General features: G+C 43.6%; 1 long non-coding RNA gene across 1 annotated transcript; it reads right to left on the bottom strand.

Moving 5' to 3' along the window:
* Window positions 1–52,380: 52,380 nt before the first annotated feature.
* LOC309374903 lies at window positions 52,381–54,146 on the bottom strand. Its single transcript, XR_014170759.1, has 2 exons — window positions 54,075–54,146; window positions 52,381–52,881 (listed from the first exon to the last, which is right to left on the bottom strand). It is a non-coding gene; the product is annotated as an uncharacterized lncRNA (long non-coding RNA).
* Window positions 54,147–144,179: the final 90,033 nt, after the last annotated feature.

Raw genomic sequence — 144,179 nt, 5'->3', positions numbered from 1 at the left:
TCTGGGTTAGCGGAGTCTGTAACCCGAGGTGTTTGTAACCCGAAGTACCACTGTAGTTATATTAATATTTACTGTTGATGTTTGTAATCTGCCAGCAGTATATACACATGGAGTTTTATTGCTCTCTCTCTCTGTGTGTATCTTGGATGGCTTTAAAAACAACTGGAGAAATTCGCAGATGAAGATGATGACAATATCAGTCATCTGACCACTGTCCTCAGCCATTTGAAGGAAAAAAAAAATCTCCTACACCTTTTGAGGATGCTGTCCAGATGAGGGTGACCAATATGGCGGCAGGCCAGGACACCAAGCCCTCGGAGGAGTGGTTGAAGGAGAAGGGCAGGTTTAGAGTAAAGAAGAGGCACTAGACTAGCCATCATCAAACAGCTGAAGTGCTTCCACATAGATGGTGAAACAAATTTCTATTGCTTCTGAAAGTAGGTCCTGAACCAACAGGCAAAAATATAAAAATAATAATGTCTAAAGGTTACATGAAATATCCTACTCCTCAGAGGATGGTGGATTCTCTTGAGGTTTCTTAACAGAGGATGGCTGGCTACCTATCAGGTTCTTTGCAGGAGTGAAGAAGTCATAAGAACTACCTTGTTGGTGTTTCTTCTTACACACCATGTTAGTCAAAACCCACAAGTTTCTTGCTGTTGTCAAATGGTCCTCACCAACTCAGGGAATGACTAACAACACTCCTGGAGATGATCTCAGTGTTGCAGCTGGAATATACAGCAAAATATACTAGTTTATGGAAGGAACATTAGTGTTCCAGAGGCAAGATGGAATGGGGTGCCCATTTTCTCTCCAGGCCTGTTTTACTCTTCAAGGAGGAAAGAAAGTCCTTATTACAAAGTTCAGGCTTGCACCCCTCCCCTCCTGACACACCACTGCAACATCCTGGTTCTTCATAACCACACCACTTCACCCTCCAGCTGCCAAGTTCCTGTAAATTCCTACCCAAATGGGAAATGCTTGGTTTTGTGTGCAGGGTCAGAGCCGCACACACAAAAATAAATCTCTCCCACCCCGTTTCGATATCCCTGGCTAAACAAAACACACACATACACACTCAGCTTTGCCCACAACTTGGCTTCCAGCCTTTTTTTCTGTTGGCTCTTGAGAACTCCTGATCCACCACAGTTCCATGGCTCACAGCCCAGACCCTAAACTTTAGGACTGTCCTAATGCATCTCCTCAAAATGTTGGAGAAACCCAACATCATGGATTTATTAACCTCTCCTTGATCCAACGTTGGCGACTTTTGGCTCAGAGGGCAGAGACTGTCAGCCAAACACACACACAGCTCTTCCAAGTAAGGAGTCTTCCTTCCGCAAATTTTCCTGGCTAGAGTGTTGCTGCAGGGACTGACAGAGCTTATCTGCACATGCAGGGAAAGCACATGATCCCTGTTGGACCTGTACCACTTCAGAATCCAGGACTGCCTGTTTGAATAATGTCCCACCTTAAAACAACAACAACCCTCCTTGCATGTGGAAAACCTGCTTGCTATAAAAGTGGGTTCTAGCCTAACACTCTCTCTTATACACTACAGTACTAACTGCAAGGTTTTCATTCACCTTCAAATGTTTTTTTAAAAAAAATAATTTGAACTTGGCACCCCTACTTGCATTCTGAAGTGGTGTGGTCCCAGGAGAGCTGTAGCATGTTATTCTTTTCAACATGTTAACTAACAATGGTTTGAACAAACCACAGTTTTAGGACGTAACAGGAAACTGCTGTTTGTTCCAAACCACAACTATAGGCTTGTGCAGGAAGACTGGGAATAATATGGAGGAAAGGATCTGTAAAAAAAGGAAGGGGGTGGGGAAAATGGAAAGGAAGTGAAAAATCCAGAAGTCTGAGTCTTGCCACATAAACCATGGGGTTCCTAACCTTATTGGGCCCTTGGGCAAAAAAATGGGGAAACCATTGTGAGCACCACACACATGTTGCATATTAGCTCCCATAGCAACTTATTCTATTGGCTATAAGCTTTCCAGATTTCTATTGGCTTTTAAGCCTAATTCCAGCATAGGAAAATAGGAAACTGCCTTATACTGAGTGAGACCATTGGCCCATCCAACTCGGTATTTTATACACTATTGTCAACATACTGGGGATGATGGTGACCCGGGGAGCTGTGCTCCTGCTCAGCGTGCTATTTGGGTGCTCACTGGTGATGGGTGTGGGACATATCATTCACTGAAACAGTCAAATACAACATTTCCTGTTTTCTAGAGTGGACACACAGGGGAATGTTGCTCCAGACAGGGAGGACTTCCTGTCATACCTGCTCTGGAGCATCTGTGTGTGACCAGGTAGAGGGATGTGACACTAGCTTCCCTACAGTCTTAAAAACTGAATTTGGACTGGTCATCCCTTTGAACAGAGGGTGTCTTTGAATAGAGGGTTGCTCTCTGTAAAGTAAGAGATATACCCACCCTTGACTTGGGGCAGCATCATCCAAAGATGCTTTGGTACTTGAGGTAGAAAGTCCAAACAGCGTTCCTTTCTCATACGATAGTCTGCATTGGATCCCCTCCCCTTCAAAAATACACAAGTGGTACACACACATCTACATGTCAGTGTGCTATGATGAAGCAGATTATTGTTTTATAGCATACCTTGTCTTTATCACCCCAATACACTCAAAACTTATTTTCAAAATCCTCCTCCTCCAATCTCCTCTTCCCCCGTCCTCCCTTTTCTTTTCCTGCTTCTTCTCCTTTATTTACAATGCGCAAAGGAATAGGTCTCTGCTCTAAAAAGCTTACAATCTAACATTTGATACCAGCGGCACAACAGAAAAGAAAAGAGGAAAATGGAGTTGGCTTAAGCAGGGGCAGACTTTGCTATGATTTCAGCTGCATTTGCATATGATTGGGTACATTATGGGATGAGGATAAATCACATATATGAGAACAGACAAACAGTTCTCAGACTCATTGGTACAATTAAATAATTGTGTGTTGGTTAGCCTTTAACAGGTCTCCACATTTGCTGCTTGAGATGCCTGCACGGAGTCAGTCAATCAGATTCAACATCTCCACTCTGAGGATTTTAAACAGAAGTAAATTGGTCAGATTTCAAGCCTAAGTCGTGCCCACACACCATGTTCAACAATGCAGTACAATGGAATGCAGTGCAATGCAATGGGCATATCTCCATACCACAGCAATTTGTGTTGTAGTGCTCCTGCAGCTATAACTAACACACACTGTCTCTCATCCTTTCTTGCCCTGTGCCACCCTCAGTCAGAACCAGCTCCCACAAATGTGTTCGCCACATACCCCCACTTTGCAGGTGAGTTGAAATATTGTATTTCTGGGAATTTCTGAATGGTTGAATTTTATTAAACAAAATTCCATTGGCAGATTTAAGGCTTAACATTGCCCCAGATATGATGTTTTTGCTATGTTCACATTCACAGAGATCTAGTTTTCACCCATAGTAGATGGGGCAGTAAAGCTCTGTGGAGCTCTGCCCCTTCAGACTGTAGGTGAGGACCTACACAGTGGAATGATTCCCCATAACAACCCCTCCCCCATCAACTCCTAGCTTCACATAAAAAAACTAGCATCTCAGGGATAAGGCTAGGCTAGAACTCCTTTTGCCTGACATACTAGTTTTCTATATGCAGGGTGTTTGTTTGTTGTTTGTTTGTTGCTGTTTTGGAGGGTGAGGGCATAGAGGAACATTCCACCAGCTGAGCGTCCATCTTTATTCTAAAGTGGTACAGTTAACAGACAGGCTGGACACCTTGTTTCCTTGGTGTTATTTTGTACCAGGCACCAGATTTTTTTGACTCCTTCCTTCCTTTTCTCAAACTTTAAAGAAAACTTTGCTTACACTGTAGATGGCAGAAGGAAGAAGTTCAAACCAGTTCACGTTTAAAGGCACACCTACCTAATTGTTTTCAAAATAATGCATGAACTGAAAAGCAGCCAAACTTCAAAATTTGCACATCTCCACATTTTGCAATGAAGCTCTCTAGAGAAAGAATGAGTACAAATATGCATAGATTTTGGTCAAGTGTGTATAAAAAGGCACATGCTCGTGACCAGAATATTAGAATAACATTAAAATGCATTCTATTAGGGGAAATTGTTTTGCAAAGGAGGGTACAGCTGGCCAAATCATATACATAAATGTGTATATTAGAATAAATTCCCTGGTGAATTTTCATGTGGACTTTTAAACATGTGGAAATGTGCAGAAGAATGAAAATCTGACAGAAATTGGACTGACAGGATTGGAAAAATGAGAAATCAAAACTGACAAGATTTCAGCTGGAAAGCTATCCTTCCTTACAGGACACCTTTCCCTCTGAAAGTTAGCACCTTCAAACAGGTGTCATTATCAGCGTGTGCCTCCCCAGTCCTTTGAGGACCTAGAAAGTCACACAACAGTTTTTCAACTCCAGCAAGAAAAAAAAATCAGAACTCAAAAGCTATCCTTTCCCTTCTCTGAAATGGCAAAATTCTGTGACACATATTTTGTTGAACAACCAGAGGCAAGCTTGGCACACTCCTTTTAAGCTCGTGGCAAGTGCCAGGCTATCAGTGGCTGCTAGCCATGATGACTATGTTCCCCCTCTAGGTTGATGTCTGTCTTCTTCTGAATACTAGTTGCAGGGAATCACAAATGGGGAGAGTGAGTGCTGTTGCACTCAGGGTCTGCTTGTGGGCTTCCCATTGGGGCATTTGACTGAATACTATACGAACAAGATGCTGGACTAGGTGGCCTCTTAGTGATGAGATGATGCTTTTTCAGTGGAAAGGGTAGACTTTCCTTTTTCCTTCTGAGGTTGCATTTTCTGCCCGCCCACATGAGTCTCTGGGTTTTTATCATGAAATACTTCACCAGACTCCCAGATCTATGCAAGTACCAAAAGGCAAACCATAATTCCATCCCCCAATACACCCCCCCGCCCACAGAAAGTACTTGATGTTACACAGGCAATCCTTTTGATTTCAGCCTAAGGAGCAAGAAGAGAGAGCCACTGAATAAGAAACGTTGCAGATGGGAAAAGGCCCATTAAGGTCTGTTATTCATCTGTCTGGCCATAGCCTGAATTGTTCCCTGTAGGATTCGTTTAATGCTTCATCCAGACATATCATTAAGTGCTTTATAACGGGCCAGATCCTTCAAACAGTGACCTCTCATGGTCTCTAGTGCAAGTTCAGTAGGAGGAAAAAGAGCTTTTGGAATTAGGCTCATGAGCTAGTAAAAAATAGCGAACATGAGTCAGGAGACCAAATAGAGTTCATTGAATATATATTCAAATAGGAAGCAATAGCCTGAGCATGGAAGTGTCAGGGATATTTCCAAGGTTGGTTTGTGGACTTCACAGACTGTGAAGTTGGTTGTGCAGCCCTTCCATAGGGACTAACACCCAAAATGAATGCAGAAGCTGCAGTGTTCAAGAGGTCCACATCCAATGATTCCTTGAGATGTTATAGGAGATGCGATGTGTGTCTGCAACATTAGGGCTGGGCCCCATTTTAATATCCAGCACAGGATTCCAGTGCCTGTTTCAAACCTGCACGATCTTTGATCTACCAAGTCAAGTGTAGGTCAACAACTAGTCAGTGGTGGCTGACAAGAGTCTTTATAAACCTGCTGTTTCTGCTGCCTTCTTGGGACTGCAAAATGGGTGTTTTAAGTATCTAGTAGAGACACTACATCACTGGATGGATATAGAATCACAGGAGTTTAGAACTGGAAGACAGCTTGGAGGTCAACTCCCACTCAGCACAGGGTTCAGGTACAGTAGCTGTGGGGAACTTCTGGCCCTCTGCATGTCAGCTCCAGCAAGAATGGCCAATGGCTAAGGATGATGGGAGTTGTAGTTCAGCAACATCTGCAGAGCCTGAACTACAGCCTTCCTGATAGATGGCTAGCCACTTGTTGATTTTGAGCCACTCCTCAACTCTCAACAGAAATGACCTCACAGAATTTGTCATGAGGACAAAATGGGGAGGGGGAAGCTATGCATGCCAACCTTCAACTTCTTGGAAGGAAGGTGGGATAAAAAGGCAATAAATACAGAAGGTCTAAACTGCTCTGGGAAATGTAGCTCTGGGAGAGGAATAGTGGGTCTCCTCTCAGTGTCCTTAACAAACTACAGTTCCCAAGACTCTTTGGGGGAAACAACAGTGCTTTAAATGTACGGTGTGAATGTGGCCAACGACATGTTGCAGAATACACTCACGAAAAGACACATGGAGGGGCCCTCCATCTGCTGACCAGGTGCTGATGTTATGGGGAGACTTCAATGCCCATCTCCTTTCTTAGTGTTCCTTATCTTTCCACTGGGTTTGGACCAGCTAGCTCTTCAAATAGAGAAAGTTCCTCTGTAAAGCTGGACACATGGCCACTAGTCACCATGGGAAGGTGAAGACAGATAATTGGATAGGGAAAGAAGCCCAGTTCAATGGGTTATGATCTTTAGGTTTGTGTGTGTGTAGCAGAGACTAAACCATTAAGTTTAAGGGGGTACCACCCCACCAATCTCAACCAGCCTAAATCTGCCTGCCATCTTCCAACACTGGCTGTCAGCTTCCTTCTCCTTTAAGCTTCTCCCCTATGAAGAAGTTTTGCTCCCTTTCTCATAACACTAGAACTCAGGGACATCCAATGAAGCTGCATATTGGAAAGTTAAGGACAGATTATTACTTATTTATTCAGCACAGGGTTAAACTATGGAACTCACTCCCATAGGAGGCAGCGATGACCACCAAGTTGGATGGCTTTAAAAGAGGATTAGACAAATCCATGGAGGAAAGGGCTATTGAGAGATACTAACCATGTTGGAGGCAGTAATGCTTCTGAATACCAGTGGCTCAGAACTGCAGGAGGGGAAAGTGCTCTTGTGCTGTGTTCCAGTTTATGGGTTTCCCACAAGCATGTGGTTGGGTATGAGAACAGGATGCTGGACTAGATGGGCCATTGGCCTGATCCATCAGGCTCATTTTAAGTTCTTCATATTGTCCTTGTAGAATTCAGAAGGGAGGAAGATGAGGAATAAAGTAGAATTAGTAGGCTCTGCCTGTCATTGGCTCTGGCTCCACCTACTGTTGGCCTCCCTGCCTTCTGGCTACTAAACCCAATGGCCACCAACCACCACTGAGCGTGCACAGAAACTGCCTACAAACATTAAGGCTTAGAACCTTGTTCTTGGTGTTTCAAAGAGAGAAATAAAATAAAGCCAAGATCCTTTGAGCTTCACAGCAGGATCTGATTTGGGGGTTCTTTCCCACACTCCACAGTCAGATTGAAATCATACAGGTTTTTAGACACACACCCCTCCGCTCCATCAGATTACAAGCAATTTAGACAAGAGCTCAGAGAAGAATGAAACATTGTGAATAACATCCATGCAAACGCAATTGCCTTTTAATCCAGCTTCAGTGCCCATTCAGCAAAGCATAAAGAATGTTTGTTTAAAAGATCATTGCTAAATTTAGCATGAGCTCACTCAGCCTAAATCTGAGCGACATTTTTAGAGAGCACATTGCAAATCAGGAATGCATGGAGAAATAAATAAACTTTCCCACATTTCTGGAAACCAGGTCAAAGAAGAAGAAAAAATGCCTGCCGTTTCTTGCACAAGAGAGCTGCTTTTTTTTTTTTGTACACCGGAAAACACACGGCAAACACAGAGCATGTTTCCTATTTCAGGCTAAATGGAACATGTGTCGGTTCCAGAACTAGAGGATGCCACGATTAACCTTGTAACATGTTGCTATGAGCTCAGGGCTGGTTACAGGTTTAAGGGACAAACTGCCCTCCTGCCTGGGGCCCCTCCTCCATCACTAGGGGCCTGGAGGGCTTTCGTAATGGTGATAGAGAACTGTGGGCAGCTTATCAGGATCATTTTGATCCTCCATGATGCACCAGGGAAACACTTCATCTGATTGCATGACAGAAAATTAAAATTGCATCTGTTCAGTTGGAGCACCAAGCCAGGAAAAACAAACAAATGGGGCCCCAGGACAAGCATCAGAAGTGGCCCTACTGGATCACCAGGGATGCCTGGTGCTGATCTCAGGCCTGCATGATATACCTGTACACAAGGGATGGGAAACATTTTCCAGCCCTCCCTTGCAGGCAGCCCTTTGGGGAGCCATGTACCAGCAGTAGGCGGGGCCAGAGGGAAAACTGGGTGGAGCAATGACTATAGGGTGGAATTCAGCATTTCACTAAGTGAAAGAATTTCTGCCACAATAATTCAACATTGCACTAAGTGAAAGAAGTTCTTGCACTAAGTGAAAGAATTTCTGCCACAATAAACAAGTCCTCACGCTGTATCACAGCTCATTTTACTTCTAAGAATCAGGGAGCTTCAAACAAGGCCTCTCATCCTTCCCTGAAGGGGCAAAAGAATGTATGGGTTCAGCCCGGGAATAGTTTCCTCTGAGCATGTGCTAAGTGCATCATACCACCAAATAACTAGCATACCACCAAATATATAACATCATACCACCAAATTCCATATTTTCAGTGACATCGAGATCAGATTCTGGTGGCTAAGTCTCTGGCTCAGATTGAGCCCCACTCTAGGAAATCTTCACACTTGCAAGTATAATTTTTGCCTCAATGAGAAGATGTGCCTTGCATTTTTAAAAATATGGATGCTGAGATTTTTCAAGGCACTACATTCTGACATAAAATTCTGGATGTTCTACTTGCTACTGGGTGAATACAGGTGTCCACATGCGTGGAATGTGGTCAGCTGATTTACATCCACCCCAAACTTGGAAAGAGGCTGACTTCCACCTGACTCTTTCTGTTATCCCAAGGCGTGAATTTTATCCACAACATTAAAGTCTTAGCAGCATAGCTTTGACAGCGTGTTTTGTTACTACTTCCATCCCATCAGGGATGTGGGTAATCAGAGTTGTTGGCGATCCAGCATTCCAACTTTTACATCTGCAGAGATTAAGTTAAAAAGAGTATGAAGCCCACTGAAATATTCCACATCAGGAGGTCATAAATTTCAACCCACTCCCCCCGTTTTAATCATGTCACTACGATTGCTTCAGAACACGAGGGGAGATCAGGCCGCTACTCTGGAGAGTTATTTATAGGAGATCATTCATCAATAAAAACTTCAAAAGGAAATCACTTAGCCTTCTGTGGGGTAGCCAAAGTAAACTAACATCGAGACGAGCTCATGAAGGAACAAAAGCTAGAAAGAGACCACAAGACGTTTTGTTAAGGAAAATCCTGATTTCCAGAAAGAAATGGGGGTGGTGGGATGGTGCTTGGGGTGGTGGGAGATCGTTGGCAATATGAATCGAGTTAAGCAACTCCATTCCCATTGGAGGGTTAAAGTAAACTGTTAAAACGTTTATATTTATACTGGCCTGGCCTCAAGTTGATTCAGCTTCCTCCTTGGGATTTCATGGATGCAATGGAGTTGGGGATCTAAGAGATACATTAAAATTTTCCCCATCTTTGGCACAGTCCTATGGGGTCTGTTGCTGTAGGCTGCTTTTAAATTGCAGTTCTAATGTGTAGCTCAGTTGCAGAGCATCTGGCTTGCAACCAGAAGGCTGAATCCCTATGATCTCCAGGTAGGTCTAAAATCCCGGAGAACACCTCTGCCAATCAGTGCAGGCAATACAGAACTAGATGGACTGGCTCAGTATAAGGCAGCTTTCCCATGTTTCTAGATACAGCTATTTTCAGAGGTGAACCCTGATCTTTGAGTCTGTCCATAGCTCAGTGGCAGAGCAGTAGAACATCCACCTTACATGCAGAAGATCCCAGGTTCGATCCCCAGTGTCTCCAGGTAGGGCTGGGAGAGAGACCCCTGAAACCTTGGAGAGCTGCTACCAGACAGTGTAGAAAATACTGAGCTAGATGGGACCAATGATCTAACTAGATAAAAGGTATAAAGAAATGTTCCCCACAAAAATACTTAGGCTAGAATAAATCACATACGCTTAGCTTCCTATGTTCCTGTGCTGCTCTCTCTGCTGCCCAGCCCAGCTCACAGGGTAGTTGTGAATATAATGCTCAATTCCCAACCCACTCATCACCTGGTACACCACCCCAAGCTCCTTGGAGGAAGAGATTCACAAATAGAAGAAAACAACAGCATAATGTAACACTAAAATCAGGTCAATGAAAAATGAATGCAATTCAAATCAACTCTCCCACTAAAAGATAATGCAAAGCATTTTCCTCTCCCTACTGCACACCTGTATGGTAATTGGCTGTTTCATGAAATTTGGGCTGCGATCCTATGCACACTTCCACAGGGTTAAGCTCTCACTAAACTCAGTGGGACTCACTTTCCAAGTCTTTGAAGAAGATGACACTTCAATTCCAAAGCCATCATTTACCATTATGATGACTAGAAGCATATACACCAGGTTTCCATATCTTCTTCTGCAGTGATTAGTGATTTGATGTCATTCTAGGTAAGTTTTTTTTTAAAAAATGCTTGCACACATTTCTCATGTCTGCTATGCTTGGTCATTCTTGGAAAAAGCAGTTCCCAAAGGTGGGGAGAAAAGGCATCAAAGCAAAAGGAATGTTGGAGGGAGAGGTACTGCAGAGAGATTCTTACTCTCTCGTAACTGAGTTAGCCCAAGGCCATCACTCCAAGGACATTAAAACTTGGTTAGATTTACATTTGCCTTCATCCACCTTAAATATGGTAAATGTTCCCCACAAAAATACTTAGGCTAGAATAAATCACATACACTTAGCTTTCTGAATAAGTGAAGGTTTTACTCACAGAGTTTCAGGAGTTACAGCAAACAAGTCTCTATCCATTGGCAGTAAAATAAGGAAGAAGAAGAAAAGGTTCCAAATGACTTAAAAAGAAATGTTTGTTTCATTACAAAAGAATCATGCAGTCTTTGCATTAGTAAGGACATAGGCTGTAAAATCTTCTTTTTGGAAATTCAGCTCACTTGGTTTTTCTTCGGCTGACAGCCATTCCACATGGCTCAAGAAAATTGAGGGGAGCAAAGGTTACTGGGAGCCTCTTAACCCTTTCATGCATACAAGTGTGAGTCAGTAATTGTATATTACAATAGGGAAAAGTTTGATGGGATGGTGGCTACTTGAAGTTGATGACATGGGTGATACTGTTAATTTTGGTTTCTCTTTTTCCCCAATCCCTCCAGTTCTACACATTTCCACAGCAATGTGTGATTATCACTTTTTTTTAAAAGTCTTTATAAAAATTAACCAGCATTTTAGTGTAATTTTCTGCTAATGTATGTACGGTTGCCTAATATACATAGTCTTGGAAAGGAATCCTTCTTAATACAATTCATTTCGGTATGTCATTTTCACCAATAGAGGCATTTTTACAAATACTTTAGCCTAGCACATGCATATTTGTATACATTATTCGATAGGAGAAGTGCATTGCAAAATTCAAAGAAATACAAATTTCAAAGGATGGCTGTGTTCCAGTTCACACACCATTTCAGAAAGTGAAAGTTAGGTAGCTTCATCTTTAAATGTGAAGTGATTCAAATGTGCCCCTGTCTCCCATCCCTATCAATAACACAGCAATTTGCAATTTTCAAAAGAAAAAAGCATAAAGAAGTGATGACTGACACTTCACTGAGAACAAGGTAGATAAAAAACTGAAGAAAACCTGTCTGTTGTTGCTTTAGCAGGTAGTTGCTCTCTAGATTGCCTCCTCCTTCATACAAACAATTGCCTGGATATCAAGAGAAAGGTTTTGACTAACTTCCCCTTGATATACCAGATGGTTTTCTGCTGTCCCAATTAGGCAGGATTCGATCTAATGGACTTAAAGAAGGGTATATTTTAGCTAAACATTAGGAAACACTTCTTGATTGCAAAGAGCAACTCAATGGTGAAACCTAGAGCAGGAGTAGGGAACCTTGAAGGCCACATTCCCTTCTGGAGAGGGCCACATGCCCCTGGGGAGTGAGGCCAGAGGCAACACATGTCAGAGCAATGAATGTAGTACTCATTTTTTTTAGGTAGGCTAGTTTCAACACATGCCCCTCTGGATCACTCAAGGACGCAGTCCACTAGGGCAAAAACACTCAAGGAGGTTGTGAATCAGGGTTAGTAAGTGGTGTGGCCTGGGGAGAAGATGTGTGGCCTAGAGGGAGTTCTGAGGGCCAGACAGAGGATGAAGAATGACACTGAGCTCCTGGACCTGAGGTTCTCCTTTATCCCAATGGGTGGGTTTTGCCTCACTGCAAGTTTTCAAGCAGAAGCTGGGCAGACATCTACTGGAGATGATCTAGCTTGGAACTCTCTGTGTTGAACAAGGCATGGATTAGACGACCTCTATGGCACAATACAAGTCGATGTTTCTATGAAATGTGGTATAGCCCTGACATAGGTTTCCAGCTGCAAGGAATGGTGCCATCTAAGTCACTCGCTGTTCTCAGCCAGTTTTTGTCTAACCAGCTAAAATACTGGTCACATTCTTGACCTTTTGAAATGTGAAAAAGAAAAGAAAAGAAAGAAAGACAGGGTCTTTTTACTATAAGCTCTGGTTAAGATGAAATTTTCATAATGGACCTGCTGTTTTCTGCCGGCGATCAAACCACAAGCTAAACATTCTCCGGGCAAAGCTGAAAAAATACAGGAGGTCACTTGAAGGTTTGAGGCCCAAAAGTATGGAAACGTATACCAAAAATGCTGGACCTCTGTTTGGCTCGAGGACCATGTTCTTAACTGATTTGCTAAAGTAGACCGATCTTTTTAACATTTACACTGGCAGAAATCCAGCACTGTACTCAAATATGGGTTTGCAAAAATGTGCTTCTGTGCCTTCCACAGCTGTGGGGCAGGCAGAAACTTCCCAGGCAAAGCTTCCTGCCTTATGGAATCATAGTAGAGCTGGAAGGGAACCCGAGTGCCATCTAGTCCAACCCCCTGCAATGCAGGAATCTCAGTTAAAGCATACCTGACAGATGGCAATCCAACCTCTGCTTAAAAACCTCCAGTGAATGAATCCACCACCTCCCTAAGGAGTCTCTTCCACTGCTGAACAACTCTTACTGTCAGAAAGTTCTTCCAGATGTATAGTCGGAATCTCCTTACTTGTAACTTGAAGCTGTTGGTTCAGATCCTAGCCTCTGGAACCAAGGAAAAACAAACTTGCTCCATTTCCCACGTGACATCCCTTTAGATGTTTGGAGATGGCTATCATATCTTCTCTCAGTCTCCTCTTGACCAGGCTAAACAGACCCAGCTCACTCAACCTTCCCTCATATGGCTTGGTTTCCAGACCCTTGATCATCTTGCTTACCTTCCTTTGCATACCTTTCAGCTTGTCAATATCCTTCTTAAATTGTGGTGCCTAGAATTGGACACAGTATTCCAGGTGTGCTCTGACAAAGGCAGAATAGAGCAGCATTATTACTTCCCTTGATCAGGACACTATACTTCTGTTGAATAGCATTAGTTTTCGTTGCTGCTGCATTACACTGTTGACTCATGTTAAGCTTGTCGTCTATTAAGACCCCTAGATCCTTTTCACATGTACTACTGCCAACCGAGCTGTTCCCCATCTTATAGTTGTGCAGCTGGTTCTTCCCACCAAAGTAGAACCTTACATTTGTCCTTATTAAAATTCATTTTGTTTGTTTGGGCCCAGTTCTCCAATCCGTTAAGGCAGTGTTTCCCAACCTTGTGCCTCCAGCTGTTTTTGGCCTACAATTCCCATCATCCCTTGCCACTGGTCTTGCTAGTCAGGGATGATGGGAGTTGTAGGCCAAAAACATCTGGAGGCACAAGGTTGGGAAACACTGCGTTAAGGTTATCTTGAATCTTGATTCTGTCTTCTGAGATATGGCTTCCCTTCCCAGTTTGGTGACATCTGCAAATTTGATGAGCATCCCCTCAATACCTTCATTTGTTTATCAAGATGCTTAACAGCAATGGGCCCAGGACAGACCCCTGCAGCACCCCATTCATCACCTTTTTCCAGGATGATGAGGAACCACAAGTAAGCACTTTTTGGTTTTGGTCAGTGAACCAGCTACAAATTCACTTAACAATTACCTCATCCAGTGCACATGTTACCAGCTTCTCCTCAAGAATATCACGGGGGACTTTGTCAAAAGTCTTACTGAAATCAAGATACGCTACATCCACAGCATTCCCCTAATCCACCAAGCTTGTAACTTTATCAAAAAGAAAGAAAGAAACAAGATTCATTTGGCATGGCTTGTTTTTGAGAAACTCATGCTGGGTCTTAGTAATCACAGCATCCTTTTCTAAGTGATTTCTACGTTAATTATTTGTTCTAGGACCTTCCCTGGTGCAGTCCATAGTTAACTGGGTCTCCCCCCCCTTTTGAAGACGTGAGCAAAATTTGCTCACCTCCAGCTCAGAGGGACCTCACCCATTCTCCAAGAATTCCCAAAAATTATAGACAGAGGCTCTGAGATTACACCCCACAAGCTCCTTTAGTACCCTTGAGTGCAGTTCATCAGGCCCTAGAGAGCTGAATTCATTTAAAACAGCTAGGTATTCCCTTACCAGGTTTTTTCCTATCTTGGGCTGCAGCTCCCTCCTTGCACCGCTTATTCTGTTATCAATAGGTTGAGCACTGTTTTCTTTTTGGGTGCCTTAAAAACATATAGCAGCCTTACAAAAAAAAAGGGGGGGGGGAGGAAAAAAGTGACAGTGTTTGTTGCCACTTCAATCTCTAGGACCAGCCACAAGATGAAAACGTCTGTTTCACAGCTGCAGCGAGACACAGTTTAAAATTGCAGAGGCAGAAATGGTCCTCTGTTAAACAGAAATTATGCATTTTTTTGGCCTACTTTCTCTAACCTTTGGAGACATGCCCAGCTTCTGACAGGCTCTGATGATGTCTCAGTGGAGGAAATCCTACACTGAAGGAAAGCATGTTGCCCTCTTCACTTAACTTTTCATTCATTTTATATTTTTCATTCTATGTTTATATACAATCCTCCATTTGGCAAACGTATGTTAGGCTGTGTCATCTGGAAAAAAAAGACCTGAACAATCCCATCCTCGTGCAACGGAAAGCTCAGGACATCTTAGCAGTTGCGGATGACAATTCCACAGTCACTTTTCTACGGGTAAGTTTGCACTTTCAGATTAATTGCTGAGGAGCAAAGAAGGAAGAATTCTGGCCCTACCATTAGACAGGGTCAGGTAGGGATGGGAGGTGTCAATTTCGGTTGCTCTCAGTTTATATTTCTGCAGGCTTATATTCAGTTCTGCACATTTCCACAAATGCCCTGCTTCTGAGTTGCTGTAGCCCAAGAGTGCCCCTCTTCAGAGGGCAGTAATGCAGTAGCCCTGGGAAAACATTGCAGAACCACCAATCAAGCAGAATGATGTGTGAACGGTTCTGTATGAATCCGGTATAAATCCACCACTAATGCAGTTATTGTATCAGTATATTGTATTGCAGGATGCAGCCCCACAGGAAAGAAAGCACCAGTCTGGAGGCTCCCAAGATCTGCAGAAGCTTTGTCGTGGCTTCATGGTGAGTCTGTACAGCAAATGCAACAGGTCCAAGTAGTCCAGAGGAAAGGCTGCTGAAGGATCAGCCCAGCCCCCACCAAACAGAGCTGCATCTCCAACTTAATCCCCACTGCCTTGTCAGCACCTCTAGAGTCAGGAGACAATCTGGCCCCAAAACAAACCTAAGCATCGTTTGGAATTGGGCAATTCCCTTCCCACGCATGCATATCCAACAAAGCCTGCAGCCTTTTAATTGTGCATGGCAGGGGGAACAAACCACGAGGCAGAGCAAATTTGAATCATTCTTGTGACAGACGTCACTGGGCTCATCCTGTGGATGAGGAGTCATCACTTGGGTGTGCCTTTCTGAAGACAGGCATGGCGTTCTTGGGGCTTAGAAGCATTAGACATCCAAACACCCTTCCCAGAACAAGGGCAGGCACCCAAAACAACTTTAAGACAGATGCTGCTCCATTACTCTGACAAGGGTAGTGGGTGTGGATGCCCATTTTCCCAGCTCAAAAGGACTTGCCAAAGCGCTGTAGCAAAAGGAGTTGGCTTGCTCATCACTGTCAGCTTGTTTGCAAAGGAGGCTTAAGAAGCAGTTGATAAGCCTGGCTGCACGGAAAACAGCTGTCTTGTCTTTAAAGTAAAATCCAGCAGCACTTACACAGGGCTCAATTTCAAAAGTCTGAAGTGTGAACATTCTTCCAGCGATCCTCACAACAGCCCTGTAAGGCAAGCTAGTCCTCAAAGATGCCTCCTTAACCTAGTGTCAAAATGAACTTTGTGACATATATTTATTTGTTAAAACACTTGATTCCCCCCCCGTGTTTTGAACATTTCATTGTCTGCTGTCTTTAAAGCCTGTGTCATTCTTTTAAATGAATCTTTTATACAGCATAAAAAATGGAAAATAAGCTGTATATATTAAACAAACAAACAAACAAACAAACAAACAAACAAACAAACAAATGGTGTTTGCCATTAGCTCACATGGCTTTAAAAGTGGGGTTGGATCATGTCATGGAGGATTAGGTCACTAGTCGCTTTGTGCCCCACCCTGGCCCTTTTGTCCATCCCTCTGCAATCAAGGGCCTGGCTGCGCATAAAGACTTTGGGAGCTTCTTCACAAACCATTTCTTGATCCTTCATCCCAATTTGTTTGTGGGGAGGTTGAAAGGCATTGTGTCAATCACATGTTATCCCACAGGGTTTGTTTTTTTTTGTTATTGTAAAAAGTCAGATAATTGTTCCATTGAGCTAAGCTCTGTTCCATCTAGGTAAGGTCTTTGATAAGCTATTGATAAGAGCAGGAGGATCTATGATTCTGGGCGCTCACAGACAACGTGTTTATGGAGCATTCATCCTGATTTGTCTGCAGGCTGATGCTGAGTGAAAGCAAGTGCTATTTCACACTTACTTTTCAGTGCATTTCCCCCCTCACAATCCTTATTGCAAAAAGGCAAGGCTTTGGGGGAATTGGGTTTGTGGCGCAAGATCTCCCAATTAACTATAACTGTGCATCCTGAAATTATAGTATAATATACTTTCAAAATGTTTTATAGTGCATATTTTTATGATTTGTAGCTTATTCATTCATATAAAAATATTCTATACCACCTTTCATAAAAAAAATCAAAGTGGTTTACAACAATAGGACATCAACTGATGCCTTGAATGAATTCTATGGTTTTTAAAGAAATGTTTCAAACTGCCTTGAAGGGGTTTATTTCATGAGAGACAGGTAATAAAATATCAGAATACAAACAAACTAATAAATAAATCTCAAATATTTCACAGGGCTGTTATGAAAATAAACATGGGTGAGTGCAGGGAGAGAGAGAAAGGGCAATATATGCCACCTAGATCCCCTTATAAAGAAAGTTCTGTTGATAAATAAGTAAAGAAATATGCTAAGTGTCCCCCAGATGCTATATATGAAGTAACTGAAGGTTTTGGACAGTCTTCAAAGGCTGTCCCACACAAATCCAGTTGCAGTAATCTAATCTGCATTTTATCACGGCATGGATGACTGTCTGTGGCCAGATCCATGAAGGACTGCAGCTGGCGCCCCAACCAATATCTTTTACATACTAGGAAAACCAAGATAACAAAATATGCCTTCTTATGGAAAATACTTTCATCCCCACAACAAAGGAGAAACTGTAACTGGATTAATTTGCTGCAGTGATTTAGAAAGTCTTTTAGAAGGAACATGCATTTCTCCTAATCTGCGACAAATGCACCTGATCCTAACCCCAAAGTTGATTATCTTTATGTGCGCTGTCCACTTCTCCAGTAATGCTTGCTTGTCTGATGTCAGGTCTGCTTCCATAGAATGGGCGTGAGCTGTGTTGGACTAGCAAGCTCAAATCATCATAACAAGAGAACGTCACATAGGACATGCACAGAGCATCAGTAGCCCTGGGAAAAGTACAGTTCCCAGTGCTCCTGGGTCACTGCCATAGCAGCAAGAGCTGGAGGGGAAAATGGGGACACAGACCTCCCTTCCTCTCTCATGCCACTGACAGGGGAACAACCAGTTAAGCAAGTATAAGGGACAAGGTTTGTGGGTTGGTGAGAAGAAGGAGTTATGTTTTTCTCCAGCTTGAATGAAAATCAAAGCTGGCTGAAGTACTTGCAGGATGCAATCTTCTCCTGGTATTTAAGTGAGCATTATGAGTCAAAGAGGTTCACATCAGGGATAGTAACAGAACCCATGTCAATTTGATTTTGTCCCATTTTTGCAGTTTCAGATACTTGCAGAATGGTTTCTAGATGGGAGTTTAGTGGATGGAGTCTGGAAAGTGTTTCCCTTGTGGGAAAACAGAACAGCTAATGAAAGATGGGTTTTTAAGATGTAAGCAATTCAGTCCCCCCCCTTTTATTTATATAAATTGTTCAGTAAATATCAAAAAGGCGAGGGTCCATAAAAGAAACCGTGGCTTCAAACTTGTGAGATTTCATGAAAAGCCCAAGTCACAAATGAAGCTCCATCGCATCCACATACAGCTGAATCCCAAATGATGAAGAAACCATTTTGCAATTGCAGGACATCTTAGGTCAATGTAACTGCTCCATTCAGTTCATTCCTAATTCATAATCTGAGCCAAGTCTGACCCCTCCCCAAATCATTAGCCACAGCACTGCATTGTTATTTTTTACCTCTCTTTTGTTATTTATTTACTTACATACGTCTTAGTGGCCAAAATGGCATCTAAATGGTTTACAGGCAAAAATTCAACAACAAACCAATGTGGACATGCATAATTATAATCAAAATATATCATAAACCAATTTTACCAAAACATTAAATTAGACACCCACAATTAAAATGTACAACAAAACAAGTCCATTGAAACAGAACAGTAATAAAAAGAAAGCACCCACCCACCCACAACATACTTTTCCGTGTATAAGACTAGGTTTTTTTTTTACTAAAAAATAATGTTAAAAGGGGGGTAGTCTTATACACGGGGGAAATCTCCCCCCATTTTCTTAATTTTGAGTCCCCCCCCAAATAGGGGGAGTTTTATACACGGGGGTGTGTGTGTTGTACACAGAAAAATATGGTGGGTGGGTGTAAGCATGAGGTTCAAGTCAGGAGATCAGGGGAATGCTTGTCTATAAACAGGTGTGTCTTCAAGAGCAGGTGGCATGCCAATACTGATGGGACCTCTCATATTTCAGCAGGGAGAGCATCCCACAACACTGGTGCCACCAATGAAAAAGTCCAACTCTTCATTACCACAAACCAATGATAATCAGGCCATGGCAAGTGACTTGATTCCATTTGTTGATCTTACCAGGCAATGGAGGGGAAGGCAAGTCTTTTGGGTAACTTGACCCAGAGTTGTTCAGGGCTTCATATGCATGGTTGCTAGGCACCAACTTCTTACCAAGCTCCACCTAGTCACTGTTATGATGTCATAGTATACAAAGTGGGCAGTGCCTTCTACTCAACAATGAATGAAGCGGGACTTGATGTAGTACTTACTATTCATGGTGGCATGATTAAAAGGAAAAAAATATATATGAAAAAAATCTCTCTAGCATTCAAATTACAGCCAGTATAGGCAATTATGAATATTTCCTGAAGAATGTTACGTGACCCCTTATTAGCGCTTGGATGTCTAGCAAAGGGAATCAGAAAGGAAATTACATGAGTAGTTTTCGAATTAGCAGCCTGGAATGAACACACGATAAAACTTCTCTCGGCAGAGCAAATTGAGGAGGAACGTTTTGTGTGCTTTTAAGAAACTTAAGATTCCCCAAACTCCTCATCAGCTCTGACTTGCTCATTAAGGGAAGACAAATGATTCACTTTGGGAGATTGTTTGAAACCAGTTGACTTGGGCTGACTTAATTCTTCTGGGCAGTTTAGAGTGAGGTCATGCATGATGAACTGATTATGAAATCTAAATACAGCATATCATAAAAATACTGAGACTTTAAGAAGCTGACTATTCTATTTGTTGAAAGCTATTTTTCTTATTTAGGCAATATCCCTTTCCCCTTTGCGCATATATATATATATATATATATATATATACACACACATGCATATATTCCATTGCAACAGCATTCAGTGTTGCTTGAGAAAAATTGTCTCATGTACTCATTTGAACCCATGAGGTTTCATATATAACTTATTTTACATAGTCACATATACATCTTGACACCTAATTTTGAGGGGAGAATAGAGTCAAATAAGGGCACTTCCAGAAGGAGATTCTGACTAAACATCAGGAAAACTTTCTGACGGTAAAAGCTGTTTGACGGTGCAACGGACTCGCTCGGATGGTGGTGGTCTGTCCTTCATTGGAGATTTTAATGCAGAGGTTGGAAGGTCATCTGTCATGGATCCTTTAGCTGAGATTCCTGCATTTCAGGGGGTTGGACTAGATGACCTTCGTGGTCCTTTCCAACTCTACAATTTTATGATTCTATGGCTCATTTATTGAGCCTTCATGCTGATTTGTTTTCAGGGAGATTAGACAACATTGGCTATTTAACGAGAATGCATTCTGCTTTGTTTGTGGGGAAGTTAGATGATGTTGGGTCAAAGCAAGTGCTATCCCACACTGACCAGTGCATTTCCCCATCACTTTGCTTATCTCAAAAATAAAAATCTGGTCTTTGGGGAAAGCAGCACTGGCCAATTAGAGAAGTTATTCTTTGTCTCCCTAATGATACACCAGCTAGAAACAGAGTGTGGAAAACTCAGCTTCCACACCATCAAAACTAAAGACAAGCAAAACTCTCTTCCTGTATCAGTTATGAGTGCAAATGAAAAAGGGTGTGACAGCTGTGGACAGTTACCTTGACAGTATGAATTAACTCTAGATGAGCTTATCCCCTGCTGTGTGGTGGTTAGTGTGTCAAATTGGAGCCTGGGAGACCAGAGTTCATATCTCCGCTCAGTCAGGAAGCCCACTAGATGACTTTGGGCCAGTCCCCATCTCTCAGCTCTCAGTGAAGATGAAATGAGGGGGGTGGAAATGCAAGCCAATGTGATTTCCTTGAAGGAAAGATGCACTATACATGTAATAATATTTTTAAAGTCATGAATAGTTTTATAAATGCAGGGATATGGAAAATGTTGCCCTCCAGATGCTGTTGTATTCCCATCAACCTCTAGCATGTCCAATCTATTCAGTAGAGAAGATACAGAAAAAGATACATTCCTTTCTTTGATGATTTAACACCAGCAGTTAAGTGACTTAGCTTTCTTTGCGAGAGCAGCCCCTCAATATCCCCAAATAAGCAGTAGAATGTTGTCTCCACAGTTTGCTTTCTAGTTTTTTTTTACATATATCCAATTCATTTACTTTTTTATATTTAAAAAGCAAGCTAAGAGTCTTGGCCTCCTGGTGAGAATGGACAGATGAGCATAAAGATGAGCAAGAAATTATTCAAAGGTCTCTTCCTTTGGATTGCCTAACAATCATGGAAACTATGCTCAGGTGTAATTCAGAACTTTTTTTGAACAAGTTCAAAGAACTTCATTCAGTTGAAGTAGTTCATTCCAAGCACTGAGAACAGCTAATGTACCAACAAGCTGGACCATCCCATAGAGCAGGCATAGGCAAACTCGGCCCTCCAGATGTTTTGGGACTACATCATCCCTAGCTAACAGGACCAGTGGTCAGGGATGATGGGAGCTGTAGTCCCCAAACATCTGGAGGGCCAAGTTTGCCTATGCCTGCCATAGAGCTTCTACCTTGTCAGGGTTCCTCTTCCATTTATTTGCCCTAATCCACCCTGTGAACAAACTAGACACTAGTTCAGCTCTTCCACAAAATCCTATAAAAGTGCTTGGTTTGGCTCAAAGTAAAGAGCAAAACCTCCTATTGTGCTTATATTTGGCTCTGAGAATGGCTGTTCGTTTTTCTTCCACGATGTTAGAAAAAGAACATTCTTTTTTTTGCTGTGATGGGCAGAGCAGAAGCTGGCACAATTAGTGAATTTTCTATTCCTGGTTTGTGGAAAACTTTCTATTAGAAGCCTTTGAAATCAAAACCCTGTCTTTTTTATCCTATAGGACTTCCTCCCTTGGAACGTCTCGAGTTCTGCTACGCAATCCCACTAGACTGGTAACTTCCATATCTGAAAAAGAAAGATCTTAAAGAAAAATGTATGGATGTTTGAACCTCATCCAAAGCAGTGGATATTTAAAAATAAAGGATATACATAATTAGGGTGGTCATTTATACCTTGCCAAAAATGAGAGAGGGAAACACATGGCCAAGAAAGATTTGTGTACAATTTGCATATTCTAATGAATATGTGAAAATGCCATTTTGGAAATAATAACCGTAATTTAAATAGAAAAGCAATACATCTCCCCACAGTGTGGAATACTTCAACCAGATGATCTGTGTGCCTGTTTAGTCTTCTGCTGTGGTGCTGTTGAAAGTCTGCTGCAAGGCCTCACTCCCACCCCCCAGTCTCTATTCTTAGGGCAGAATGACTTCAGAGCTGTTAAACATACTTTATGAAGCCATCAGTAGCAATCCTGGGCGGGGGTGGGGTAAAATGTCATCAGGATAAGGATGGCACACACAGCTCTACTTCTCCATAACATCTGAGTCTGGAAAAGCTGTGCATGTTCTGGACCATTGTCTGGGCACAATAGCAGACTGGATGAGGGCCAATAAACTGAGCTTGAACATGGCAAGGACAGAGGCACTGTGGTTCCCATGTCTGGGAAATTGGCTATTCTGGATGTGAGTCGCACTACCTGTGAAAGAACCAGGAGTTGCTGGCAATTGAAGCTGAGACCTTTTGCATGCAAGGCCGATGCTCTACCAGTAAGCTGTATCCTTTCCCAGACAGGTTGGAGATCTGTCCACTGTCTACCTCCCAGTGTTTCACTTGGACTGGTTCCTCCATCTCCCAGCAGCTACCACATGCTCTGCCAGTGAGTTACTGTCCTTTTCTTAGCTACAACACCTTCCTTATGGTAGTAGTTAATTCTATGCCAATAATAAATTCTGCACATAATGCACGCACATAGAATTTGATGCACTGGTTTGTGATCTACGCATTTCAATGGCGCATGCACGAGAGAAGCACATGCTCAGCAAATGGTACCCTTTGTCCCACACTGATGTTTACAAAGCATCATTTATCTTCTACAATATCAACCCTAACTTCTTTTTTCCGAGGGAAATCTTTCAAACATTTCATATTCTGAAGCCTCTCTCTCCCACCCCCCCGACCGCTCGTCCTGACACTACATCTCCAAAAGTACAATTTGACAGGTATTAATTTTGAAAACAAATGGTAGGCTTTAAAGATCTGTTACTACGGCAAAATGAAAGGGGGGCAGAGGAGGGGAGGGTTTGAGCCACAGCATGTTTTAATTGTGCACTGGAAACTTTATAAACAAAAGAGACGAAAGCATCATTTTTAATCACGATCTCAACCAGAACAATAATTATGATAAATCCTTCGTCAGCCCAGCTCAAAAGCCCTCATGGAGGTAGGAGGAAATTAGGGAACTATTGTCTCAAAACGTGCAGTAGAAATGTTTTCCAGCTTTTCTGACATATGGAATTCCACATGGCTTGCAATCAGATGGTCTCCAAATCACACTTGTTCAATTGCTAAACTCCTTGGCAGTTTAACATAAACAAGCATTGGATTCATTAAACTGCTTTATTTGTTGGGGGGAGGGAAGACGCATTCTAATTAGTTGCAACAGCTGAAGGTTTACAATTTGAACACATCAAGAGCTTGATTTTTCAAAAGGTATCAAAATCCATGGCGTGTCGGTAAGTTGATCATTAGCATTTTGGGCGGATGGGGTTATGCAGTGTAAAATAATAGGAAAATATTTTTAACTTACCTTTGATGGCTCTGGAAAATATCACATTTTTGGGATCTTGTAAACAAAATGAGGAGCACAACTCAACAAACACCTGTTTATTTTTAAAAATGAAAAGGCTGCGATATTCAAAACAGGACAAGGAATGCTTCCGACTGTGTGATTAATTCTCTTTGCAAGTTCCTTTGCATATATTCAGACTGATCCTCTGGCCTGTGCAGCTTTAGGGCTTAATTCAGACCATGCTTCAATCTCTCTTAAAAACAAAACAAAAAACAGAACACAAAAAAACCACTACACACCAAACAAACTAGTTTCAAATGCATTGACCCTAGAATGTGTGAAATATAATAATAATAATAATAATAATAATAATAATAATAATAATAATGGGCCTGATCATGTATAGCAAGAGTGAGGAAGCTTTTTCAGCCTGAGGGCCGCATTCCCTTCTGGGCAACCTTACAGGGTCCACATGTCAGGCAAAAGTGGGTGGAGCAAAAAATGTAAATTTATTCAATGTGTAGTCGGCTAGTTTCTACACACACTCACATAATTCCCTCTCTCCTCCATTCAGAAAATCAAGACTCATCATCAGAGTTCATTAACACATTCCAGCCAAAATCTGGAGCAGGGCCAGTGAGCAATTTGGCCTGGCAAAAGAAAGGGTGTGGCTAAGTCACACTCTATCAACCTAAGGGTTGATAGAGAAATTTTGAGGCTCATATTCACCCCCAAGACTTGACATTTCCATTCCTGATATAGAGAATACTTATGTGCAAGAACATAAGAAGAGCCTGCAGGATCAGGCCCATCTAGTCCAGCATCCTGTTCTCACAACTAGATGCCTATTCTGGGAAGTGCCCAAGCAGGATCTGAGCAGAAGAACACTCCCCGCTGCTGTGGTTTCTAACAACTGGTACTCTGAAACATTATTACTTTGTGAAGGCAGAACATAGCTAACCTGGATAATAGCCATTGATAGCCTTCCCTTTCTTGAATTTGTCCATTTGTAAAGTCATCCAAGTTGGTGGGCCATCATAGCATCCTGTGGGAGTGATTTCCACCATTTAACCATGCACTGCATGAAGGAGTCCTTTCTATTCTCTGTCCTGAATCTTCCAACATTCAGCTGTCCATGTACATTAAACAGAATTAACAAAAAATGCCAGAAAACTTCCACATGAGGAAATAGCCCCACATCAAGCCCCACTCATGAGCTTCCAAAAGTAGTCTGAACTGTTGGAAACATAATGGTAGACTAGCTGGATTTTGGCCTAATCCAGCAAGAATTATGGGATCCTGTAGATCTGATATCTTTTGCAGTGCTTTGGAATTTTTGTCAGATCTACACATCTGCCACAAAATCAGCTCTGGCCAAATGAGGCATTTGCTATGTTCTCCCTGCCACTCGAGACAACCTCTAAACCCCATAGGCCTACTGAAACAAATCATGTTTAGGAAAAAGAATGACTGCTTTGGCATGCTGCAGAAGAAGAAAGCAACAACAATCCTATGGTAAATTAAATGTTGCAATGTTCTTTCTAAACTGAAATGGAAGATTAAAAACAAATCAGTCACATTAGCCTATCGCCTCCCCTGCAAACGCTCAACTACCACCCACAAGCAATGTATTTTAAAGCTGATAGGAGTCCTTGTCCACTACACACAAATGTTTGCCGAAGTGTTAGGGTGCCTAAATTTTATTGCACCGCTATAGCTGAATCAATTCCAGGGGTCAGCGAAGGGATTACTGGATCTCTTTGCTTCAGCTGTGAAAACTCAAGCTAATTAGCTAAATATATAGGCCTGCTGGGGTTTGTTGCATGAGTTCTACTGCTGTGTGTGTGGCGAATATCAGATGTTTGACTATTTAAAATGGAGGGGGCTGGGGGGCATTCTTTCCTTTGTGTGGCTTAGAGGAAAAATCTCTCCAAGTTGAAAGACTCCACAGAAGGCCAAGATTTTACCAACATTTTCATTTGTGGGTAGAGAGAGACAGTCCCGTGCTTAAAAAATCAAATCAAATCCCAATTTTAGCTGGTAATATTCCCATATTGATATACCAAGAGGGTCTTCAAATATTGCCTGCTGTTTATGATTAGAGAGAGCCAAAGTCAGTGCTCAAAATAAGGCTGCATGATCTACAAAATGCAGTCTTGCACTGGAATTACTGCATATGAAGAAACCAGATTAATAAAGACTAATAAAACTTAAATGGTGACCTTCCTACACTACCTATAGGTTATTAGATCTTTAAAACATGCCCTTTAAAGTGACTTACAAAACTTCCCCTTAAAATGTTTCTAAAGTTTCCCTCTTCCTCATGTTTGGTAAGTTAAAAATGGTTTACTTACAAACTCCCCAAAGGTCAGATTTATGTACTTTTCCACTTCATTCAGAAAAAAATGCACAGGCAGTAAGACTTAGTTTCAAAGTGGTGAAAGTTTGTTAATTCTTGGTAGAGGAACTCAAGAGTGGCTTGTGAGAGCCATGCGGTCTGAGCTTGGAGTAACCAGGTCAGATCTCCTCACACATTGAACTTCTCAGGTAGACTGGAGAGAAACAAAGGCTAGACTCTTTTAAGCCTGGCAGAGCAGCTTGCTCTATGGTTTTGATTATGACTATGAGGCTGGTTTTCCCACATGTTCTTTACTCTGCCGTTTATTTAGCCTGCTTTCACCTGACTGCAGAGATTGGAAAGCAGGTCACTCGGCATCATCCAGCTCCTCTTCCACACATTCACTTAATGCATGGAACAGCATCATGTCCTCTCCAGTTCTATGTCCATATCCTTTGCCTAGTACAATCTTATCCCAACAGCACACTAGGAAGTTCATAAAATGAGGTGTAATGGTTAGAGTGTTGGCCTAGGACCTGGGAGACCAGGACTCAAATCCCCATTTGGGCATGATGTTCACTGGGTAGCCTTGGGCCTGTCACTGCCTTTCAGCCTAACCTACCTCACAGGGTTGTTGTGAGGATTAAATGAGATGACAGAGAGCTGTGTATACCACCTTGAGTTCCTTGGAGAAGTAGGTGGCATATAAATGCAATTAATAAGTTAAAAAAATCCTAATATTCATGTCTTGATTTCCAAAAGGGCACCATTGTTTCAGCTCCATTAAAATAAATTCCTTCAAGTGTTCAGCAGATCACACAAACTGACTCATAAGGCATGGTGTTCCTTTTATGGTAACTATCTTATGAAGCACCTAGATATCTGAGTGGTTTTGCAAACCGGGAATGAAAGTGGATGAGGGCCGACATCTCACCGTCCTTCTGATTTCCTCACGAGATGCTTGAGATATAGGAGACAAAGGCTTCCTTAGTTTCCCTTCATAAGACACGCGGCACCGAGGACTCCGTTTTAGTGAAACGCTGATCAAAGCCGAGCTGTGAAATGTTACTATCCCTTTGCTTGCGGTCGTGTTGACTTAAGGCATACTTCCAAAATCCCTTCTTCCCCTCAGAACTTTTGACCACTTCATTTCTGAAAGGGAACGCTTGCATTTGATACCGCTTGGTGCCTACTTGCTAGGCATGGTCTTACTGGGGAGTTAAAACAGGGCTTTCCTGTATTATAATTAAAAAGAATCAAACGTATTCATGATAACTTGCTAGAGGTCTGGATGGGAAACATATGTGATATCGTTTGGGCTCCTTTAAGGAAAGCAAGTTAATTAACTCTGGACCTGGAAACCCCCCCTCCCAAAAAAAGCCCAGGTTTTTCTACAAGATTTGGTTCCAATTGCTCATATAAATGCCAGCATGTTTTTAACTCATTTTTTCCCTTTACCTCCCTTGGAGGAGGGGAGACAACTTAGGATTCCATTGATGCAGGAATGAAGCCACGATATTCAAAATATTCAGCAGCCGTGTTGATTACACACCATTGTTGGACTGCCCTTATGTTGCAACCTACACGAAGCCAACCTCTGGTCAAAAGAGGAAAGAGAACGAGAGAAAGACAGGAAGGGAGCCTCCATTCACAGATGAAAAGAGACACACACAACAAACCTGTATATAGAGAAAAGGAGAGTAAGAGATGCAGGGCTGGTTCAATGAGGCGGCAAGGTGAGAGGACCACTGTAGGTGGCAGAACCCTCAAGGACAGCAGATCCAACCTCCAAGGAATGTATCACCTGCTGCCACCGCCGTGGTAGCAACAACAGCTCTGGTGTGCTCCTTGGAGGCCAGATCAGTGTTGTCTACAGCAGGGTTCCCCAAACCTGGGTCTCCAGCTGTTTTTGCTTCCCTCGGGAGTGACAATGGTAGCAACTCCGTTCAGTTAGAGTTTAACAAGCCACCCACTGAAAGCAAAAATGGGGAACTTCATTATAATAGCGACAGGGACCAAAAAAACCAAGGGCTGGCCTGAGATAGCTGGAGCATATGCACTGAGCCAAAATTTGTTCAAAAGAAGGAATAGTTTAGCAAGAGAGGAATGAAGCTTCCAAGTTCAGATTACTAGATGCTGGAGGCACAGAACCGAGGGATGGCGAGCTTCCATCCTGTCTTGTTTTTGAGCTCCCCTTTGGCAAGTTGGCCAAAGACAGAGCACTGGGTGGGATGTCTCTTTCACCTGTCTCTGCCCGGCAATGCTGGCATGTTTTGGATCTCCTCCTTAATTTCCATTTTATAGCAGCTCACCTATTTCTAGCGGCATATGCACTTGCACGAGAACATGAGTATGCTGCTCTACATTTTTCTCTTCCCCGTCTCTTCTTTTTAAAAAAGCACATCTTCCCCTCCAAAGAGAAATAGTAGTTTTGACATTCCAAGAAACCCTGAAAAGGAAAAATGCAGAAAATTGCATGGGTTGGTCTCCCTCCAGCTTGCTTATTCCTGGGAGATAAGTGATTTTGTATGCTAATGACCGTTCCCTCAAATCACTGACATTTTCTTACAATGTACTTAAGTACAGTTTGTTTTGCTTTCTGTCTCCACAACAATTACAACTTTTTTTTAATGGCTTGGCCTTTCTTTTGCCAAAACTCCATTTCCTCTCCCTCCTTTTTTTTTTACTGTTAAAAAAGGAGCCCAGCAATTCAGTCCACAACACTGCGTAGCAGAGCCGTTTCCAGTCGTGTAAAAAATGAAAACAAACAAGGCTGAACTTCTGTTCTGTTAAGAGGGTAACCACTTTCTCTCTATCTCTTGAAGCCAATAAAGCCTTCTGGCTCCTTTCTCTCCAGCAGATTCATACGCACGGATGCAAAATATGCAGTTCGTAAGCAAGGCAGCCCTACCACATGCTAAGAACAGAAGAAAAATGCCACTGGATCAGGCCAAAGGCCAATCTAGTCTAGCATCCCGTTCTCACAGCAGCCAACCCGATGCCCGAATGGGAAGCCCAAAAGCAGAACCTGAGAGCAACAACAACTCTCCTCAGTTGTGATTTCCAGTGACTGACACAGACTACATTGGAGCTAGAATGATGGTGATGATTCAATTTATCACCCATCCTTCACCATCAAGTCCCAGGGCAGGCAACAACAATTTAAAATTCAACATAAAAGTAGTTTACATCAGTTATACAATTATGGTGCTGCTGGCCACATTACCTGCTGCCAAAAGGACAGAAAAGGCTAAAGAGTAAACTCTATACAAATTCGGAGTGCAGTCCCTAAGGCAGTTGGATGGCGTCTTGTATGCCTCCTTCCAGCAATGCCTGCGGCCAAGATGATGCCAAATGTATTGCTTTCCTTTCCTTTCAATCACTTCAGTGAGGCCAAGAGGGGGTATTCTGGTCTGAGCAACCCAGGATCTCCATACACACTACCCATGCTTGCACTCTGGAGTGGTCACTTCAGTTCTGCAAACACAGAAAAAACAGCGCAGGAGACAGCAGTTAAGAGTTATAAGCTCAACCCGATTGGTGTAAGTAAGGTATGAGCACAATGGATTGCCACCATCAATGGGAAAGATCATTGTGTCTCACTGGTCAGCTACTGCCTGCCTGAAGTGGGGCAGCTCCCTGTCAATAAAGTGCTGACTCACCACTGTCCATCTGCTTCAATGGATGCTTGGAGCTTAGAGTATCACCCGACAAGCAAACTGAACTTCTGCACCAGAAAAAACAACCCAGCCCCCAAACAAAAACAAGTAGATACATTCATGTAGAAAACTGTGATACCACTTTAAATAATCATGGCTTCCCACAGTGAATTCTGGGAGCTGTAGTTTTTTAAGGGTGCTGAGAACTTGTTGGATACTCTCTAGAGCAGGGATGGAGAACCTATAACCCTCCATCTGTTGTTGGACTGCAGTTCCCACTATTGCTGACTATCAGCCATGCTGCCTTGGGCTGATAAGAGTTGGAGCCAACAATATTTGGAAGGCCAGAGGTTCACAATCTCTGCTCTAGGGAACTTACAATTGCAAACGTTGACCAACCTGACTTTTGAGAGATCCTAAAACCTTGAACCATAGAATGGTTTGTAGGAAACTGGAAGTCGCTAAGTTTGTGGGTTCCCCAAGGGCATCTGGGTGGTCACTATAAGAACAGGATGCTGGACTAGATGGGCCATTGGCCTGAACCTGCCAGACTTTTCTTATGTTCTTAAGATTTAGCCAGCATGGAGTTAATTCACAACTTTTTCCCAGCAAGCAAGCGCTGGCATAAGATAACTTTGCTCCAGTCATTTTTTGCCCACATCCTCCTTAATCAGACCTTTTACTCTACATTTTATCCACTCCTGGCCTTTCTCCAACTTTATGGCTGGTGGACAGACTCAATGGCTGTGGTTTGAGCTTTCCAGCTCTCACACATACATACTGAGGGATAATTTGTGTGAAGGGGATAAAATGCTGAAGCATCTCCTTGAGGTAGAGTGGGAAGGAGGAAGAACCAGCTTTGAGGGTAAGCTGTGATTTGTGAAGCTGCCTCATCTGGTTCTGTGAGAAGAAAGCACCATCCCACGACTCTTGTTGAGACAGCCATGCTTTGCGGTTACTCTCTGGGTTTTAAGTCAATTATGAGGGCTGTCCGGTAAAATTTGTCAACGTCCCTAGAATGAAAATTCAGGGGAATTTGTTTGCAACCACTTGGATTCGGGTGGCGCTGTAGCCTAAACCACAGAGCCTAGGGCTTGCCCATCAGAAGGTCGGCGGTTCAAATCCCCGTGACAGGGTGAGCTCCCGTTGCTCGGTCTCAGCTCCTGCCCACCTAGCAGTTCGAAAGCATGTCAAAGGGCAAGTAGATAAATAGGTACTGCTCCGGCGGGAAGGTAAACGGCGTTTCCATGCGCTGCTCTGGTTTTGCCAGAAGCAGCTTAGTCATGCTGGCCACATGACCCAGAAGCTGTCTGCAGACAAATGCTGGCTTCTCGGCCTGTAGAGCGAGATGAGCGCCGCAACTCCAGAGTCATCTCTGACTGGACCTAATGGTCAGGGGGTACCTTTACCTTTACTTGGACAATAAAATCCAAGGATAGGAGAGAAATCCAGTTCAGTTCATATTTAAAGGCTATGTGCTGGTCCAGGGGGGGGCTATTACCGTGAGGCGTGGTCAACGTCCGGTCCTGGGCTGAGGGTCTGGAGACTCTGCACCAAGGGAGAAGCGGGGTCCAAAGCAAGAAGCCGGGCGTGGTCGGGAACTCCGGAAAAACAGGTCTGGGTGCTGGCAAACAGGTTTCCAACGTCGTTGCTCCCGCAACCTGGGACTGGGCTGACTGGCCTTTATCTCCTCTGAGGCCAGGGGCAGTCCCGGCCCACAGGTGACCCACCTCTCCTGGCCTTAAGGCGAGTACTCTTCCTGAGAGAACTTAGTTCCCTCCGCCTCTCTGCCCTGAGCCTCTGCAGCTCAGGAGAGGCTGGAGGGTTAATGGACCCAGGGGCAGCTTCACCTTCTTCTGACAGAGCTGGGAGAGGAGCACCTGCAGGCAATGGGTCCTCAATCACCTCCGGAGCCAGAGTGGATTCATCTGGTGTCTGCTCCTGAGGATCCGGCACAGGTGCAGGCCCTTCAGATTCAAGGCCCTGCCCTGGCTCAGCTGGCCCTGGAGGTGGGGACTCCTGTGCAGGCTGGGATTCCTCTGGTTCAGCCTAATCAGATTCCCAGGCTACTTGAGCCAATTTTCACTTCTCAAAGCAATTCATGAGCTGAAACACAGCTATCTTTTTTAAATCTCTCCAAATTTTGCAGTGCTGTTCTTCAGTCAAATAATCTGTGCAAGAATACACAGACCAGTGCAAAGCATGGATAAACATGCACACATTAATGAAAAATAACACACAAATTAAGACTATGCTCTGGCTCTGGACAAATCCCAGATCCTGAAACAAATTGGAATGATTCAGGTCAGCCTGGGATTCAGCCAGAGCGGGTCGAGGCAGCCTTGGGTTGCCCCAGTTTGGATCAGGTCCATGTGGAACGACCCAGGGTTGTCAAAGGGGGTTGGGCACTTGGATGGCCAGGATAGTGGGGAAAGGAGACTGCATTTGTCTCATTTTCTCCCTCCTCCCCACAGCATGATTAATTAGGGTTTTAAAGACTGTGCAAGCCCCCAATTTGGTTTGGGGCCTGGATCTGGGTCAGCATGGCCCTGGATCATTTTGGGCTGAATAGAGGCACCACATACCCGCCAACATTTCTCCGATGAAAATAAGGATGTCCTATTCCACAATGATAATTTTACTATTTATACCCCACACATCTTACTGGGTTGCCCCAACCACCCTGGGCAGCTTCCAACATATATAAAAAACACAATAAAACATTAAACATTAAAAAATTCCCTATACTAGATTGCCTTCAGATGGCTTGGGGGTTGGATAACTCCATACTCTCCAATATTTCTTCAGTGAAAATAGGGACATCCTAATGAAAAGTGGAACATTCTGGGATCAAATCAGAAACCGGGATGGCTTCTCTAAATCAGGGACATCCCTGGAAAATAGGGACACTTGGAGGGTCTGACATCATATTGGGTCACTAATTGGATGGGGGGGGGCATGCACAGCCCTAATGCAAATCCTTCTTCTAAGTGACTGATACCTGTAAATTTGAAAGTGCTAACAGTAAAATAATTTACACTGAAAAACAAAACAAAGCTGCTGCCACCCAGTTTGATTGCAGATACCTTTTTCATCCATCAAAGCATTTTAAAGGGTTAATCAAACGGATTTAAGTCTTATAGCCTATTTATTTTTAGTGGCTGCCTTATTCTGCTTGCTTCCCCAGTCAACGGTTTGAACAATTTACTGTTGTGCAGACTTTTTATAGGCCAAACTTTCTAAATAAACCTTCCCTTCCCTTCCACTCCTTCCAATTCCTTATTTTGCTGCTAGCTGAACCCACATTGTGTGTGTGTGTGTGTGTGTGTGTGTGTGTGTGTAAATTAGTAAATCACATGCTTTACTGCCACATTGCTGTGTGTCATCTGTGGTCATTGAGTGATTCATTTTTGGACAGAATTACCTATTTGTTTTTCCCTTCATCTCTTGGATATCCTTGGGAAAACACCATGCCACTGAGTGACACTGAGGCAGCTTGAAACATTTCCTCTTAACTCCTTTCCTTGCAAGCAAATAGCCACATCCAGCATGTAGCAGTAGGGCAATGCTTATTGCCTGGAATGATTGTGTCAGCTTCTAAGCACCGGTGCCCATTGGGACTGACTGATAAGGCAGGAGGCAGGGAGCCCAACAGCAGGTGGCACCAGAGCCAGTGACAGGGAGAGCCAGCTAAGGCTAGTTTTGTCTGCATCCTCCTCCTTGCAGTGTTCAATGTCAGCAACACTTGAGACTGAGGAGGAAGGTGATAGCCAGGGCCGCCCCCTGGACAGGTTGTAAGGCAGGGAGGTGGCAGCTGGCTGAGGGCAGACTGTGGTTGGTGGGGCATTTGACCTGATGGATCAGCCCCCACTGCTTCTAAATGGGTTCTTCTGGAAAACCACTAAGGCGTCAGTGTTGGAGGTTTGGTCTTCTGTTAGGCAAAGTGAGGCATATGCTTCAGGCAGCAGATCTTAGGTGTCTCCAGTCTGTCAGTATTTTATGGGGGGCGGGGATTTCAAGTGCACACCTGCAATATAGCTTTGTTCAATTAAAGCAAATTAAACCACTCTCTTGCCCTAGTACAATGACTCCATTTTTTGCCATTAGAAAAGTGATGGGGAAATACACCGAAAAGTGGGGGATGAATGAATGACGTATAAGACATATGAAGGCCCAGCAAGCAACTTAGCACTAATGCTCATTGTTGTATAACTGCCCTGCAAACAAATGAGAATGTATGTTCCATAAAAACCAGACAAAGAGTCCTTCCAGACTGTCATTATTATATTTTGGGGTGGGATTCAGTCACATACTGGTAAATCCAGGTTGCACAATTAAAGCTCATTTGGCACTCTTGCGCAACACGTCGTCTTTTAGGCCTGCCTTTTAGTGATGAGGAAAGGGATGGGAAGATGCGTTGGAAAGTGTGGGATAACACCTGCTTTGATACATCATCTAACCTTCCCACAAACAAGTCAGGACACAAATAGGTTATCTGGAAGAGTCATGGAAAGAGGTAGAGGCAGCAGTGCAGATGGGGTTGAACCTCAAGGACAACGCTCTGGCTCTGACTGCCCAGAAAATGGCAGATGACTATCATAATCTGGGATGTTGCGAGCATGCCCGGACCCACAGGGGCAGATGTTGGTCACTGCAGCATCCCTATTTTATTTCATTTTAAACATTTTATAGTTATGGCCAGCTAGCCGGGCATTTTCATAATTGATTTGTGCAGCTCAGCTCTTGTCTGCAAACAGGTGCATGGACTGTACCCTCAAACGCTGTGTGCAAATAACTGTATGAGTGTACAGGACAACTATGCACAGAGGTATGAAGAGACCACACTAATTGAATGTAATGTGTGAAGAGCCCTGAAACTTAAAAGCTGGTCCCATGTTAGGGTTAAAGCTGAACGTGAGACGTTGGAAGCTGATTTAGCTGGCTAATTTGGCTGTATGTTTCCAAACTGCTAGTCCATAAGACACCAGTTGTCCTTTCACAGAGCCATGGTTTCCAAGGTCTGGAGAAACCACGTCAGTTGAAATTGCTTGATGCCTTTTGTGAGGACATGCCCTGAATCCTCATTATACCTACACAGGGGTTGCTTTCTTTTTTCCTTTTTTTTGTAACTAAGGAGTTACAGTCCGGTCTTGGCCCAGAGCCCAATGCTCAGCTTATCACTCAAGCAAGGCCGTCTGTCAGCACCAGGAGTTTCCATTTTGGAGGCCGTCCTGCAGGAAACCAAGCTCTGACATGGTTTCCCCCTGTTTCGCTGCAGCAGGTCTCACAGGATACTGAAATCAAGGCACCGTGTGTTTGCGGAGAGATACATCAACTCCGACCGTTGAATAATGGAAATACATATAAAGGAGCCATGCAAACTATGCTGGCTTTATTTATTTTTATATTCTGCCTTTCCTCGAAGGAGCTAAATAGGGATGTACATGGTTCTCCTCCCTCTCTGTTTTATTCTCATACTACAACCCTACAAGGTAGTTTAGGCTGGGAGAGACTGTGACTAGACAAGATTACCCAGTGTGCTTCATAACTGACTGGGGATATGGACCCTGGTCTCTCTGGTCTTCTAGGTCAATAATCTAACACAGTGGTTCCCAAACTTTTTTGGGCCAAAGTCTCCTTGGTTCCACAAAGCCATTCCAAAGTGTTTTCATTTCCTTCCACCACAATCCCTAGAGCAGAGATGGAGAACCCTGTGGCCATCCAAATGTTGCTGGACCACAACTCCCATAATCCCTGAGCATCTCTTGGCATCTCATGTTCACTGGGGTTGATACGAGTTGGAATTCAAAAATATCTGGAGGGCCACAGTTTTGTCACTGCTGCCTAGGAAATGACCACCACCGCTGCTTGTTCTCCTGCCCATGAGATGGATTTCTTTTATGTGCTCCAAGACACCTCCCACCTCATGCCAAAGGTCTAGTAACGTTAATTTATTATTATTATTATTTATTACACAAAATGTATATGATGCTTGATTGTGAAAAATAGAGAAACCCTCAAAGCAGTTTACAAAAAGAATAAAACAATGAAATTATCATTGAAAACCCAATTAAAAACAACCATTCAAAGCACTTTAAAAATAATAGACACCAATGATAAGCTAAAACACCTGTCAACATTATACATATTGGGTTTATGGGCTTGCTTGAACAAAAAAGTTTGTAGCAGGCACCAAAAAGAGTATAGTGAAGGTGCTTGCCTGAGGTCAATCAGCAGGGAGTTCCAAAGTGTGGGAACTCCCACAAGATCAATTTCTTACAAATGCAAAATGGGTATCATGTGGCACTTGTAACAGTGCCAGTTCTGCAGATTGAAGCGGCCAATTGGACATGTATGGGGTAAGGCAATCTCTTCTAAAAAAAACACAAGAGCAAAAATATTGATGTGTATTTGCAAAAAAGCAATACTGCTTTCTTCAGCATCCTTTGAGGTTTGCCTGTTGAGGGTTTGTTTGTTTTGGCTTCTTGGCTTACTCCAGTGGCACAGGAAGGACTGAAACTGCTGAGGCTGCTGTGCTGCCAGGATTGCAGTGGGGAGAGACAGTTCAGTAGTGGGAGAGGGCTACTGCGCTCCTGTCCTCATTGTGGGCTTCCCAAGAGGCATCTGTTTGGCCAGTGTGAGAAACAGGATGTTGGACTAGATGGGCCTTTTGCTCTGGCTGAGCAAGGCTCTTATTATGAGAACATGAGGAGCAGCCAGTCTTGGGTTTCATTGCTTGGAAAGAAGCTCTCCTGAAGGCAGTGGGGCATAATTTGGAGGAAACAGATCAGATCAGGCATGTTTTGTTATTAACTATTAATTTACAAAGCCCTGAACGAATGAGGTCTAGGGTACTCCAGGGACTGCCTGAATTGTTGTATCCCAGTTCATTCACGGAGATCATCTGCAGGGTCTCACTGCTCATTCCCTGAGTTGGTGAGGCTCATTTGATAACAGCATGAAACTGAGCCTTTAGTGTCATTAGGCCAGAATTGTAGAACACTCTGCAAGTTGAGATTCAGCAGGCTCCTTACATTTCAACCTTTAAATGCCTGTTGAAAACCTTTACATTCCATCAGACCCATGCAGGCACTTAAGGATACATCTTTCCACAATACTTGTTGTTGTTGTTTAGTTGTTTAGTCATGTCCGACTCTTCGTGACCCCATGGACCAGAGAACGCCAGGCACCTCTGTCCTCCACTGCCTCCCGCAGTTTGGTCAAACTCATGCAGGTAACCTCGAAAACACTATCCAACCATCTCGTCCTCTGTCGCCCCCTTCTCCTTGTGCCCTCCATCTTTCCCAACATCAGGGTCTTCTCCAGGGAGTCTTCTCTTCTCATGAGGTGGCCAAAGTACTGGAGCCTCAGCTTCACAATATGTCCTTCCAGTGAGCACTCAGGGTTGATTTCCTTCAGTATGGAGAGGTTTGATCCACAATACTTAGCTGATTTTAACGTTTTATATGGTTGTTATTGTTTGATTTTATGTATTATTGTTGTAAATCACTCTGATTTCTTCTTTTTTTGGTAAATAGCAGTTTATAATTTGTTTAATATACACCATTCCATGTTCCTGCATTCATTTCTTGTTCCCTTTCTCTCCCCTTCCTCCCAAGTCACCCTCAGAGGTGGGTTTAATGGAGCACGACTGGTTTGGCCACACTGGGTGCCGAGTTGAGAGGGTGCCATAGGGGGTGCTGCAACAATGACAAACAATGGAATGTGAGAGGCAGTGGCTGTAGGCGGCTGAAATTAGATGTTGCATAGGGCACCACTGAAATTATAAGACTGTCCCCCTTCCTCATTGTGTACCAGGCAGGGATCTTACCCCTCATCCCAGCTTTATTAACTCTGCAAAATGTTGTGCACATTGGCAGCGCCATGTATGTCTAATAATGTTAACATACTCAGGGCCAGATTTAGGTTTGATGAGGCCCTAAACTATTGAAGGTAATGGAGCCCTTTATATGTCCAGCTGTCTTTTGTCAACAACAAATTGTCACTGTTTTTCATGTTGAATATATGCTATATGGTAATTTATGAACCTAATAGGTATCTAAAGCCATTTGCAGATAACAAAATAACCAGTCCATGCAGAATGTAGGCACCCTATATATAGAAATGAGCAAACCAGTGATATTTTAGGGAGCAGGCTAGCAGGCGGGGCCCATTACTTACATCATAGGAGCCTACACAACACAAAACACTATTGCTGCATGTAGGTTTTATTTTATTTGTTTTTTATCTTATATTTTGGAAATGTACATCCAGGTTTTTTTTTCTTTAAATTTTTTTGGGGGCTCCCAAAAGAGTGGGGCCCTAAACTATAGCTGGTTTAGCTTATCCGTAAATCTGGCACTGATCATACTGTAATAAAATATAATTGTTGTGTATAAGGCTAATCTAAGAATCTCCTGCCCCTATGACTTTTGCTGAGAAGTGTTTTAAGTGCTGATGTGTAGCCATTATGATGAAGATTGTGATGTTAGTAACGCAACCTGTTTTAGTTCCGTGCAGACATCGCTGTTGTGCTCATCTGCTTTCCACGCAATCCCTCTTGAAGTCAATTCTATTAGGGCTCCCCCACACTTTTCCTTATATAAATAATGCCCAGAGCATCCAATGGGAGACTGTTACTCTCATCCTTATCCATAAAAAAGGACACAAAAATTAATGCAGCAATTATTGTTCAATAAGTTTTTGGATGAGTATCTAAGTAAAGTGTATGCACATTTCATGCATGTTTCCTTTTAAATGAGCAATTAGACTGGGAAGAACAACCTGAGATTTTAACAGAAAAAGAGGCAAGGTTAAGAAAATAAAAAAGACGCTCCTGCTCAAAGTTCATTTCTTGTAGAGTAGTAATATTTTCTGTAGCCACCCCTAAACTGAGACATGCCTTTATGAAGGATAAAGGTGAACTGCCTGGGAGAACAATGGTGACTGGGTAGATATCAATATGTTTTACTCTCATCTATTATGCCCATGCTCTATTCACTGAATTTTCACTGAGATCCCAGGTGCAATTCCCAGCATCTCCAAGCAGGGCTGGGAGAGACTTCCTGCCTGAATCCCCAGACAATACTAAGCAAGGTGGACCAATTGTCTGATTCAGTACAAGGAGCTTCCTGTGTGTTCCCTTTGGGTGGTTGTTGTGCAGTGATTTGTGTCATTGCATTTTATCACATATTATTGCAATACGAAACGCTGTTGCAAGGCTAAACTTCATGGCGTTTATCTACACTTAGCAGTGACGATTCTGAAAATTATGATAGTATTAGTAACAACTAAACTCCATCAAAAGTGATGGGATTTAAGTAAAATGTGAGACAAACCTGTTGCTTTGGTTTTAGTGAGACTTAGTCCTAACTATATTTTGCTGAATTGGGGTCTATTTCTTCAGGAAAACACACACATGCGCACTAATTAAGAGAGTTTGGATTTGATATCCCGCTTTACCACAATGGAGTCTTCAAGCGGCTAACATTCTCCTTTCCTTTCCTCCCCCACAACAAACACTCTGTGAGGTGAGTGAGGCTGAGAGACTTCAAACAAGTGTGACTGACCCAAGGTCACCCAGCAGCTGCATGTAGAGGAGCAGGGAAGCAAACCCGGTTCACCAGATTACAAGACTACCGCTCTTAATCATGACTGCTGTGCATATCTCTGGGACATGCGTGAGTGAGGATTCCCTCACCTTGCTCCCTTTCTGCACCAAAAATGGCATGCATGTCAGTGGGAGCACACATGCTGATCGTGCACAAGTGGGAAGGTGCCTGTACATTTTTATATACACCTTACCCTAGTATATGCATCTCTGTACACATCTTTTAAAAAATCTTTGTCCTGCCTTTTCTTTTAAGAAATTTTGGGTGATATATAATAGGGATGGAGGATAAATTCGATTTAGTTAGCATTTAAAGGCAAAAACATCTAATTAACACTTTTTGAAAAAGAAAACACAAATGGAAAAACGGCCTTTGTTTGAAAGTCACACTTACCTGAATTTTGCAGTTCTCCAGTCAAATAATTCATACAAAAAAGCATATATTAGGATTAAAAGGTTTTTTAAACACTGAAAACAGTATACAGGCATGCATTTTGTTAGGGAAATTGCATTCCAAATATGTGTTTTTATAGGTAAAATTGCATACAGATACATGTACATTAGGAACAAAATTGCACTAAAATGCTGCTGAATTTTCATGAGGACATTTAAAATAAAAAACTGACAAGCTGATGTAGAAATTATTCATTATTACTTATTTATTTTGAGCATTTGTCCCCCACTCTTCAGCCAAAAGAGCTCCCAGGCAAGAAAACCCCTTACAAAAAATACAATCAAGGGAAAAGGGATAGAGAGAGAAGAAGGAGAAAAAACAAACTCAGACACCAATTATTAAATAATTGTTATCATAAAAATCAACTTGCCTAGTTCAGAAACAGGAGGGGCCTGATGGAGCTGAGCTTCTGGCAAAGATGGCGGAAGGAGCCACGCTTCCCACCTCTCCCTCTGAGGCTATTCCAAGAAGATGGCAGAGGGAGAAGCAGCTGGCCTCCATGTGGAGAAGTGAATTTAAGATTTGGGAAAATGAGATACTGCTATTGAGAGATCCACCCATTCTTAACATCTGCTGCCTTCCCAGCAATTTAGCCCTACAATAGCCCTCTTAGGTGGGCAGGCTGGGCTGACTTACTGCGGGGAGCTTTGGGACTAAATGGGCCTTTGGCCTGATCCAGACAAGCCCTTCTTATGTTCAGTGTCTAATCCTAATGCAGTACCATCTCCATCACAATATAATTGCATTGGTCCTGAGTCTGGTCATAACCACTGTGTATCACTGCCTTATAAGTAAAGCATCCCTGTCAACACGATTGCTTGATTCCACAAACAAGCACATTTATGCTTCTGTTTACTATGCTTTTGTGGGTTAGTAGGCTCAGCAGGCAGCACCACAACCTTCCAGGTCCAGAACAGCTTTGTGACTTTTCTTGCCGCCCTCCCCAGCCCCCACGTCCTCTGCAGCACTAATATTGGGTACCTTTCTAGTCCCCCAAAGCCACAATTGGGAATGCATTCAGAGACCATTCGCACAGGAAGCAGGTCCAGCCCTGAAGAAACGGGGAAGCTTGTCCGATCGAAAACAGCCCATGAAAGGAAGCCTTTCATGCCGTCTCTTTCAGGTAGAGTTTTGCTTGTGGATTAAAAAGAGTTTATTCAGGTACTTGCACATTTCCCGGCTGTCTGAACTGGGCGGGATGTGGAAACCTCTAAGTCATAATCGATTGCTGTAAAAGCGACCGGTTCAGGCTAGCTGGGGAATAGGCAGATGAAAGGCCCGGCAGAAGGCGACACACAAACTGAGAGGGATGAAAGGGAGACCCAGAATTTCGGTCCTCAAAGACATAAGCAAAGCAGTCAAGGCTCAAATCGCCTCTTTCTTCCTTTATGAATGTGATTCTCTCTCTCTCTCTCTTTAAGGAGAAGCGTTTAGATGTTTTATGGGCCCCCAAATCCCACATTGGTTTTTTTTTTATTTCGTTTAAAGTAAGAATTCAAATGGCACCCCTCCCCCGTCTTGACACATGCATACAAACACACACTTGGATTGGGGAGGTTACCTAATTTCCACACCCCCAAAACAAAACACAAACTGAAACATGAGTAGCCTTAGAAATTCACATCTCAGAATTTTGCAATACAGTACAGTTTTCCACCCACTGTACACAAAATTGCATGGTGCAATATACTAAGGTGCATAGATCTGTGAAAAGATGTGTTTGCAAAAATGTGTGTATGGGGGAAAATTGCATAGAAAAATGCTTACGTTAGGAGAGATGTGCACCTAAGAGAACAATGGGGAAAGATGGAGCACTCAACTTAAGACTGGAAAAATGAGAAACTGAAATAGACAGATTTGTTCATCTCTGACACATGCATACTTTTATTAACAAAGGACAAAATCCATTCAGGAAGTTTTTTCTGTGCACAATGCTGCCTCTAGGTTTTGGGGGGCCCTGGGGCTCCTCTGGAAGGAAGGACAGGATGTATATTGAATGAATCAACACCTTGTCCCCATTATCACCAGCTCCTCCTCCTCCTCCTGCTAATTACCAGGCAAACAACCAATGAACATGCAGCTTGCAATGCTGAAAGCAGAGGAGTAGGTCTAGGAGGCTTTGCACAGTGGGACTGAATCATAGCATGAATGAGATCTTCATTCATTTATTTACTATAAAAAACAAATGGAGTCCCTTTGTCAATTAGGCCAGGTGTTACCAACACAGCACCCTCCCTATGTTTTGGGCTATAACTGCCATCAGCCCCAGCCAGCATGACCAATGGGCAGGAGTGAAGGGAGATGCAGTTAACAACATTGGTGTGTGTGTACCATATTCCCTACCCCTGAGTTAGTACATTAAATATTTCATTTTGCAGGACACGCACACACAAGGGATGTGCCTTGCATTCTAAACATTGCAGTCCCTGCTGAGCTGAATGGGCATCCTGGAACAAAGCTCTCTCCCTGTGGAGTAGAAGAAAAGGATGCTTCCTCCTAACCTTTACACCATTTGTTAGAAGCTCCCAAATATACGATGTGCTGTTGTTGCTGTTATTGTTTTACCACAGCTCGCTGTTAAAAGACATGTAAGGTCATAGGCACCTGGCAGAGTCTGTGGAAACAAAAGGAACTGTCTTCCTTTCCCATACCAGAGCCTATACAGCGAGGAACAGTCATAAACAAGTCTTATGCACACAAAAATATCAAGGATGGAAAAAAAACCACATACCACTTTTTATACATCCTAAAGCACTTACAGCTCTAGGTTTTCTTGATCTGGAGAAACAAGCTTAAAAAGAGTTTCAGAAGACCTTCCAAAATATGCCCCCACCCCACACTGGCACCACTTCACTGAACCCTTCTTCCCCCCACCTTCAAGGCAGCTTCTACCCTCCATTACATAGACCATTGATCTTGGTTCCTTTCAGAGGCTTAGACAAACACTGGGCTGTTTCACTGCCACAGGTGCAGGGAGAAGTAGGAAGCAAAAACCATACGGAAAACCTATTTCCATGAAGCTTGGCACTTGATGGTGAGCAAGGTGATTATGGATATCTGTAAGTCTCCGGGATGAATCTAAGCAACATCTTGGAATTCATTATTGTGTTCTGTGCTAATATTGTGTTTAATTAGACTTACTGTTCAAGGTAATGGTAAACTGTCCTGCACGAATGCATCATGGGGGCCCAGATAGCTCAGTTGGTTAGAACATGATGCTGATAATGCCAAGGTTGCAGGTTCAATCCCCATATGGGGCAGTGGCATATTCCTGCATGGCAGGGGGTTGGACTAGATGATCCTCTGGGTACCTTCCAACTGTACAATCCTACAATTCTATAAGCTGCCAATGCTTAATTTGTACACAGAGAAGGCAGACTCGCATAACCTGAAGCCGTGGCACCAATCGTGCACAGTGAGGACAGGCTGCGGTTATTGATCAATTCATGCCCCTCCTTTGAAAGGGGGTCATACTCCACAGCTACAAAGCATAGTATCTTAAGGACCCAAAACCAATTGAGCCACTTGTAATGGCTAATGTAATTGAGTACTGAGAAGTGCTTGAGGCTGTTACCCTGCTGAAGCTAAGGAAGGCTGGGACTGGTTAGTGCCCAGATGGGCAACTACCTGGGAACCCCATTGACCCCATCTTTTGCTCCAGGGTGAAAGAAGGTGGGCTATAAATGCAAGAAAATGAACAAATAAACTGAGCATTGAAAAGTAGCAGCTAGCTGTTTCATATGTCTCACAGACCTCATGGTAACTTATAGGATAACCCATTTGTTGTGGCACCATGTTTCATAGGCCACAGCCTACCTCATCAGATGGAGCATTGGGCCACTCCAGACTGATGGGTTTGTTAGTTTTTTGCAGGTGAATTCTGCAACATCTCCTTGATGAAATAATAGTCAGTCAGAGGTAGACTTATACTGTGCCTTCCACATGTTGTTATGCTTCCCCAATGTCACCACGTTGTTGTCATCTGGAAGGGCACTCTTGCACTATAGAACAGGGATGTCCAACTCCCAAGAGACTGCGATTTACTCCCACTATAAAAAGACTGGCAGTGATCTACCCATTGGATTGATCAAAGTTTTTGTTGAGCTTTTTTGGGGGGAGCAACACCCACAGTTGGTGAGCTTCTTCTAGGGAGGCTTCAGCAAAGTTGTTGCTCGACTGGTTGGATGTCCCTGCTATACAACAACCAAAGTAGATGAAACAGCAACAACCCTGGAATGTTTGTGGTATGAAATATTCCAGGTTTTCAACAGGAAATGAGGCAGTATTTCTGGCCCCAAAATCTTTGCAAGCACAAACAGGATCTCATGGGACAGCCCTGATACCACCACGAGCACAAATCATCATGAATGCTCATTAAAAGGGGCACTCCCCCAAAACACAACGTTCTTTTTCACCACTTAGTACTAAGAAAATGCATTTTTGGAGCTACATTTTGTCGATGGTAGACTATAAGAAATCTTTGGATGAGTCCGTATGAATGACTCATCAGCCTCTCATGTTTCCTGCATTCTGTGGAGAAAGTCGGCTTCACTCTTTCATTCAGTTAATAAAACCAATGCTTCTCTGTGGTAACTACATACATTTTAAAAACTGGAATGGAATTCTGCAATTCCCAAACAATTAAATTACGTTCCTTGATTAGATTGATTTTTTGTTGTTGCAAAAAATGAAAAGGAAGGCATTTCAAAAGAAAATCCTATTCTGACAGCTAATCCAAGCATTTATTTTCTTCTCCTTTTTTTAAAATCCTCACAGACAAGGGTAAAGTGTGAACTTGACTGGGGTATACACTAGGTCTGTGTGAGAGAGTGTGATTAATTCCTGACGCTGTGTTCTAGGTGACACCATGAAATATTAAGTACAAGGCAAGTGAGAGCCCTGAGATATATTCTGAAATGACTCAGTTTTGTCAGATTGCCAAAGCGATGGAAAAATGATTGGCACAAGCAAAAGCTGGTTGGGGGATAATCTTGATAGAGAATTCAAAACACTTTAAAATGGAGAGGAGTAAATGGATAAGTTGTAATTAAGGCCCAATCAAGGGTTTCAAAATGCATCTTTTCTTCAAGCTGAAAAGAAAGCAAACAGATGAGCCTGTAAGATAAGGGGTAACTGAATCCTCACCCGGTGACAGACAGGCTTGAACTTCTTGAGAAAAGGCAGGAATAATAAAAATAAAATAAAAATGAGAATAAGAAGGAAGGACTTCATCCTGCAGCCGGCAATGGCGAAGGTCCTTAGTACATAATGGGGAGTTAACACCAGTCAGAGACAACAAACTCAAGTGACGGCTTGGCCGCATGTGTGAAGCAGACCAAGCACTGTGTAATGTATCTAATAACCTCAAATGCAACAGACAGTTCTCACATTAAGCTGCAGTAAGGCGCAAAGTGGTGATGCGATGAATCACTGAGCACCAAGATACTGAGTGATGCAAACATGTAATTCAATCAGTGCAGACCTCTGAGCAGAAGTGCTACGTGCAGACAGGGTCTCACTTCAGCCAGCAACTGTGTTGCAGCACTTGGCACTAACTTTGTGTGTTTTCACCTGACTGCCTTAGAGCTTGGTGAAGTCCCACCATACTGGTGTGTATATCACAGCTCTTTCCCTCCTAGCCATTTGCATCAGCACGACTTCGAATTTCTATCGGTTGTGTACACACCAGGGGGCATTGATGAGGCAGGGATGTCTTTACCCTATGCCAAGGTCTTCGTACTATGGCAAGAGGTGAATTAGGAATGGCTTAAGGACTCCAGTTGGTTTGAAAAAGAACAACAATATCTGATAACAAAGAACAGGATACATATGCATGTTGGACAACATCGTGTAGACACTGATTAAAAACCCAGCACTGGAAACGCAGTCAGTGCTCAATAAATGGGAGTGTAAACACAGCCCTAAGTTGTCCATCGACTGGAAGCAGCACCTGGTCAGCAGTCTGAGACAGGTCATCTGGTTACTGTCTTCCACACTCTGGTGAGAGGTCATGTTAGTCTATCAATGGTCATTATTTCTAAACAGTACCTATGCATATAGGAAGTGCTAAAAGAAACTATTTCTTCATGCAGTGCATAGTTAAACTATGCAGCCCATTCCACAAGAGGCAGTGATGGTGACCAAGTTAGAAGGCGTTAAAAGAGGGCTGGACAGATTCATGGAGGACAAGGCCATAGCTGTCAACCTTCCCTTTTTTGGTGGGAAATTCCCTTATTCCAGCACTGTTTCCCTTTGCTTCCCGCTGCTATCCTGGATTGTTAGCTATCCCGGAGACTGTCCCCGGGACAGGTGAGGCTGCTGATCCCTTATTTTCAAATCTGAAAGTAGACAGCTATGTTCAGGGCTATCAAGGGCTACGCTCTGCCTCCGTGGTTGGAGGCAGGAATGATTCTGAATACCAGTGCTGGAAACCACAGGACGGCAGAGCACATTTGTGCTTTGGTTCTGTTGCGGGATACGTCCTGGTTTACGTGGAGACTAGTAATAAAAAGTGAACAGAAAACTGGGGGGTGATTGTGGTGGAGTGTAAGGAAGGGCTCATCCACACTTCTGCTTCCCCCAGGAAAACCCATTGCTGACCGCTGAATCAGAGCAAACACCAACCAGTTTTCCCCCCTTGGATCCACTTTTGCTCTAGTTTAGTGCTAATCAGCAAGTTTTCTGGAAGAAAGCAGTGGAGCAAAGACAAAACCATAGAAGAAGCAGAAAACTGCTCAGACCCGTGCTGTCTAGGCATGGGACAAACCAAAGTGTGGATGAGCTTATGATTTTTCTCATGATGGCTGCTTCATTTTTTTTATATTTGAAATAGCAAATGTCTTTCAAAAATGTATCATTTTGGTGGAGGGGGTTGACCCTGCATTGCCCTAATCATGCACTTAGTTTGCCTAGTGGGTAATCCAGCACTGCCCTACCAAAATTTCTCCCCCATCCCTAAACTAATGGAAACCTGGTTGGAAAGATACGTACATAGGGAATGAAAAGGGGAAGAGAAGCCCTCTGCAATTGCATAAAATCCCGGGTTCAGAGAAAAACTTACATCCAGAGAGACAAATAGACAGGGAGAGAGAGAGACAGGGAGAGACACCTGTAAGACAGATGACACTTCCTTTGGCATGAGAAATGGCTTTTTGGCAGCTGAAGCAGAGGAGGCGGGATTCCTCGGCCCTTCTGATCCTATCCACGTGAGGTTTCAGGTGTCTTCTTCAGAAAGCCAAAAGGTCACCGAGGGGACAATCTCTTCAGCAAAAGGGCCATTGGGCTGCCAAAGTGTCAACCGTTCAAAGACCGCTGACGGAGATAAGAGCGGGGAAGAGGTGCAACTTAAGTGTCACCTTCTAGCTACTGGGAGCTTAGATGCACTTCAAAGGCAGCAAGCAGGGAAGATGCCAAGGCCTCTGATGAAGCCAGGAAAAGGGAGGCTTGAAGGAATAATGATTGCTTATCATATTCCAATGGTGGGATGTGTGAAAAACAGGCAACCAGGAATCACACTCCACAAGGTGAACAGCAATAATTTCCCCAAGATAACGACGGTTGAACTAAATGTGATTTACACAGGGGTAACAATTGTCATTCCTGGACTCAAATGGTGATCTGCTGCATGTGTGGATGCGCCAACCACTAGCAACATAGGAAGCTGTCTTACAATAAGTCAGACCATTGGTGCAGCTGGCTAAACATTGTCTACACCAGGCATGGGGAAGCTTTGGCCCTCCAGATTTTGATGAACTACGGCTCCTATCACCCCTGGCCATTGACCTTGCTTGTTTGGGCTGATGGGAGTTGTAGTTCAGAAACATCTGGAGGGCCAAAGTTTCCTGATACTTGGCCTACACTGACTGGTAGCAGCTCAAGGGCTTCAGACAGAGAAGGCTCTTTCCCAGCCTTATCTAGAGATCCTGGGGATTGAACCTAGGACCTTCTTCATGAAAACCAGATGCTCCAGCATTGAGCTACAGCCCTTTCCTTTCTACTATGGGGGTTGAAACCATGATTATTCACTAATTTCCTGTTCCACTGGGGCTACCAGCTATAGGAGAACACAACAAGAGTCCTGCTGGATTAGACCAATGGTCCATCCTAGTCCTAGGAACATAAGTCAGATGTTGACCACAGGTCCATCTGCTTAGCTCTCCAAAGCAGGCGTCTCCTCCTCTGTTTTCTTCTCTTCTTCATGATGAGGGTCTCAGTGGATTTTCTAAGATTCCAAAGGAAGGCAAAAAAGGAAAAGAAAAAGAGAGAATGAAAGAAAGAGACCTTCCAAGCTTTTTATCTACATTTTTCAAAAGAATGCAAATCGTGAAACTCAACCTTAAAAAGCTTGTGCTGGAAAGCTGCAGTGCATTTCACCTTTCATATTTTGAACCAAACTATGAGACCTTTCCTACTGCCAAAAGAACTTTTTTCCTCAATTAACCGTTGGGTTCCAGGAACTACTTGGCACGCTCTGAAGTTCTCGGGTGCTGATGCAGAATACTAATGGGGAGATCGCACGCTGAGCAGATTTCAGTCGTTTAGCAGATTTGACATATAAACTGGGAGGAGGGGTTAAGAAAACCCCAAGCTGCCCTTAAGAAATTTGGAAGGGGGGGGGAAACAGTTCTAGGGGAGAAAGCAGGAAAGTCCGATATTGATGCATATATTACTAGATGCAGAAAGTCTTGGAGGAAGATTACCTGTTAAGGTGAGCTGCAGGCAGGTCAGTCCGCGAGTTGGTGACTGACCCAAGGCAGACCCTCCAAGTGTCCCTATTTTCCAGGGACAGGCCTGGATTTATAGACACTCTCACAGTTTCTGATTTGATCCCGGAATGTCCCACTTTTCCTTAGGACACCTCTATTATCATCTGAGAAATATTGGAGGGTATGGAGTTATACAGCCCCCAAACCAAGGAAATATGTATCTATACAACCTTTAGAAGAAGGTAGCCCTGTATAGGGAAGGTTTTTTAATGTTTAATGTTTTGTTATAATTTTATATATGTTGGAAGTCGCCCATTGCAGCTGGAGCTGGGTGGGGTATAAATAAAATCATTATCATCACCATGAATAGCATAGGGCACCCCTATTTTCATTGGAGAAATGTTGGAGGGTTTGCCAAGGTCACCGAGTGAGCTTCATGACTGAGTGGGGATTTAAGCCCTGGTCTTTCATTGGACTAACCACTACACTACACTACACTGGCTCTCCAGTGAATTACTGATGAATTAGCTAGGTTCACCTTTAAATGTAAACTGAATTGAATGTTTTCTACTTCCCCAGGAACCAGTGTCATTTCAAAACTGTGTCGCCGTGATTGCTTCTTCTTCCAACACTTTTTTTTTTTTTAAAAAAAGTTATTTTGCCACAGAGTGGGAAAATGAGTCTGGCATAATTATAGGCCCAGCTGAACAGATGCCCGCTTGAGAGCGACTGGGTTGATTAGTGCCCTATAAATCTTTGCCTGTCTTCCCTAATTGCTCTAACAGGAAAGCACTTAATTATGTAATTGAGATGCCAGATTGGTCAGTCGCATGTGTGTGCGCACATGCACTCTCAGAGAGAAGGACAAAGAATAAAAATGCAAAGCTTTCCCCCCCTTTTTTCTTTTTTAAGGAAAGAGTTATCAGACTTTGTTTCTGGACTAGTTAAATATAGAAGCGGCCAGACGGATCTGTCTGTGCAAACAGAGAACATGATGTGTGGGAAAGTAACCTGGTGTTGAACCTGGCAAATTCTTTGTCAAATTGCTGTGCCCAGGCGCACTGAGCTTTTTCGGTACCTCCATAGTACCTCACCAACAAGATTGTTATCACACTGGGCACTGTGATGCTGTCAATGTGGTGTATACAGATCCCTGGAATGACACCCTCTGCCTTTAAGATCAGGAAACAGGATAAACCTTCTAGTTGGTGTGATGGTGAGAATCTAGAAAGGCCAGCAACAACTACAAAAAAAGAACCCCCGCTGGATCAGTCAAAAGTAGCTCCCAGCCATTCTCAATCCTGGACTCTCAAGGTGTTTTGTACTACAACATCAGCTGGGGCTGATGGGAGTTGGACTCCGAAACATCTGGAGGTCTCCAGGTAGAGGAAGGCTGGTCAGTCTAGTCCAGGGATGGAGAACTTGTGGGCCTCCGGTTGTTGCCAGACTACAACTCTCAGCCCCAGCCAACACTTCCAATTGTCATGGATGATGGGAGCTGGAGTCCAAAAATTTCTGTAGGTCCATCTCTGGACTAGATGGACCGGTCTTCTCCAACCTGGAGACCTCCAGATGGTAATCTACCTCAAAACTCTTTGTGTGCAAGAGTGAAAAACAGGATTTTGAAAATGCATCTATCACATGGGTGCATTTTTCAGAGAAACCAGAGTGGAAGCAGATAAACTGGTCCCAAGCCATTAAGGGCTTTATATACTAATATAGGGATGCGGGTGGCGCTTTGGGTTAAACCACAGAGCCTAGGACTTGCCAATCAGAAGGTCGGCGGTTCAAATCCCTGCGACGGGGTGAGCTCCCTTTGCTCCGTCCCAGCTCCTGCCAACCTAGCAGTTCGAAAGCGGGAAGGTAAACAGTGTTTCCGTGCGCTGCTCTGGTTCACCAGAAGTGGCTTAGTCATGCTGGCCACATGACCCGGAAGCTGTACACCGGCTCCCTCGGCCCATAAAGCGAGATGAGCGCCGCAACCCCAGAGTCGGTCACAACTGGACCTAATGGTCAGGGATCCCTTTACCTTTTACCTTTATACTAATATTCACACTATGAACTTGGCCCAGTGGTAAACAAGCAACTATTGCAGGTCTCTGAGCAGAGGTGTTACATGCTGACATAGTCCCATTCGTGCTGCAGCATTCTACACTACCCAGGATGTGAACTGGGTAGATCTTTAATAGCAGAGCTGAGGGGTGTTTTTTCCTGGCATTCGCACCATAAAGACCTGCCCTTTCCATCATGCAATGGAAGAGCGTCCAATGCTGCAAAGTGGAATCCCAGTTGATCAAGCCAGCCGACGGGTAGCACCAGAATACCGCACCAGGGATGGAAGCCAAAACAATGGGAAGTGAGGCAGGGAATAGGGAAGGTAGCCAATCAAAACACACTTTCACACACCAGGGTTTTTTGGTTTGGGGTGGGGGTCTTGCTACCCAAATGGAGCCAGTCAACCCAGAAAGCAAAACACTTTCTGCAAAGTGAGTGAAGGAAAGAAAAACAGCATTACCTGCCACTCTGTTTACGGCAGGCAGCTGACGGATGGACTGACACCTCAGGGGGGCAGAGGCCAAAGAGGTAGGTGAATGACAGGACTGTCTTTGTAAGCGGGTTATTTTTAACCAAGCTTCCTCCAAAGTCTCCAGGGGGATAATGAGAATAAAAAACAAATTATATAAGACAGGGATGGGGGGAGGACCAAGGGCCACGATCCTATATAGACAACCTTCTGGGGGCCACATGCCATGTGTGGTTGGGGCCAGAAATAAAGGTGGGTGGAGCCATGAATGTGAATTTTATCTTTGCACAGTAGGCGGCTATCTACAAACACTTGCACATCCCTCTCGCTCTTCCACCCAGGCAAGCAAGAGGCACCTTCAAAGTTCAAGGGCAAATTCCAGCCAGGCAAAAACACTCAAGGAGGGTGCAGAGCAGGACTAGTGAGGGGCAGAGTCTGAGGAAGGTCCCAAGGGACATATAGTGAGATCTGGAAGGCAACATCTGGCCCTTAGGCCTGAGGTTCCCCATCCCTGACATAGGATGACATCATAATCATTAACCTGTTACCCGCCTAGCACAAGACACACGACAATATGCAAAAAAATAACGTAAGATACATTGGTAAGGATGATAACAGCAAGGATAAAACACAGAATGGACTTGAACGTGTGTGTTTTTTTTATATCTGCAAAGCCCACTGGGTAATACTGGCTATAACAATGACAACTGCCACCACCACCATGACTGCTTCAACTTAGTCTGCTCTCCTGCAAAGAAATCAGGATGAATGCACATTAAACAGCCAATGTTGTTTAATATCTTCACAAACAAATGAGGATGAATGCCCATTGTACAGCCAGCTTCATCTTATCTCCCTGCAAGTAAATCAGGATGAATGCTCATTAAATAGCCAACATCGTCTGATCTCCCTGCAAACAAATTAGGGTGAATGCTCAGTTAAACTTCCTGTTGGCTATTCCTGACGCAGAAGAGAGAGATCGGGCGGATATTTCCTAACACACGTCAAATTGTTCCTCCTTTACTAGCAAATTACTTGCCCTGACATTGGAAAAGGAACGATTTTCCATTATACCACTGACCCCTGTTGTGTGTTCTATTAACACCACATGTTAAAACTTTTATATTTTTAGTAAACCGTGACCTTGTACATTCCCTGTCATTTCCCACTGGCACCAGTACAGCACATGTGGTCGGCATGATGGCTAATGGTTTTCATTTGTGTACAGTATACACTCGCATCTGAGGCTCGCCGAAGCGCAAGGCGGGGTCATGGCAATCAGTGTGTAATATGATTTTATTGGTTACAAACAATCACAACGGAGATGTTTGCTGCAAAGCACATTTTTGGCATCAGGCTCTCCTGTGTGTTCTGCAAATCCAGATGAAAAGGCAGCCTTGAAAAGACTGGTCACTGGGGTGTGTATGTGTGTGTGTGTGTGTGTGTGTGTGAGAGAGAGAGAGCTAATCAAAACATGTGCCTCCAACACATGTTCCCAGCATGTCAATGGCATGTCAGGTTTCATCTAATTATACCACCTTTCAGAGTGGTAGGAAGTTCCCAGTGCACTCTCTGTTTCTTCTGTGTTGTGAATTCAGAGCTGGAGACTCATAGGAACATCAGAAGAGCCGTGCTGGATCAGGCCACAGGCCCATCTGTCCTCAAAGTGGCCAAACAGCTGTCTGTGCAAAACTCCCAAGCAGGGACTGAGCACAACAATGTTCTCTCCACTAGTGATTCACAGCAGGATCTTCATAAAAGGCAAAAGATTTACACAATCTGAAGAGAAACTAGAGAAAATCCCAGATGTGAACTGATGCTGATTTACTGTTAGTACTGTGTATTATTATTATATATATTATATTATTTTCTCCTTTATTTTCTTCTTTAATTTTACTTCATTTCCCCCATTCTCTTCTCCCCATTTTCTTTTTAAATCTGGAAATTAATTAATCAATGTCCTAATGTCCTATTAATGTCCTAAACAAAGTTTAAGAGGACCCATCATATTACAAAAAATGTATATTTTTGTAACAGGAAGGACAATGAATATAGAAATAATAAAGTTTTACATTTGCACATATATTCAAATGCACACACATAGAGTGGTGTTTGTTTGTTTGTTTGTTTGTGTGTGTGTGTGTGTGTGTATGTATTATATCTATCATCTATCTATCATTCATCTATATCTATCTATCATCTATCTCTATATCATCTATCATCTATCTATCTAATGTTGCATAGGTGCAACTAAAAACTATTAATCTAACTCTGCTTTGAGGAATTTTCATCCCCTCCAGACACTGCTGAAGTACAACTCCTATCTGTCCATCAAGGATGGCCAACAGCCAGGAATGATGGAAGCTGTTGTTGATGGGAGGTCGAAGGGTTCCCCCATACCTCATCTAACTAAAGCATATATATTATAATAAGTCTATCTGCATATGAAATACCTTTAAATGAAAAATACCCATGACTCCTTATTTTCCACTTATGGAAAGTTTTACTGTACAGCCACACCTGACCTAACGGAAATGCTGATAGAAATTATAGTCATTTCTGCAAAGTTTTATAAACAACACAACCTGACATAATTGTGCAGGAATTAATACACTCACACTCACTCACACACAGTGCCAACATAAGCTAACACATCTGTACCTCAGTCAACCTACACCTGCACACATTCACCCACACTCCCATACTCTCAAAAACTACAGGTCCCTTGGTGCATATACAATGGCTGCACTACAACTCTGGCAACCTAATGCCAGGTGGCTAAAATCAAATTTAATCCAGGACCATGCAACCGTTTTGTGGCAATGCAAAATGACAGCCCTTGTCCAGAACAGGCAAAAGGAACAAGAAAGGAATGTGGAGGGGGAAGAGATCACAGAGTTTAAATCCATAAATGGTATGGACATCTGACACCATCCCTGCTGAGAAGCCCCACTAAATTCAATGAGACTTACTCCCAAGATGCATCTGGCTGGCCACTATGGCCACTATCTGGCAGTTAAACTGTCAAAAATCAACCTTTCCCAATTGCCTTCCCTACTGATTGACCGTTTCCCATCCTCCATATTGGGTTGACCCAATATTCTATCACGTTCCCTTCCCCAATAAAACAACAGCAGCAGCATACTCTTGCAGAGTAAACCCCACCCCAGCTGCTTCTTTCAATAAGCCAAGTAGCTCAATAAATAAATAAACAAATTTCCCCATATTCAAAGCAGCTTCTTCCTTGCCTCTTTCGGTGCACATCTGGAGTTGTTGCTGATGCTCAGAGCCAAGTCCAGAGTGGCCTTGATCTGACTCCGGAAGCGCCAAAGCAGTCAGAAGGCTAGATCTGAGGCCAATCAGAATGTGGAATGAGAAATCCGGCTTTATGAATGAAGGATCAAATGCTTCCATTGGTTTCTTGACCTCCTGAGAAGTTTGCATGCTTGCTTGTGTTTCAGAGATGAAAGGGTCATGTTTGTGACATAACTCTGTTAAGTAGCAAGCGTCAACATCTGAGCTTCACCCCCCAGTCCAACTCCATTGTTACCATTTTGGAAGTCTCGGCTGTTTTTTAAAAAACACCCTGTTTGTTAAATGCAAAGATAACACATGTAATTTGGTCCCAGGAAAATATGGGACAATTTTGAAAAAGACATCATCAAAAAGAAAAGAAAAGAAGGAAAGACAGTGATCTATAAGGGATAACATGGACCAGGAAATGACGCATAATCTTGATGAAGAGGGGGAGAAATAGGGATGGTTGTCAATTTTGGTTGTCCTTGTTTCTTATTTTTCCAATCTTAAATTCAGTTCTTCACATTTCTGTGGCAGTTTGTGAGATCCTCCTAAAAATTCACCAACATTTGCATGCAATTTTCTCCTAATAAACATTTTGTATGCAATTTTGGCTAATATACACATTTTTGAAGCACTTAACCCACGAATTTAACAATCAATCCCTCTTCCCAGGGAACTCTGGGAATTGTAGCTCTGTGAGAGAAATAAAGGGTAAGGGGGACCCCTGACCATTAGGTCCAGTCGTGACCGACTCTGGGGTTACGTGCTCATCTCGCTCTGTAGGCCGAGGGAGCCGGCGTTTGTCTGCAGACAGCTTCTGGGTCATGTGGCCAGCATGACTAAGCTGCTTCTGGCTAAGCAGAGCAGCGCACAGAAACGCCGTTTACCTTCCCGCCGGAGCCATTTATCTACTTGCACTTTGACATGTTTTCGAACTGCTAGGTTGGCAGGAGCAGGGACCGAGCAACGGGAGCTCACCCCGTCGCGGGGATTCAAACTGCTGACCTTCTGGTCGGCAAGTCCTAGGCTCTGTGGTTTAACCCACAGCACCACCCGCGTCCTTGTAAGAGAAATAGGGGTCCATAATAACTTTTAGCACCCTTAACAAACTTCAGCTCCCAGACTTTGGGAGAAGCCACAACTATTTCAAGCAGAATCATAGTACTTTGAATGTACAGTGTGAATGTGGCCTTAGTTGACTTTGCCCTTGTCATTGGCTCTGGCTCCACCTACTGTCAGACCTCCCTCTCTTTTGCACTACCTGTCTTAAAGGGCACCAGCCACCATTACTACTGAGAATCCCTGCCCCCCCCCAATTTCCAGTGCTTTTAGGAGACTACGTGTCTCCTTTCACTTTCTCAAGCCCGCAGTGCTGTTTCAGGGGAAAATCCACTTTCTGCTAACTGTTCTGTCCTGCAGCATGATGTAATGAGCCAATGGCATGACACCATGTCTGCCTTGAGGGACTTCCCACTCCTCATTTGGGTTCAAGAGATGCCTGTGGCTCCACACATTTGCCAGAGACATGTCTGTCTCTTGTGCATCTCGGCCTTGTCTTTGGCTGTAAAGCCACGGTCAGAATATGCCTAGCTTAAATGCGCTCACTCTCTCACACAGACACGCACACACACAGAAGTCACTGTGGCAAAGTGATGCATTTTGGAGCAAATCCAGCTCTTTGCTGGTAAACTTTCTCTCTTTATACTTGACTCCCGCCCACGTGGGGCTTAGAGTGAGAGGAGACTGAAATAACTATTTCCAAAGAATCCTCAGCTCAGATACAAGGATATTTCTCTCTTTCTCTCTTTCTCCCCCTATTTCCATTCAGTATATTCTACCAGACATTCTAGGTGGCCCGTATGTACAAAGCATTACAAAATAAACATGGGAAAGTTAAAAGAGGAAAGCTGTTGAACAACGTCAAAGAAACCTAGGGACACCTAGATGCAATGACAGTTGTATGATTGCAACAAATGTGTAAAGTTCTAAAATTTCAAACAGCCATATATGTACAGTGGTACCTTGGGTTACATATGCTTCAGGTTGCATACGCTTCAGGTTACAGACTCCACTAACCCAGAAATATTACCTTGGGTTAAGAACTTTGCTTCAAGATGGGAACAGAAATCATGCTCCGGAGGCGCGGCAGCAGCAGGAGGCCCCATTAGCTAAAGTGGTGCTTCAGGTTAAGAACAGTTTCAGGTTAAGAACGGACCTCCGGAACAAATTAAGTACTTAACCCAAGGTACCACTGTATATCTGATCAGGGTCAGAACCAGGGTGCAGAGGAGAATGGGTTATCTCTCCCCCTAACCAATCAGTCCCCAAATCTGTGATTAGCCTCAAGAAAGGATCTTGAGGGTTCGAGCTTTAGGCTAGCCTTCTCCCTAACATCCTAGCTTTCTACATGCGAGAATATTTTTTTTAAAAATGATTGGGGATATTCAGAGCTGCATTCTGGCATGGGGCAATGACACAACAACACATCTATGAAGGTTGTGCCAAGTGCTTTTATCTGTACACACAGCTTGGCTCTGAGATGAGGATTATGAAGTTTTTCTACATATCTGTGTATAAGGGAACATCTTTAATGAGCTGCCACAAGGGCCATAACTGTTGTTTAGCACATGATACACACGAAGATGGCCTTGTGTTCAATTCCTGGCATCTCTTGGGAGGCTCGGAAAAGATTTCAGGAGCTTCCAGTCTGTCACTGTTTTCAGTCACATCCCGGAAAATTCAGCTTGTGCAATTAAAGCTGATTTGGAGTTCTTGCAAAACAAAACCCATTTCCCCCAGATCTTTTCTTGATAAGGAAAGCGGTGAGAAAATGCATTGGAAAGTGTGAGGTGACCCTTGCTTGACACAACTTTGTTTAATATCCCCACAAACGTATCAGGGTGAATGGCTATTAAACACATGGGGAGGGATTCAAGATAGTACTACAGCAATTGAAAAGTTCCCCCCACCTGTCATAACACTGGAACTTGTGGGCATCCAATGAAATCGAATGTTGCAAGATTCAGAATAGATAAAAGAAAGTACTTCTTCATGCAGTGCATAGTTAACCTATGGAACTCACTCCCACATGAGGCAGTGATGGCCACCAACCTAGATGGTTTTAAAACAGGATTAGACAAATCAATGGAGTGGGGTAGTAGCAGCAATGGCTGTGCTCTGCCTCCACAGCAATCCTTCTGAATGCCAGTTGCTAGAAACCACAGGATGGGAGAGTGTGCTTGTGCCCAGGTCCTGCTTGCAGATTTCCCAAAGACATCTGGCTGGCCACTGTGAGAACAGGATGTTAAAATAGATGGGCCACTGGCCTGTTTCAGCAGGCTCCTCTTATGTTCTTAATTGTTCTTTCGGTGTAAGCATCTCAACTTACCAGATGCAATGATCCCTCCTTTCCTTAGGGGGTTCTCCCAATCCTCTAAGAGTCAATCTGGGGCACATGGGAGGAAGAGAGGGGAAAGCACTGATGCACTAGCAGAAGGCCTTGGAAGTGACCTCCCTGTTTGAAACCCTGGAGAGCAAGGACCAGGGTAGGCGAGCGGAGATACTTCATTCTGCATTGATTTTTCCACCACAAACCATTATCCAACCAGTGGTAAATTAAATCTGGAGGCTGGTGGGCCACCCAAAAAATGGATCGGTGGGCCAGAGTAGACCACACTGATGGACCAAACAGTCCATCTTCAGTATAAGGCAACTTCCTATGTTCCCAATGTCTGCCATGGGAAGAGATGCTCTGGATGACCCCATCCATGTGCTATGTAAGGGACCCCTAACTATTAGGTCCAGTCATGGCCGACTCTGGGGTTGCGGTGCTCATCTCACTTTATTGGCCGAGGGAGCTGGTGTACAGCGTCCGGGTCATGTGGCCAGCATTATTAAGCTGTACCTATTTATCTACTTGCACTTTGACGTGCTTTCGAACTGCTAGGTGGGCAGGAGCTGGGACTGAGCAATGGGAGCTCACCCCATCGCAGGGATTCGAACTGCCAACCTTCTGATTGGCAAGCCCTAGGCTCAGTGGTTTAACCCACAGCGCCACCCGCATCACATGTGCTATGTTACCAGCACCTTATTAGCCAGCTGGCAGGCACTGCAGTTCAAATCCGACCCTCAATGAAGTCAAAAACCATGCTGCCCTTTTGATGCATAACACAACCTGGGAGCAAGACAGGCACTGCCTAGCTTTCTCACTGCTCAGGCTTACCCAGCTCTGCTATTTATGTATATTGTTTCGCTTGCTTTACATGTAACTTAAAACCATATGGCGGTAGCTCAGTCCAAAGGACGATCAATTAGCCCAAAGTGGCCCTCTCGGTCTCTCGCCTTCCCTTCTCCACACTTGAATAAGCCCAGCTACTGTAAAACATTCCAAACCTGGCTTGGAAAGAGAAGGCGTGAGGGAGGGAGAAGGAGACTTTCTCGCTGCCAGCCCAACAGCTCAATGCAAGCCCTGTTTATTTTTTTCCAGAGTGGCAATTTTCAAGGAGGAGAAATGGTTGTTAAAATTAGCATTCCAGAGAGAGAGAGAGAGAGAGAGAGAGAGAGAGAAGTCAACCACAGAAAGACTCTTTCACCTGATTCTCCACAAATATGTGCCAGTTGTTTTCCAGAAAACCATGCTCCTCCTTTGAGTTTCAATTAATCACATCCACAACATACATAGGACTATCTGCAAAGGCAGCTGTGAGGTTCCATTGAAGTCCTGGCTCAAACAGGAGTCCAGAAATAGAAAGACCCCAATAGTGAAAAGCTGCAGAACCCCCTTCCAGCCCACGAGCTATGTTCCATCATGCTCAATCTTCTGGGGACCATATGCTACTGGTGTGTGTGCATACAGTAGGCTACATTCCAGCCACACAGAAGCCAGAGGTTTCTACACACCCGCCCACATTTCTCCATCCTGGTAGCAAGAGGCATTGTCACAGTTCCAGGATGCTTTTCAGCCAGACAAAAGCAGCTGAAGAGGCAGGGGAAAGGTGTGGCCTTAGGAAGTGGGGGTATGGCCTGCGGAGAGACCCAAGGGCCTGCTGTCCTGAGGTCCCTCATCCCTAGGCCGAGGAATCTCTTATGGATTAAGGAACCTTAAGTACTGTACTGTGGACAGAAGTGGATGAGTCTTCAGAAGTGGAAGAGTCTTCCCATAAATGGAAGATCATGGAGGTCTCTGTTGGATCAGACCACCTTGTCCACCTTGGTTGTTCCCACACTGGACAATCAGATGGTTCCAGTCAAACCACAAGCAGAGCACAGAACACCCTAAAACACAGCCTTCATCAACCCAGTGCCTTCCAGATTTTTTTGACTAAACATCCCATCACCCCCAAGCCACCACAGTTGCAATGGCTGGGCTGATAGGAGCTCCAGTCCAAGGAACATTTTTCAGCCACGTGGGCCACATTCCCTTGTAGGCAACCAGTGGTGGGTGGGGCCAGAGCCAAAAATGGGTGGAGCAATGAATCTAAATTTTACCTTTGGGGGGTGGGTGAATTTCTACACACACTCCCCTCTGTCATCCATCCCAGCAAGCAAGACCTATGATCAGATTTCAAGGACATTTAACAGCTCTGCCCCCCATAAATGTTGGGAGTATAAAGGAGGACCAGGGGGAGAGACATGGTCTGTGGAGAGGGTGTGTGGCCTGTGAAGAGTTCCATGAGCCAGGCAGAGAGGACTGGAGGGCTGCATTCGAACCCTGGGTCTGAGATTCCTCACCCCTGTTTTAAACAGCAATTCATCATACAGTTGAGCAAAAGAACGAGGACATCAAAGGGCTGGTTACAATCATTGGACACTCCTAGGGATGTATTCATTTTGCTTCAATTACTATTAACATGCAGATTTTGAAAACAAGCTCCGAAACAACAACAAAATCTGAAAGGCAAAAATAGTGACCAAACAAAGAGTCTGATTTACTGAGTATTGGGGCCAAGATACTGCTTCCCTACCAAATAAGGGCAATTAGAGTGCAAGAAACACACCTCTTTCAGTTGTTCGAATTTAACAGGAATCTTCTTGTTCATGCAATAGATAGTGAAATTGTGGAACTCATGTCTGCAGGAGGCAGTGATAGTCACCGACTTGGATAACTTTAAAAGATAAATACAGTGGTACCTCAGGTTACATACGCTTCAGGTTACAGACTCCGCTAACCCAGAAATAGTGCTTCAGGTTAAGAACTTTGCTTCAGGATGAGAACAGAAATTGTGCTCCGGCAGCGCAGCAGCAGCAGGAGGCCCCATTAGCTAAAGTGGTGCTTCAGGTTAAGAACAGTTTCAGGTTAAGTACGGACCTCCGGAATGAATTAAGTACTTAACCCGAGGTACCACTGCAGACAAATTCAGGGAAGGTATGGCTTTCAACAGCTGCTAGCCATAATGTCTATGCTCTTCCTCCGTGGTCAGAGCCTGTAATGCTTCTGAATACCAGTTGCTGGAAATCACAGGAGGGGAGAGGGCTCTTGAGCTTGGGGTCCTGCCTGCAGGTTTCCCGCAAGTATCTATTTGGTCACTAGGAAAACAGGATGCTGGATTAGATGGGCCATCGGCCTGATCCAGCAGGCTCTTTTTAGGTTCTTACGCTCTGACTGTTGTTGGAACGAGGGCTGTCAGCTTCCCATTTTTCAGGCCCCATTGACCATATTTGCAAGTTAAGGGGAAAAAATGCGCTGGAGTCGAAAGCGCTCTGAGAGCGAAATGCACAGGGGACTCCGACTGTGATAAGGCCCTTCCTGTCTGGAGGAGCTGCTTGCTCTCTTTGTGTGGTACAGTATAGCTTCCTGCCTCCGCAGGACGGCTCTCCCGCCTTCAGCGATACAGCATGTCTAACTTAACTGGGAAGGGAACCAGAGTCCTCCAAGATGGGGTGGGGGAGGGGAAAGCAAAAACCCATTTTGCAGCTGTCAGGGATAATGCACACACTTTACACACTCGATATTGTCTAATCGGGAGCTTGGGGAAGGCCCCTGTTTTCGCCAAAGCAAATCGATTTTACAGACCGTTGTGCATACGTAGGAACCAGAACTTAAAAGGCCCCGGGTGCCCCCTGGAGAGGCACAGTGGGGGCAGGGGGAGGGGGAGAATTTTTTTTTTTTGGCAAAAACCTTATCAGATAAAACCACATGGAGGAATCCTAATCACAAATACTTCCTGTGGAGGTTTGGCCAGCCGTAAAATTTTTGCAAAGGAACCTCTAACTGCTGTACTGAGGGATAACAAAAAAAGAAAAGGGAAAAATAAAAAAACCTGCTCACAATTGCCAAGGAAAAACTTGCCTGTGTTGGATAAAAGTTGGGGGTGGGGTGGGAGGGAGGGACTATTAAGCCAGTTCATTGGCTAGTTGGTTTATTCTGGAACATGGATTCAATGAGGCACATGGTGACAGGGTCCCCCCAATCCATTTTGTCTCATTTGGTGCTAAGCTGTGGCGATGGTCTGATTTAAGATGATCCAACGCTGTCTTGATTTGTTCCTCAAACTGATTTGGCAAGCTTGCACAGTCATTGGGTTGGGTGGGCTGGGGAGATGGAATAGTGCCTCTCCTTCTCTCTCCCCCCCCCCTATGTTTAACCAGGACTTGTTTTTCATGTCATGTGTCCAACCAAAACCTAATCTGCTGTAATTTATGACCATTAAATTCTGCCCTCTGGGACAGCAGAAGGACAAGTGTTCGCCTTCTTCTCGATGACAGTCTATCAGGTATTTGAAGAGGTCTGTAACATCCCTTCCTCTTTAGTCTTCTCTTACCTGGGTTAAATGTGTCCAGTTCTTGCAGTATTGCAATGGATGTCAGTGCTGGTGTTGCTCCCATAAAAGACTGCCGGTAGGATTCAAGTTTTCAAATATTCTCTTCCTAGAGTCGCACTTTACATTTTTTAGACATACAGTTCAAGCAGCAAAAGACTTGCCACGTGTGAATAGACTGTTACAAAGCTGCATACATAGACAGAATGAAACAGTAACAAGCTCCCTGGCTTTGAAGGAAACAGCTTTGGGAATGAATGGCAGGTGGGGCAAGCACCCAGGTTCTGCTTTCAGGCTTCCCATAGGGTTCTGGCTGGCCACTGTGAGAACACGATGCTGGACAACATGGGGCACTGGCCTCATCCAGCAGAGCTCTTCTGCCCTTCTTGTGAAACTTTCTTTCCATCAAAGACTTATTGAAGTCACAAAGGTCTTCCATGAAGAGAGAAAACACACATGGATCTTCTCCTCTTAATGCAATGAAGTCAGGTCCATCCCTTTTTCCTGCTAACGACAAGAAAACAGACACTCTCTTGAAGCATGTGTGCATCATTCATAATTGATAGAGGAAGACAGGAAGGTGTTTTATACTGAGTTAGGCAATCATCAACTGGCAGCAAGTCTCCAGAGTTCCAGCTGTGGGACCTTCCTAGCCCTACCTGGAGATGCCATAGGCCCAGGGATTAACTTTCTGTGTGCAAAGCCAATGCTCTACCAGGGAAACAGGGCACTTCCTTAAAATATGCAGAAAGAATTCTGCCCACTTGTCTCTTAGTGCCTTTATCACAGGAAGCTGCTATACCGAACCAGTCCATTGGTCTGTGCATTGTCTACACTGACTGGCAGCATCACTGCAGGATCTTAGACAAGGTCCTCTCCCCACCCCCCACCCCCAGTCCTAGCTGAAGATCCTGGGGATTCAAGCTGGGATGTTCTGAGTGCAGTGCAGATGTTCTCAAACTGGGCTACATCTCTTCCCTGTAAGATGCTTGAATGGTGTGTCTGGATGTCTGCACCCCAAGAGGAAAAAGAACCCTGAAAAGCAATGCTTCATTTTTATTCACGATAGGATAAAAGACCTCACTTGAAGTGACATTCTTCTGTCATTTTTTTGGGGGGGAGAGCCAGCATTTCTGCTAAATGTGCCCCCATGTGGTGAAAGCTGGTATTTTACCAGCAAAGAAAAATCAAATCTTCTCTCAGGTGTTTGAGCAGCAAGAGATTAAGGAAAAAAATTATACCACATGACAAGGAGCGGTGGGAGGGATTGCCTTGTGATGGCTTCCTTGACCTCATTGATAATGAAAGTGGGCCTGAGTTTTGAGTGGATTTTAACTGACTGACGAACTAACAAAGAGCACCTGAAAGACTAAGGCTCATTATTTAGCTGCAACAGGTTAACACAGCTACTCCTCGGGAAATAATTTTTTTATGGCAGAAGCTAGTTGGCATTTACAAAACCTTGACACGTCACCTCTGTGTCCTGTCCTTTGAATCAGTCACTCAATTAAGTGCATCCTGTACTCTTTTAGATGGTTTAGGGGAATAAGGATTATTCCTCCTCTTGGCTTTCTCAGATTCATGCTTGACCTTTCTAACTTTTCAAAGCTTAGGTTGTTTCCTGCTTCTCCGCACACTGTCGTCACTGTAACTCCATTAGAGTGCATAGGGCAACAGAAGAAATCCCTGCCCCGAGGAGGTTACAGTCTACCACCAGTTAACCATTTCATAGGGAAAGTAGTTGGGGGGCATATATCAGTGGTGGTATGAGCGGGACAAGAGCACAGTGCATAGTTAAACTAGGGAATTCACTTCCACAAGTGCCAGAGATGGCCATCAACTTGGATGGCTTGGACAAATTCATGGAGGAGAAGGCTATCATTGGCCACTAACCCTGTTGGCTGTGTTCCACCTCCAAAGTCAGAGGCAGTATATTAGCTGTTGGAAACTTCAGGAGGAGAGAGTGCTGTTGTACTCAGAGCTTCCTTTTGGGGGCATCTGGTTGGTCACTGTGAGAGCACAATGCTGGACTAGATGAACCACTGGCCTGATCCAGTAGGCTCTTCTGATTTTTGTATGTTCAAGTGAGTGGGACACTCTCCTCTCTCTCTCTTTTTCTCCCTCTCTGCCCTCCATCCATCCCTCATTTGCTTATATTCTCTCTCGCTCTCCCTCCCTCCTCTCTGGGCTTGGGGTGGGTGCACTGAATGAGCTACAGGGCCCCTCTACTTGTGGTAACCTATATCAAGCAGCAAAGAAGAGAGCAGGTCTCTGCTCCAAGGAACTAGCAATCCAAAACAGCAGACATACAAATAATAAAATTCAATGCAGAGAAGGCAACCAAGGAAGGGTGGGGGCTTAAACAAGGATCATTCCAGTTTCATGTACTTAGGAATAGTTATAACATAGTATGGGGACTGGTAAGTTGTGTGAAAAACTAGGGATGAATGAATCTATCAGTTTTGCCTGCCCTTAGTTTCTCCTTTTTCCCAACCTTAAATTTGATAATCCACAATATACGCATGACCATTTGAGAACCTGGCCACAGCATTCCAGACAGCTACAGCTTCCAGGCTAATCTCTAGGGAAACCCCACAAAGAGCACTTGATGGTAGTCCAGGCATGACTCCATCCCTCTCTATTCTCCATTTAGGCAAAGAAGAAGCATTATCGGAGTTCAGGGACATGTTCCAGCCAAAAACACTTGAGGATAGTGCAAGGCAGGCCTAGTAAAGGATGCAACTCAGTATGTGTTTCCTGGGGAGAATCCTAGGGGACATATAGAGACGTCCAGAGGGCCACATTTGGTCCCTGGACTGAGATTTCCCCATTCCATATAATGATGGGAAAATAAGAGAAGCAAAATGATGGAGGACTTTTGAAAATATGAAGGAGGAGCTTGCACTGGATATGGGAACTGACAGGAAGCCAGTGCAAGGATTTAAAGAGGGGAATCACACGCTCCGAGTGACAAGAGAGTTGACTGCAGCTAAACATGCAAGAAAAGAAATGTAACATCAGATTTATGAATCGCTTTACAACTGTACACCCACGGCATGTTTTCGATCTTACCAGTCAAAGAGCAATCCATTGGCTCCATTCCTGAATTCTCGGCTAGGCTGCCTTCTTTCATACTGCCAACATTTGGGTGCGAGGCAAGGCGTTCCTCAACCTATAATTTTCTCGCAATGCCCTGTGGAGGATCGGGGGAGGTGAACTGGTTTGATAAAAGGCTCCTCATAATGCAGCAACTGTAAGGATGGATTTAGCTCTGCCCCAAACCACACCACATACCAGCTTGTGTGACATATGTTCCAAATCAAACAAGCCTAGTGTTACCCCTGGAAGGATATCATTAGGAGAACTTGAGTAGACTGAATCCTTTGCCAAAATTGGCATCAGGAAGAATTTTTAGGACCAGGGGGCTTAGAAAAAATAAAAAATCCATCAAGCTTCTGAATTCTCTTTAATTTGAGATTTCTCAGCAATCCTGAGTTTAACAGACGATGTCAGCAATACCAAGATTTAAGCACTAGGAAAGGATCTTTATACTAAGGACTCATCCATACTTCCACTTGTCTTGTGGAACAAACTTCTATCAGGTTTTCCGTGGGTTAACATTTGTTACAATTCAGCAGTAAACTGTGCTTTTCCTGGGGAAAGCAGTAGTGCGAAAGGAAAACCTCTCAGATCTGTGCCTAGAAATCATGGGGCAAAGGAAAGTAGTGCAACCTGTGTTTCGACCACCTGGGAATTCAAAACATGGTCTGTTGCTGGAGAAGGTCTGCTGGCAGCCAAACACGGTGTTCTCCTTTTCCATGTGATTTGACTTGAGGTGCCTGGAATGAGTCGCTTTGAATGCACATATTGAACGATCGGCTGCTCCTGTGATTATGTCACTGCCTACAAAACAGGCGACAGGCTCCTGCAAACTATAATTCAGCCCAATCATGGAGCATAATAGCCTGTCTTCTACTTAGTCAGAGCACTGGGTCCATCTAGGGTCTCATTTTCACTATACATTTAAAGCATGCCTCCCCCCAAGAAATTATGGGAGCTGCAGTTTGTTAAGAGTGATGAGAGTTGTTACGAGAACCCCTATTCCTCTCACAGAGCTGCCATTCTCTGAGCTCCTTGGGAAGAAGGATGGATTGTTAAACCACTTTGGAAATTGTAGCTCTGTGAGGGGACTGAGGGTCTCCTAACTACTCTCAGCACCATAAAAACTACAGTTCCCAAAATTCTTTGGTGGAAGACTTGACTATTAAAATGTTATAGTACGGCTTTAAATGTGTGGTGCAGTCATGGGAACTGATGGCTAATACTGCAACATTGAATTTTGCCTCAAAAGCATTGAAAACCCAAGTTTTAAGAGGCAGAGGCACAATTCTCAGAGAGGTTTAACAATCAATCACTTTTCCCAGGGAACTTTTAGAATTGTGAGGGGAATAGGAGTCTCCTAATAACTCTCAGCATCCTTAATAAACTACAAGTCCCCGGATTCTTTGTGGAAAGTCACGAATGTTCATAAAGTGACATGACACAGCTGCTTTGAATGTATATGTACACTGACTGGCAGCTATCCTCCAGAGTTTCAGGTAGGAGTCTCTCCCAACCATATCTGGAAATGACAGGGACTGAGCCTGCAGCCTCTTGCATGCAAAGCAGATGCTCTACAACTGAGCCTTCCCCAAACCCAGAGGAAAGGGAAATGCAGACTGCGATTGAAAAACAACACAAAACCCAAAGCTACAGGATGGCAAAGAAAAAAAAAAGAATGGCAATGATTGCCTCTGGGTGCTTTTAAGCAGGGCATGAAGCCTTGCCTTCTTGTTTGCTCTCACCTGTGTGGTATTCAGAGGTATACTCTTCCTATACATGGAAGCTCAATTTATCTATCAGGTATAAAAGGTGATTCAGGAGCAACAGGTCATGTAAAAATGATGCTGTGACACCACTGGGCATGTTTGCCCCCTTTCTATATAAGCACAGAGGACCCAGGGTGTGCCTTTTTGGGGGAAGTGACCATAGCCAAATGGTGCTTGCTTTGAATTCTGACCCCTTCAATAGCACCTCTCCTGACTGTGCTAGGAAAACTGCTCAGGGGAAAGGCAGGCTGGCAAAAGGGCTGTAGCTCAGCAGTAGCACATCTGCTTTGCATCAAAAGGTCTCAGGTTTAATCCTTGGCATCCCCATTGAAAAGGACCAGGTAGTGGCAGGTGATTGGAAAGAGCCCTCCATGAGTTCCTTCTGGGCCTAGGGGGGCGGGGGAGGTGATGGCACATGTCTGTGGTGGGTGCGGCAAGAGTCAAAAGTGGGTGGAGCAATTGATGTATATTTCACCGAAGAATTGATGCTTTTGAATTATGGTGCTGGAGGAGACTCTTGAGAGTCCCATGAACTGCAAGAAGATCAAACTTATCCATTCTTAAGGAAATCAGCCCTGAGTGCTCACTGGAAGGACAGATTGTGAAGCTGAGGCTCCAATACTTTGGCCACCTCATGAGAAGAGAAGACTCCCCGGAAAAGACCCTGATGTTGGGAAAGATGGAGGGCACAAGAAGAAGGGGACGACAGAGGACGAGATGGTTGGACAGTGTTCTCGAAGCTACAAACATGAGTCTGACCAAACTGTGGAAGGCAGTGGAAGACAGGAGTGCCTGGCGTGCTCTGGTCCATGGGGTCACAAAGAGTCGGAGACGACTAAACGGCTAAACAACAACAACAACACAATTGGATAGTTCCTACCGACACCCACACCCGCTTCTCCATCCATCCAAACAAGAGGCAATTTATAGAGTTCAAGGACACATTCCAACCAGGCAAAAACACTTCAGGAGGCCAGTGGGTGCTGTGGTATGAGAAGAGTGCTGAGGGTTACCCGGAGATGCTTCAAAGGCCGCATTCCCCACCCTTCACACAATGAGGTACAGGCCATTGATTAACACGAGAGTTTCTCTTTCCTTATAAGAAATGAAGCAAAACTGTGCCTCTCCATGAAGTCTCAATGTCCTGTCATCAGCTTTCACAAAGAGGCAGATGCCGGCAACTGAGTCCTCTCAGGCAGGGAGAAAAGCGCTCCGCTGCCTTCTGCAGCCTTGCTTTGCATTTGCCACAATGGAACATTTCTTCCCAAATGGAACTCAAAGAGGCAAAAACTTCATTTCCTGAGATTGAAGGAACTTTATTAAATTCCAACCCCCGCCCCAACTTGGTGCATGGAGGTTTGGCAGGCTTTTTTTTTTAAAAAAGGAAAGAAACAGGATGAGCTTGTGCGGCGTAAAAAGGAGTTTGAAGAAATCATTAGCAATCTATAAAGGACCCTCCTCTCAAAAAGACACCCAACCCCCCAGCAGAGAAGGTTTATTTTCTTTTTCCTCACCATCAGGATAGAAGATTATCGCCAAGCACTCTGTTTTCGTTAGCTACCCTCTGGAATAATATGAATATAGTATATTCGGATGGCATTTCCTGACAATGCTCTTATGTGCGGGTATAACTTTAGCATCTTTTAATTTGTTTAATATTTTCATGCTGCTTTAGTTTTGTTTTCATTGGATTTCTGTATATTTTAAATTTTTTATTGATGTGTTAACAAAATAATAATAATGTAAACATAACAAAAGAAAGGAAACAAAGAATTGAACCACAAAGCATCATGGCCTAGAAAGACAAAAGTAGAAAAAGATATAGCGCAGCTACAAATCAATAGTAAAGTGCTAACTCATACAATGATTCCCTTTGCAAACAATAAAGACATATACAAATGAAAGTATTCTCCACCTGTGAGTTGCAACACTACTGAAAATAAAGATTCTATGTAGCCGTAAACGAGCCAGGCATTTGCATATACCGATGGCACTGGGCCTCAATATTGGTCTAAGAAATAACATCATGCCATATATGTTAAAGAAAGGTCATCTGAGCTTTGCCCTTTAGATTGGGCTTGCATGACCTCCCAATCAAATGTAACCATGCAGCTTGGATTTGCTGGTACATGACTGAATCCCACCCAGAAAAACTGATGGTCCGGAAACACCCTGACTAAAGTATAAAGTAGATTCCTATGACATGAGTGGGGTTATGAGAAATGGTGCTTTGGGGTTGGGGGGCGTTACAGAGGATGGGACAACGGCAGGCATTTGACCTTAAAGCATGCAAGTACTGCTGCACAGGGTCTCTGCGGCTTTTGCCATGTTAGCATAAGCCCATCCCACCCATCCCTTGTTTTCAAGCCCGTTCGGTATGTTAAAATAGCCCATGGAAAAGTGTTTTGTTTTCCTCTCTGAGTTCCTTGCCAACAATGTCTTGCTTGTCCGACTTGGCTGTTCCTTTCCACGGATCGCTTTTAAGCAAGACTTGCCTGGAGAGAACTCTGTGGTGGTGTCGCCTGCTTCTTCGTCACCTCTGGCCAAAACAATCACTCGGGGCAGGCTTGGCATCAAAATGAATGGGCTGGAGGATCCAGCTCGCTTCTCGTGCCATGAACGCTGTAAACAAATGTTTTATTTTATTATATTTTTTAAAAAGGCAAGGAGCCTTTCATGATCTCCCCACCCGTAGGGCTCTTTTCACACATTCTGCAATGCAAATGCGGGAAAGTCACTGAAAGGACACCCAGTGGGAAGCCAGGACCCATCCCGGATCCTTATTACGATTGGATGTGCTGGATCCTTTCCTTGGTAAACACACAGTTGTCAGCACTTGTGATTCACACTTTACATTGAAAGGAATGCAAATGCCCCCATTTTCTTTTTTTTTTAAAAAAGGAGCACACAAATAAATTACTCATACATTAAAGCTGATTAAAAAGTTGGACTTGGACCTGGGTTCGAATTCTAGTCTGGCATAGTTAGATTATGGAATTTGCTCCCACAAGACGCATGGATCTCCTCCAATGCTGATGGCTTTAAAAAAGGCTTAAGCAAATCCACGGAGCATAAGGACATCAATAGCTAATAACCCTGGTAGGCAGGTTTATTTATTTAATTTATTTATTGCATTTATAGTCTACTTTTTCCCCAAGGAGCTCAAGGTGCTGTGCATGGTTCTCTCTCTTCCTCATTTAATCCTCACGGCAACCCTATGTGGTAGGTCAGGCTGAGAGTCAGTGACTGGCCCAAGATCACCCAGGTAGCTTCATGGTCCCAAGTGGGACTTGAACCCTGCCCTGGTCTTCTAGGTCCTAGTCCAACACTCTCACCACTACACCATGCTAGCTAGCTATGTTCTGCCTCCACAGTCAGAGACTTGTATGCTTCTGAATACCAGTTGCTCAGGAGGGGATAATGCTGTTGCACTCAGGTTCTGCTTGAGATTTTCTCACTGGCATCTGGTTGTCCACTGTGAGAACAGTATGCTGGACTAGATGGGCCACAGGCCTGATGCATCAGGCTCTTCTTATATCCTTAGCTATTCTCTTGACAGGACCGCGGGGAGCCATTGAAGACAACCCGGTAGGCACAAGCCATAGGATTGGCACAAGCCATCGTACTGAAAAGTACGAAAGGAATGAAGGACAAACCAGCCCCCACCTCTTAATAGCCATGAAGACTGAGCTTTGCAGAATGTGATTATGGGTTCAGCCTGACAACAACCCCTCTCCGTTGATGAGGAAGTGAAGAGATCACCACTGTTCTCCTTAGGCAAATTTCCTAATGTATTCACTGGGCTTCTGGGCCATGCATTTCAGCCAGTTTCGACAGAGCAAAAACCTCTCTTCAAAATGCTTTCCTGCCCCTTCCCCTCCAGGGTTCACTGGCTGTTTGGGAGGTTCACCCTGGGCAGACTCTCCAGAATGCATTCCACAGGGTACCGAATCAGCACAAATCCCTCGCTCCTCCTCTCCCACGTTGGGCCTGTCCCCTCGCACTGCAAAAGGCCCGGTGATAAATGGCTCCTTGGAGCACTGATAATTTCATGGTTCATCAGGCTCACAACCACTCTGCATTTCCCCCGCCCCCTTGAGATAATTAAGCTATTACCAGACAATGAGTACCAGATTGCATGGGCCTGTCCTCCCTCTCCATTCAGAGAGTGACAGACCATGCATTGATGCGACCGCACACTCTCTGCTGAGGAAGCAGCCAAGGTTTGGCTGTTGTTTTGTAATGCAAGGAATGGCAGGAGGTCATCCCTGACATGAGATGCTGTGTCCTGACAAGAGATGGGACATTTGGGGGCTGCAAGCTTAAATCAATCGGTGTGATTCACAGCTGGTGAAGCAGAACGGCATAGAGTATGAGCCACAACCAAAAGACTACGGTTCAGTCTCTCTTTTCTACACACCAGGTGGCCTTGGGAGGTAGCAGACAGCGTGGTGTCGTGGTGGCAGTCACTGGACCTCCCAACAGCTGAATTGCTGCTGCTTACCAGTAGGGAGAGCTGAGATGGTGGGGAGGTTGTCACAGTGCAAAGGCACTGGCAGAGCCAATCTGGTGTTTCTACCACTGTGTTTGCACCGCACCTAAATTCCTGCTGCTTTGCTTCTCCATCTTTCTCCCTGGAAACCAGCAGCAACGCAGCTTTCCTGAGGTCAGGTGAGTGATGCTGTTCCAGCATGCTGCCTGCAAATTAAACCAACCAGAGCGGATCTGGAGCAATCCATCCTTCACATCAGGCAAAAAACAAACAGGCTATATTTTGCTGGTGAGCCCCATAGAGAAAGACCAGTCGTTATCACCAAAGTTATCCACAGTTCCTTCACCCCGAAGTTAATCAAATTAAGGGATGCACATTGAGGCCAACAAACCCTGCTCTCCACTCAGCCCTTTTGTCTCCATTCAATTTGTCCACCAGCCTGTGAAATAATAGCCAGAGAATGGAGGAGAAAGACAGGAGGGAGTGTCATGCACTGCCAAATCACCCGGCAGCAGTAAAACATCCCCATGCATTATAGAAAGTTTAATCAGTCAGGGAATTTTACACGTGCCTCCCTCTGACCTTCCTGTCCTCCAGCCAAGGCCAAAGCGGGATATTTATGATTTTAATCAACTGGGAACACAGCTAATTAGTGTTGCCGTTGACACCCACGGGATTGGTAGAAAGAGAAAGGGAGAGAGAGGGGATGCTGGAGGTGCTTTTACTAGCCTGGTGGCAGGGAAGCAGGAAGTACTTGCTTTGTGTGATAGTGTACGTGTTGTCCATCTACTACATGGCCATCCAACTCATGCTACCCTCTGGTCCAACAGAAGATGCAAGAGGCCGATTCACACATTGCACTGAACCCAGATACAAGCTGTCTCTAGAAACATACTAGGTGTTGTGTGAAATTGCTTGCTGACTTATGCAGCTCAGCAATTGCACACACATGCACACAGGCTGAACAGTCGTTCAGTGTTACATATACCGTAAATAACTTCACATGCATGCAGCTCAGCTACTGTGTACCATGGTTAAACAGATTCTACTTGAATATTACTTGTGAGCAACCTTTGGAACAGCTACTAGGAGCATAGGAAGTGCCTTACTCTAGGGGTGTACATACCTCCCCTGATTCAAGGCCTGATCTGGCCTTTAGAGCAGTCCCAATCTGATTACGGGGGTGACACAACCCAGATCCAGGGCCTGATGTAATCTGGGGCCTTACAGTCATGAGGTTGGGTGGAGGGAAAAGGAGATACCCATCTCCTTCTCCCCATTCTCCTCACCACCAGACCACTCCCCTTACAACAGCACCAGATTGTTCTGAATTCAACCCAGGGTGACTAGGAGCTGCCTCAACTCAGTCTGACCAAATGCTGAGTCAACCTGAATTAGTCTGATTCTGTTCAGGATCTGAGATTCAGGCAGATCCTGTGCACAACCTAACACACACAAACACCCACCCACGCTGAATCAGATCTTTTATCCTTCCAGCTCAGCACTGTTTACACAGTGACTGGCATCAGCTCTCCAGGTAGGAGTCTATGGAGACACCCAGGATCCAACCTGCAATATTTTATATGCTAAGCAGATGGAGTATCACTTAGCCACAGCCCTTCCCCAACATTTGGGGCAACTGAATATCTGGCATAACCCTATATTTGAAACACAGCCACTTAATCCTGGCTTTCCATTTTGATTCTCACTTAGCAAATCCAATGTCATTTCATCAGATTGCGTTTGGAGCCTTTCACGTCATTTGCTTTAAAATCCTACCATGTTTTATGGGATGCATACATAGTCTCACCTCCTCCTCCTCCACTGCTCTTCTCCCTCCAAGCACAGAAAACAGCCGATCAAGTAACAAATTCTTTGGATTCATCATCATTCGCATGGGGTGATGCACACCGTTAATTGAGAGTGTCAAGGTAAATTATGGCAAGTGATTAAATAAACTGACAGATTCAATGCCTGATGAATTTTGATCAGGAGTCAGCAATCAGGGCTGTAATTTAGCGAAGGCAAATGGAAACTTCAGTAAGATAATAAGTTTTCTAGCTGGGAGGACCACCACTCCTTGCAGAAACCCAGAAAACTTCTATACAGCTGGCTATGGTGGTGGTTGTAGTGGTGGTTGATTTTTATTTTTATTTTTGATAGGGATGATGTATAAAATAATGTCTCAGACTAGGCAATACTACTGAACTGGGATGTGGGCACTGATGTCCCATCAGTCTTTCCCCAGGCTCTTACGTAGTTTTCTTGTGCAGATTTCAAAGGATGGCTGTGTTTCAGTTCTCATAGTGTTTTGGGATATATAAATTAGGTAGGTTTGCTATTAAATGAGAGCTGAACTGAATTTCTCCCCCCAACCCTAGCAATGAGTAAGACCTCCCAACAAGTCGAAAGACATGGTTGATTTTTCATGACATTTGTGCCACCAGAGTAAACACACACACACACACACACACACAGAGAGAGAGAGAGAGAGAGAGAGAGAGAGAGAGAGAGAGAGTTTTCTAATTGTCAGTAACATAGTTAATGTGATTCAGTATCCCATTAACTTGCCTTCTGAACACACAATGGGCTGTATCCAACTCCGAGGTAGGCCCCATTCACACTATACTTTTAAAGCAGTATGATACCACCTTTAATGGTTATGGCTCCTCCCTAATAATTCTGGGAGCTGTAGTTCATTGAGGGTGCAGAGAGCAAGTCATTTAGACATCAGAGACCCACTGTCCACCTGACCAGACAAGACTGCTCCAGATGAACTGGCCTAGCCTGACCTGGTCTAAGGCAGCTCCCTAAATTCCCTAAATAGGAGCAGGGTTTTGTTTAAATATAGTTTTTTGTTGTCAATGAAAAAAATATTGACCGGGCAGGGCGAGGAACAGAATGGGGTCATGACCCATACCCTTCTTTCAAAAGAGAATCTGATCAGATTTCCTGTATTTGTTATGTTAACAGTTACTGAAGGCCTGTTCTGATACTTTTTTTTTGGGGGGGGGGACAGCTGGAGCAGGACAAAGTAGAGCAGTTTCTTCTTCTTCTTCACCGCCCACCATCCCTGAGTGTTGCTGTTTTTTAAGTACTCAGACACGATCTTCTGTCAAAGCTGAATTTCTGTGGTTATACAATAAGTAGCTCAACAAGGAGGGATCTGGAAATCCTGCCGGGGTCTCTTGATCAGCCAACCATGGCACGCTTGACTCCAGCTGCTTCTCCGTGGTCCTTTGGCGCTTTGCAAGGGAAGTCATGCTTGAGGAAGCTTAATCCACAGCAGACCTTAGCACCCTCCCAGAGGGACCTCATTCCTGCTTGTTATCATCTGTTCACCATGTCAGAGGTCAAGGGGCATAGTGTGGGATTTAAGCCAATCACCATCTCACAGTTCTGCAGAGAATTATCGACCGTCGGAGTTAAAGGGTGGCTTGGATGTAACAATCCCTTTTCTATTAATGTGGCGGCAGCTCGTGCGACTTGGTGCAGTGGCGACGGACATTTGCTGGGAAGCTTAAAAAAGAGTGGCCCTTGCTCCCCCAGGATTGGCTTAGTGATCGTACGTCTATGGAGTAGATGAAAAAATAAATGCACAGCAGCCCTTTTAAAACAGCTGTCTAGAAAAGTTTTTGTTGAAGGACAAAATAGTGGTAGATTCATTGAAATTAATGGACCTAACTTAGCCCATGTTCACACCACACATTTAAAGTACCATGATACCATGCCATGGCTTACCCCCAAGAATTATGAGAGCTATAGTTTGTTAAGGGTGCTGAGAGTTGTTACGAGACTCTTAGTCCTGTCCCTATTCACAGGGAACTCTAGGAATAGTAGCTCTGGGAGGTGAATAGGGGTTAGGGTTGTATGACCCTTGGAACTCTCTCCAGGCTACCCAGAGTGATTCTGTTTTGCACCCTCCTTGAGTGTTTTCGCATGGACAGAAAATATTCTTAATAACGCCTCTTTCCTGTTTAGATGGAGAATGAAGGGGGATGTGTGAGGGTGTGCAAAAACTAGGTAAAATTACTCCACCCACTTTTGACTCTTGCCCCAACCACCACGGGCATGTGGCCCCAAGAAGGTTCGTCATAAGGGAATATGGCCCTCAGTTCCACATCCCTGCATTTAAAGATGGACATTCCTGGAACAGCAGAAGTTTCAAGCTATATGCTAGGCAAGGAACAGCCTCCTCTTTTTACAGCTTAACCCGCATGCGAAGCTCTCTTTGGGGTCCCCTAAGCATTAGGAAGGATGTAGCGAGCATTCCAGAAAAGCTTAAAACGTTCTTTTGTAGAACAAAAACCGACTCAAGTCACTGGTTTGACATAAGCCTGTGGACTAGGGAAGAATCAGAAAAACTTGTGGGTTGCCTTTTCAATAAGGCTCCATTGGCTCCCAAGCCTATTCAGAGGGACTTGTTCAAATTACCAATCTGCCTCGAGGCCTCATCTAATTTCTGCTGATCCAGGCAATGCGGCTGGCGTCATCCTATCCCACCCAAAAGACAAAAGGGGTAAAGAAAAAAACCCAGCCACCATCTTCCAGGTGAGGCTTCATCATTTAACACCACTGAATCAGTGTGCTAATCAGTTCTTTCTGTGTCAATAATCCACGTGATCCATTTCATATGAGCAAACACGGTTAACCCCAGCCAGCGACAGGGCAAGAGCCCAGTGCCTTTTGACGTTAATCCTCATAAGCTTCAGCAGTTGATATCTGTGACGCTTCTGAAACCCAACACTACCGGAGTCCAGCATCAGGCGGCCCATTCAACTTAGCGGGCTGCTTTGTTTCGGCAGCCTGGGCCTGAAATTGGTCAAGGTCTTTGGCAGGCCAGTTGTGACTGAAGTACAATTTTAATCCTTTACCCTTCCACTAACAGGTCAGATTTCAGCTCAAGAAGGACACACACCAGGGGGCTCCTGTGCTTTCTCCAAGTGACTTCTTAAAAAGGAAGAAGTTTATCTTGTGGAATATGATCCTCACATCAGTAATAGCCAGTGACGGAAGCTTGCTAGAGAGTTCTGTGGGCAAAAGAGGTGTATCCCAAGGTGGATTTGATAGTTGTGGCTGCCTAGGATGGCACTTTTGCAGGGGATGCAAACATTGCTCCCATTTGTCTCTCAATTTCACCCCTGTCTCTAACCCCCCCTGTGCATAGAATGGGTAGCACTTGGAGAGAAAGTTATCTTGAAGGTCCTGCCTACTAACTTCCTGCCTGGCAACCTAAAAACACTTCTCTGCAAATTTTATTTCTGGGGGTTCAGAAACACATTTCCCTGTGTCAATGGTGCCAACATGCAACACCACCAGTTCCCAGCCCCATCTACTGAGGTATCTAAAAAGCATTTGACAGCCACAGATTTCACATCAGGCAGGCAAGTCACCATGTGGTCTGTGTACGCATCACAAATCCAGTTATCTATGGCCACATACACACGATTCATTTTAAACACTATTATACCACTTGAAACAGCAATGGCTTCCCCCAAGGAATTCTGGGAGCTGTGGTTTACTATTATTATTGTTGTTGTTATTTAAATTTATCAGTTGCTTTATTTGACATCCTTCTGCAGGGCCTACAAGATGGAGCTGTTCCACCAGGCCTTTGGTCGGGGTTCTGACTCATTTTCTCTTTGTATAAGAACAAGCATGAAGGAGGTTTCCCAGCCCACTCACAGGTCCTTATAATATCAGTGGAAACAGTTCGTCCTGGCAAGTATTAACATGCATTTTAATCGATTGCTTGCTTGTTTTATGCATATCGTATTATTTATATGATGTTAGCCACTCTGAGCCTGGCTCTGGCCAGGGAGGGTGGGGTACAAATTTATTATTATTATTATTATTATTATTATTATTATTATTATTATTATTATTATTATTATTTGTCCAGGGCCACCCAAAGCGAATTAAAACCAGACAACTAAAGATACTGACAGCTGTTGGGAAACTTCCCATTTCCTTCACAGACCTGTGATTTCCCAGACTTCCCTGTGAAGGATTGTTTAAACATTGTAGCTCTGTGAGGGGAACAGGTGTCTCCTAACAACTTCTTGGCACCCAAAACTACAGGTCCCAGAATTCATTGAGGGAAGCCAAGATTTTTTAAACGTGGTAAAATAGTGCTTTAAATGTATGGTGTGAATGCTGTGCATGTTCCTAAGGGCTCAATCAGGAACGTCCCTCCAACTGCAGATGTATCCTCGGCATACAGAGGATATCTGCATATGTCCCAAGGAATAGAATCATTTCCCTCTTCCTCACTCTCCTTCCCTAAGACCCTCCTTTTCTATGACTGTGGAGGTGCTGTCACCCTGAACTGGGATGCCACCAGCCTCTCTCAGCTTCTCCAGGTCAGCTATCTAGGCCTGAAGGCAATAAACTTGCTTCCTTAGGGCCAGGGGCTCATTTGCTGCACATACATCTCCAACTTCTCTTCAGATAAGTACATGGGGTGCTGTGTACAGTGCACTGGATAGCCCCCGTGCCCCTGCTGGCTTTCTGCCTGTCATCCTGTTATTGCCATTGGTTAAGCTCCTTTTGATCTTGGGATTAAGTGGGTAGGAAAATAAATTGGGAGAATAGTCTGCCCAGGCCTACTTGCCCTGCTGCTGAACTGGCACAGCTGCCTAACTTGCTTGTTACCTTGATACACTGTCAGCTGAGGCCCTGTTCATATATCAGGCTCCTTTACTAGGTTGTCCTGAATTTATAGCCCTGGCTAGCTTCTTCCAGCTGCTGCTGCAACCAATTAGGTCAAGAGGTCCTTGTTCAAAAGGCATGACTCAGCAACTGGGTTGCACCAAATCCCTGTGAAAAGAAGTTTGGAAGGGAGTTTTAAGTCAGCCCTCAGTGCTCACTGGAAGGACAGATCCTGAAGCTGAGGCTCCAATACTTTGGCCACCTCATGAGAAGAGAAGACTCCCTGGAAAAGACCCTGATGTTGGGAAAGATGGAGGGCACAAGGAGAAGGGGACAACAGAGGATGAGATGGTTGGACAGTGTTTTCGAAGCTACCAGCATGAGTTTGACCAAACTGCGGGAGGCAGTGGAAGACAGGAGTGCCTGGCATGCTCTGGTCCATGGGGTCACGAAGAGTCGGACACGACTAAACGACTAAACAACAACAAGTTCCAGGGGGTGGCCAATGGGTGGTGATTTAGTGGGGATTAAGGTGAGGCTATGAGTTGTTGAAGACCTTCTAGCAATGCAAGGATCTGGCTCCGTGTCAAAGTTTTAAACTGATTTTGAAGCTGAAGGAAAAGTTGGAAGTCTGGTTGGGAAGACTGCCTCATACTGTGGTAGGCCATTGACCCATCTTGCTTGGTATTATCTACACTGACTGGTAGCAGCTCTCCACGGTGTCAGACAGGACTGCTCCCCAGCCCTTCCTGAAGATGTTGAGGAATGAACTCCTGCAAAAGCTCTTTTACTCTCAGGTTTGGTGGTCCTCCAAAGTCTCATTACTTGTTATCTGATCCTTGTAACATGAGATGCCATTGATAAAACCACAGACCTTCTTCATACATAGCATGTGGTCTGCTACTGAGTAACGGCATCACTCTTGTGACACATGTGCCACCAATGGTCTATAGAAAAATGCAATGTGTTCTGTTGTTGTTTTGAAGGCCATTAAGCCCAGAAACTCCAGAACACAATACAGGAACAGAAGACAGACAAATTTAATCTGAAGGGAGATTCCACATGAAACGTTTTCAACTTAGTAGGAGTGATGGGAAGGGCAGAGGTTGTAGTTCACTGCTAGAGCATGTTTTGTCTCTGGGATCTCCAGATAGAAAGATTTCAGAGTCAGACTTCTGTTCCATCTAGCTAAGCTCCATTCCATCTAGCTAAGCTCTGTCTATTTGCTTGGAAGGAGCTCTCCAAGGTCTCAGATTAAGAGTTCACAACAAGAACAGGAGGATCTGTGATCTTGGGCACTTACCTGTTTATTGAGCATTCATCTGGAGTTGTTTACGGTGAAGTTAGACAAAGTTGAGCCAAATCAAGTGTATCATATGAGAGAGCCAGTGTGGTGTAGTGACTAGAGTTTCAGCACCTGGGTTCAAATCCCCACTTGGCTGTGAAGCTCACTGGGTGACCTTGGACCAGTTGCTGCCTCCCAGTCTAACCTACCTCACAAGGTTATTGTGGGGATTAAATGAGGACAAGGAGATCTCTGTGCACCACCTCGAGTTCCTTGGAGAAAATGGTGGGATATAAATGCAATAAATAAATAATAAATATTATATCAGGGGAAGTTGTTTTTGCAAAAGGGGGGCATTATTAGGGAAAATTGCATATAAAATTTGTATATTAGAATATATTTTTGGTAAAATAGAGATGATTTCCTTGAGAGCACACACACACACACACACACACACACAATCACAAATGGATGAGGAAATCTGGAAAAGTGAACTTGTGATTGGAAGATTTGCTCATCCTTAACTGTGGTGTGTTTGGGAGCAGAGCTATCTCATCTTCTCAATTTGACTTGTGGCACAATTTACCAAAATGTCTGGTCACCACTTTCCTAAATCAAAAGGCTTACCGTGTGGCAAAGCTCTTTTGTGAATTCTGGCAAAACCCAGCTAAGAGCAAATGCTTGCAGACTCTCCATTATTACATTTCTTGGTTTGGTGAACTCTACAGAACTCTCCTTGGGTGGCCTTGAATTCCCTCCACAATAAGCAATTTTATGCTTGTCGATGATATAAACACCCAGACTCTTCAAATGCCTCCGTGTGGCTATGGGTTGCCCCCAAATCAGGCAGCTTTCCACCAAATAGCAACAACAGAGTTCTGATAACATCAATTCCTGAGTGAGGTCATAGCTTCTGAAATACCATTTATCCTTATGCAAATACTAGGGGAAACCTCCAGACTGTTAGAATCATATATAAAGTATCCAATTTAATAAAGCGATTGTTTCTCAGGGAGGAGAATCTGATTTTAAGCTTCCTGAAACTCTTGGTGTTCTCTAATGCAGAGGGTTATTAATTGCTTTTTAGGAAATCTGACCACATTCTCCCACCCCTTCCAAAAATAATTACTTAAGAAAAGAACATACATAGTCTGATAGCCAGGAAAGTTTTTGTCGTCAGGATTTTGCTTCCTCCCTGCACAAGTTCCAACCTTTCAGCCCATGTTCAACATCATTGTTTACCTTATTGATGTGACCTGTGTGTGCGTACATTATTAAAAGACAACTATGCCCACCTTGCCCCCTCTGTCACTGCCCATGGGAATGACATTGTGCCCAAGGAGGCTGGAAGATGTGATAGAAATACTGAAGTCATAGCAGTGAAACGGTCAGATCCCAAATGAAGAGACCAGCTTTTAAATAGGCTGTTTAGCAAGGAAGGAATATATACAACAGTTGCAGGGCCAACTGTGTAGACTAGAGTATTTTGACAGGCATGGTCTTTGTGTGTGTGTGTATTTGGCTTCATTCTCTTTCTCTCCCCTTTCCTTTCCTTTCCTCCTCACCAGCTGGTTCTCAACAAGCTGCCAAACACTTAAGTTGCCTGATATGATGTGAGAAAACAAAATAATCACCTGCCAAGGGTTCAGTCTTCCTAAAAGGCTAGGTACAAGATCAAGTTCCCAAAGTGTGTAGGAGTCTGGTATGTGCCGTGGCATCAGCATGAACTCTGAAGAGCCCATTTCTGTTCATTTTAGAAACACAACATCCATCTTCTCTCCCAACTGACTTGACTGGAGAAGGTCTGAGTTTCGGGGGGCGGGCAGGAGAGTGATCTGGGACTTCCTCAAGAAAGAAAACTTCAAGGAGGGAAGGCAGAGAACAGGGTAAGGGGTGGGAATGAAGAGGGATATCTGCTTGGAGAGAGATGGAGATCTCTCAGGGAGGCTTTTCTCTCAGTTTTTCTTAGCAACAGTGCTTCTTAGGCAAAAGGTTGACAAAATCACCTGGTATGGCAAATTGCCATCCTGGAAAAATCTACTGATATTACGAAGTGTCTAGAGGAAAAAGTAAACAGGATAACTATATGGCACAATTTTATTGGGTACACAATTTCATAGGCTACATGGGCAACTAGCACCATCAGAATACATAAACATTTGGAGGTCCTGATATAAGGGGCATAGTTGCCTTTTTGCTTTTCTTTTTGTTTAGGGGATGGGCGAGACATGATCTAATATTGATAGTTCCCCAAATGAATAGTTATAACACTGAAATTGTAGGCATACACTGTAGCTAGATAACTGCGTAATTTATTCTTTTTCCTCCTCTGCTTTCTCTTTCCTCAATATTTTAGTCTCAAGGACATGAGGAGAGCCTGCAGGGTCAGGGACTGGCAGGATGCTGATGAGCAGGGGCGCCAACTCTAGGGGGTTCTGGGTGTCTGAGCACCCACAAAAAAATTGTTCTTGGTGCTCAGCACCCACACGGCAGGGCGCCCAATGCAACTTCTAGTGCCTCACGAAGCACTGGAAGTCACGTCCGTGGCCTTGTGAAATCTCGGAGATCTGAGGCCGGGGGGAAGCACATGATGCCATGACGTCATGTGCATTGGGCACCCATAACCTGGGACCCAAGTCAGCTCTCCTGCTGACGAGTGTGCACCCGGAGAAACAGCACTGGAGTCTGACTTGGGAGAGGGGGGGCCAGTCATTTGTTGGGACTTGTACCTGCCAGAAGGCAAGAGTCAGAGGTAGGGGAAGCTTCAGATGTGGTGGGTGGAGCACAGGATGAATTGGAAGAAGAGACAGGTCAGACACATGAAGGACCAGGTGCTTCTCCACCCTCTCAGAACCAGCAGGAGGCTGAAAAGTGCTGAGCAAAGGAAGTTTCCACACAGGCACAGTCTCCGTCTCTGTGTGTGCAGCCTGTTGGGGGAAGATACAGAAGTTGGTGGAGCGGGAGCGTTCCCCTGTAGTTGCATCTGCTCCATAGAGCAGACCTGGGAATATCTGCTTAGATGGTAGACAGGTGCATGAGGCTATTTGGAGCCACAGAAATGACCGTAAGTGCCAACTTTGACAGTAAGGAGTTACCTAACTGCCATGTGCATTCTTTTGGCATGGAAGTGCCCTTGACTTCCAGCATCCTCTCCTCAGGATGGGAAACACAAGGTAAGACCTGAGGCCAACAGGGGATTCCCAGCAATTGCTATTCAGGGGTATACTCTGACAGAGGAAGCAGAGCAAGTCCACTGTAAATGGTAGCCATTGATAGCCTTATCCTTCATGAAATTGTCGAACCCTCTTTTAAAGCCATCCAAGTTGGTGTCTCTCACTCTCTTTGTAGGAGCAAATTCCATAGCTTAACTATGTACCCTCTCTGTCCTGGTATAGTTGGAGAATAGAACTGGCCAATTCAGGAGCAGCTCCTCATTAATCCCCTTAGCCACGCTGAGCAGGATGCTGAACATATAAGCAGGAAACTTTTAATTAAAGGCACAGCAACCCTCAAAAGCCTCTATTGCTATAGGTATTCTCACTAGTTAAGCTTATGCTTCCATTTCAGTTCTAAGCAAAAAAATAACAGAGAAGCAAAAAAATAGCCACTACAAATCAGTGCTGATAAAGCATGGGAGGGCAATAACAGAAAACATGAGAACTTGATGATTTGGCAACAGTTTGATTTGTGTGAATGGCAGTTCTGGAGAAAAGGGCTAGTGTCAAAGCAAGCTCACATTTAAGTATTTCTCAAGTAAAGTGGATTGAAGAAATGTGCTTGTGAATTATCTCCCTCCTCGAAATAAACTTCAGTGCTTGAAGTTATTTGCCTTTAAATACCCATTGTTGGATTGAAGATGCAACATGCCAAATAGTGACCTACAACCCCGGCGGTAGAATTAAATCAAGTAAAGGACTAGGTCCCCCTCCCCCGTTTTGTTTTTTAAAACATCACCTGTTCACTTAGCACTTCCTCTGTGATAACACCAGCAGCGGAGAGGAAAGCCTGACAGTTACCCGTGCACAAACACATGGTGTTTACCGACAGGTTGTATGGCAGAATTATTTCAGTTGGGTTCACGCCAACACAGAGAGAAGCTGCCGATAACAAATATGTTATCTGAAAGGTTGAGTCAATTCAAAATCCATGCAAGCCTCCCCTGTTTGTCTGATCTTTGCACACTTTGCTGGGTCTGGGCCAAAATTAGCAAGGGTCCTAATTGGCAATGGATACTGCCCAGCAATAGCCCCCCCAAATAACAAAAAAATTGGTCAAAGCAAATGTGTTGTGTTTTTTTGGTATGTATGTTAAATTATGTCAACATCTGCTCTAGGCTTGGCTGGAGTCAGCATGAATGAGCATGTCTAGAAATAAAACAGAGCTCCATGATGCTATTTGTCTTAACACACAAGCAGCAAAAAAAGTAAAAAGGATGTCCAGCATTTGAGAGAGGAGCACTGTCCCACGTCCCTGCCTGAGGAACTTTTGTTTTTACTCTGAAATGGCAAGAAAATGATATTATTTCTGGATTTTTATGAAGCAGTTCTCAAGGTTCGCTACACAGGGAGTAGAAATGCAGAAGACAAATACGTGAGAGGTGGTCTGTGGGGATGCAGGCAGAGATTGCACCCTCACCTATTCTTTAGCAGTACAAGGCCTGTTGCCTTAGAAGATGGATGGATTGTGGGCCACATGCGGCCCCCACAGCCCTTCCCAGTAGTCTACTATGGGTTGCTCAGCTGCCCTGCATTGCTGAATTCACCCCTCCCCTGTGAAAGCAACCACACTGGCCTCAATCCTCCGAGCAGCTGTTTGGCAAGCTGTAGGGAACATGATTTTTAGGGGCAGAAAGGTATTCAGTTTACTTAGCACAACTTGTGTGGAAAATGTTTTGCCCACTGTGTAAGATTTTCTATGCAATTTGCTAAATGAAGCTGAATAAATGCTAGTGTGAAGTCAAAGGGATCACAGAGATTCTCTTTCTTATCAGTTTTGTCATTTTCTGTGCCAGTTCATCAAAGAGGGGGGGGGTCTCCTGTGTATTTACTTGAGCAAATGGTTCAAAACTAGTATTTTTTGTGTTTTTCTTTTTTCTTTATACTGCTGAGGTATTTGACAGAACAGAGGATGGGAAGGACACTCTCAGCAGATATCGATGAACTATAAATTGTGCAGCATCTCCCATAGCCTCCATTTGTATCTAGTTATAAAAAGGTAAAGAAGAAAAAACAACAACCTGCAGCTGAACTAACAGGACCCTTTTGCGTCAACGTCTGGTCGCAAGCATCACTGCTCGTGATCTATGAAATCTGTGGCCTTTTCAGCTGAATGCGCGGAGGTGAGCCAACATAAAACATCATGCGTTCGAAAGAAAGTTGAAAGTGAAACCGCATGTTTTCGAAAGGGTTTAAAAAGCTCATTTGAAGCAGGGCAAAGGGTCAGCAGAGAGAAGGAGTCCCATTTACAGGCGTTTTGGCAGAAGCTGTTAAGAACCTGGAGAAACCCCACTTAGAGTGCATGTACATTTCATTATAGCATCTGCCATTCATGTTGCTGAAAGCCATGTCAGTGTTCTCTGTCTTGGGATCTCCACGGGCAGATAAGTCCCAAACTGTCTTCAGAAATATATTGGCTTAAGAGCTGGCGGAAGAGTCAAAGCCCCAAACTAATTTATTTATTTGGCAAAGGAAATTTGAAAAGTTGGACTCACCCATTTTCAAAAGCGTCAGCGTTGGGTCAAAGTCTCACAAGAATTAAATTTTGTCAGATGATCAGAGCAGAGCAGAGGTGGGAGGTTTGGGGTAGGGGGAGAAAGATGGACGAGGACTGAGGGAGGCTGCATGTAGACATCACATCAACTGCTTTGTTTTAGTTAGTTACCTCATATTGCATAGTCTGCTGATCTACTTTTCTGTTAGTTGTGATGTTTATTTCAAAGTTCTATGGTTATGTTATTATGCCAAACCATGGTTTGTTTGTTTTTAATGTTTGAACCTATGTCACTCCACAAATTATGGTTTTGGAGGGGCTGCCAACCAGTCCATTTATTCTGATGGTATATTTTCTTTTTCTTAGCAATTAGTTCATTATATAACTTCCTATGTGTAAAATAGGTTTATATATATATATATATATAAATCACCCTTTTTGTGAAGGTCTCTGAATGATATTCTGAGCAATCTTTTCTCTGTATAGCATTCCTGGTCAAACCAAGGGGAGGGATTAGACAGGGTAACAGATGCAGGATTAGCTATTGTACCACAGTAGTCTCTTACTTGGGAGTAAGTTGTTACTACTACCTTAATAGAATGTGAATTAGTATGGGTTTCTCTCAAATGTAACATTTTGTCTGAGTCCAGGAATTTGGCGATCACCCCTTTGAATTGCGGGGATCATCTAATCTTTTTCAGAATACTATGAGAGGCCTGATCTGAGTTACCAGGCTTCGAGATCTTATTTGCTGGGTCGCATTGTATAGTCAGACATAAGGGGGAGTGGTCACTTTCTTCCTACATAGTATATTGTTTACCAGCCACATTTAGAACTGTAGAAAGAAATGTGTGAAAATGCGTGGGTGGAAAATTACAGGGTGGGTTCAGTTGCGACTTCTGATTTTGAGGGTGTGTATCTGAAACAAAACATATCTGTCAAAGTTTATGAGGAATCTCCATGAATCTCCATGAATCTCCATGAATTTCTGCATTAACTTTCCTGGATCTGGTTGATACTGAGCCTTATTAGAATTGTAGAGCTAGTTGGATGTGGAAATGTGAGACATTTTAATAGACTTTTACCCTCCCAGACTGTCGTCAGCATGTCGATTTAGCTCAAAATTTGGACACAGCTATAGAGAGCTCTTCTGGGTAGAACAAGGCTGGTTCACAGACTTATTTTTACATGAGTGAACTCTGCCCAGGAGACAGCAATTAACTTCCTCATTACAGAAAGCTTGTTCTAGATCTTACTGCAGATGTTGTGCCAGAACAGAATTTCCTCCCTCTATGTCAATCAGGGACACACTAATTTATCCATTTTGGTTTCTCTCAGTATCTCACTTTACCAATATTAAGTTCAGCTCTCCACATTTTTTTTTATATTGTAAGTTGATAGAGTTCTTTCTGCTTGACTGTAGAATGCCTCAAAGCTTTAATAAAACAAACAAACAAATTTCCACATCAGTTTGCAATTTCTTTCTTTTCATTACAGAAAGTCCTCATGAAAATTCACCAGCATTTCAGTGTGACTTTCCCTTAATATGCACATCTGTATAGGCAATTTTGCAAAATACACTCACTTTTATAAGCATAATAATAATAATTTATTAATTACCTTCCGCCTATGTCTCAAGACCATGTTGAAAATACAATATAAAAACAGTTAAAAATAGGACAAAAAATAAGATGTATTTGAAAGCAATGCATGGTTGACACCTCTGGCAGAGGCCTGTTCATCCAGCAGATAAATATAATACATTTTTGCACATTATTTTCATTTAAAAATGCATTGTTATGAACACTGGGTTGTATTGAGCTAACTTTTACTCAGAGGAAGCCCCTTGAAATAAATGGACTTTAAAATTTTATTTTCTATCTGATTCTGCTATCATTATTCTGTATAATGACAGCATTAAATGGCTGACTTACATCATTGATCTGTTTGAATATGTTTACTAATATAACTGATAGAAAGAAAGAGCAAAGAAGAATAAGATGGAAGAACAAGGGGTGGTGAAATCTGTGAATTAATATTTTAACAAAAGTAAAAATGCACAATAATTTAAGTTGAAACAGGTTTATGGGGGATGTTATCTCTATTTTTCTCATTCCGATAATTGATAAATTGATCATTTTGTTGATTAATTAATGTTCTTCCCTATTATGTCATTTTGATCATTAAGGAGATTTCCCATTTTTCCTTCACTGTTCAGTTACAGTTTGAGCTTTCTTCTTTCTCTAACAGCACTTGATTCTTAGCACTGGCACATCTATGTTTTTATCTTCAGATTTTAATGTACTGTACACAGAAGTACCATTTTAACGATTTCTAGATATACTAAAACACACACGTGCGCGTGTACACACACACACACACACACACACACACACACACACACACAGTTTGTTCCCCAATCTTTTCAGGTGGAGTAGAGGACAGTTTTGGCTTCTTTTTGAAAATCTGGAACTAGAATCAGGTTAGGAATATGAACTCTGATTTAGGCCAAGCAAGGGCCTCAAACCAAATGCTTCCTTACACTTTTCAACCCCTTCCATTTGGTTTCTTAACCAGCTCACTAAATAATGGAATGGAAATGGGATGGATTTTTTTCTGCATGGTCTCCCCCCCTTTTGGTGGAGGAAAAGGCTCAATTCACAGATGTGAACTTATCTAAAGTTTCCACTTCCATCCTGAATGAAATCTCTTTTAAGCCTGGTCTGATCTACTTGCACCTGACTCAAATTCAAACCATTCCTGGTGGCTTAGAAAAAAAAATCCTCTCAGGTTGATTTAGATGGACCCTTCAGAGGCCAACAAGGAAAACAACCTGAGCAAAAAGAAAGAAAGAAAGAAAGAAAGAAAGAAAGAAAGAAAGAAAGAAAGAAAGAAAGAAAGAATTGTGTGGCACAACAATTGTTAGAATGTGTCACCATGGATCTAGGCCTTCATGATTAAGCACACCAAGAAATTGATGCAGATGTAGGGAGGGCCATAACAAAGTGGTAGAGCATCTGCTTTGCATGCAGGAAGTCCAGATTCAATCCCTGGTATCTCCCGGTAGGATTGGAATGTCCTTTGTCTAAAATCCTGGGGAGCCTCTGCGATACCGAGTTAGATGGATCAATTGTTTGACTTTCTATAAGGCAGTTTCATATATTCCTATACTGAATGCTGAATCCTTGACTGGCAAAGTGCTAAGCACGCCTGGGTGTACACTAATATTATCCTGATCCAAATATAGTTCTCCTAACAGAAATAGACATCACGATTTTGCTACTTGAAGGTCTATGGAAAGTATTGGTAGGTCCACCGACTTCAACAACCTCTTTCCACCAGTGACTAGATGAATCTAGGAAGCCCACAACCAGTCCTAAAGGCAATAGGCTTTTTAAGGTTTAATGTTTTACTATGTTTTTATATATGCTGGAGGCCACCTAGAATGGCTGGGGCAACCCAGTACGATGGATGGGGTACAAATAATAATTTATTATGATTATCATTAATAGCTCCCTCCATTCTCCCCTTCCACAATTTCTCTCTCCTCCCCAGCTGTGTAGTGGTTGTTGTTTAGTCGTCTTAGTCATGTTCAACTCTCTGTGACCCCATGAACCAGAGCATGCCTTGGAAACTCTCATTTTCTTCTCAGAGCTTTCCCTTTTTTATGTCCATGGAGTTTTCTTGGCACAATACTGGAGTGGGTTGCCAGTTCCTTCTCCAGGTGGATCACATTTAGCCTAAACTCTAGGCTATGACCTGTCCATCTTGGGTGCCCTGCACGGCATAGCTCAGAGCTTCCTGGAGTTATTCAATTCCCTTTGCCAAGACAAGGCAGTGATCCATGAAAGGGTGTATTGTGGTAGATGTCCCATAACTCTAGAACTCAGGGACATCTAGTGAAGTGGAATGAGGGAAGATTCAGGACAGACAAAAGGAAGCTCTTCTTCATGCAGTGCCAGGTTAAACTATGGAATATGCTCCCATAAGAGGAGGAGAAGGCTATCAATGGCTACTAACCGCAATGCATATGTTCTGCATTCCCTGGCAGTATGTCTTTGTTGTGCTCAGGTCCTGCTTTTGCACTTCTTGTAGGCATCTGGTGTGCCACTGTGAGAGCAGAGTGCTAGACTAGATAGGCCATTGGCCTGATCCAGCAGGGCTCTCCTTATATTGTTATGAAGGTGCAGGTGGGAGCAAGTAACGTCAGGTTCCTTCCACAGCCAGTTCCAGGCCAGGAGATTCAGCTGAAGAGCAGAGCCCTATTTCTAATATGCTGTGCCTGCATTGCACTGCTTCTATTCCATTCATCAAATTCAAACATCCCACCAAACTTTGTTGGCTATATATGAATATGCATGAACGCTTAACCCGGACAGGGATTAGTATTCAGGAGCTGAATCTGGGCAGACTTCCAATTAAAGGTATTATTTTACGACACACACTTAAACATTTGCATCTGAGCCGATGTCAAAATGATCTAAGTAGTAACTACACAAGACATAACTAGACACAAAGGTGCATTTAAAAAAGCCTTCTGGTGGCTGCTTTGATTAAGGGAAAACAGGTTCATTATGAAATGGTTTTCAGCAGTTATGCAGAGGAGGATGGAGGGGAGGGGATGCTTAACTCTTTCCAATTATGCCGCTTTTACACTGCAAATGTATTAAGCTTATTTTCCCAGTACACAGAGCTCTAGGTGCACATCTGAACCACCATTGCCACCTGAGGTGCAGGTGGCCTCAGTGGCTAGGAGTGCCCATGTCCAGCTTCTGCTGGCACCCTACAGACAGTCTTTCATTTCTCCTATTTCTGTAAAAATTGCCAACATAATAAGACATTAGAAACACCAAAAAAATAAAGATGCCAATATCTATTGCTATTAGTAATATTTCTGTTAGGTATGAGCAAATCTGTCACTTTGGTTTCTCATTTTCCCTATCTTAAGTTTTCTCCACATTTCCACATTAACTTGCATTTTAATCCCCTCATGAATATTCAGCAGCAGATATTTGTGCAAATTCCTCCCAACATATACATGTCTGCACCCAATTTTCCCCATTTTTTTTTGCAAAGTTGTTTTCCCCAACATCATGTGTTTTTATATGTTCTTTTCACAAATATATGCATGCTTTACCCTAGTACATGTATTTTTGTACACATGACATGGCTGGAGAACTTCACTGAGGAAACAGAAGTGCAAAATTCAACGGTTAGCTGTGTTTCAGTCTGTGTATGGTTTCTGAAAGTGTTAATTGGGTAGGTTTGCCTTTAAATGCTAACTGAATCAAATTTCTCCCCCATCCCTCTTAATAATACAATGATCACCTTTTTTTTTTTTTAGTGTGGCATGGATCTCCTTGTGAATCTGTTCAAACCCAGCCATATACGACTGTATTTCTGGCAAAGCCAGGTGCTCCTCAGTGACTGTGTCAAGTAGGTATTATTACACAGCAGCTGAGTTTTTGATTGCCTGATGTCTCAGCAATTCGCATTCTGGGTGGCCATGTGATTTTCATATTTCCATCTGCATTCTGCCAGCCCAGAGGAAGCCAAGGTCACCAATTGCTCTGGGAATTTTCCTTTCAGGACAGACTGCCTGACTGGTTGCTCTAGTGTGCAGTATCTTGTATCTTATAAGCAGACAAACCTCCAAGTTGAAACAGTCTGGGGGGTATATGAGCTTTTTCTTTCTTCCTAAAGCCTTTTCTGAAATGTCTTCCTGCATCCTTAGAAGCCTTACCTTATGAGAAAATAGCAGCGGATTTTGTAAATTGAGTTTCCACCCTGATAAGGTCACTCTATGAAGAAATATGAACTCTTTAACCTTTGCTCTTTCCTCCATTCCCAATTTGGGGACCCTTTGCTATATGTGGGTCATAGTGACGTCATGAGAACATCTGGGCTCTTTAAGGATTTTCCCACTGGATGAATGTGTGTCTTTTTTCCCTCCACCACCATTTAGAAAGTCTACATCTGTCAGATACTGTTTTTCAAATGACGTGAAATTTCTTTACAGATTTAGTTTGTTTGTTAAGCCTAATCATACCTGCAAGAGACTGTCAAAGTTTTACTGTCTGTGTTTATATCCCAATTCAACCTGAGGGCCACATTCCCTTCTAGACAACCTGCCAGGGGCCACATGCAAGTGGTGGATAGGGCCAGTGGCAAAAGTGGCCAAAAACCACATGACAATTTTTGCTGTGTACAGCAGGCTATTTTGTGCACTCTGCACTGCTCTCCTCCATCTAGGCAAGCAAGAGGCATACTCAGAGTCTAAGGACACGTTCTGGTCTGGCAAAAACCACTTAAGAAGGGTATAAAGTGGGCCTGGTGAGGGGTGTGGCTGAGGAGGGGGTCTGTGGCTGAGGATAGAGAGGCCTGTAGGTTTGCATTTTGTCCCTAGGCCTGAGGTTCCCCATCCCTGGCATACAGTGCTGACAGCCCAGTGGACTTGCATAGAACCATACCCTCCAACATGTTCCAGAGGAAAACCAGGATGTGCATCTTTTGGGGCCACACCAGTTGCAAGAGCATAGCACCTGAAAACGCATGTCTTTCAGGGCCGTGATCTCGTGTAAGAGCATGGCCCCCCAAAACAGGATATCCCAATCAAATCAGGACAGTTGAGGGGTATGTAGAAGAGAGCAGAGATCAACTCTTGCTCTCACTTCCAGTTTAAATCTTCACTGGCCCTGCTTCACAACCTGAATGTTTTTGCCTGGCTGAATGTGTCCTTGAAGTGTGATAATGGCTCTTGGTTTTCTGGATGGGGGCTAGAAAGTGTGTGTGTGTGTGTGTGTGTGTGTGTGTGTGGAAACCACCCTCCTGTACAAAGGTAACAATTGCCTGTGTTCCTCTGGCCCCATCCTCCATTTGCACTTGGCCCTCAGAAGGTTGCCCAGATGGAAATGTGGCCATTGATCTCAAAAAGGTTCACCATCCCTGCTATATGCATATACAAAGGGGCACGACCCCATGTCTCACCACCACAGTACACTATGTATGTGCATGGTTGTGTGGGTTAGAGAGAGATGCCTCATACAAAGGCAGGATTGTCTAGAAATTTCACACAAGTAGAGGGAGCATGCATAGCTTGGCTCATCTTAATATCCCCTCGTTATTTTCATTTGATTTCTCCTGGAGGATGTCCTCAGCCGAATAATATGTAATCTAAGATACTGGGCTCCTTGTATTGTCTGCACAGCTACAGCTATAAATCACAAAGTCTTAGACCTGCGCTCCATTATAGAGTTATAGAATGAAATTGTTTCTCTCTTCTCCACTTCCCCCTGGAGAACAAAATAACTATACCACACAGTTAATTTGTCAAAGGGATGTTGCAGAATTAAAAGAATGATTTTTCCTGCAGCTACTTGGAACGCTTTCTGTGCCCCATGCTCAACTGATCTGCTCTTGAAATATTGTTTTAGTACTTGGAACTCTCGAGTTAAGGCAAAATCAAAACACTCATTGTACTCTGCTAAGCCAATGGGTCCCTGTTTAACCATTCCTTCCTTAATGATATTACTTCATGCTGCTTAATTGCTTGGCCTTAAGTCTTTTGCAAACCCATATCCAAATACAAGATTTTAACTCGCATAACTTTAAACATAATATTCAATGCGGATCTTGAAGAGTTGGCTGCTCCTCACGTATTATTCATCAAGGAAGACATTCTGGCACAGTTTTTAATAAATGCTGTCTTACCTTTAGGAGTTAATGACCTATGACATTCCTCAGAAGGAACAGAATGTTTCTACTCAACTTGCAAAACTCAACCCTGGGAGAATACCCATTGTTTCCCCGCTGATACACCATGCTTAAGACACCTACAGCTGATCTTTAATTGGGTTTTCATCAGGCTATGGGTGGTGCCGAGAAGCTCTCAGCAGAAGTTGGCAAAGAAACTGATTCCGTGTTATTGTTGGACTTCCATCTCACTGCTTGAAGTTGGATTTTGCAAGGACACTCTAACAAAGCAAAAGCTTATCTCAAAGTCATTTGTCGAATCCACCAAATGCAGAAACATTTTGAATTAAATCAGGATTCCCTTTGCCCCGTCTGAATCCTGTGATTTCACCTGGCACATTTAAGCTCCAGAATATACCTTGAGGTTGTGGTTTTTAAATAAGAAGAACCCTGGTAAATCAGACTGAAGGTCCATTTGCACTGCCACCTTCCATCTCTTCCCAAGAATGACAACCTTTGGGAAGCCACATGAACAGGTCATGAATAGGTCTCCCCTGCTAGCAATCCCTAGTATGTCATGTTTTAAATCTTGTTAAAAATTGGGCTCTGGTCTTGCTGTGGGAAGAGTCACGAACATAAGTAGCTGCCTTATACTGGGTCCGGACCATAGGCGCCAGCTCCAGGGGGGCGAAGCACTGTGGGCCTCCTCTATCTTTGGGGGGGTCCACCCCCTTCCCAGTGTTGAAGCCAGGTGTGGAGTGATGTCACTTGTGTGACATCATTTGTGTGATGTCAGGACGCCGTATCCCATTCCCCCCCCACAAGTGCTTAAGAAGATGGTGCCTCTGGTCAGGACATTGGCTCACCTAGCTCAGTATTCTCTGCTCTGACTGGCAGTGTCTCTTTAGGGTTTCAGACTTGGGTTTCTCCTGGAGAGGTTGGTGATTGAAGCTGAGACCTTCTGCATGCAAAGCAGATGCTCTGCTACTAAGCCACATCCCTTCCCTTGAGTTAAAGTGAGGAGGAATAGGCAACACCAGTGCATTTTTCTGGGGGTACTCAAGGGTTTGCAATACTGTCACATCCCCCCCAATGTTAAAAGTGTGGCACTTACTGTAACAACTTCATGGTGAGTACTGGTACCTTTAAAAAAAAGCATTGGGCACATTGGGCAACATTGCCACAGTAGGACCTCCCATCTCTTCCCATGATTGCTATAGAGTGAAGGTCTTCTTCTCCAGAGAGCAAGTAGAATCTAGGTATATTTTTCCATGTATTTCATGGACAGGGTGTGTGTGTGTGATGAAGGGAGATGGAATGGTACACCATCCTGGATAATACTTAAGCTGGTAATTCAAGCGTTTGCTATTGTTTAAATGAATTCAGCTTCAGGCAAGCATTTTGGATTTCAAGTTGAAGGTGGGATCTGAACTATGCATACAAAACTGGGCAGGGGAGGCAACTTGGTCAGAAGGCCCATTTTCTTTCTCTCTCTCTCTCCCCTTTTCTTTGTGACAAATAAATAAACCAAAACTTTGGCCCGGGAAAAGGGAGTCTTTGCCGTTCCATGCTCTCACTCCCTCCTGAGTAATATGTAATGAGCGGCTCTTGCTGTTATCTCAGCCAGTCATCTTCTCTGTAGGAAGAATGGATTTAATTATATCACAGTTTCCAGTTTTATTGATGCTCAGACAATGTAAGCATTAAAGTGAAATACTATGCCAAGTACTTTAGAGGCGACCGAAATGTTTCCTGTTATTGTGTTGTAATGGAGAGTGAAGTTACACAGGACCCTGTCTTTAATGACTCCAGCAGCAAAAATGTCTACTGCACTCCCAAATCCATGGCTTTATGTAGATATCCTGAATTCTAGCTTGCTATTAGGATTTATAGGTATCAATATTTGATGTGGTGCAGAAAGACTCTAGGACTGAGGATCTTTCTCTCCCCCTCTTTCTTTCTGTTTTACATATATATCCTGCATTTCTTCCATTGTAGAACAAGGACCAGACCTAGCATTATTCAAAGTGAAGCAATTGCCTTAAGAGGCAGATGCTGGGGGAACCAGCACCAGCCCTTAGTTGTTCCTCCTGGCCATTCTTGGCTGTTGGGAGGACAGAGATAGCCTTAACCCTCAGGTTTGGTGGAGGAAACTATCCCATCACTAGTGTCCAAATTCCACCTGCTGGCCCAGCCTGTGGCTTCTGTATGTGTCCTCCTTGGGCAGAAAAAAATGTATTGGACCATTCCTGCATACAACTCAAAATGGTATTTATGTGGTTCCCAAGTGGTTTCCCATCCAAGCATTGACCAGACCCAGCTGGTGGAGACTCCACTTGCATTTATCCTAAGATACCTGATTCTGTATGCAGTTTTTTATTTTTAATATGGCATTGTAGAATATCATCACTGAAACATGATACAATTATAATAAAATATAAAATCTACAAAACAGAACAGATGACCAAGAATTAATTCTGTTGAAAACACTTGTTGAAATTAAAATGTTTTTATCAGGCAATGAAATATCAGGATTGTAGCTGCCTACCTTATTCCAGTGAGGATGCGGGTGGCACTGTGGGTTAAACCACAGAGCCTAGGACTTGCCAATCAGAAGGTCAGCAGTTCGAATCCCCACGACAAGGTGAGCTCCCGTTGCTCGGTCCCTGCTCCTACCAACATAGCAGTTTGAAAGCACATCAAAGTGCAAGTAGATAAATAGGTACCGCTCTGGAGGGAAGGTAAACGGCATTTCCGTGCGCTGCTCCGGTTTGCCAGAAGCAGCTTAGTCATGCTGGCCACATGACCCAGAAGCTGTAGGCTGGCTCCCTCAGCCAATAAAAGCGAGATGAGCGCCACAACCCCAGAGACAGCCATGACTAGACTTAATGGTCAGGGGTCCCTTTACCTTTACTATTCCAGTAGTGACAATGTTGCAAATTGCTGGTGCCACTGGTGGCAAGATTTTTAGTTCACACAGAAATGAACTGAGATAAACTGTGAACCAGTCAAACTGGGGAGAATGACAATGATCTGTTCAGTGTTTCAAGGGACAAAGCTGTCTTTCAGGTCACCTGGTCCTATGCCATTTAGAGCTTTCTATATAATAGTAAAACCTGGTAGTTAGCCAGTTATATGAGCCAGTGCCTAGTATAATATATCACCCAATATAGACATTATTATTTTTTTGCAGACATTCCCCCCTCATATTTGTGCATGTTATTTTCACAGACATATACATTTTTGTATTTTGCGTGCATGCTTTTTAGCTGAAGAGCTACATCACTGAATATGGAGAAGTGCAAATTTCAAAGAACTGCTAGATCTCGGAAAGTAATTAGGTAGATTCATGTTAAAATGTGAGCTGAACCAGATTTCTACCTCCACCCTCATCTTACAGGCTCGTGCACAAAAAGCTGATTCCTCACTGGAGGGGAGAAAGTCAAGCGAGCAAGCGAGCCAGGCGTTACACAGTAGTCCCTGTGTTTGCACTGGCTAAACCCTTTTTATCTCACATTCATAAACACAGGCTCTCTATGTGATATAAAACACATTTAGCTGTCACTGAAAGGCGGTGATTTATGGAGCAGAGTTGTCCCTAAGAGGGTAACAAGGCTTGGTGCTTATTTTGGCAGGTGCACTAATTCAAACTGCGGAGCAGCCCGGAGAGCCTCGAACATTAATGACAAAAGGTTAATGATTTTTCTCTTTTCCCTTTGAAATATTTATTCGGTTTACGCGCACAAGCCTCATACGTGACCCCAAACAGAGCCAAGCAAATGTCTCCCCCTTTCTTTTTTTTGCCTTGAATTTGGCAAAGGCACCATTTGAAGAAAATATTATTTTAGTTTCAGAAATGGCTTAGCGAGGCTTCAGCATCCAGGGATAATGAAGGGATAGGTCTGCAGAGGTTTGCCATTCCAAGAACGCTCACTTTTAAAAGCAGATAAATCACTCAAAGGTTTGCATGGTCCCTTTGGGCTACATTGCTAATACAAACGTGAACTGGATTTTAAACTGGTTTAACTAGCTGAAGTCTCCTCTTGCCATCACCACCAAGGACCTTTGCAATCTGCCACGTATGTTCAGATATGTTCAGGGAATCCTCTGCTGCCTCCAGCTTCAGAGGTAGGAAACATAGGAAACTGCCTTATACTGAGTTGGACCATTGGCCCCATCTAGCTCAGTATCATCTACACTGACTGGCAGCAGCTCACCAGGGTTTCAGGCAGGAGTCTCTCTCAGAACTGCCTGGAGATAAAAGGGGTGGGACCTGGGACCTTCTGCATGCAAAGCAGATGCTGTACCACTGAGGGACATCAGGTGACAACTGGGAAGAGGGCCTCTGTAGGCTTGGTGCCCTGTCCATTGAGAGTCAGTGTGGTGTAGTGGTTAGAGTGGGGGACAAGGACCTGGGAGACCAGGGTTCAAATTCCCTTTTGGTCATGAAGCTCACTGGGTCACCATGGGCCAGGCACTGCCTCTCAGTCTAACATAGCTCAAAGGGTTGTTGTGGGGATTAAATGAAGGGAGGAAGAAACCCATGACAGCCACTTTGAGCTCCTTGGAGAAAAAAGTGAGATATAAATGCAGCAAGCAAAGAAAGAAAGAAAGAAAGAAAGAAAGAGAAAGAAAGAAAGAAAGAAAGAAAGAGCATCCCAAGACAGGTTTCGCTGGTGCTAAATGCTTTGATCATTTAGGCAACAGGTTGAAATATTTTTCTTCTTCACCACATAGTGACTAATGGCTGTTACTTTTATTGGGTCTGTTTTCTGTAATGCTGAATTGACATGTTTCCTGTACCACCACTCCAATTTCACCACTTCATATGTAAGTTGAGGCAATTTTCAGGGTGTGTATGGAGGTAAAAGCTGCCAAAAACGGTGACTTTTACTGAGCTCTACATTGGATACACTCCTTGGGTTTTTTATATATACTGCTTAATGCCGGAATGGACTTCCAAGCAGTTTACAAATTTAAAAACCCATTTGCACAAGCCTTACTTTGTAAGCATTCATAATCAAAATATGCAATTAAGCAATCCCATTAAAGCAGCACAGAAATTAAAACAGGAAAGTCAGGTCAAGAGATCAACTGAAATGCTGCCTGGGGGGGGGGTGGGAGGAGGCGAAAAATCTTGTCCTTTAGCTCAGGTAGAAAAATTCCTTTGTCTGGCCCTAAGCAAAACAATTTCTCATGTTTGTGTGCAATTGTTGTCGCCCTACTTTCTCTTTGTCCCTGTCTCATCAGGTACTGCTAATAGCCAGTTCCAGAGTTCTGTCTCCATGAAACCAACTGAGTCCTTCCCTACATGTGCACTTCCCCCCATACCACAACTGAAATAAAATTTACAGTATCTTGGCCAGCAGATGTAAGTAGGTCATTCCTAATGCACTTGGAGGCTGCAGAGTCCCCATTACGAACTGGACAGGAGCCAGAATAACATCTGTCAAATTAATCACTGAAGATGAAGAGCCGTCAAAAGTTCTGCAGCAACCATCTTCTTGTTAACCTCTGGCAAGGAAAAGAAGCTTTGGAGACAGACTGATAACGTGTGATTTTTTCCTAGAAAGTCTGGGCTTTTGGAATCGCTCAAGACTCAGAAAGGCCAGAACTGCATCGTTGTTCAGGCTGACGTCTGGCAGAGTGCGCTCTGTGAACTGAGGGAGTTCACAGACCTTGTCACACCTCTCTGATTCACTGACTGGCCAAGCCCACATGTGGGCCTACAGATAAAAGGCCCATTTAAAATCCTGACATGCTGCTCAGTGAGGTGAATGTGTCTCTGGGGTAAGGCTGGGGAGACAGCACACTCTGTTGAGCACTAGGGTCGACATGTGTCCTGCTTTACAGAGAGGAGCCCTCTATTTGAAAGGCTGTCAGAGAACAGTTCTCTATTTGAAGAAATCCTCTATTTGAAGGGCTGACAGGCCCAGGTCCCCACCTGCATTTAAGGCACAATCATACCACTTTGAGCAAGCATGGCTTCTGCCAAAGAATCCTGGGAACCATGGCTTCTTAAAGGTGCTGAGAATTGTATGGAGACCCCTATTCCCCACAAAGAGCTACAGTTCCCTTGAGTGGTTGCTGGGGTGCCAACTTGATTAAATATTGGGGGGGGGGGTGAGCTACAACCTGCATAACTGATCACATGATGTGGCACACACTAACCATCAACTTTGTGGGGACCCAGCTCCCTCAAATATTTTATTGGGGCGGCCAAAAGGACCTTGGCTTCCAGGAGTTGGCTCCTATGGTGGTTGCTAGGCTGTTAGTGATGGTTGTGTTCTACCTCCACTGCTGGGAATCACAGCTGGGCAGAGTGCTCTTGCACCCAGGTCTTGCTTTTGGGCTTCTCATAGTTACCTGGTTGGTCACTGCGAGGACGGAGTGCAGGACTTGATGGGTCATTGGCCTGATCATGCAGGTTCTCCTTAAGTTGCTAAATTGAATGGACAGAGTTTATATTGCATTGTAGGCATTAAAATGGAGGCAGCGTAAGATCGGGTGCCATCATTTGGGATGGGATTAAAGGTATCCTTGATAAATTATGACAAGTTGGAGATGAGGATTAAAAGACCTTTCAGACTGGAACATACATTATGAGCAAGCCTTGAGGGGTGTCACAGCAAAAACACCAGGCCTCCAGGAAGGCAGAATATATGGATGTTGAAAAGCAACGCTTTTGTCCCATTATAGGTCAAATCTTCCTCTTGCTCATCCTAGTGAGCCAAGGTTAAGGGAGTTGCTTCAGATTTATGAGGTGAGTGATGGAATCTTGGCTCAAATTCAGACAAATTTATATCTTTTAAACTCTGAAAACACATACTGACAGGGCAGGCAGCCTCCCCTCCCAATTCTCTTTGGTACAGTTCTCTAGGATTTCACCATGGAAGCTGAACTTGTGGCTGTTTAGCTGAGCAATACCATGCTGTGTGCCTGACAGGGGGATATTTGGCTGGGCATGGCATCACATCTGGCCAGGAATGGGCAAATCTGTCAATTTTAGTTTTTCTTTGTATCTCGTTATTCCAATGCTCAGTTCAGTTCTCCACACTTCATGACGGCCCTAGTGCACAGCAGAGTGTGCTGGCTCCCCAGCCTTACCCCAGAGACACATTCACCTCACGAGCAGCATGTCAGGATTTGTGTGAGGATTCAGTTTGTGAGGAATTTTTTTAAGTCCTCATGAAAATTTAACAGTGGTGGGAATACACGTGCTTTTGTATGCAATTTTGCCTAATTTACACATTTTTGCAAAGCCATTTCCCCTAACAGAATGCATTTTTGTATGTTATTTTCACTGACAGGTGCGTTATGCACACTTTACCATCATATATGGATATTTGTACACATTAGTTGGCTGGAGAACTGCACTGCTAACATTTGGAGAAGCGCAGATCTGAAGGATAGCTTTGTTTGGATTTGTGTATTGTTCCAGAAAGTGCCAATTAGGTACACTCACCATTAAATATGAACTGAATTGAATTTCTCTCCCATCACTGTGTCTTGCACTCAGTATATATATAGGAATATATTCCATGTGATATAGTAAGCAGGGCCTTTAGTTTCCTAATGTTTGGAATTCCTTCCCATTGCATATTAGACAAGTACCATCTCTGTTGTATTTTGGCACCAACTGAAGTCCTTCCTATTCACAGCAAGCTGTTTAAGTGGAGATCCTTATCCCATTCTGTACTGGAACTACTCTAAAGCTTTATATTGTTTCTAGATATGGGAGTGTTTTTAATTGTTCGACATATGGAATTATTCAACACCTTTCTTATTTTATGGTCGTAACAGTTTTATTTGTTTTATGAATGCACATTTTACAATCATAATCCACTCCAGAATCCTATGTTAAAGGGAGAGAAAGAAATCTAATAAATAAAATAAATGAAATGAAATAAGACCTACAATAGCTGAAACATATGTAAGAAGAGAAAATGAGTAAGGAAGACACAGTAGCTAATTGTGCTACAGTTCTGAAGATGAGCAGAATTCACCAGCATGCTGAAGTCCTGGCTGAGCAGAAATGCATCACTCACTCTGCTGACAGTGCCTTGCAAGTACTACACAGGCCAGCCTCTAGCATCCATCAACATTACTGTCTGGATTGTATTATCTAGGAAATCCCAGAGTCACTAGCCTACAGGTTGAATTAGCTACAAATTCATTTTGGATTAGAATCCCATTTTTGGAAAGGCCGAGAGTGCCTCTTACAATGCCTCTGAGAGGCGAGGGGGCTGAGATGGATGTTATTAAATTTGATGCTAATAATTCCTTCCCTGCTGACTTCTTTCTTTCTTTCTTTCTTTCTTTCTTTCTTTCTTTCTTTCTTTCTTTCTTTCTTTCTTTCTTTCTTTGTAACCACAGTTTCTTGAAAGGCATTAAGTCAAGCTAAGAACAACAGAGGAAAATAGGATCTCAACCCCCATGTCCTCACAAGAGCCAGTGTGGTGTAGTGGTTAAGAGCAATAGACTCGTAATCTGGAGAACTGGGTTTGCATCTCCGCTCCTCCGCATGCAGCTGCTGGGTGACCTTGGGCCAGTCACACTTCTTTGAAGTCTCTCAGCCCCACTCACCTCACAGAGTGTTTGTTGTGGGGGAGGAAGAGAAAGGAGAATGTTAGCCGCTTTGAGACTCTTTCAGGTAGTGATAAAGGGGGATATCAAATCCAAACTCTTCTTTTTCTTCTTCTCCTCACTTTGTTCTTTTCCAGGAAAGAAAAACTTGCATGGGGAAGAAGGAGAAATGCTGGCTGGGTTAGGAACTAAGCATGATGGGACTTGGGGGTCCTCTAGATGCCATCAGGCTCCAGAGTCCTTGAGTACCTTGCAGCATAGCCAGTGGTCAGGGATCATGGGAGCTGTAGTCCACTGACTTCTGGCCACAAGTTTCCCAACCCTGTGCACCAGTGGGAGAATATCAGCATGAGCTCTGAGCCAAAGAGATCAAAGTCCCAAGCTCAACCTAGCCATGCACAATGGTTGTAAGCAAATCTTTGGGTGTCTTCAAACTCTCCTCTACCTCACAGCTAAAAAATAGAGGCATTCACAGTAAAGACCGGTGATAAATTTGGCTCAGATCTATCAGATGGACACTTTCCAAAACAATATAAGAACTGAAACATTGAAATTTCCTTTGGAATTTATCCTTTTCTGAACTTTGTGATGCTGCACTCCAGCCAAACAATGCAAATATAAAGGAAAGGTGAGCATACAAAATCACATATTGATAAAGAGCCCTCTTCTCATTTCTCAAAAAATCACAGTCTTGTGCATTACTGAAGACTCTCCTTTGCCTCTTGCATCCTTCCCCAACCTGGTGTGCTCCAGATGTTTTGGACAGCAACTTCTATCAGTCCCAGCTACTATGGCTAAAGGCCACAGTAGATGATGGGTGTTGTAGTTCAACAATATCCTGGAGGGGGGCAGCAGGTTGGTAGTGGTTGCTGATGCCCATTGAGACTGGTAGAGCAAGAAGACAGGGAGGACCAACAATAGGTGGAACCAGAGCCAATGTCAGCAGAGCCAACTCATTCTAGTTTTGTCCCCATCTTCCTCTTTGCTGAGTTCTACAGGGCCAGCACTAAGATGGATGGAGATGATGGGCAGGGGTGCTACCTGCTGAACTGGATGTAAGGAAGGAAGCAGGCAGTTGGGGGCTGCCTGGCAGTGGTGTAGCGTGGGTTGTCAGCACCCGGGGCAAGGCAAGTAATTTGCGCCCCCTAACCCGTGGATTTGCGCCCCCTAACCCTAACCCCCAGATGTTGCGCCTGGTGCGGCCTGCCCCCCCTGCCCCCCCACGCTACGCCACTGCTGCCTGGGGACAGACTAACTTGGGTGGGACAGTGTCCCACTTGCCCTAATGGCTTCCACTGCAGGTTGGGCAAGTCTAATCTAACTGTTGCTAATGAAGCTATGGCTTCTTGAAGCTAAGCAGGCTTTGATGTTGGTGCTGACCTTTAAAGCCCTAAACAGCCTCGGCCCAGTATACCTGAAGGAGCGTCTCCACCCCCATTGTTCAACCCGGACACGGAGGTCCAATGCCGAGGGCCTTCTGGCAGCTCCCTCACTGCGAGAAGCAAAGTTACAGGGAACCAGGCAGAGGGCCTTCTTAGTAGTGGCGCCCGCCCTGTGGAACGCCCTCCCATCAGATGTCAAAAAAATAAACATCTCACGTTTAGAAGACATCTGAAGGCAGCCCTGTTTAGGGAAGTTTTTAATGACTGATGTTTTAATGTATTTTTAATCTTTTGTTGGAAGCCACCTGGAGTGGCTGGGGAATTCCAGCCAGATGGGCAGGGTATTATTATTATTATTATTATTATTATTATTATTAATAAGAAGAAGCACCCAGAGGAGAGATTTCTTGGGCACCCCAATTGATTCTCATCATGGAAAATAGGTGAGATGCAAAAAGTTAATAAATAATAAACAAGCATGGAGGCTAATCCTGTTAAGGCCCACACATTTCTACAAATGAAACCTTGGAGACTCCCATTGGTGGCTGTCCTATCCAGCAAAGAAATCCTTTCCTCTCACCCTGTCACTCTCAGTGGCCAAAGTCTCACCTCTGTTCACTGGGGTCTTTACGTAACCTGACCTCCAGAAGGCAATTACATTGGGCTTTCTGGTGTGTATATATGTGTGCTCATCTGTTTCTAGTATTGACAGCGACTCTGCTTTCAACAAAGGGTGGGTTCCCATGAACTCCCTTGCTTTATTACCAGCTGGTTCTTATTAGGGATTAACCAATAATAAAAAAGGAGTAATACAGTCAGCAGTGTGTTCTTCTCTGCAACACTTTGCCATGTGTTTTAATTTACCAATCTACCAAGAAAGACCTGCCCCCAATGAACCACATTCCATACCTCACATATTTTGCTTATTTTGATAAATGTTGCTTTTCAGAGATTAAAAAAAAAGTCTGGGCTAAGAACCTGGCGCATATTGTCTGCTTATGGCTACAGATCTGGAGTTGCTGAACTGAATTAAACCAGGGCACATGATCGTTTTTCAACTAACTGCTTATTGCTTCTTTTGTTAACAGGCTTCTAAAATGTCTTTTGCAAAGCTCCTTGTCAGTCTCCTTATGTCCAAAAATGAGTGAACTCCATTTTTTGAGAGGTGAAGGGCTGTTTTCTTTCAATGCTGAGGATGCGAAACACACTATCACAGTTTCAATTTTTATTGCAGTTTTTTTATTGTGGTGTTCATGCTTTATAATGTGTTTTCATTCAGATAAATTTAGAATTTACAAGAATGTTTGGGACCCTGCCGAATGGTTTCAGGCTTAGCAAGTAAAAGTCTACAGTGTGTGGATTAAATTTCTGTAATATAGCATTCGAAAGAGTAGGGTGAAAAGCTTATATTAAAATCAGCTGTAACTGTGTGGACCTGGCTTGAACCTGTGAGCTGATCTTTATGGCTTAGATGAAGATCAACATTTTTTCCTTGTAAAAAAAGTTATTGAAAGTTTCAGAAAGCACTTCATTTTATTATTTTTTTGGAAGCTCCTTAAGTAACATTCAGTTATTCATTAACATTAGCCTGACTTGTGCTCACTGACTGTGAGTTGACTTCACTTGCCCTCAGATATGTCATCACTTAGCCAAATAACAGTGGCTAAGTAGCGTCTTGACATCATATTGTTCACTATGAGATCATTGATTGGCTGGGATTACCCATAGAATGTATCCAGAATGAAAGCAGACAGGGGGAAGAATAAGATAAAAAAATACTTTTTTAAAGAAGGTAAATATTCACACATAATACTGTATTTGGTGGTGAAGATATGCATTCCAGCAAAATAACAATTTTTGATCTCCAACCACAAGAATATTTGGGAACATTTCATGCCACTGTTCGGGAGAAACAGAACAGAAGAAAGCTAAATTACAATTTGATAGGAAGTAAGAAACTGAATACTCCATAATAAGCCAGCATATTTGCATACATATAATTTTTCATTTAATGTAATTTAAAGTAATTTTAGTGATTTCAGCCTTCCCAGACTAGGAATGCCAAGTAGCATAAATATTGTTTGCAACCATTCCCTGTGGATTTCTTTCTTTTGGTGGGGGGGTTGTCTTAAAAATTCCTAATTTCTAACATTCTCTTATTTCCTGAATTATTTCCCCCAGTGATGATGAAAATCACAATGCAGACTACAATAATAGGCCAGAGGGAGCCTGGGTTACACTTTCTCTCTCTCTCTCTTTCTTTCTTTCTTTCTTTCTTTCTTTCTTTCTTTCTTTCTTTCTTTCTTTCTTTCTTTCTTTCTTTCTTTCTTAATTTCTTTCTTTCTGGTGTGGTGTTCTGTATATAGTATGCTTAGTGTTAAGGTTCTAGTCTTATTGTAAGTTATTTTAAGAAGTCTGCTGCAACTAGATTTTTATGGACAGTGCCAATCCAGATGTACTGGATTTGTAACCATTATACTCATTTGCCTTCAGTAGCAGTAAAGCTCTGCTGGATGAAATACAATTGCCTCTGGTCTGTTTTTTGGGAATCCGGCAACATTTAAGTTTTTTACTCTGCTAACTCTATGTTGGAATCTGTTCTGGATCAATACTGAGCAGAATTCATGACACCTATGTGTATTTACTGCAAAGTAAAATCCACTTTGAATGAGATTTAGGCTGCAATCCTAGCCTCACTTGCCTGTGAGTGTAACTCATTGAATTCAATAGACATACTTATGAGTAGACTTGGTTAGGACTGCCATGCTGTTCCTGTGCTGAGGACTGCATCCTTAGATCCTTTTACATTCCCACCAAATGTGCATCAAATCTGTAAATCAGAGATGAGGAATGTGTGACACATTATGTTTTACACATTCATTTGTTATAATTCAGAGAGTAATGATGATTTGTACTTTTGCTACATTTTAAAAAATCTGATAAACTGCCAACCCAATCAAAAACCATTTCCCTTTCTAAAAAGTGAAGGGATTTGTACTTTTGTCATCCATACCTTCTTAGCGTTGGTGCCAACTCCACGGGGCCTGGGCACCCACAAAATATTTGCTGCCACTCAGCCTTTCCTCCGCCTTGTCTGTCCTTCCTTCCTTCCTTCCTTCCTTCCTTCCTTCCTTCCTTCCTTCCTTCCTTCCTTCCTTCCTTCCTTCCTTCCTTCCTTCCTTCTTACATTTCTATCGCACCTTTCTTCCAAGTAACTCAAGGGGGTCTTCATTATTCTCCCTTTCCCCACGTTATCCTCATTTGCTCCTTGTTTTCAGAAGCATTATTTGGGGAAATTGGGAAGCGCAAACCATATTTCCCTATCTGGGACTTGAACCCCCTAATAGTGAAAATGGGTTTAGGGGCTAAGCCCCAAGGAGCCATGACTCAAACAAACTAACCTGGATAATGGCTGAGGTCATAAGCATCCCAGCTGTGCTGCTTCCTTGCCTGTATTTGCCAGCCGCCTGAGCTCTGATGTCTCTACTTTTGGAAGAAGGAATGCGCATATATATACATACACACTCACGACATGAGACTCAGTTCTTAGTCATAGCCCTCCCGGGTCTTCAGACTGCTGCTGGCAGCAGAGTGGAAGGAAGAGCAACTTTCCCCCCTCTCCTCTCCAACTTGCTGAACAAAGCTGAGACAGCAGTTAAGCTGTACCTCGAGGTGAAAACATTATCAGGGCCCTCAGACCAACAGCCAGCCCAGCCCAGGGACAGCTGTAAAAAAAGGAAGGAAAAAGCTGGCGCCGTCGGGGTTTATTTAGACAGGGTCACCCCCGCAGCTGAACATACGAAATGATACTCCATGCCACACCAACCAGAACTGAGGGAGCGAAAAGACTTGTTGGTTGGGGGAGGTGAGGGCTGAGAAGGCCACAAGGGTGGGAGCACTGACCACCTTCAAGGAGGTCCCAAGGTAGAGGGGAGATAAATCAAGTCCCGTTGCCACCGTCACTCTCCGTCACACAACCTGCTCCGAGAAATAACCTGTCAGTGTCTGACGGCAGGAACAAATCAAGCGAGCCATGGAGAGAGACAGAAAGTCTCTGGAGAAAAACGTAGACATCTTTCCTTCAGGTGGCTAGCAGGGACTCAGTGCCAGGCTGTCACTGGCAGTACTTAAAATAACAACAATAAAGCGTCAAAGAATGTTTGAAGGTTTTTTCTTTCTTTTTTAACCGGGCAAACCTGTCCTGGCAGAGCTGTCAAAAAGCACGATGACTTCTCTCACCTTCTTGGCTTCCAGATCTCTTGTGTTTAATCAGGGATGTGAGCTGAGTCAGCCAGAAGGTTTAGCTAATATTAATGATTCCAGTCAAAGGGGAAAGAACAGCTAGCCATTTTCTCTCTTCCCTTTCTTTCTTTTTCATCCTTCCTTCCTTCACCTCAGTCAATGTGATTTGTCTCCACCTTAAATTAACACAACGGGTTGGGCAGCTTGAAGTTCTAGGAAAAGCTTTGGCCAAATAGTCGCCCTTCAAATGCTTTGGACTACAACTCCCATCAGCCCCAGCCAGTGCTCTTTTTTGTGAACTGCTAACTTCACAGGTTTTTAGATTTTTTAAAAAATAGCTTGCTGCCCTCACTCTGCCATTTGCACGATTACACCAAACTGCCACCATCCATGGAGAAGCACTAAACCAAGTGCAGCCAACATTGTGCCCCCCTCCCAATGTTATGGACTACAATTCCCACCATTTCTACCCATGAGCCAGGCTGGGTGGGGCTGATGGGAGCTGTAGTCCAAACATCTGGAAGACACCACAGTTTATTGGACTGCAATACTATGTGGTCGTTGCATAAGAAATGCCGCAGTTTGACAGCCTGCTTCTCTGTTTCATAGAATCATAGAGTTGGAAGAGACAAGGGCCATCGAGTCCAACCCCCTGCCAAGCAGGAAACACCATCAGAACACTCCTGGCATATGGTTGTCAAGCCTCTGCTTAAAGACCTCCAAAGAAGGAGACTCCACCACACTCCTTGGCAGCAAATTTCACTGTCGAACAGCTCTTACTGTCAGGAAGTTCTTCCTAATGTTTAGGTGGAATCTTCTTTCTTGTAGTTTGGAACCATTGCTCCGTGTCCGCTTCTCTGGAGCAGCAGAAAACAACCTTTCTCCCTCCTCTATGTGACATCCTTTTATATATTTGAACATGGCTATCATATCACCCCTTAACCTCCTCTTCTCCAGGCTAAACATGCCCAGCTCCCTTAGCCATTCCTCATAAGGCATCATTTCCAGGCCTTTGACCATTTTGCTTGCCCTCCTCTGGACACGTTCCAGTTTGTCAGTATCCTTCCTTGAACTGTGGTGCCCAGAACTGGACACAGTACTCCAGGTGAGGTCTGACCAGAGCAGAATACAGTGGCACTATTACTTCCCTTGATCTAGATGCTATATTCCTATTGATGCAGCCCAGAATTGCATTGGCTTTTCTCTGAAGAGTTAACAAGAAGGCAGTTGTGTGCTGTGTGAGTGCTGACGTTATTAAGGATTTATATCTAGCACATACCTCACTGTAGTCTAGATCAATCAGATCCAAGCATAATAAATATCTTGTAGCCACCAGACTGAACTTCAGATGGAGCAGACACAACTTTGCTACATGTTTTCACTGGATTAACCTCATTGATTACCCACAAAGAGCTTGGGATACAGTACTTGAAGGTGTGACGAGCATTCTTTGTGAAATATTTAAAATTCCTCCACTGAACTTTGGTTCAATAGAATTAGTTGAGGCTTCGACCAATGGAAGCTGCTAGCTCATAGTTAGGATTACATTCTTAACCTGAAAAGAATGTCTTTAACAAATGAAATATATTAAAGGCAAAGAAGTAATAGAAACCTCCAAATGTTTTAAGTGGTGCAATGTTATGTAGAGTTCATTTAATCCATTCTTTAATATTTTTTAAAAAATAATATTTTATTAATTTTCCAAAAATATCAAAAATAAACAACAACAATACAAAAACAAAACAAAACAAATTGACTTCCCTCGAATCTCTTCCTTGGTTCAGTTATTTATCAAGATACTGCATGTCCATTGTTAAGTTTATAACATATTTAAATAGTCTATTTATCCATTCATAATAAAATTACAAGTAACCCTAAAACCCTGCTAATGTATTAATCTGTGTACAATGTTTCTGTATATATGCAATAAACATCTTTCATTCTTCCTTAAATTCATTATCGTCTCTTCCTCTTAATTTCATCGTCAATTTTGCCATTTCGGCATATTCTGCTAGTTTATTTTCCAATCTTCTTTAGATGGAACACCTTCTTCTTTCCAATATTGGGCTAATAATACCTAATAAGAAAGCTTCTTCTTTTTTTAACAAAGGTTATTTTAAACATTTTCTTCATTTCATTATAAATCATTTCCCAACATTTCTTAATAGTTTTGCAATCCCACCACATATGGAAAAATGTTCCCTCTGTTACTTTACATTTCTAACACTTGCTTTCCTTAGTTTTATACATTTTTGGTAATTTTACTGGAGTTAGATACCATCTATACATAATTTTCATATAATTTTTTTTTATCATTCTTCCATAATTTTTCCCATTCTGCCATCTGAATATTATGTCCCACATCTTGTGCCCATTTAATCATGACTGATTTGAAGAGGTAAAATCAGTTATGATTAAATGGGCACAAGATGTAGGTCACAATATTATGATGGAGGATTGGGTTAAATTATGGAAAACTGACTTAAAATTTACAGATTGTTCACTATTGAAGGAGAACTACATGAAGATGATGTACAGATGGTATACAACACCAGTGCAGCTAGGGAAAATGTATAAAACTAGCTCAAACATATGTTGGAAGTGTAAGGAAAAGGAGGGAACATTTTATCATATGTGGTGGGATTGTAAAGTAATTAAAAAATTTTGGGAAATGATATACAATGAACCGAAGAAAATGTTCCATTTAACATTTGTTAAAAAAACCCGAGGCATTTTTGTTGGGGATTGTAGGGAAAGACCTGCCAAAAAAGTTGAAAAACATCTTCATGTATGCGACAACGGCTGCGAGAGTTCTGGCAGCACAAGGATGGAAGACTGAAGAAATCCCAACTAAAGAATCATGGCAAGAAAAATTCATGGATTATCCAGAACTGGCAAAATTGACACATAAGCTACGGGACAAGGATAACTGTGACTTTAAGGATGAATGGGAACCTTTCACAAAGTATTTGAAGACACAACAAAGTGAACTGGACTCCTTCGCAGGTTTTGAATAAACATCCACGATTTTTTACTGATAATAATTAGCTAAACAGTTGGAGGATCTATACAACTCTGTAACATGCAGAAAATAGCATTATTGGAGAAACCAAAGACTGGAACTGAGGGAAGTCGGGGGTGGGGGGGTTGTGGGGGGTGGGGGGAGGAAAAATGGGGGAATAAGGATATGTTTTTGGAAAATATGTTTTGTTATAACTTTGAATAAAAAAAATAAAAAATAATAATCATGACTGATTTGACCTCTTCAACCTTCGTTTCCCATTCCAGCAACAGATTGTACATTTCAGAAATTAATTTTGCTTCATTTTCTATTATTTCTCTCTGAAAAGTTGAGATTTCATATGCAAATCCCATCTTTTTATCATTCTTACACATTTCATTTAGCTGAAAATATTGTAACCAATCTGTTATATTCTTTCTGATTTCGTTAAAATCTTTCAATTTTAATTGGCTTTCTGTTTCCATTAACAACTCTCTGTACGTTGCTCACTTAGAATCCATATTTAATTTTCCCCCTGATATTGCCTCTAATGGGGAGAGCCACCATGATGATTTTGTTTTGTTTTGTTTAGAGTTCATTTAACCCAGAGGTGGCCATCCAAGGCCCCTATATCTGGTCTTTAGTAGGCTTGCCATACGTCAGGAAAATTCCAGACACGTTCTGGTTTCTGGGTGTAAAAATGGCATCAGGGAGAATTTTGCTGAATCGGCAAAATGTCTGGGGAAACAGATGTATGGCAACGACATGGAAAAAGCAGTGGAAACAGCTCCCAAAGCTTAAAAGCACTATTTTGAGGGGAGGTTTGTGGGTGTCAGGAATTTCACTTTTTGAAATATGGCAAACCTAGTCGCTGGGGGCTCTCCCTGCGCCCAATCCACATAACATGCTCCTCACTGGCTCTACTCAGGTGCATATGCCTGGCTGTAAGGGTCCTTGAGTTGCGATGATGCCTCTTGCTTGCCTGGCTGGTGAAATGGAGAGCTTGTCTGTTTGGGGTGTGTGCAGAAGCCTCTGATGTTTGCCTGGCTGGAAAGTAGCCTACCATATGAGGGTAACAGCCACATCCATCATTCTGCCCAGTTTGCTTCTGGCTTTGCCCCACCCTGGCATGTGGCCCCAGAAGGGCTTCCTTCAAGGGAATGATGCCTCCCTTGGACTTAAAAGTACCCCCCCTCGATTTAGTCAATACAGCCAGAGTGTCATTTGGAATATTCCAGGCAGCTAAATAAAAGAAGCACGTTGGCTTGTGAATGTTCCAAACACCTAGCCTAAAAGCACAAGGTGAAACGGCCCTTCCCCTGCAGGAAAAAAGGTTGATTGCCGTGTGTTGTGGTTCCAAGAAAAATGCGAGGTGTGTCTTTTGCAGAGCAAATGTTCAAACAACAGCTACAGAGGCTAATTAAAGTCAACGGCGGGGTTTGAATGAGTAAAGAGGTGTCACAAAACAGGCACGCTAGTAAAATCAAAAGCTGTTGGATGCGTTTGGCATATGGCAGTCACAAAGCAAACTGGCCCCAAACTCTCTCTCCCGTTAGGGATAAGGGTTCAAATTTGGCTCGGCTCTCATTTTAATGTGGACTTACCTAATTTGCCCTTCCTGAAAAAAACACAGGAAGCAAAACAAAGAGATCCTTTGAAATCCACACTTCTCTAATTTAAGTGACGTAGTTGTACAAAAATGCATATTATGGGAGAAAGTGTGAATAAAAGTGCATATATTGGTAAAATTAAGGTGTAATGATGCATTATATTAGGAAAAATTGCTTTCAAAATATGTATATTAGATCAAATGTCTTTATAATGCCTTTTTACTGTTTCTGTGTGAGTGTATGCTTTTATGACACTCTTTGGTCTTTTTAAGTTTAAATTTTGTAGACCACTTTTAGATTTTTTAAAAATATTAAGCAGTTTGGAAATGCTTTTAAATAACTATTTTGCATATAGAAAAATAAATAAATTTCATACAAAGATGTATATATAAGGAGAAATGTGCATCACAATTTTGTGGTGACCTTTTAAAAAAGCAAAACCACCACCTATTGATGTGGAAATGTGGTGAAGTGCACTTCACACTGGAAAAGAATGTGAAACTGACGCCAACCAAAATGGACAAATTTATCTATCCTTATCTCATTTTTTTTAAAATTTGACACAACTTACATATTGCCCAATAATAATAATAGCTCTCTAATCTATTTACATAAAAATATACAATATTTGTGAAATATAGCAATAAAAGCAGACTTTACAAATAGCAGATGATGCAATTATTGAAAAAATCAATGAAATCAACAGTTTTTAAAACAGTTTATGCAATAAAATTATGTGTCTGAGTAGGCTTCCATAAACGAAAAGGTTTTTAGTGGACATTGAAAGCAACAGGGAGGGAGTTACATAGGTGCTGCCACACTCAAAGGTTCCTGATTCCTCTCTACTGTCTCTCTAAACAGCAAACGTATCTGTAGTCTTTACCACCAGGCAAGCAGTTCTTGATGTGGTCATCACACTTCATCACTTCATTTAATCTCTCATTACCAAGATCCCCTTCCATTTCTACTGATGTGGATGCAATTTCAGCACCACAGTAGTACAGCCTCCCCCAACCTGGTGGTCTCCAGATGTTTCGGAGTACAACTCCCATCATCCCTGACCATTGGCAAAGCTGACTGGGGTTGATGGAATCGTAAATATCTGGAGGCCACCAGGTTGGGTAAAGGGGTCGTAGAAACCTCCTCCTCTTTAATAAGATGCTCTTGTGCCCTGAAACCTTTCTCCTTTACAGGAGAGGAACTGTTTGCATGGCGATTGGATTTCTCTGCACATCCCTAGTCTTATCTACTCAACCAACTTCACAGCTTCTTTAGGGACTAGATGCTCATTGTACTCAGCATATGCCCCTAACAACCTGCACCAGCAGATGGTCTTACACATGACATTGTGTGCAAAGCGCTCCTAGTTCGTGCTAGCTTTCTAGATTCCTAACTTGTGTGTTTTTTTCTTCTTACTTGATTTCTTGATATCAGGTGATTTTCTTTCTACGGTTACTCGTGCATGTGTGTGTGTTTGTGTGTACAGTGGTACCTCAGGTTACATACACTTCAGGTTACATACGCTTCAGGTTACAGACTCCGCTAACCCAGAAATAGTACCTCGGGTTAAGAACTTTGCTTCAGGTTGAGAACAGAAATCGTGCTCCAGCGGCGCAGCAGAAGCAGGAGGCCCCATTAGCTAAAGTGGTGCTTCAGGTTAAGAACAGTTTCAGGTTAAGTACGGACCTCCAGAACGAATTAAGTACTTAACCCGAGGTACCACTGTAATGTGATTTCTCTGGTTTCACTCTGTTGCCAAACTCACACAGGTGCCTATACCCATTTCTTAATGCTTTATCATCAGGTCTATGATGCCTCATTGCTGAGATTCATTTGCTCTTCCAGTGCAGTTGCATGCCTGATTTATAGAGAAGTCAATCTCAGTGAATTTAATTCCTGTGAATTTAACTACTAACTGCAACCACAGCTAACTTCAGGCCCTTTTAATACCTGTTGATCTCTTCCTTGCTCTGCTGTCATCTCTGCATTTCAGACTGTCAAAAGGTTCATGGGGGGAGGGGGATATACTTGTGACAGTGCATAACAAGCCCAAAGGTTGGAGAGAAGCCACATTCTCTCCTTTTGTTTATGCTGTTCCCACATATCAAAGGAGGCGTCTTAAATGGCAGCTGAGCCCCACCCTGGACTTGTCACATGTCAGACTTCCCGTGTGTCACACATGATGTTTGAAGGTAAAAGATTCTGGGGAAATTCCTGGCATGCTGTTATGATTCTGAGGAGTCCCTGTCTCTACTTCTGAAGATCAGGAGGTGTTAAATCTTTCATGTCCCAGCCAAATTCCAGTGTGGGTTATTTCACCGTGAGCATTAGCCTTACGGATCATTTGCAGTTTTCTTGGCTTCCAGTATTTCTCTGTTTTTGTCTTTGGGTAAGCCTCCATCACAAACTAAAATCAGATATATCCTGGCTTCCCTAGCCAAAGAAACCCAGACTCCAGTTTTGTTTTGTCAATCAGAGAACATTAAAGACTACACAGAGCTACTCACTCTTGATTGCATTGTGTTAATGTCATTGAATATCATTGTCTCTTTGGCACAGTACCCTAATTTTGCCTTGCTTCCCTTCCCTTTCCTGTGGTGCTGTTTCCCATGCAAAATTTTAGACTGTAAGCTCATTGGGACAGAGATCTGTCCACATCTACTCATTCAGGTGCTAGGCACTCTGTTGATGCTACACTACTGCTATTGAAAGACTGCCTCCTTCCCCACTGATGCCCTCTGGTAATTCCACAATCATTGGAAGTTCGAGACTGGGGGTGACCTAGGAGAGTGGCAGTCTCCAAGGCTCCCTGTAGAGGCAAATTTGCTGCCGTCACTATTTAGGTTTTGCCTTATGCTGAAGCTCTTTACCCCAGCATTGAGATTGTCTGTCTGTCTATCATCTATCTATCTTAGTGTCCCATTTTTCTGAATATTCTGCTGATAATATTTTGATGCAAATTATTTAAACTGATTTTAATACTGCACTAATACCATGCAATTGTTTAATACCAGAAACAAATGAAGACTTTTTTTGTTTCAACAGATGGAAAAGGCCTCTGCCTTTTCATGTCATGTCATGTCATATATTTTTTTAAACTTAGCATCAGTTTTTTTTGTATTGCTTTGAGAACTATTATTGCCAGTTTATGACATGTCTGTAAATCACCTCATAACAATAATAGGTGGCATCCAATGTTGGTCCTACTTAGAAACTGATGGATATGAAAGATAGCTCACTTGGTAGAGCATGAGGCTGTTGGTGAGTTCGAGCCCCACGTTGGGTAAAAGATTCATGCATTGTAGGGAGTTGGGCTAGATGGCCCTTGTGGTTCATTCCAACTCTACACTTCTATGATATGACTTACTTTGGTCTATTCATTTCAGTGAGTCTACTCTGAGTAGAAATTAGTTGTAAACAGCCCAGTGTTGTGTTGCTTTAACTCAGCCTGGAATCTTGTAGTATCTTTTACGAGCTGTGATGGCTAAATTTTGCCTCTATAGTTGGAGGTAGTAATGCTTCTGATACCAGCTGCTGGAAACCACAGGAGAGGACAGTGCTGTCGTGCTCAAATCCTGCTTGTGGGTTTCCCACAGGAATCTGGTTGGTTACTGTGAGATCAGAATCCTGGACTAGATGTGCCATTGGCCTGATCCAGAAGGCTTATGTTCTTATGTAGAGAAGGTAAGAAATATAAGTGCATATAAGTGTGGAGTGGGGAAGGGCCTAATTATCACAACAAAAATTATGCACAGATGACATGAGCGGCTTCAGAGGCAGCATGAAATAATTTGTTTGCAACAGCTTGGAAAAGTACCGTGTCCCTTTGGGTACCATTTAAAGCACAGCCTGTGTTTTCCATCACCCAACACTAATGAAGGGATTGGTAGAGTCAAATTCTTCTCGACACCACTAGCCCCATGACATCTGTGCAGCTCTAGGACAACAACTAGCTCCAGCTTGATGGCTCTGGAAGACATTTACTCACCTCCTGATATTTATGACCCCCTTTCTTCTTATACAGCTTCGTCAACCCCACTTGCTTCAAAAGAGATGAGGAGGGCAGAGACCACATTCACCCCACACATTTAAAGCACTATGATAGCACTTGAAACAGTCATGACCTCCCCCAAAGAATTCTGGGAACTGTAGTTTGTTAAATCAGCTCACTGTTTCTGAGGTGATGGGAATGCTGCTTTCAGGCCTTAGGGAAGGAGGAAGACAGAAAGAGATAGATTGAATGTCTGAGGCAAGGAGGTGGCAGTTTAATGCAGTCAGTGTTTATAGGGCCTCTGAAGGTGCCACACTTGTTTTGCTTCCTTCTGGGAACAAGAATTGTACTCAAACCAGCTCCACCCACAATGACCCATTAGGGTAGCCATGTGTCCTACTTCACAGAGGACACTTCTCTATTTGAAGGGCCACCCAGGGCCATCTTATTGGCTCCACCTACTGCTCGTCTCCCTGCCCTGTACCCTACCAGCTCCAGCGGATGCCAGGCTCCACTGTCTCTTGTGCTGGGCTGTCATTGTTAGCCACCCTTCACCAAATTTATTTATCTATTTGAAGGATTTACGGTATTTACCATTTTCATCAAATTAGGTTTCAGGGTAGTGCACAAGGCATACACCATGTTCACCAATCAGTACCATCCAGTAATTGGTTATGAGTCCTGCCGAATCAGACCAAAAGCCCATCTGGTCCATTGTCCTGTTCTCACAGTGGCCAAGGCCAAATGCCTATTTCCCTCCCACCTAAAGTTTATATACCACTTGACTGGAAGAAGAAGAAGAAGAAGAAGAAGAAGAAGAAGAAGAAGAAGAAGAAGAAGAAGAAGAAGAAGAAGAAACCCTTAAAGTGTTTTACAAAAATAACAGAACAATAGAATTATGAATAGAAACATTTAAAAAGAGGGATTCAAATCACTCACAGCTACCTAAGATAAGTGAAAAACAGATCAAAACGCATGTCAACATTCTACACACCTGGGTAGAGTTGCCTAAACAAAAATGTTTTTGGAAGGCACCCAAAAGGGTACGAAGTCAATAGACAGGGAGTTCCAAAGTGTTGCCACACTAAAATACTGATTTCTTATAGAGAGCCCACAAGAAGACCTGAGTGCAAAAGTGCTCTTCCCACTCTCCTAGTATAAGCAAATACAACAGGAATTAGATACAGATATTGTAACTAGATAGATAGAGCATACCCCCCACCCCCTCCACCCCTCTGACCCAGACTTTTAAGCAGACTATGTCAGGGGGGTGCCTGTCTTTGCAAATCAGAAATGCCCATCTGCCCTCCTCGAGCTCTGCCCTCCCTACCCCTGTGTGAAAATGAGTTATGCCTGTGAACAAAGGCGCAGGCTCCACAGGCACATCAAAGGACTGCAGTGTGAGCTAGTGTCAATCAGTCCACCACCACTGCTTTCAGAGACCCCTCAGCCTCACCTGCAGATTGCTTATCTCATGCCTTGGCATGGAGGAGAAAAATGTCGCAGTGAGTCAGATTCATCACTCAGGCCGCCCTACAGCTTAGTGCCTCGAGATGCATGATGGATGGAATTCTCAGCCACCTCCCTAACCTACGTATTATTGTTGCAATATGCTCAACGGCGGGGGAGAGGAGTGGTAAGCAGAGGATGATGTATACTGGCCAGCGTGAGGGCTTTTTTTCCTTTCTTTTCTTTTCCGCCAAGCTGTTTCAAGAGGTTCCCAGTTGATTCATGTCAAAGCAACAGCAGGTCAGCTCAGAGTGCTTTCAAATCACCATAGCATGATCACATTGTTTACAAAGCTATTGTACTACCAACCTTACTGTATGCTTGTGAAACATGGACCACTTATAAACGCCATCTCCAGCTCCTCGAAAGATTCCATCAACGGTATCTCCGAAAATTTTTACACATAACTTGGTAAGACCGGTGAACTAATATCAGTGTACTGTGGGAAGCAAAGATCACCAGTGTTGAAGCAATGATTCTTCAACATCAACTTTGTTGGACTGGTCATGTTGTGCGGATGCCTGATTATCGTCTTCCAAAGCAACTACTCTATTCTGAACTTAAAAATGGAAAACATAATGCTGGTGGTCAACAAAAGAGATTTAAAGACTGTCTCAAGGCAAATCTAAAAAAATGTAGTATAAACATTGACAACTAGGAAACACTTGCCTGTGAGTGTTCCAATTAGAGAACAGCCTTTACCAAAGGTGCCATGGGCTTTGAAGACACTTGAACTCAGGACACAAGGGAGAAACGTGCTAAGAGGAAGGCATGCTTGGCAAATCCACACCATGATCAACTCCCGCCTGGAAACCTATGTTCCCACTGTGGAAGGACGTGAGGTTCCAGAATTGGCCTCCACAATCACTTACGGACTCACTATTAAAACTGTGTTTATGGAAGACAATCTTACTCGGCTACGAGTGATCGGAGAAGAAGAAGAAGAAGAAGAAGAAGAAGAAGAAGAAGAAGAAGAAGAAGAAGAAGAAGAAGAAGAAGAAGAAGAAGAAGAAGTAGTAGTGGTGACAGTGATCAACCAAGCTCTGACATGAGTATAGCTTAACAAGTACAGGGTGGAGGGATGTGAAAGAGGTGTATGAAATTATGTGGAGACAGTGAATAGGGTCCCTCTCATAATACTAGAACTTGGGGGCATCTGGAGAAGCTGGATGTTGGAAGCTTCAGGTCAGGAGATATCCATATCTTCACATAGCACCAGAATAAACTATGGATTTTGCTTCCACAAGGTCAGGGGCGTATGAAGGGGGGGCGGGGGGGGCAAGCTGCCCCGGGTGCCACCCTGAGGGGGGATGACAAGATGGCCCGCTGCCTCCCCCAGCTGTAGAGCGGCTGAGGGCTGCCGCACATGCACAGTCCGTACGGGTGCCACGTGTGTGCCGCCGGGCGGTTCACCCCGCCCTGGGTAACAGAGAGGCTTCTTCCACCATTGCACAAGGTGCGACGATAGTGCTGGTCGTCCAGGTTCAGCTCAGCTTTCAGAAGAGGGGTTTGCATAGGGTTAAGACAGATGGAGTGAGGGACCTTCAGACTATCCTTGTACCTCGTACCTCTCAGCTTACTTCCCTACCTCTTTGTTGTTTAGATCGCTACATCTTAGTTTCCATCCTGTTCACCACTCTCCTTTCCTCCCCACACATGAGAGGCTACCTTCAAACTATCCTCTGAGAGAACAAAGGAGCAAGCATGGATGCTTTGCTCTTCTCTGGGTTAACTAGTTAGGTTAGAACTAGAAAGCTTTTCTATCCAAGTTATTTATTGCCTGCAATAAATGAATTTATTATTTTCTACAAGCATCAATGTGTCTGTGATGACAACAGGTAAGTGTTCTCTCTCACCAAAATTCACAAGGACCAACAGAGTTTGCTTTGCACAATCCTGCTTCTATGGGTTATTTGGCCCAGTTAGGAGAGGTCGTGTCCTGTCCACATCTTTATATAGTGCATACTTAAACTATGGTATTTGCTTCCACAAGTTGTAATAAGAGCCCAATTTCCCCAAAGAGCTACAATTTTCAGAGTGGTTTAATACACCACCCTCCCTAGTGAATTCTTAAAATTGTAGCTCTATGAGAGGGATAGGGCTCTCTTAACAGCTCTCAGTGTCCTTAAAAACTACAGTTCCCACAATTCTTTGTGACTGTTAAAGAGATATAATAGTGCTTCGTATGGTGCATATGTGGCCAGGGATTAACTGGATCTCATCCATACCACCTACCCACCTAGTTATTTCCTTCTCTTTGAAACCTGCTACATTTACCCAGGCTTGAATCCTAACAAAGCTTTCTAGGTAGCAAGCCCCACTGAAATTACTTCTGAGTAAATGTGCTGTTAGTCTGTATCGGTATATCTCAGAACATTGCACACTGTCGCTTTACAGGCCTGCCCTTATTTTATACTGTTTAACAAACAAATAACTTGTGAGTTAAGTGTATGAGCGTAGGGAATACTCCAGGAAGTTGAATGCAGAGCCAAAAGGCTCTGAGCTTTTTAAGCAATGCTACTTGACAGTGGTTTGTTTGCTTTTTATATATATATAGTGCTTTTTTGAAACACAAATGTGGTACAGCAGGCTTTGATATACAATGTGATTCCAGGGGTACCAAAAAGCAGGGGGGAAGACAAAGGGGACCTTTGGAAAGAGCTGTCTATGGGAAGAGAGAAACGATTGTTCATTTGAAGGCATTCAGCTTCAGTGCGTGAGTGAAATACCTGAATGAAATTATGCTCTGCAGCTGTAAAAATGGTGATCATGAAACCTGATTACAATTTTTTAAAGGTCACTGGCAATATACAATAGATCTTCCTTTCTGTAATGTAAACATTCCGCAAAACAAAAGTGACTTTCTCCAGACGTTCGGGTCACCTTTTTTCACATTGCTTAGAGGAAAATACTTCTCTCTTTTCAGTGCCAGTAAATTGCAGAGGTCAAAATCCTAATCTAATCTCTCTGTCTTCCTTTCTCTGTGTGTATGCACATTTGTGGGAAACATTCACACCAGACATTGAAAGCACAATGGCACCACTTTAAACAGTCATGGCTTTCTCCCAAAGAATTCTGGGAGCTGTAGTTTGTCATGGGTGCTGAGAGTTGTTTTCCCCCTCCCTGAGGTATACTTCCTAGTGGGGTTTACCAATCAAACCCTTTCCCTAGGAAACTATGGGTATTGTAGCTCTGGGAGGGGACTAGGGGTCTCCTAACAACTCTCAGCATCCTTAAGAAATGGCCGTGGGTGGCAGCAGTGGGGGTGGTGAGGATGGGGAGTGCATACTGGGATCCATTTTTCTTCCAAAAACCCCCAGCACCAAACACTATCCCTAGATCTCCTGTCTCTTTGAACTTTGATGCTCCCCGTGATAAAAACTTATAGCACATTCTTGAGTAGGACACAAACATTTCTAATGTCTTGCATGCTTCTTCACAAATGTTGATCATGGTTTGTTGGTGAAGTTCCCCGCTGCATGTCAAAACTGGATTCGGTTGTTGGGAATCACATCACTGACAAGTTTGTTTTATTCCATCCAAGTAGGTTCAAAGCCCCAGCGGAGCAAGGAGGGTGGAGAGAGCTCTGGGTAGTGTAACTTCTCTACATAGTCATTAGACAAGGATTCGTTTACATGAACATGAAGTGTAGATAAAGATGCCTGAATATTGTCACAGGAAGCAGTGGCAAAGGAAAGCTAATTTAGCCTCAAAGCCAAGTGCTGGACATCAGTCATGCACTATTAGCCTTTTGCAAAAAAAGAGAGAGGAGGATTTCTCTGGTCAATACCCTGCTGGAACTGAATATATTTGTTTGTTTATTCATAAAAATATCCATATACAACTAATTCATTAAAAAATCAAAGCAGTTCACAATAACCATGCAATGAAAACCACAGAAAAGAGTTAAAATCAGAAAGCAGCTAATTATTTTGGAAAGATTAATTACATGCATAAGCCTGAAGAAATAGAATAAGTTTCAGCAGGCTTTTGAAAGTTGAAACAGAAAGCACCTGCTGAATCTCCATTGGAAGAGTATTCCACAGGACTGGGCTGATGGCACACTAAAGGCCCAGTTTCTTATTGTTGTCAAATCTTCTTCTTTGGTGATCACTGGCAGCCGATCTAAAAAAAAAAGTAGTATAAACACCAACAATTGCAAAACACTGTTGTCAAATAAACCTCACCAACTTAGGAATGGCCAACAATGCTCTTGCAGATGATTTCAGTGATTGAGCTGGAATGTAAGGGTTCATGTCGTCCCTAAGAATTAATTTATTTCAGACATTTCTGCCTTTTAAGCCAGTGTATTCAGAAGGCAGCTTGTGACCAAATAACAAAACAATCATGAAATAGACACCATTTCCTTTCATCTCTAAAGCCGCAGTCCTGACCTCATTTATCCAGGAGTAAGTCACACTAAATGGGCAACTTCAGAGCTCCTGCCTGCAGTAGGAATGGGATTTTGGAACATAAGAAGAATCTTCTGGATCAGACAAATGGCCCATCTAGTTGATCCCCTTCTCATAGTGGTCACCCAGATACCTGTGGGAAACCTTCAAGCAGGACCCAAACACAAGAGCACAAGTAGCCATTGATAGCCTTCTCCTTCATCAATTTGCCCAATCCTCCTTCAAAGCCATCTCATAGTGACCATCACTGCCTCCTGAATGAGCAAGTTGCATAGTTAAACTAGGTGCTATACCTCCTTATATCTGTTACCACATGGGAAACGGTCATCTACATTCACCTCATAAAGGTAAAGGTAAAGGTACCCCTGCCCATACGGGCCAGTCTTGACAGACTCTAGGGTTGTGCGCTCATCTCACTCTAGAGGCCGGGAGCCAGTGCTGTCCGCAGACACTTCCGGGTCATGTGGCCAGCGTGACGAAGCTGCTCCGGCGATCGGCACCCAAGCAGCACACATTCACCTCATACTGCAGAGCAAACATTAGTATATATAACACAGGTGAAGGTGGAGACACCAGAAGATTGGGATCCATATTAAGAAGATGTGATTTATTTATAGCAAGGGTGGTCACCCATGGCACCCAGATATTGCTGGATTCCATCTTCCCTGAGCATTGGCCATGCTGGCTGGTTATCAAATCAGAAGGAAAGCTGGTGCAGAAAGACCTCCAGCCATAAAGACTCTAAGCTAGTTCAGTGGCTGTCAATTCTGAAGGGGGAGTTTATTTTGCCAGGAGAGCTGAGCCACTGCGGACGTTGTTTTCGATTCACTGTGGTTAATGTACATATGCACATGTATCCACTGTGTGGAGGCCTCTGCTGATCACCGGGTTAGATACTGCCTAATAAACATTTACTGCCTCTTTCCTATGCATATGGTGAGGAGCCTATATAGGTCACGGGTAGAGCACAGGTTTTGTTTGCAGAAAGTCCCAGGTTCATTCCTTGGCCCCTCCAGTTGAAAGGATGAAGGGCTGAGGGGAAGACTTTGCCTGAGACGCTGAAGAACAGCAACCAGCCAGAACAGAGAACACACAGGAAGCTGCTGATCCTGGGCCAGACTGCTTTGTTATTATTTATAACCCTTCCCTGTTCTTGGTCTCTGACAGCTGATATTCAAGAGGTCTACTTCTTCTGGACATGGAGGTTTGATATAGCCATTGTGACTAGTAGCCATTGATTGACTTCACATGCTAATTAGTCCAGTCACCTGGCTAACCGAGTTTCACTTAATTTTTAATTTTCCCTGTCTAGTTTTATTATTTGTTTGTTTATTGAATTTCTTAAGGTAAAGGTAAAGGTACCCCTGCCCGTACGGGCCAGTCTTGACAGACTCTGGGGTTGTGCGCCCATCTCACTTAAGAGGCCAGGGGCCAGCGCTGTCCGCAGACACTTCCGGGTCACGTGGCCAGCGTGACATCGCTGCTCTGGCGAGCCAGAGCCGCACACGGAAACGCCGTTTACCTTCCCGCTGGTAAGCGGTCCCTATTTATCTACTTGCACCCGGAGGTGCTTTCGAACTGCTAGGTTGGCAGGCGCTGGGACCGAGCAGCGGGAGCGCACCCCGCCGCAGGGATTCGAACCGCCGACCTTTCGATTGGCAAGTCCTAGGCGCTGAGGCTTTAACCCACAGCGCCACCTGCGTCCCATTGAATTTCTTAGATGCCTACAATTAGTCTTGAGGCAGCTATATATAAAACATAGATACTGGGCAAATTTGTCTTTCCTGTAAGAAAGGGTATATTTCTATACAGAAGAAAGTGAGTGCACTTTTTTCTTTTTAAAAACAACAACAATTCTACATGGTTCTAGTCACACAGTTACGGAATGAAGAGAAAGAAATGTGAAAAGCTTCAAAGGCATGAAAGTGAGTGCTACATTTGCTATATTTTTCAAGTGTCCCCATTATAACCAAAGCCTTTCTGCATTTGAAATTCCAGTTGTTAACTTTTGCTTCTGCTCCTAGCTTGCCACCTTTTCACATCAGCTTGCAATTTTTTTAAAAAAGAAAAAACTCCTTATAAAAAAAATTGTAAGCATTTTAGTGTCAATATCTCCTAACACACACATTGTATGTATGGGATTTGCATAATATAATGCATTTTTTGCAAGCCTGCATATAATGGATTATTCCATGTTATTTCCATTTTTATGCCCACTTTCTTCCAATATACACATTGATCAGAGTTCTGCATCACACAATTCAGAGAAGTGCAAATTTCAAGCTGCATTTCTATTTGCTCATTGTTCCAGGAAATATGAACTGCATCAGTTCACATTCAAATGTGATCCAAACTGAAATTCTTCCCACATCCCAACCCAGCACTAGGGTTGGTACATCTCTCATTTTAGGTTGTTTCAAATTCTCATTTTCCCAATCTTAAATTCTTCACATTTGTGCAGCAGTTTGCATTTAAAATAAAAACCACATGAAAATATCAGCGTTTTTGTGCAAAATTCTCTCCATAAACACAGTTCTGTATGCAGCTTTGACTAATGTACATAGCTTTGCAAGCAGCTTCCCCTAATATAATGCACCTTAATGCTATTTTCATTTTTATCCACAGGTCCTTCTAATATACTTGCTTGGCTGGAGAACTGCATTGCAAAATTCAGATAAGTGCAAATTTCAAAGGGCAACTCTGTTTTGGTTCTCATGTTGTTTCGGAAAGCGTAAAATGTGCAGGCTTACTTATAAATGCAAATTCATTCAAATGTCTACCATCTTCCCAGCTTGTGCTAAAAAAATTATATTAATTAATGAAGCATTGCATGTGAATCTGGGCTTATTCTGATCTGCTGGTTATCAGCTTCATTGAATGACCCGACTTCAAGCACCTTCCACCACCACAATTGCATACAATCCTTTCCATCTTCTCTATCAGATCTCTTTCAGGTTACATTGCCTTTCCTTTTTATGGGATGTCTCCCACCTCCCCCCCACGCGCGCGCCCGTATCCTTTTGGTATGTTTGAGAGCATTCTTTTATCTCTCCCAACTGTTCCCGCACACATTTCACATGTGGTCTCTGTGGGGTACTTCCTGCCTTTTTCTTCCTTTTCTTTTCTTTTTTTAAAAAAAGCTCCATCAGAAGGACCCCTGCAGTAAGAAGCCGGCATGTGGAACACCCAGGTTGACAGTGTGTGTGAGAGAAGACCTAATCCATACCAGATGAGTGGCTGCAATGGGCGATTGAGGCCGGCCAAACACAACGGCGAAAATTTAGAACAATCCCCCCATCTCACTCCGCTTCATTCTTTTCTCTCCCCTTCCCTCCCTCCCCCCGCCCCCAGCCTAAGTGGACACTTCAAACTGCTAGGAAAATATTCCAAAGAGCGTGGCCTCAACTTTTAAACTGATATTGTTTGGGCTACGTTGCCTACCAGGCGATGTTCTTTCTGCGCTTGAAAAATAAACCGTAGAAAGCATTAATGCAAAGAGTCTATAAACACAGTCATTCCTACATTTCTTTTTTTAAAAAAGAAACCTTTCGTGGTGTTTAGGGCTAAGCTATTCTCAGTTCCGCAGCTCGGCCTTATGGGAGAACCAGATGCCTTTTTCAATCACAAGCCATGACTTTCCCCTATGTCAGCAGCTAGCCGGAACCTGATTTATAAATGAGAATCAAATGGCGACAAACTCCCCACTCTCCTCCAAAAAGCCATCTAATTATATGAGCTGCCTCCCCCTTTAACACTCACATCCCTCCTTCTGTTCACATCCCTCCTTCTGTGGCACTCAAGGAACAGGCTCTGTCAAGGGTGGCCCTGAGTCCTAACTTTGCGGAGTGTAGTCATCTGTACAAAGGAGCCGTTTGAAGGGCTCCCCAGTCCGACTCCAGTGGAAAGGTGGAACTCCCTGCCTCTTGATGTGAGACAGGCACCTTCACCATACTGCTAAAAACATTTTTGTTGGGTGGCGCTGTGGGTTAAACCACAGAGCCTAGGACTTGCCGTTCAGAAGGCTGGCGGTTCGAATCCCTGCAACGGGGTGAGCTCAGAATTCTTGGAGGGAAACTAGGTGCTTTGAACGTGCTTTAAAGGTATCAGGTGCACACAGCCCAAGTCATGTCACGTGGCCTAACAGAAGCTTGATAAATCTTTCTCTCCCCACCCTGTTGTCTACCTGAAACTGCAGAGATGGGGAAGATGACTCCATTTTGCTTGGTAGGGTCACGTGTTGTTGAGGTGAACAGAACATGCAGGGAACTGAGAGTCGCCCTCCATGTTAGTATACTTGCCTATTCTCTCAGTGGCCCTTACAACAGTAGGCCAGTATTAGTATCTCTTAATAAGAGGTGGGAATGGAAATTGAAGAGGAGAGAAGAATGTCTCACACAAAGACATCCAAAATGAGCTCTGGACCGAGCACTGCCTGGTGCCCAGAATCCAAATATCTCCTGACAGATATGGCGGTGGCCTCATGAAACTTGCTGCATTCCTAGAAAGCCAGAGCACCATTCCGAAAAGCCTACATTAAAGCCAGAGCTTCATGCTCCTGAAGTATGGAGGTGATTATTTGAAGTATGAAGTATGCCTGCTTGCTCCCATCCTCACATCGGAAGGGAAGATTCATTGTAACCAGACCAGTTCTGGGCATCATAAATCTACAGAAGCCCATCCTGTTTTAAGGCCTTCATGCAAGGTGAAAATCTGGCACATTGTCCCCACCGTTTGATCTTAATTTCAGCTCCCTTCCTCTGCCCCCCCCCCCGGCCCCAATTTGATGTTTCTATCACCCAGAGACAAGCAGAGAGACCCCCAAACCGTTTGACCTGCTGGCACTTTCAGCAGACCACCTAGAGCTCGGCAGTGAAAGAAATCTCTAAAGCACAGTAAAACCATTAAAAGGTGTTTAAATATGTCACTGAGGTGGAGCAAGACTCTCCATTTTTGCATTGTTCCGGCAGAGTAGATGGAAGGCGGTGGGGTGGATTGGGGGGGGGGTAGAATTTGATCCCATCCCCACCCAAACAGGCATCACTCCAAATGATTAATACCATTCATTTGCTTTTCCTTGCAAAGGTCCTCTGAGGATGCTGGCCGTTGTTTGGGCCATAAATATACACCAGAATAACGAGAAAGGGAATGCAAACGTCGCTCTGGTTATTTCTGTCTCTCTAATATTGAACACATATGGAGTCAATTTTTGTTTTGAGCATGTACTGTTTGCCTGCTGAATTGTAATTGCTCCGGAGCTGTCATCATGCTGTATAAATGTCTGTCCAGACACCTCTTAGTAAAAGGCACTATTTGAGCCAATAGAGTAGTCGCTTCTGGAAACGGGGGCGGGGGGCGGGGAGAGGACATCATTCTTGACTCAAGAGCAAGAAGTAAGGAAGCCACTTCTAGAGCTTGTTCTAGAGAGCCTAATGGTCTGGGGAGGTTGTAGGTCAGTGGTACAACATCTGCTTCACATGTGGAAATCCCAAGGTTTGATTCACTAGCACCCTCAGAGTGGTCTGGGAACGGTTTCCTCCCAAGACCCTGGAGAGCTGCCACCAATCAGGGTAGTCTAGCCTTCTGCAACCTGGTGATCTCCAGATGTTTTGGATCATAACTCCCATCATCCCTGACAGGAGGCAGACGAAGCATGTCCTTATGTCACCAGCAAACCGGGGAGAGAGCCAGTGGGTCGTGATGGTTAGAATATTGTACTATGACCTGGTAGACCAGGGTTCAAATTCCCACTCAACCATGAAGCTCACTGGGTGGCCTTGGGCCAGTCACCATCTCTTAGCCTAACCTACCTCACAGGGTTGTTGTGGGGATAAAATGAGGTGGAGAATCATGCACACCATTTTGAACTCATTGAAAGATAAAGGTGGTATATTTATTAAATTAATAAAAAAAATTCTTTAAAAAATTGTCATTTGATTAAAAAAAAAATCAAAGTAGCCATCATGGGAAAAATCAGAACTTTTTAAGGCTTCCTTTCAGTCATGTTTCATTTCAGGTGAGGCAGATGAAGGCATTTAGTTTTGCCGCTACAGGCGTGTCTTCTCTCAGCACTCCTCCCAATGATCATTCTCCCTCTGGTTTTTGCTGTGAATACACATCCTAACTTTCTGTCTCCAGGTGCTGTTGCCTGTGAGGGATTCCCACATGGCGAGGTTGATGTTGCCAGCCACTGTGCCATGTTTGCAGACATCTTTGCAATGCAGAGTAGGTCTGCCAACGGGCCTGGTGCCTGAAGCCAGCTCCCTATAGAGCAAATCCTTGGGGATCCTGCCACCTTCCATTCTGTGGACATGACCAAGACAGCAATAGAGGGCACTGAGGCAGGAGTGCTTTCTTTTTCCCTTTTTGGCCAGTTGGAACATTTGGGAAGATCTATTTCAGAGGGGGGGAGGGGAACCAGTTATGTTTAGACCTCCTGTAAACAAGCAAAGCACCTACACACACACCCAAGCAAGTGAAATACAGACCAAAGGGTGGTGTGAGGAAGAGAAAGAAAAAAGCTGGCAACTCTCTAACCAAAGAAAAAGCTATTTTTTAAAATCCACCAATTTTAAAATAAATAGCAGGAGAGGAAGGAAACTTTGGTGTGAGCACCAAAGAAAGCATCTGAGCCTCTTACAACTTTGTACCAAATACAACATGTAAATACAGTATGTATACCATATGACTATGAAGTTGTAAGTTGGGCAGAGGGAGGGAGGGGGTTTAAATATGCTCTCTGTTCCTATTTTTGAAAATGCAAAGAAAGAAAGTGTCTGAGACCCCATTGTGACCTTGGATGCCATGGTGGGGACTCTGACTGTACTGTGAACATTACCATACTCATACACTCCTTTTTATTTTATTTTTTAATGATTTTCAGGTTTATGCATTTCACTAATTTTACAATCATTTTAACATTTCAAAACTTGACTTTCCCCTCTTTCTATGGTTCCTTAAATTTAATTTTTAATATCTTCTGTGTATCCAAATTAACTTAATTTGCTTGTCTATTCATCTACTTTAAATATCTATTCTTATGAAACTGCAGGTTATTACAGTAATCCTGCCAATGTTCTTATCTGTTTATTCATACACTCCTGAGCACTGATACAGAGCTTGTTTCCCATCACCTAAAGGGAATTACCACAGAGATGACATCTTTAAACCAGCGGTTGTAATGGTGCATGATGGGACAAATTCCATACTGAGCAAAGCCTGTCCCACTGCCAAGGGCCTGCTTGTGGATCCCCTTGAAAGGGGTGGATATGTGTATTTGAGGCTTTAGAACACGGAAGAATTAAAATTCTCTGTCTCATACACATGGCACAGCAGGAGCTGAAGGATAACCATAGCTTATGGCCACACCAATGGAGGCAGGGTTTTAAATGTCTGGCCAACTAAGGATCCATGTGGGTGCACACATACCTTTGTTCTTACTTTTCTTACCATTGTTTATTGTGCTATCCTACATCCCCCCCCCCCCAAGAAAGAAAGAAAGGAAAAGTTCACTGAAAGTTGCCCTCGCTTAGGAACAAAATCCCCTATTCTGCATTTCGGAGGCTCTCCAGCTGAATAAACGATAGGCCTGGACTTTCCTTCCAGGAGGACCTTGCCCAGGTGGGGACAGCAAGCGAATATAGAAGCACCCATTCCTTCAACCCCACTCCATTGAAATGCCAAAATACTTTCTGGGGTGGGATTAGGGACCCCCAGCAGCAGGTGATGTCAAAATAACAAGGAATGAGTGTAGCTTGAGAAGAGATTTTACTTAAGGATCTGCAAGGCCCAGAGGCTGGAATACTCTCAAGAGCAACACTATTAAAAGCAGTTCAACAGGTCTTTGTTCCCTCTTGATTAAAAGAAGGAAAACATTTTCATGGGGTTGTTTTGTTGTGCATTTCAATTACGGGTGTTGATATTGTTCATGGGACTGGTGGTTTTTTATATATACTTTGCAAACCATCTAGAAGCTTATTTTGCAAATAATAAACGAAGTAGCAGCAGCAAGTCACCCAAGGGAAAGGTTGTAGCATTGGGGGCTTTTTCAGTTTAGAGAAAAGGTGAGTGAGAGACGACATGATAGAATTGTATAAAATTATGCGCGGCATGGAGAAAGTGGATCGAGAAGAGTTTTCTCTCTCTCTTCTAACACTAGGATGCGTGGACATCCAATGAAGCTGAATGTTAAAAGAAAGGACATTTCCGTGCAGTCTATAGCTAAACTATAGAACTCACTCCCACAGGAGGCAGTGATGGTTACCAACTTGGAGGGCTTAAAAAGAACTTTAGACAAATTCATGGAGGAGAGGTTTCTTGATAGCTAATAGCCATGTTGCCTATGTTCGACTTCTGCTATCAGAGACAGGAATGAATGAGGCAAGTTTCTAATACTGTGGCTTGGACCTAAAATAAGATTACTTAAGGACATCCAGAGAAGGAACGTTTCCAGTTCTTTTCCCTTACTGCGGTCACCTGTGCCCTCCAACAAAAAAAAAATTTCAGGGGTGTTTCGTTCCTCCTTTACAATGTGGGATGGGTCGAGTGGCCCTAACTGGGCAGTCTCCCATTTGATTTAAGGTGCTTCCCCCCCCCCTTACAGCAGGCTACTGACACAGTTCGAGAGGGTCATTCCCCCAATAGGTTGCATTTTTCAGGGGGTGGGCAGGGTACACAAAATGTGAGGAGAATAGAGGAGGAGAAAAGGACAGGAAACATTTCTTCATTAACTTCCTTCAGATGACTTTTCTTAGAATCCAGGTTTGTACCTTACAAGTACATGCCTTACTAAAATATCCAATATATTTTGCTTCCTTGGTTCTCAAAGATTTTCTCCCATTTCTTTGTGTTGTTGTTAACAGGAATGACCAACTTACCCTGTGTGCATTTTCTTTCCTCTGCACACCCACCCCTTTACTGTCATCTGACAATGCAGTAGCTTATTGAACGGATCTCTGTTTAAATATATAGCAGATGTGGTCTCCACAGCCAACACAAACAAAAGTTTTATAAGGACAAGAAGTCTACCATCATCCTCCCCCACCCTCCAAAATCTCCTAAATCCCCAAATGCCGGACACTTTGTGTATCGTGATCTTGGTAAAAACAACCCAACCCTTCAATTACACACACTTACACACAGCGCTTTTTTTCTTTAAAAAAATGTTTAGGGGTACTCTCATTTTCCTACTCATATTGAAATATTGCCCCTCAATGAGCCCAAACTTAGATTCACAAAATGTTTAGGGGTATGTGTACCCCTGTGTCCCCCCCAGAAAAAGGCACCGCTTACACATAACAAATATGCATTATGCGTGAACCCTATACAGGTGTTCAGTCTGATCCTGGGAGGGCTTTGATGTGTGCAAGGGGCAGGTGCTGAATGCAATGAGAATCCTCCTTCAGACTTTCATACTCAATGTGCAAAGGTCCAGAAGGAGCCAACATGCAGTAGGACATGGGGGCAGGGCTTGGGTGTGCATCCACACCCTCTCCACACTTTTAACCCTCTCTTCTTCAGACAAACACTTGGGGGAGAACTGTAGGTTTTCCTAGATTTTGGGGAAAGAGATACATTTCTTCCTGCTCCTCAAAGTATGTCCTCCTCCTCCTCCTCTTCTCCCTCCTCTGTTTCTCAAAGTCTCTCTATCCTCCTCACTTCCCTCTTCTCACCCTCCAAATCCCTTTCTCCCCCTCCCCTTCCCTCTCCCCAATTTTCTTCAATTGGAATGGCTGGGAAGAATTAGCAGCTCTGCCTCTTTACTTCACCCTGAAATTTTCTACAACAGAACAAATATTGGCAATTGAGATTTCTTTTTGATATCAAGAGAAAACGGGGAAAATATTAAATTTTAGATTTCCGACAACAAAGTGAAGGTAGGGGAAATGCCCAGGGAGAAAAGATTAGGATCTCTGTGTGTAAACATTGACCAAACTACTGTAACCCATTATTGAGATGAAGTGATTTCATCTTTGGACTCCAATGAAACAGGACTCCTCAACTGCTGGACAACCAGGAACAGATGGAAGAGTGTCAGGGAATGATAAAAAGCCCCGGAGTCTAAATGTTACAAATCGGTTAGTGCAAAGCAATGGCGCCATACCGCATCATAAAACTTCTCCGGGCTCAGTGTGCTCAGATAAATCTCAGAGCTTGGTAACCAAAGAACTCTGCAGAACTTTGTGTTGGGTTTCACAGGTGATTTGATCAGTGATGAATGTGGCAGGGAAACTGAGGTGGAACAAGAGGAAGGGAAGACAGGGGGAGTCTTGAATGACACCTTGCAGGTTGGACACTGGAACATGCTCTTCTTGGAAAATGGATGGCACATTGCCACTTCTCAGATGACACCTGAGAAGATGTGTAACATTAGGCATGGTGTGTGGAGTAAGTGGGCAAAGAGAGGTTGTTCTCCTTCTCTACTAACATGAGAACAGGGACATCCAATGAAGCTGAATGCTGGAACATTCAGGACAGCCAAAAGAACAGGAGGCAGTGATGGCCACCAACTTGGATGGCTTTAAGAGAACATTAACCAAATGCATGGACAATAAGGCTATCAGGGGCCACTAACTTTGAGGGTTATGCTTTACCTCCACTGCTGGAGGCAGTATGCATGAATTGCAGTTGCTGGGAAGCTGGGAATCACATGGGGAGAAGGCGATTGTACTCAGCTCCTGTTTGCGAGCTTCCCATAGGCATTTGGTAGCCTGATCCAGCAGGCTCTTCTTTTGTCCTTAAATCTTCCCAGTGCTAAATGAAGTCACTCAAGGGGTTTGGGTTAAGCCTAGATTAGGAATGGGGAAGCTTTTTCAGTCTGAGGGTTGCATGCCAGTGGCAGGCAGAGCCCGAGGCAAAAGTGAGTGGAGGACAATGGATGTGACTTTTGCTGTTGCAACATTCCGGCCAGACAATCTCATCCAGTCTGGCCTATAGTTCACCCCTCAGAGAACTACAGTTCCCATGATCTTTTGGGGGGAAGCAGTGCTCTTTAAATGTGCTTCATATGTACGGTGCATATGCACCACGCCAAAGAGATGCTCTTCCATTCAAGCCAGGAGCACCAAATTTAGCAGATTTATGCTTCCTCTATTGCCAGTAATGGTTGGTGCGCGAGAATCTCTGAAATGCCAGGCTTTTCTGTCTTGTTTCTTTCCTCTCTTTCCTTTCTCTCCCAGGGAAAAAACATTGGATTTTTCATCCCAGTCCATGCCCCTGTTTTGTCTGTCTTCACCCTCGCGCTTTTCACCCAGAAAAAGGATACCCCTCCTCCCCCCTCCCACGTTCCTGAAATCCTTAACGTATATTTAGGAACTCAGAGGTCAGAAACTTGATCGCGGTGCTAAAAAGACACTAACAAATCCAGAGGGTTAAGATTTGTGCTTTTAACGATTGTAGCAGATGGCCGAGGAGGGGAGAGGGGCCAGGTCAACCCACAATCCCACACTGCCCGACCAAAGATAACCTCTGACCCTTCCTGGCTTTCTGAACCGTGGGTTCCAGCTCAACCCTTACCCCTTGGGGACCAATAAATCCTTGGGTGTTCATATCTGAGATCCAACATCCCAGCCAAAGATGTAAAAATAAAATAAAATGGTACGTCAAACCATGATGTGAGATATTAGACATTGCGATGCCTGCAAGTCTTCAGGCTCTGTTTGCTGTAATCAGCTGAGATCTAGAGCTGGCACAAAAATGCATCAGATTGCAAGGAATCAGTCCTTCCATGAGGCAGCGCCTAAACACTGGAACTCTCTGCCCATTGACATTGAGCAGGTGCCTCTGATGTACGGTTTGCAGCGTCTGCTAAAAACGTTTTCATTTCGGCAAGCCTTACCCATGCATGCAATTTTGGCACACAATTTTATTTCATTATGTATATTATTTATCTGATGATTTTACTGATTTTTTGAGGTTTGTTTGTTTTCAACATCTGATTTTATGGGAACTTTTAATACCTATTTTGTATTTTATGTAAACAACTTAGAAGAGTAAGTGGTATATAAATATTTATTTATAAATGAAATAAATAAAAACAAAGACTAATGAGAGAAGAATGTAAAGCACTTCCCACACACATTCACACCGCTCTAGGTAAGTCATGTTTTCATCATGACAATAAAAAAAGCACAGGTAAGGAAGGGGAAGGACGAAAAGAACGGGGTTCAAATTATCACGTGCATGAAGCTCACTGAGTGATCTTCGACCATTCTCTTTCTCTCTCTCAGCCTTGCCTATCTCACAGTTTCTGTAAGCATAAAATGGAGGGGGAGGAATGCTGTATGCTGCTTTGAGCTCATTGGAGAGGAAAGACAGACTATAAATGTAGCATGAAAGTCGGAGAACAGCAGGAAGAAGTCTATTGTGTTAACATCATGCTTGTGGGCTTCCAATAGGCACTTGGTTGGCCAATGTGAGGAGCACGTTGCTGCACTGGATAGCCTTTGGCCGGGTCCAGCAGGGCTTATGTTACTTATGTTCTTATGGAACAGCAGCTGATGGAGGCAGTTCTGGAAGGGAAAGAGCCAAAAGGCTTTTAATAGAAAAATACAATTGTAGAGTTGGAAGAGACCCCAAGGGTCACCTAGAACAACCCCCTGCCATGAGGAGTGTCTCAGGTGGAAGGAGTGGGCATTGCTCTCCCACCTGTCTCTTGGGGGAGTGTGGAATGGGTGCAGATGGGTCGGCAGCATCTTCTCACCAATACAGAGTTCAAGGGAAAGAAGGTTCTCCCATTCAGTTTTGTTTATTGTCACATTTGCCAAATCAAAACCATACGCAACTGGAACAATGGCTGGAATCGTGTCCTTTTTTTGCCCATTGGGTTGAAATAAAATCATGGGTGGATTCTAAATTATGACACACCAACAACCATTCTTTGGATTTGGGTCCTGGTTGAGCCACCGTTTTGATCCTTGCGGTTCACAGTCATGCCTTCCTCTGCATCTGACTGGGAATGTATTCTTGCATATCATGGTTTCATGGCTGTTATATCTATATTCTGTCCCATTTCAGCACAAGATTGAATTTACAATAGCATGCCAAGTGGGAGAATGGAAAAACAAGATGATTAGTCCTGTTTTGTAGAGGATCAGGGCTGTTTATACCTATAAATTTCAAAGGGCAAGCCAGGAACAAAAAGATATCCATGGGACCGCTACATCAGGAAGTGCAAGTTATTACAGATGTATTGATTTAATCAGGCCTTGCGATAGGTTTATTTATGAAAAGCAGCTGTTGCAGAAATGTGTGACTTTGAAGACACAAGAACACACGATGGATCTCACCTCCCTTTACAAAAAGAAAATGGCCTGATAAGCTTTATCAGAGATGACTTCTGCCACCTTACACTTTGAGTGTTTACCAGCTCATTCCTGGAATTGCTGTCTTCAATTTCCAGGCAATCCAGCCCCGTGAAGCTTGGGCCAAACAAAGTCATTAGTTTAGAGCAGGCGTGGGAAAATGTGACCTGCTAGATGTTGCTGCACTACATCTCCCATCATGGCCAGTGGCCAAGGATGGTGGGAGTTGTAGTTCCGCACACTTGCCATACAGACATGAAAAATAAAGCTGATGACTTCTGATGTGGCCAGTTAGCTACTGAGCCAAGTTTAAGGTGTCTCACATAGACTACTCAGGGAACTACTACCTGTGGACAAAGTCCTCCTGAACATGCCACAAGCTACAAAGTTTTATCTGCTGGGGATTATAGAGGAGGACCCTCTCAGTTTTGGCTCCTGTGGAACAAAGTCAGGTGAGTACAAATGGGAAAGAGTTACAGCTCAGTTGCAGGGCATCTGCTTTGCATGCAGAAGGTCCCAGGTTTGATCCCTGGCACCTCTAGACAGAGCTGGGGGACGGGGAGACAAACAAAGTCCAGTTTGAGAACCTAGAAATCTACTGTGAGCCAGTGCAAATTATACTGAGCTAGATGCCCTTAAGATCTAACTCTATGCGCCTCTCCTGTAACTTTGTGTAGATTCCCTATCCAAGCCCTTTACGTTTGGCCATGAGATGCAAATACATGGTGCATTGTGGGGAACTCCTCAGATAGTGCTTAAAAGGAGCCTTCATGTTCAGTGTGCTTCTGATGCTGGGGGAATAAAAAGAGGCTGCAGGTGAATGCTGGACTAGATTAACCTCTCTGCTCTGATACAACAAGGCAACTTCTTCCAGTTCTGATTTTGGAAAACTGCACTTACATAAGTGACCCAGATTACAAATAAGATAGTGTTAGAGTGGAACAATGCTTCAGTAACTGATCAATGATATATACTGCCAAGATTTAAGCAGCAAGGAATGTTCACTAATACTGGTTGCCTATTTTATGTAGTCTCTCCAGTTTTGGGTCAAGGTTGGAGCCAGGCTAAGTCATGCTTAAAGTAGACCTATAGAAATCAATGGGACAAGTAAGTGCCCAATGATTTCAATAGGGACATCCTAAGCATGACAACCAAGATTCATGAGGAACAGCTGAGGGAGTTGGGTATGTTTAGCCTGGAGAAGAGAAGACTGAGAAGTGATATGATAGCCATCTTCACATATCTGAAGGGCTGGCACACAGAAGATGGAGCAAGCTTGTTTTCTGCTGCCTTGGAGGGTCAGACCTGAACCAATGGATTCAAATGACAAGGAGATTCTGACTAAACATCAGGAAGATCTTTCTTATGGTAAGAGCTGTTCAATAGTGGAATGGATTCCCTCAGAAAGTGGTGGGCTCTCCTTCCTTGGATGTTTCTAAACAGAGGCTGGATAGCAATCTGTCTGGGATTCTTTAGCTGCTATTCCTGCATTGCAAGGAGTTGGACTAGATCATATGAGCCAACTCCTAGGGGCCAAGGGGTATTTGCTCTCTCAATAAAATATTTGAGGGGGCTGCCCCCTTCCAAGTTGATGGGCATTACCATTCAAATGGTGTGCGTGCACTGCATCGTATGATCAATTATGTGAGGCGGAGCTTACTTGCCCTCCTATATTTTATTCAAGTAGGCACCCCAGGACTAGATGACTCTTGTTGTCCTTTCCAACTTGACAATTCTATGATTCTATGAAAGCAAGTCCTGTTCATTTCAATGGGTCTACTCTAAATCTTGATCCAAACCAAAGTTCCCTTACATTGAATGAGGCATGCCCTGGAGAACTTTGTGGTAGCTTGTGTACCTCATGTTGATCAGCATGGAGGTGGTGCATTTTTGCTTTTCTGGGTCAAGTACCAGCCTAATTACTTGTTTGTTTTTGCTGGCCTTGGCTATTAGCCATGGTGACAATCTGAATCCTCCCTATTTGAAATCAATATGTCATTGGGCACCAGCTGCTATGGAACTACAGTGGGAGAGGTACACTGCACTCATATTCATGGACTCTTTGAAGGCATCATCTGGTTGGCCACTTTGGACTGATCCAGCAATTCTCTCCTTATATTCTTAGCGGGCTCTTTTTCCCTGGCATAAGTCATTGTAATTCCTTCCAAAATGCTAACTGCCGATGTCTCCAGCTTCTTTCAGAAAGATGCCACATGCTCTTGTCTCTTGCTCATGCAAAACAACTTGTTCTGGCCACAATTTTCCCCAAACTATTTCAAAACACCAGGAGCCAAGAGAATGTAGCCTTCAGACTCCAAACACCCTGGTTCCTTTGAGACCAACAGTTTGTTGGAATCACTCTCAGCACTTATGGGGAAAATATCAAGCTTGTTGCCAGTTATTTCTGGAATGGTTGGCTTGCCTCAGTGACCTACAATGGGGACGGATAGTTCCTTTCCGGGGAAGTTGCTTTCGTTTATGTTTTGCATGAGTGAGCAATTGCAAGGCACTTCCCTATGGTTTTTTTTATTGAGCCCATAAGAACATAATAGATTTCTGCTGGGTCAGGCCAATGGCCCATCTTGTCCAACATCTTGTTCTCAGAGTGGCCAACCAAATGCTTGTGGAAAGCTAACAAGCAGGATTTGAACACAAGAGCACTCTTCCCTTGCGGGTTCCAGCAAGTGGTATTCAGAAGCGTTGCTGCTCCAACCATGGAGGCAGAGCACAGTCATCATGGCTAAGAGCCATCAATCACCTTCTCCATGAATTTGTCTAATCTTCTTTCAAAGCTGTCGAGGTTGGTGGCCACCACTGCCTCCTGTGGGAGTGAGAACTTGTGAATATGGTCAGGACAGTATGTAATACAACGTTTTACAAAATTAAACTATACCATCTGGAAGTCTGATCTGTCACATTTGTCCTAACAGATTCACAGTTTTGCATTTTGATTTCTCAAAGCTGCTTTAAATATAAGCAAGTCCAGATATTTAATTCCTTGATCTCATCCTGCTGAACCTTTTTTTCTGAGGTTTATATTACAACGCTAATAGACACACAAATGGAGAGTCATCTTAAAACGAAATGCTAGGAAGTTCTATCAAATGCTTCATTGCCATCTACAAACATACATGTTGAGACATTTGGATAGGGGGTGCCCATATTATACTGGACTATGGACCAAACAAATGGAGCCTAGCAGAAAATAGGAGGTTCAACCCACTAGATCAGGGACAAGGTCAGTAGAAATATTCCAGTGGTGCCCTCCCAGTGGCCTTTGTAGTGTGCAATGAGTCATGCAAAACCACTAGGGAGTGCAGATGGAGCCCTGTATTTCCATCCTCATTAAAAGCTCAACTCAGTGGGGCACAAATGAGCATTGCCACATGGATGGGGGTGCTTGACATTGACCTCTGCAGCAGCTAATCCTGTGCAAGACCTGCTTCTTTGCACAGCTTCCCCTTAGTCAAGCAGGGCAAATGTCTCAATGGTGCATGAAACTGTCATAGAATAATAAAATGACAGAATTGTACAGGTGGAAGAGACCATGAGGGTCATCTAGTCAGTGGCGTAGCGTGGGTTGTCAGCACCCGGGGCAAGGCAAGTAATTTGCGCCCCCTAACCCGTGGATTTGCACCCCCTAACCCTAACCCTCAGATGTTGCGCCCGGTGCAGCCGGCCCCCCCTGCACCCCCCATGCTACGCCACTGCATCTAGTCCAACCTCCGGCAATGCAGGGAACGTTTGCCAACGTGGGGCTCAAACCCACAGCCCTGAGATTAAGAGTCTCAAGTGAGTCATCTCAGTTTCGATTTCTCATATTTTCTCATTGTTTTTTTTCCAAATGGGAGAGACCTGCTTCTTCATGTGTAAGCAACTGCTTACATCTACCCCATACTCCTGATCTGCATGCCAAATCCTACAATCACACCTTTTAAATAAAACAAACAAACCCAGACTCAGGGACAGGAGAGTGTGATTTGCAGGGAGGCAAGATGTGTTTGTGGGGTGGGACTCTTCCAAAGCTTTAAAACGACAACAGCACTAAAATTGGACATGAGATAATATTGGCTATGTAGCCCAAAGGCTAGGTAACCAGGAACTGGAATCAAGTTGTTTACTGCATGGTGTGTGTACACATAAGAGAGATCAAGAATGGTTTGGCAATCATGAATAGGGATGGGCAAATATTTCCATTTTGGTTTCTCTGCCCTTCCCCCCACTTTTTCCAAACTTAATTTCAATTCTCCACATTTCCACACTAGTTAGATTTTTTTTTAAGCGTGCATGAAAATTTATCAGCATTTTAGTGCAATTTTTTCTATGCCATTTTACCTACTATACACATTTTTTAAGTAACTTTTTCTAATACAATGAAAATTTTAGTGTTATTTTCATTAATATATGTGTTTTTTCTGCACATTTTACTCTAGCAGATGTATTTCTGTACACATAACTTGGATGGAGAATGGCACTGCAAAATTCAGAGGCATGCAGATTGTGAAGGATGGCTGTGTTTCACTTTGCACATTGCTTTGGAAAGTGCGAATTAGGGTTAAATGCAAACTGAATCAAATCTCTCTAGTCAAACAGCACTCACGCTAAATAAAGCTTGTCTATTTGCGCCACCTGTGCAACCTTGTTTTGCAAATTAGAAGTGTGTTCTGCAGCCGGGGGCTACATAGAACACTGGAACAAACTGTCCAGGAGTGTTATGGAATTAAGTGGTTGGACAAGTCTTTAAGCAGAGGCTTGACAACCATATGTCAGGAGCGCTCTGATGGTGTTTCCTGCTTGGCAGGGGGTTGGACTCGATGGCCCTTGTGGTCTCTTCCAACTCTATGATTCTATGATTCTAAGTTTAGCTTGATGTAGGTGTGGGCAGAGCAGCTAATTCCATCCCGTTCCATCCCGTGTTATCCTGCTGCAACCATTCCTTCCTGTTGTGTGCATTTTGCTTGCACTTTCAACAAAAAGCACATACTTTTTTATGTAAAATGCATCCTCTACAATGTTTTTCAAGGCATTCATTAGTAAGATTGTTTTAATGTGTCTTTTGTGTAAAATAATATTTTTGTGTGCACTCTTTCTGCATTGGGGTGTATGGGGTGTTGGGGGAGGGGTAGTACCTCTGGTGGGGGAGACTGCTACCACTGAGAAGGTCCACTTCCATCTCCAACATACCCTACAATATTTCTCCAATGAAAATAGGGATATCTCATTTCACAAAGGATAATTTTGCTATTTATACCCCACATATCAGTGGTGGCCAAACTCAGTCCTCCAGATGCTTTGGGACTACAATTCCCATCACCCCTGACCACTGGTTCTGTTAGCTAGGGATGATGGGAGTTGTAGTCTCAAAACATCTGGAGGGCTGAGTTTGGCCATCACTGCCACACATCTTCCTGGGTTGCCCAGCTACTCTGAGCGGCTTCCAACATATATAAAAACATTAAACATTAAAAACACTTTCCTATACAGGATTGCCTTCAGATGGCTCGGGGGTCAGATAACTCCATACCCTCCAACACTTCTTCAATGAGAATAGGGACGTCCTAAGGAAAAGTGAGACATTCCGGGATCAAATCAGAAACTGGGACGGCTTCTCTAAATCAGGGACGTCCCTGGAAAATAGGGACACTTGAAGGGTCTGACATAATCACCAAGTAACAATCCACTGACTACAGAGGAACCAGCAGGATCTCCTTGAAAGGTCTCAAAGATTAGCTGGGTCTGTACTATGGGAAAGGAGGTAATTTTGGTCCCAAGTTCATTTAGGGCTTCAAATGTCAGTGATGAAACCTTGAATTTGGCTCAGTAGCTAATAAGCAGCCAGGACAGGTGCTTCAACATTGGTATAATATATATGTAAAGCCCATTAAATACCGTAATCCAGCAGCTTCATTTTACACTAGCTGCATCTTCTGAACCAGGAGCAAAAGTAGACCCACATAAAGAGCATTACAGTAGTCTAATCAGAAGGTTTCTTCTTTGCTAAGATACTTGTCTTGTTCCCATTGTAGATACTTCCCTGTATATCAAAGTCCCAGTGAATATGCTCTACACATCTGACATTAATTTCAATTTGGGCTAGATATCTAAAGGAGAAGTTTCTTCCCCTATTTCTGTTTACTTTTTCCCAGGCCTCCAAACGTCCATTGACAAAGACGCTTCATTTACTACCAGGCAAACAGGGGGGTTTGCGACAAGGGGATCAAGCTGTTGCATAAACAACAGTATGCAAAGCCACAGATGGAGACAAGAGAGAAAACAAACAGAGGACACATAGTTTGAATTTGGTGGTATTTCCAAATTGTCAAAACAGGAGGCAGGCACAGGGACCTATGAGACACAGCCCTGACCTTCCAGAAACAAAGAAACATGCTTCATCATTCTACAGTTTATTCATCACATACAATTTTATTACTTGGAAGCAAATGATTTTCACCTGTCGAATCCCAAAGGCTGTGAAAGATCAACAATACATAAGGTCATCTTGGTGAAAACTCAGGGCAGACTAAAAGGAAGTACTATTTCACACAGTAATGGAATTCATTCCCACAAGATGCAGTGAGGGCTCCTAACATTAAAAGGTAAAAGTAAAGGTAAAGGGACCCCTGACCATTAGGTCCAGCCGACTCTGGGGTTGCGGCGCTCATCTCACTTTATTGGCCGAGGGAGCCAGCATGACTAAGCCGCTTCTGGCGAACCAGAGCAGAGCACAGAAACACCGTTTACTTTCCCGCTGGAGTGGTACCTATTTATCTACTTGCACTTTGATGTGCTTTCGAACTGCTAGGTTGGCAGGAGCTGGGACAGAGCAAAGGGAGCTCACCCCATTGCGGGGATTCGAACCGCCGACCTTCTGATCAGCAAGTCCGAGGCTCTGTGGTTTAACCCACAGTGCCACCCACGTCCCAGCCCAACATTAAAAGAGGATTAGACAAATTCACGGAGGAGAAGGCTATCAAAGGCTATTAGCCACAATGGCTAGAGTATGTTCTACCCAGTGGTGGCGCATCATATTCTGGCACCAGGGGGCGGAGAGAAGATGGGGGCATGGCTGGCATGTGTCCGGGGTGTGTGATGCACTGCCTGCGTGGTGTGTGGTGCCCAGTGTGGGAGGGGGGCAGCCGTGATGGCACCCCACTGGGATCACACTGCTGGGACCAGTGCACTCGCCCTGCCCCCCTCTTCCTCCGCCAGTGGTTCTTCCTCCACTGCTGGAGGGAGGATACCTCTGAATGCCAGCTGCTGGGAATCACAAGTGGGGAGTGAGTGCCACTGTTCTCAGGTCCTGCTTCTGGATTTCCCCATAGAGGTGTTTGGTTGGCTACTGTGAGCTGGATTAGGTGGGCTTTTGGCTTGACCTAGCAGGGCTGTCCTTATGTTCTAAACCAAGGAAACATCTAAAACATACCAAATGCTACTCCTCACCTCCAAACAAGCTGGATCCCTACAATTCCAACCCTAATGAGGACCTTGGGAGCCATCGCCTGTTGAGCTATCCCCAGGTTAAAAGAATCATGGTCAATAAATGGAAAGTGTGCTACTCAGTCAATTAATTTGGCATAATCAGGGATTCGTCAATAAAAATCTGCATATGCCTGTATAGGATTTGAAATGAGGGATGCATTTTAAAAAGTGATTCAAATATTAATAAAGCAGGGGCCATCTTAGAAGAGACATTTCCATACTGTGTCTGAAAGAGGAAATGTCACCTCTCTCTCTCATTTATAAACAAAAAAAATTCCTTCCAGTAGCACCTTAAAGACCAACTAAGTTAGTTCTTGGTATGAGCTTTCGTGTGCATGCACACTTCTTCAGATACACCCTTCTCATTTATGCACACTTCTCATTTATAAATCACTTTTTTAAAAAAAAAAATCTGTCTTAAAAGAGCTAATACTTTTTTTTGGTTTCTTAGATAATTTTATATTCAAAGTGTTGGTGCTGACCTTTAAAGCCCTAAATGGCCTCAGCCCAGTATACCTGAAGGAGTGCCTCCACCCCCATCACTCAGATCCTCCTCCGAGGGTCTTCTGGCAGTTCCCTCAGTGTGAGAAGTGAGGTTACAGGGAACCAGACAGAGGGCCTTTTCAGCAGTGACACCCTCCCTGTGAAACACCCTCCCATCAGATGTTAAGGAGATAAACAACTACACAACATTCCAAAGACACCTGAAGGCAGCCCTGTATCAAGAAGGTTTAATGTTTACTATGTTTTTTTAATGTGCTGTAAGCCAGGTGGCGCTGTGGGTTAAAGCCTCAGCGCCTAGGACTTGCCGATCGAAAGGTCGGCGGTTCGAATCCCTGCTGCGGGGTGCGCTCCCACTGCTCGGTCCCAGCGCCTGCCAACCTAGCAGTTCGAAAGCACCTCCGGGTGCAAGTAGATAAATAGGGACCGCTTACCAGCGGGAAGGTAAATGGCGTTTCCATGTGCAGCTCTGGCTCGCCAGAGCAGCGATGTCACGCTGGCCATGTGACCCGGAAGTGTCTCCGGACAGCGCTGGCCCCTGGCCTCTTAAGTGAGATGGGCGCACAACCCCAGAGTCTGTCAAGACTGGCCCGTACGGGCAGGGGTACCTTTACCTTTACCTTTTTAAGCCACCCAGAGTGGCTAGGGAAACCTAGCCAGATGGGCGGAGTATAAATGAAATTGTTGTTGTTGTTGTGCCTTTCTCCCAATGCAGGACCCAAAGTGGTTGACAGCACAAATTAAAACAGATTCAACTAAAACATGCACAATAAATATTTTAAAAACCAATAAATAATCCTATAAAAACAGTACCAAAAACACTCAAAACCCTTTACAAGCACACAAAAATGTTCTCCGTTGATTTGAGAATGAAATGCTGTACGTATGCAGCCTAAGCTTGCTTTAGAAGGGGTCGATGGTTAGCATTACATCTGAACCAGCATTTTCACTAACCCTAGGGTCCATGTTTAATAAAGCATAGAGGAGACAGAGCAGAGGGATGTATTCTGGATAGTGAACCAGGGACTCTCAGCATGCAAAGCAGATGCTCTCCCACTGAGCTATGGTCTTTTCTCCAAATGTGCATTGGGGAATTCAGGTGAGAAATGAGCTGTTGCTATTCTTATCTAGGAAAAGTTAAAGGGTATGGGGGGTGGGGGAAGGAGTTTGAAGAGTCAGCAAATTAGCTGTGTTGATAAAACAATTTTAATGGGAGGCTTCTTTTCTGCAGCATTTCTGGATCCACATCAGAGAGGCAATAAAGCACCGCAGACACCGCAGCAATTGTATTGCTCAGGAAATCTGGGACGTG

The sequence above is a fragment of the Podarcis melisellensis genome, assembly GCF_964234715.1.
Source record: "Podarcis melisellensis genome assembly, chromosome: 8".
Lineage (NCBI taxonomy): Eukaryota > Metazoa > Chordata > Lepidosauria > Squamata > Lacertidae > Podarcis > Podarcis melisellensis.
The sequence above is the reverse complement of the archived record's forward strand: the minus strand, read 5'-3'. Positions and strand labels throughout refer to the sequence as shown.